We start from the raw sequence: 121,896 nt of genomic DNA, 5'->3' as shown, positions 1-121,896 counted from the left end.
TAGAATTGCAAATCAAATCCTATCTCAAGATAACTATTTTCAATTGAACCATTATTGTTATGCATTTTGTTATGTTTTATAGAGAACATTCTTGGGCACTGAAAATTATTTAAAACTCACATAAAGAAAAACCCTTCCATTTGAAGATACATTCGTTTCAGGAATAAACTATATTTCTTAACCTAAAAAAGGTGTTAATGCTAGGCTTTTACATCACCTAATTTTTAAAAATTACAGGTGTATGATGAACCAGGAGGTCACAGTTCCATTCCCAGTCAGGGCACATGCCCAGGTTGTGGGTTTGCCTCCAGTGGGGGGTGTGCAGGAGGCAGCCAATTGATTATGTCCCTCTCTCATGGATGTTTCTATCACTCCATCCCTCTCCCTTTCTCTCTCTCTAAAAAAACATATATTTTAAAAATTACATGTGGATGTGTTTCATATCATGCTAGAGACACCAGCCTGACCAACTAGCACAAACCAATAGATACAAACTGTGTTCTTTTAATAAACAATTTTGTTTGGTTGCAGGCTCTTCCTTAGCCTGGGTCCTTTTAATAAACAATTGTGAAAAAATTTAAACAACAACAACAAAGTAGCAATCATTGAGAACCACAAGAATTCAAGATAATGCTGGCATGTCACCTGTTCAAAAGTGTCCTTTCCCTTTGCTGGAATTCAAAATATCTCTGTGACAATGTGCACAGCAGGATTGTAAGGTTGCCAAGACCAAGACTTCTTGCTGGAATATTGACTCAGAATCCTCAGTAAATGGATTTTAATTTATCATTACCAAGCTTAATAACATTTAATAATTTATTACATTGGTTACCATTAAAAGGCCAGATGAAAGTTTATGTAATGGGTCTTCAGATCCAAAAAAAGAACTTCTGTTCTCAATCATTTCAAGGTTCCTCAAGGTAACCCTTATGGCTGAGTTTGAAAATTAAGTCTGCCAGATTGAAGGTGGTTGACCAAAATAACCCCACCCTGCTTGGGTCACCACATGGGGAGCATGTTGTGAGGAGACAAAAAGTTGACCTCCTTAGAGCTGCACTGTATTCAGCTGTTTTTGACTCTTTACTTTTTGTACATCCTGCAATATATACTACCACTCAAAGAAGACTGGAGACTCATTCATGCAACCTGAAATATGTTAACTTATAAATTTGCGTTCCTTTTTTTCTAACAAACTGCAACATAGACATCCTATCTAATAAAAGAGAAACATGGTAATTAACCGTACTTCTGCCACCCTTCCCATTGACTAATCAGGGCAATATGCAAATTAACTGCCAGGCAAGATGGCGGCAGGCAGTCAGGCAGCTTGAAGTGAACATGAGGCTTGCTTGCTTCAGTGACGGAGGAAGCCAATGTTCCCCGCCTGCCGCTGCCGGCCTCTGAGCTTGCAGTTTGAAACATTGTTACAAATATAGAGGCTAAACAAAACCCCAGAAACCTGCTTTCAGCCAGCCGGGCTTCAGCCAGCAGGACCGCAACATTGTTTCAATTATAGAACAAACACAGATCCCTGCTTTCAGCCAGCCAGGATCTCAGAGCTGGAGTGAGCAGGATAGCAACAGTGTTTCGATTATAGAACCCAAACAAACCAGATACCTGCTTTCAGCAGCAGAGGCCTCAGAGCTGGAGCCAAGCCTCAGAGCTAAAGCTGGCCCAGAATAAAAAGAAAAAGAAAAAAAGGAGCGGTTGGGAGTTTCAGTCACCCGCCAGTCTGAAAACAGCCCTCAGCCCCTCACCCAGACTGGCCAGGCACCCCAGTGGGGACCCCCACCCTGAAGGGTGTGTGACCAGCTGCAAACAGCCATCAGCCCCTCACCCAGGCTGGCCAGGCACCCAAGCGGAACCCCCACCCTGATCCAGGACACCCTTCAGGGCAAACCAGCCGGCCCCCACCCATGCACCAGGCCTCTATCCTATATAGTAAAAGGGTAATATGCCTCCCAGCACCGGGATCAGCGTGACAGGGGGCAGCGCCCAAACCCCCTGATCTCCCTGCGGCTCTGTGTGTGACAGGGGGCGGGGCCCAAACCCCCTGATCTCCCTGCGGCTCTGTGTGTGACAGGGGGCGGGGCCACAACCTCCCTATCCGCCCTGCTCTGTTCGTGACAGGGGAAGGCGCCCCAACCCCCTGATCAGCCCTGCTCTGTGCCTGATAGGGGAAGCTCCCCAACCCCCTGATCACCCTGCAGCTCTGTGTGTGACAGGGTATGGTGGCCAAGCCCCTGATTGGCCCTGCTCTGTGTGTGACAGGGTGCGGTGCCCCAACCCCCCCCCCCATGGGCCCTGCTCTGTGTGTGATGGGGTAGAGCCATAACCTTCCCATCGGCCCTGCCCTAAGTGTGACAGTGGCGGCGCCCCAACCCCCTGATCGGCCCTGCTCTGTGGGTGATAGAGGGCGGCGCCCCAACCCCCCCCCCCCCCACGGGCCCTGCTCTGTGTGTGAGGGGGTAGGGCCATAACCTCTTCATCGGCCCTGCCCTAAGTGTGACAGGGTGCGGCGCCCCAACCCCCTGATCCGCCCTGCTCTGTGTGTGACAGGGGGTGGTGCCCCAACTCCCCTATCGGCCCTACTGTGCATGACAGGGGGGAGCTCCTTAACCCCCGATCGACCCTGCTCTGTGAGTGACAAGGTACGGAGCCCCAACCCCCCTGATGGGCGCTGTTCTGTGAGTGATGAGGGCAGCGCCCCATCCCCCTGATTGGCCCTGCTTTGTGTATGACAGAGGGTGGCGCCGCAACCTCCCCATCGACCCTGCCTTGAGTGTGACAGGGGGCGGTGCCCTAACCCCCCAATCGGCCCTACCCTGAGAGTGACTGAGGGTGGCATCGCAACCACCCAATCCGCCCTGCTCTGTGCATGACAGGGGGCTGTGCCCCAACTCCCCAATCAGCCCTGCTCTGAGCCCGACCAGGGGCTGCACCTAGGGATTGGGCCTGCCCTCAGCCACCCGGGAGCAGGCCTAAGCCAGCAGGTCATTATCTCCTGAGGGGTCCCAGACTGCAAGAGGGCACAGGCCGGGCTGAGGGATCCTCCCCCCCCCCCCCAGTGCACAAATTTTTGTGCACCGGGCCTCTAGTTTATTATGACCAAGTATGGTATATTGTGCATTACTGTATGTGCTGTATTTTTCTCTTTTATTTTTAGAGAGTGGAAGAGAAAGGGAGAGACAAAGAGAAACATCAATGTGAGAGAGTCACATCAATTGGTTGCCTCCTGCATGCACCCCGACCAGGGCCAGAGAACCTGCAACCAAGGTACGTGCCCTTGACTGGAATTGAACCCAGGACACTTCAGTCCACAGCTAGGGCTGAATTTGCATTCTTAAACAGAGTTTCATCTTGGCCATTTATTTCTCACTTGAGACACTGCTCTACAGACTTTTAATTGTTTGAGTCTTAAAGAAGAATTTGTATTCATGTATCGTATGCAATAAAAAGCAAGCAAGCTGGTTTTAAACTCTGTTTTACCAGATTGTCCATCCACTGGAAAAAAAATTGTTTGTCTCAGAAAACTTTGAGTATCAACCTAAGGACATTTAAGAGTTTGTTTTAAACCAGTGCTTCTCAAATTATAGTGTTCAAATGAAGTACTTTGGAGATCTTGCTAAGAGCAGATTCTGAAACAGTGGGTCTAAGGTGGGCCTGAGAGTCTGCCTTGCTCACCAGCTCCCAGGGCTGCTGGGCCACAGGGTATAAGGTGGGCAACAAGGTTTTAAGAGAGCTGCTGCTCCGTGCCATTTCCCTGCAATCCAGGACGTCATTTCTCCTGCCTTCCCTCACAGCCTCGTGCATTTATCATTATAGGGGCTCCATGTCCCCAGAGAATCAGAATACATGTGGTGGAAAATTGGCTGAGTTGAATCAAAATGCATTGGTTTGGTCTCCGTCGACACGTTGCCTGTATCTGTAACTGTATTTCAGTTCCAATAAATGCACGCACATGGGTCTGAGGTAAACATATTGGTTTAAATGAAAATTCACTGGTTGGCAAACAAAAATAGGATTGCAGTGAAAACACATTGCATTCAGTATTTTGCATAATTCCCGCAAACAGATGCTAGGAAACCGATGTTTTGGTTTCAGTGGCAGTTCATTGAATTCATGGGCCTTCTATTTGTTTCACTGAATATGTATGAGCTTTGATGAAAATGCATTGCTTGGAAGAAATCAGTCAGGCTCTTCCTATACAGGCTGGTCGTAATGTCCTTCCTACTTTTGGAGCCACACCATCGTGGCTCTTGTTTGTGAATACATATTATTTGTAATGTTCCACATTGCTTAGGTGGCGGTGGGTAAAGCAATTTCATCTGTTCCTTGAGTTTGTAATGTAGTGGAATCATTGAACACTACAGAATATAAATGTGACTAAAATCTATGTTAGAATAACTATAAGATGTTTTTTAAATCTCAAAATATTGTTTTTTTTCTGAACCGATTTTTATACAGAAAAATACATTCCAAAATGTTGGGCTAAATCTAGAATCGATTTTGAAATCACAATACTATACACTAAATACAAATATTGGCAATATTTGATAAAATACATGGTGTAGTTACAGTAAAGCTACACTGGAAACCAATTGAACTGAGGACAGGATTAGAATTTGTATCAAATCAATGCCCTGAAATGAGCCTACACCACTCTGTATACTTACTACACAGAGTGCTCGTAAGTATATTGCTAATTCCTCCTGCTACCGAAAGATATGATGGTGGCAGAGGGGAAAGAGCAAGGACATTTTCTTTATATTGTGACAATGTTCTAATATGGTGCTTTAGATACTCAAATGGATCAGATATATACCCACCTGACGTTTTTATTATAACCACCTGACGTTTGTAGGCAAATTAGCTATCATTTCACGCTGAAGTTGCTAGAGGGCCAGACCATTATAAATAGGGAAGCAGGTTGTTTGCCATGACAGTAGAAGTGATTTTTTCCCCCCTGAAGATATGGGTAAACAATGCGATATAACAGCCTTTGAACGTGGGATATATATTATGATGAGTGGCCAGATTATTATAACCACCCCATCAGTACTTCGTTGGGCCACCTTTTGCCTTCAATACTGCAGCGATTCTTCTTGGCATTGACTCCACGAGATGTTGAAAGGTGATGCCAGGAATCTGACACCATGCCTGATGAATAGCACTGTCCAGTTCTGTGAGATTTGATGGTTATGGAACCAGCTGCCTGATGGCTCTTTTAACTTCGTCCCACAAATGCTCAATTGGATTGAGATCTGGTGATTGTGGGGGCCACCTAAGCAAGGTAAAGTCTCCCTCATGTTCTTGAAACCACTCCTGCACAATACGAGCACTGTGGCATGGCACATTGTCTTGTTGGAAGAAGCCATCTCCATTGGGATACGCCATCAACATGATAGGATGAACCTGATCAGCAACGATACTTAGGTATGTTGTGCTATTCAGACGTTGTTCCACATGAATTAAAGGTCCAAATCATGCCAGGAAAACATGCCCCAAACCATAACACTGCCCCCACCAGTTTGAAGGGTTGTACTCATGCATGTGGGGTACATGCTTTCATGCTGTTTCCGCCAAATTCTCACTCTGCCATCTGCATGATGCAACTGGAAATGTGATTCATCGGACCACATGACTTTTTTCCAATGCTCGACTGTCCAATCCTTGTGTTCCTATGCAAATTGGAGACGTTTTGTCTTGGTAACTGCAGACAGCAAAGGTGTTAGAAGAGGCCCTCGGCTTCCATATCTCATAGGATATTAGCAGTGTACGGCTAATTTGCCTACAAACGTCAGGTGATCATAATAATCTGGCCACTCAGTGTATATAGCACATGCTCAGCCAGTTTCCTGGTGTGAAAATTTATTCTTGATTCAGTATAAGAATTTAAAGGGTCAGGGAGTACAAGCTACATAGATATAGCTAGTTGGACATATTTATTTTATTCACCAAGTCTAGCTTGATTAGAAACTCTCAAGCCTAAACATGCTTCAGTCAGAAATGAGCTGAATAGTACTTCTGGTCCTTAGGAATGTGGGTGTCATTTTGTTGGGCAAGTTATAAAATCCAAGTCCAGGTCAAAACTGCTGACTCCATGACTGCCTGACTTCCAATCTACCTTGTCCTTGCAATTCTGTGGCCAGAGCAGAGTCTCCCTTAATGACCCAGAATAGCTTAAACAAATAAAGAATGCATTACTTTTTCTCTTCCAGCCCTGATATATTATCTTGAGGAGATGCATTCTGAAGTATAGTATTCCTCCCCTTATCAGCGGTTTCACTTTCTGCAGTTTCAATTATCTGTGGTCAACCATGGTCTGAAATATTAAATGGAAAATTGCAGAAATAAGCAATTCATAAGTTTTAAATTGTGTTATGTTCTGAATGATGTGATGAACTTTTGTCCCACCCTACCTGGAATGTGAGTCACCCTTTGTCCAGCAAATCCACGCTGTATTCTCTCACCACCTGCTAGTCACTTAGTAACCTCTATTTCAGTTACCAGGTCCACTGTCTCAGTATCGCAGTGCTTGTGTTCCAGTCACACTTATTTTACTTAATAATGGCCCCAAAGCACAGGACTAGTGATGCTGGCAATTCGGATATGCCAAAGAGAAGCCATACAGTCCTTCCCTTAAGTGAAAAGGTGAGTACAGTACAAGAGATCACATTCACAGAACTTTTATCACAGTATATTGTTATACTTGTTCTATTTTATTATTAGTTATTGTTGTTAATCTCTTACTGTGCTTAACTTATAAATTAAACTTTATCATACTGGTATGTGCAGTCTCGATCCCCAGTGTGGGGTGTGCAGGAGGCAGCTGATCACTTATCCTCTCTCATTGGTGTTTCTCTCTCTCTCTCCCTCCTCTTTCCTCTCTGAAATCAATAAAAAATCTGTATTTTAAATAAATAAATAAATAAACAAATGGCTTAGAAGAAAATGTGCCCTTCTCTACTCCTTTTCCTCCTTCTCCTACTCCTCCTCCTCCTCCTCGTCCTCCTCCTCCTTTTCTTATTCTTCTTTATCTCTCTTTCTCTCATCATATCATATCATCTATCATCTGTATCTATTCTATATCATCTATCTATCTATCAAGATACAAACAAAAGTGTCAAAATAATAACAATTCTTAAATCTAGGTGAGGAATATTAGTGTGTTTGTGTACTATTCTTCTAGATTTTCTGGTTGCTTTGGTTTACTTCTTTTAAAAGTTAGGGGGGCCCTAGCTGGTTTGGCTCAGTGGATAGAGCATGGGCCTGCAGACCAAAGAGTCCCAGGTTAAATTCTGGTCAAGGGCACAGAGCTTGGTTGCAGGCCCCTCCTTGCCTGGGCCCTGGTCAGGGCTCATGCAGGAGGCAACCAATTGATGTGTTCCTCTCACATCAATGTTTCTGTCTTTCCTTCTCTCATCCACTCTCCCTAAAAATCAATGGAAAGATATCTCCGAGTGAGGATTAACAACAACAACAAAAAAGTAAATAAATAAACATTCTCATTAAAAAATAAATAGTCCTAACCGGTTTGGCTCAGTGGATAGAGCATTGGCCTTTGGACTGAAGGGTCCCAGGTTCAATTCCAGTCAAAGGCATGTACCTTGGTTGCGGGCACATCCCTAGTGGGGGGTGTGCAGGAGGCAGCTGATCGATGTTTCTAACTCTCTATCCCTCTCCCTTCCTCTCTGTAAAAAAAAAAAATCAATAAAAAATTTTTTTTTAAAAATTAAATAAATAAATAAATGGAGGGAAAGACATGGTCTTGATTGGGTGTGAGGAAAAAGAAGAAAGGGCTGAGTCTGTCTTGTTTTCTGGTATATCACAAGTGCCCAACACACATCCGTGCTAGTAAATAATTTTTAAACTTACGTTCCTTTATTTGTCAGAAAGAAAGAAGAGGCGGGGGCAGTGGGTTCGCTTGCTCGTGGCCACTGGGTGGGAGCGGAGCCCAGGCGGGAAGTGCGGGCCGCCAGCTCGCCGCCCGCAGGGCCGCCCGTGCCTGCCCTCATGGGACTGCGGCCGCCTCACGCGCGGGGGGCCCGGCGCGTGTCGAGGTTCAGAACGGACCCCCGGGGCTGCAGGGGCCAGCGCGGCCGCAGGGACACAGGGACTGACCATGATGGGGCCTGCGGCTGCCTTCCCCACCCGGATGCCCGCGGGCGCCACTGCAAGTGCCAGGAGCTGTTTCCCATCCAGGTGGAGGTGTCAAGCTCACAGTCAACAAAGGGCTGAGTAACCTTTTCCAGGTGAACCACACAGTAGCCCGCAGCACAATCAGGGAGTGCACCTACCATTTCGGGGTCACGTACGTGGGGACAAAGCAGCTGAGTCCCACAGAGACATTCCCTGTGTTGGTGGGTGACATGGACAGCAGTGGCAGCCTCAATGCCCAGGTCATTCACTAGCCGGGCGGGCCTCAGGTCCAAGATGGCCATCCAGACCCAGCAGTCAAAGGTTGTGAACTGGCAGGTGGACGGGACGAACCGGGGTTCTGACTTCACAGCAGCCGTCACCCTCGGGAACCCAGGCGTCCTGGTGGGTTCAGGCATCCTCGAGGCCCACTACCTCCAGAGCATCACGCCGTGTCTGGCACTGGGCGGAGAGCTGGTCTACCACCGGCGGCCTGGGAGAGGGTACTGTCATGTCTCCAGCAAGTACACGTTGAACAACTGGTTGGCGACAGTAACGTCGGGCCAGGCGGGCATGCACGCCACATGCTACCACAAAGCCAGTGGCCAGCTGCAGGCAGGCGTGGAGTCCGAGGCCAGCACAAGGATGCAAGACATGAGTGTCTCCTTCGGGTACCAGCTGGACTTGCCCAAGGCCAACCTGCCCTTTAAAGGCTCCGTGGACAACACCTGGATCATGGGTGCCACGCTGGAGAAGCAGCTCCCACCCCTGCCCCTGACGCTGGCCCCCAGGGCCTTCCCGAATCACGGAAAGAACAAGTTCCAGTGTGGCTTTGGCCTCACCATCGGCTGAGCCCCTCCTGGCTCCTGCCTCCCACTCCCTCCCTCCTTGAGATTCCCCCTGCTGCTCCCCCTCCCCCAACGAGCAGAGGGGAGACCTAAGCCTCCCTCCCTCTCCCCTCCCTCCCTCCTTGGTGGTCAGGGGGCAGCAGAAAGGAGGGGGCCATCACCCCAGCAGCTGAGGGGGGACTTCTAGAGCCACCAGCGTTTCGGGATTCGAAGCACCGAGGGCTGTGTGCCCCATGGACCTGGGGCCCAGAGGGGTTCTGGAATTGAGGGGCATGCCAGATTCTGAGCACCAGGGGCAGAGGCTGCCAGACAACCTCAGGGAGGTGTTGGGGCATCACCACCACCACCCCAAAGATCTTGCCCACCCCCCCCACCCCCCACCCCCCTCCCACCCCGCCAAGGGCGCAGCAAGAAAAGGAGCTTCCCCATCCCAGGTCTGCCCCCACCCACTTTCCCATCCACTCCTTGGTATAAATCATGTTTATAACTTATGGAAGAACCAGGATATTTTACAGAAAAACAAACAAACAATATACATGAAAAAAAAAAAAAAGAAAAGAAAGAGTAATCAAGAATTCCTAAAATTGTAATTTAACTTGTGAAATGTCATTTGTACCAGAAATTAGTTAAAAGAAAGAATAAACAAACTTATGGAAGGAGAAAATCTTGCCTTGATGTTTTCAGTCACCACAACCAATTATCCATGAATATACTTTTCACCCTAGTAGAATGTGTCATCCTTGTCCCCCAAGATCCGCATACATAGAATTCTGCTCTATTATTAAAGAAGCAAATGTAGCCTATTGCAAAACCAGGAGAGAACACAGCCTCAAATGCCAGAGATGTTGAACAATTAAAGAGCTTTAACTGCTTGGCAGACTCTTTATATTACTTACACAGAAAACTACAAAAGATAACAGGCCTTCAAGTTTTTGAGAAGTAACATATTTTGGGGAAGAGTAATGCTTGTTTACTCCATCCTTTACACACCATTTTTCTTTCCCAGACACTTCCCAGTGTTAATTCAGAGACTGGTGGTGATACAAATGTGGCACAGTCACGTTTTTCCACCAAATATTGTGACATAGACATAAGAACATCTATAGATGAGAGACCCAAGAAGTAGAACAAAATTAATTTCAAGGCTTCCAAGCAAAGCCTGAGATTAGGGGCCATTCTAACACCAAAGACTGACCTTGGTTTGCTGAAAGGAAAACATATAATCAATTTTTATAGATACACTAGGGGCCCAGTGCACAAATTCATGCACCTTGAAAGGAACTATGGGCCTCAAGGTTGCGGAGGGCACAGGGGCGGGTCTTGAGCCATCCTCCACTTCCCTGCCTGGCCCCTCCTGCCGTGGCCCCCGACCTCTTGTCTGACTGCAGCCCTGCTCCTGCTGCTGCCTCTGCTCACACCTGCTGACAGCATGGAATGATTAGGGCCGGCACCAGCAGTGGGTGCAAGTGGTAGCTGCTTCCCTGATCACCCCTCAGAAAAAGTGGGAGGTGGAGAAGCCCTCAGGGGTGATTGGGGCTGGCAGCCACCGCTTGCACCTGCTGCTGGTGCTGATCAATTGGGACCAGCACTGGGTGCCAGCCTCAGGTACAAGTGGCAGCTCTAGTGCCAGCTGTGGGTGCAAGTGGGGCCGTTGCCATTGTGGGTGCAAGAGGTGGCTGCTGGCCCTGATTGCCCCTCAGGAGCAGGACGAGCTGGATAAGCCCTGAGGGATGATTGGGGATGGCAGCCGCCACTTGCATCCACTGATGGCACTGAGGAATTGGGGCTGGGGGCTGGCCCCCAGCAAGCGGGGCCAGTGCTGGCAGCAGGTGCAAGTGCTATGCAGGACCACGGCGTGCAGGAGCAAAGAATTTTCAATAACCACCAGAGGCTTGCCCCGATGACAGCGACCGGCACCCTGCCTTGGTCTGGTGCCCCTGCTCACCTGCTCCACCATCCCACCGCAGCCGATGCTTACCATGTTCCGCATGTGCCCCCTGGTGGTCAGTGCACATATAGCTACTGGTTGTTCTGTTGTTTAGTTGTTCAGTTGTTCCTCCATTAGGTTTATTTGCATATTAGGGTTTTATATATACAGATATATATGTATATATACATATATATGTACATACTAGAGGCCCAATGCACAAAATTCATGCAAGAGTAAGCCTTCCTTCCCCCTGTTGCCGGCACCGGCTTCCCTTTGGCATCTGGGACCTGGGCTTCCCTCTGGCTGCCAGCAGGCACTAGAACCCAGGCTTCCCTCACAGCCCTGGCTTAGTCCAGAAGGTCATCTGGAAGGACATCTGGTCTAATTAGCATATTATGCTTTTATTATTATAGATATGGCTAGATATTGATATATAACACTATCCTATCTAATAAAAGAGAAACATGGTAATTAGTGTACGACCGCTACCCTTCCCATTGGCTAATCAGGGCGATATGCAAATTAACTGCCAGCCAAGATGGCGGCCGGCAGCCAGGCAGCTTGAAACTAACATGAGGCTTGCTTGCTTCAGTGACGGAGGAAACCAACGTTCCCCACCTGCCTTGCCGGCCGCTGAGCCTGCAGTTTGAAACATTGTAACAAATAAAGAAGCTAAACAAAACCCCAGAAACCTGCTTTCAGCAAGCCGGCATCTCAGAGCTGGAGTTATACATTGTTTCAATTATAGAACCCAAACAAACCAGATACCTGCTTTCAGCAGCAGAGGCCTCAGAGCTGGAGCCAGAGCTAAAGCTGGCCCAGAATAAAAAAAAGAAAAAAGAAAAAAAGGAGCAGTTGGGAGCTTCAGCCCTCAGCCCCTCACCCAGACTGGCCAGGCACCCCAGTGGGGACCACCACCCTGAAGGGTGTGTGACCAGCTGCAAACAGCCATCATCCCCTCACCCAGGCTGGCCAGGCACCCCAGTGGGGACCCCCACCCTGATCCAGGACACCCTTTAGGGCAAACCAGCCAGCCCCACCCATGCACCAGGCCTCTATCCTATATAGTACAAGGGTAATATGCCTCCCAGCACCGGGATCAGCGTGACAGGGGGCAGCGCTCAAACCCCCTGATTGCCCTGGGGCTCTGTGTGTGACAGGGGGCGGGGCCACAACCTCCGTATCCGCCCTACTCTGTTCATGACAGGGGAAGGCGCCCCAACCTCCTGATCAGCCCTGCTCTGTGCCTGATAGTGGGGAGCTCCCCAATCCCCTGATTGCCCGGCGGCTCTGTGTGTCACAGGGTGTGGCGCCCCAACCCCCTGATCGGCCCTGCTCTGTGGTTGATAGAGGGCGGCGCCCCCCCCCCCCCCACGGGCCCTGCTCTGTGTGTGATGGGGTAGAGCCATAACCTCCCCATTGGTCCTGCCCTAAGTATGACAGTGGCGGCGCCCCAACCCCCTGATCTGCCCTGCTCTGTGTGTGACAGGGGGCGGTGCCCCAACTCCCCTATCAGCCCTACTCTCTGAGTGACAGGGGGGAGCTCCTCAACCCGCTGATGGGCCCTGCTCTGTGCGTGAGAGGGGGGAGCTCCCCAACCCCCTAATGGGCCCTGCTCTGTGTGTGACAGGGGGGAGCTCCCCAACCCCCCTGATAGGCCCTGCTCTGTGCGTGACAGGGGGTGGCACCGCAACCTCCCCATCGACCCTGCCTTGAGTGTGACAGGGGGCGGTGTCCCAACCCCCCAATCAGCCCTACCCTGAGCGTGACTGAGGGTGGCATTGCAACCTCCCGATCCGCCCTGCTCTGTGCATGACAGGGAGCGGCGCCCCAACTCCCCAATCGACCCTGCTCTGAGCCCGACCAGGGGCTGCACCTAGGGATTAGGCCTGCCCTTTGCCACCCAGGAGCAGGCCTAAGCCAGGAGGGCATTATCTCCCGAGGGGTCACAGACTGCGAGAGGGCACAGGCCAGGCTGAGGGACCCCCCTTCCCCCCAAGTGCACAAATTTTTGTGCACCGGGCCTCTAGTCTATATATATAAAGCCCTAAGCGACCAATTGACCTCTCAACCTTTTGACCAGTCGCTATGACACGCACTGACCACCAGGGGCCAGATGCTCAGTGCAGGAGCTGCCCCCTGGTGGTCAGTGTGCTTCCACAGTGGGAGCACTGCTCAGCTGACCAACAAGTGCCAGAAGCCAGACTGGCAAGCACAGCTGTGGTGGCATGAGCCTCTCCCGCCTCCATGGCAGTGTACGGAGCAGCAGAGGCAGGTGCCAAGGGGCTGGTATGAGCAGGAGTTGTGCAGCACCTGGCCCAGGCTCAGGCTCCTCCCCAGCCGCCTGCCACTTCACTCACTACTACATCCCTTGGGAATCAGGCCGAAACTGGCAGTCCAACATCCCCTGAGGGGTCCTGGATTGCAAGAGGGTGCAGACCAGGCTGAGGGACCCCACCAGTGCACAAATCCATGCATCAGTCCTCTAATCTGTGCACCAGGACTCTAATAAATTGATACATAATGCTATATGTGTATATATAAAAATACTATAGATAGATAGATAGATAGATAGATAGATAGATAGATAGATAGATAAATGAGGGGCCCATTTCTGTCCAGGGTGCCTAATTCCCATGTTTGAATGTGTATTTTTCATTTGTAAATGTACTGGTATATGTATCAGAATGCAGGCATAATATATATATATATATATATATACATATATATATATATATATATATATATATATATATATAGCATTGCTATTATTATTTCTACTTTTGGAGCAAAATGTCAGTCCCACCATTTGATCCATTTGCCTCCTGGTCAACCTTCCACATTTGGAATGAACCCCCCCATGACTTACCTGAGGATGCCAAGAACAGGGCTCTGCTCTGGTTCAGACCAGCACATGCTCCAAGGACTCCAACTCTGCCATTTTCCCTTTCCCTCTCAGTGGCGGCAGCAGCACACTAACTGCCTCATGTCCGCCTCTCTGGTAGTCTACAGCTTGCCATTTCAGTCCCATTTCCACTTGCCTTACCTTCAGAGTTTAAGGTTCATCTCTAAACTAAAGGCCCGGTGCACGAATTCGTGCATGGGTGGGGTTCGGCTGGACAGCCCTGATGGGGGCCAATTGGGGCTGAGCCAGCGGAGAAGAGGGAATGTAAGAGTTTGGCTGGCCAGCCCCACCCTTGATTGGGACTGGGCCAGTCATTTGGAGGCAGGCCGCCGGAGGTTGGCTGGCCGTGGGGGGTCCACGGGAGGTTGGCCGGCTGGCTCTGCCCCCGATTGAGGTGGGGGAGGTGATTGGGGCTGGGCCGGCCAGGAGGAAGGGCCGTGGGAGGTCGGGGGAGCGGGGGTGATCTGGCCAGTTGGTCACCGCAGTGCACATCATAGCGACTGGTCGTTCCGTCGTTCTGGTCGCTTGGCTTTTATATATCTAGATTGTGGAATGAGAGGTTTCATCTTGTGTTAGGGAATTTCAGGCATCAACAAGCAGGTGGGGTATGAGGCCAGCCACACCCAGTCCTGTAGGGACTCACACATCCGTTCCACTCAGCCACTGCCCCTTGGTGAAGACCTTCCTCTTGCTGACCTGATTCACTGGGCACACCTCTCAAGCTCCCCAAGCCTTCCTCTTGGAGAAAAGAAAATAAGTTCAACTGATTTGAGCATTTCTGTCCAGGGTGCCTAATTCCCATGTTTGAATGTGTATTTTTCATTTGTAAATGTACCGGTATATGTGTCAGAATGCAGGCATAGCGTAAAGGAAAAGTTAGTGATGCTGAAGACAAATATTTTACTTTGCCCACTGAGTTTTTATTTTCTCTCTGTTCTTTCAAACCCTTCCCAGATCTCATCTCAGCTAAGAAATACTTGCTCTAGTCAGTCATGTGAAGGGTGTGTGAGTCAACTTGAAACCGGACTGCAACTTCTTGCTCCCAGTGGTCACAATGAAAACATAACTCAGATTTCTCCAGGCCTTTTCCTCCACTAGAGGTATTTTCCCTCTCCTCTCCATTTTATTCCCTCTAGGAACTTTTAGCTAACAAAGCAGTTTCAGGTGTAAAATCTCAAAGTTAAATGTTTTCTTTTTTATTGATATAAGTGACATGTAACATTGAATAAGTTTGAGGTGTACAATGTGTTGGTTTGATACATTTATATATTGCAATCTGATTTTTGCATAAATTTTTTTCTACAGAAAATACACGTATATACTATAACATTCAAAAGATACGAAATGATAAGTTGCAAAAATGGTCTCTGTTCCTCACTTTTCTCTCAGCCATCCAGGTCTTTGCAAAGACAATATTGTTATTAGGTACTTGTATATTTCTAGATATTCCAAGATTTTCCAAACAAAGACATATATATTAGTTGTGCCCTCTAGCCACCACATAAATATGAGCAGACCATGGTGAAGACTGCAAGTTGCCTGTCCCAGCAGCCAATCTCCCACTCTTCTTAAAACAGCATCCCAAACTTTTAGGGGCTGCTCATTGCTGTTTAGGTGCTGCCTGTGACTGGCCTTGGGCAATGTGTTTGGAGACACAAAGCAATCCACAGTTTGTGCCTGCTTCTGCTTGGCCTGGGTGTGTGTGGGAAGGACCAAGTTGTGCACCAAAACTGGCTTTTACCAGCACCAGGCCTGGGGGCAGGTCAGCAAAAAGTCTAAGGCACCCCAAGATCTGCCTCCACCTGCCAGCTGCCTGCGAGGTCAGTCACTGAAAGAGCCTCCGGTGGTACTCGAGCTACATGAGGTAGGTTCTCAGTGAGTCATAAGGTAGGGGCGAGTGGTGGTATACCAAATCCAGCTGCCACCGCTGGGTGCTTGCACACCTTTGTGTGCGGCAGGATCTCAGGGAGTCATCAGGATGAGACCAGCAGTTTATATCAGGCCCAAGTAGACCAAGATTCGGTTGTGTGAAAGGAGGCCTCTGTATCCGCTGGGCATGCAAGGGAAAAATGTCCCCTGTCCTCCAGCCACACAACTCATTCTGCCCCACACTCTGTCAGGGGCCCAAGCCCAGCAGGGCAGGGCTGCTGGGAGTTAGGAGGGTGGGATCTCCCGAGAGGGGGAAGTGCCAGTCAGGCTTTGGGGAATGAGCCACACCATTCAGTCTGTCCCAGAATCTTCTCAGACCTCAGCAGGGTGGAGCCACCAAGAGTATGGAGGGTGGGGGTTGCTGGGATCCCAGAGTGGAGCTAGAGGATCTCCTATGAAGGAGAGGTGCCAGTCAGCTTCATGAGAAATTGCGGGGAAAGGCCCCCACCCCAAACCACACAACTCAGTTACTGACACTGCCTGAATCTGCTCGGACATCTACACCTCGGCCCAGCAGCTGACTCCTCAGCTAGGTGCCTGCTCTGCAGGGTGGCGTGAGAGGGAGGACAGAGGGTGGGGCTATTGCATTCCCCCAGGCTGATGCCCTATAGATGGGCATGTGCCACCCAAGAAAGATGGTATCTGTGGTGTGGGAGAATGACTCAGCACAGGAATACTGGTGGCTGCCCCTTCAGCTCTGTCCCCAGAGCCTCTTCTCATGTGACTCTCTCCCTCCGCTAGAGCCCAGGGTGAGTGGCTGTGAACGAGATTTGTGTATTGGCACTTTAAGAAGGTGCCCGTGTCTCCAGCAGACTCCTGTCTCTCCCTGGTGGACAGGATACCTGCTGATTTTCACAGCCAGATGTTATGTGGGTTTTTCTTCCAGGCTCTGGTGCTCTGAGCCGGGGAGCCCTGTGTGGGGCTGAAACTCCACACTCTTCAGGGGAGCCTTTGCAGCTGACATATTCCTCAGGAACCTCAGCTGCCACCGGTGGGAGCAGGGCCATTCCTTTTCACCTCTTGTCCTTGTCTCAATGTGGCTTTTATAAAACCTTGGTTATAAGACTTCTCTTCAGCTGGTCTCAGTTTCTTATTCAGGTAGATTGCTCTATATTTTAACTGTAATTCCAGTTTGGTCCTGGGAGGTGGTGAGTGTAACATCTATCTACTCGGCAGCCATCTTCTAGTATCCTCTCACTCAGCCTTTTAAAAAATAATAATAATTTCTTGATTTTGAGAAGGAAACATCCACTTGCTGTTACACTTATTTATGCATTCATTGGTTGGTTCTTGTATGTACCCTGACTGGGGATCCAACCTGCAGCCTTGACATCTCGGGAGGATGCTCTAACCAATGAGCTACCCTGCCAGGGCTCTCCCACACAGCCTTTTAAACCACCTATGCACTATCGAACTTGGTCCTTGAATCAGCAGGTGAACAATTGTCAGCTTCAGGTATGAAACCGCATTGTCCACTAGCAGGCTGCCGAGACTACCCTCTTTGTTTGTGGATTTCTTAGAGGGATTCAATTTTTTAAAAATCATTCAAGTCCATATACACTCAGAAAAGGAAAATTAAGCATGGCAGCATATAAAAAGCATGGTATTGATAAAAAAAAAATGTTGTCCAACAAATAAACTTTTAACAAATCTCCAGTAGATGGCAGTGTTGGCTAACTTTTTCCTGAAAAAATAAAGTTCAAGATGCTAATTAAATTTTGTTGAGTAAGTTAAATATTTGTTTAATTTCTAAATATGAATTGAATGTGTCTTTAAATTATATATTGTGCTCTTAATGGTAAAAATAAGGAAAATCTTCAAGTGGTAACGTAAACAATAATAGAGTAATTGAGTGGTAATTAGCATTGAGTGCTAACAAGGGCTAAGGACTTTATTCTGGACCTCTCAAAATTCATATGTCGAAGCCCTTACCCACACTCTGCCTTTGTATATAGGGTCTTCAGGAGATAATTAAGTTTAAGTAAGGTCACAAGGGTGGGGCCTAATCCACTAAGACTGGTGTCCCTATGAGAAGAGGAAGAGACCCCAGACACCTTTCTCTCTGTGGACACAAAAAGGAGAGGTCATGCAAGGACACAGCAAGAAGGCAGAAGTCTACAAGCCGGGAAGAGAGTCCTCACCAGAAAACAATCATGATGACATCTTGACCTTGGACTTCTAGCTTCCAGAAATGTGAGAAAATAAGTTCATGTTATTAAGCCACCCGGTCTGTGGTATTCTGTATGGCAGCCTGAGGCACTAACACACACTTCCCTAACATTATATCTTTAAGTTCTCACCGCCCTGAGGTAGGAATTACTGTATCTGTTGTACTGAGAACACTGAGGGAAAGGGATAAATTGCTTAACAGTATCCAGTCTAAAACAATTCACTGTACGGTTCCCTGACTGTAACGTCCCTGGCTGGTTCCACCACAGACGATGACCTCTATGTGGCCGCAGCCAAGGGTCTACTTTCTGTCTCATTGTGCTCAACCTATCGGCACCATTTTACACAGGTTTTCACACCCTCTTCTGGAAATTTGGCTTCCACAGCCCATGCTCGCTTCTGTCCCTCCTACTTCTTTGGTCATTCTTCCCAGGTGGGCTTTGTTGGTGTCCCTGCATGTCCTTGATTCTAAACCTGGCCTGGGCTTCTTGTTTATCTGCAGGCATTCCCTGGTGATCTGAACCAGTCTCACGGTAATTGCTACAGCCTCCAAACTGGTTTTCCTGCTTCCATACTTGTCCCCCTACAGTGACAGCCGCCTAGGTGTCCCTGTTAAAGTCATGTTAGATCATGTCATTTTTTTGGCTCAAATCCCTGCAAAGGCTCTCCTCTGTCTCAGAACAAAAGGAGATGGCTCTCAAGGACTTGCACCGTGAGCACCTCTAGCCCCCAGGCCCCTGCTATTTCTAAATTCCTCTCCGGCCTGATCTGTTACTACTCTCCTTTGCTCACTCACTCCCACCACCTAAACCAGTCATGTTTGTTCCTCAAGGCCTTTGCACTTGCTGGTTTCTCTGCCTGGAATATTTCCCTGGTGATGCAGATGGCATCATGTCCTTGGGGGCATGACTGTCTAAATTGCCAATCACACACTCCCAGTACTTCTTACTTCATTTATGTTGCCCTTTCCCTCATCTTAGTTATCTAACATACTAAATATTTTACTTACCTTGTTTATTGCCTACTTCCTCCCCTCTAGAATATAAACTCCACAGGGGCAGGGATGGTTGTCCTTTTTTTTTTTTTTTTCCCACTGTTCTAGCCCCAAAATCTAGAACAGTGCGTGGCACCTGGAAGATAGTCAATAACTGAAAGAACCTAGAGATTATAATTAAGAATAAGAAGGGTTGCCCCCAGCTGGTTTGGCTCAGTGGATAGAGCATCAGCCTGCAGACTGAAGGGTCCCAGGTTTGATTCCAGTCAAGGGCACGTGCCTGAGTTGCAGGCTTGATCCCCAGTGGAGGCACGCAGGAGGCAGCCAATCAATTATTCTCTCTCATCATTGATGTGTCTCTCTCTCTCCCTCTCCCTTCCTCTTTAAAATCAATAAAAATATTTTTTACAAAAAGAATAAGAAGGGTAATTGTGCAAAGAAGAATTCCCAACAGCTCTCTACATCTCACACAGAGAAAACAAAACAAAACAAAATCACATATAAACCACTATATGAAAGATTAGATAGAATAAAAAAAATTATCAGACATTGAGGATTCTTAAGTATTGCAATAAGCTATCAAGGAAAACTACCAAATCCCTGGACACATTGGAAAATAGGACAGTTTCTAAATATGTTGGTGCTATTTACCTTCAGTGTGTGTGAACACAAAGGGATTGGATGGCTTCAAGTGGCCTTCCAGGCCCCGGAATCTACAGCTGAAATAAATGTCTTCTTTATCTAACTTTTGTGCATTTAAATATCCAAATGCAGCATTGTTCCATGCTTCGAGGATTTTGTAGACAACAAAGAACATTGTAAGACTAATCCTGTTGTTTGTATTTTTTTAAAAAAAAACAGCAGACTTGCCTATAAAGATTATTGTATATAATCCATTCATAGGCTTGTCTGAATCCCTTCCCTTCAGGAAATGTCACAATTTTTATGATATCCCTGAATATTATTAACACGTGTTTATAAAGCTCTCTTCAAAGAGGTCAATAATGTGATTTAGTAGCATGTTATTTCCACATCAGGCAGAACTTATCTGAATTTTATAAGTTAGGGTACAGAGCGAAATACAAATATGTGAAAATGCTTTGCCTAATAACAATAAATCTAAAATTAGGATTGATTCTCATATGTACCAAATATTCTACTTAAGTTCCATCTGAAGGTGACAAAATACATTAGACAGTGTCTCATAGTCTTGTGACTTGTGGTTTTTTAGTTGTATGTTTAATTTCTAGAATCATTTTCTGAAAACAATGTTGTTTCAGAACTCAGCTGACAGATGTATGCATCTGACTCAAGGGGCTTTTAGAGCTGGAAGGGGCCTCAGAGACCGCCAGGAAATGCGCCCGGGAGACATGAAGCAACTTGCCCAGCGGCATACAGTAGCTATGGCCAGGCTGACACTAGAATCCGGTTCCTCCGATTCCAGCCGGGCTCTTCCCTTTTTCCCATGCTCAGAAAACCTGTGAATCTCCCAAAACACTGTGAATTGAGCACTGCCCTACCTGTGATAGCAGCAGTTTTCAGAAGGGTATGTTTTGTATTAGAGCAGATCCTATGGCTTCAGGAGAGGATGGGAACAGCCTGTGTGTGGGGACTGGCGTTTGGGAATCACTGTGGCAATGATGAAACCCTGGTAATGAAGAGTGGACTGCCGTTCTCCCTGGCTCCAAACTGAACTATGGTTCTGTCGCTCTGCACCTGGCTCTGAGGATGCATATCTCATCTGTGGCTACCAGCAGATTGCTCTCATTATAGTTGGTAATAATGCCTATGCATTTCATTGGTCTCTTGTCCAGAGAAAGAAGTTGAATAACAGAATCCTTATTTAAATAAGGTCACATAAATATTTTACACCATAAGCCTGTTTTCTATTCAATTATATAGTAGGCCATCTGGTAATTGAGAAAATAGTTTGAAAACCCACCCAAATTAATCTGAAATGTTGTATTTCCTGCCTTTGGGGCTTTGAATTTTTAAATTTTATGATGTTGTAATAGAGGGTGATCAAGCCAAAAGTAATACCTCTCCTATACCTTTGCACACGTTTTAGGGTACACATGCATATAACTCACATAACAAGATGCATGTACTAGCACACAGGCATACTTATTACATACAAGAATGCCAGACTAGAACCCAGTTCCTCCAAGCAACAGATAGTGCATTCACTTATCAAGCATAGTATGCTAGCATATAAAAGTTCTAACACTAAGACATGCTATCCAAAGTTGGGTTCATAAATCTGAGTATGACTTAGAATACTGCGCATTAGGGGCATAACTATTGTGTTAATGTTTTACGTGTGCAACAAGTACGACACAAAGGGAAAGAGTTAAAGGGTTTCACAGTACACCAAGTGATGAAGTGTACATTAATGATGAAAATGATAACAAAAGCTAAAAGTGTAAAGGAGGACCTCAAAAACACCTTTTAAAAAAATAATATTTTTAATATGTGTTTTTATTTATTTTAGAGAGGGAGGAAGGAAGAGGGAGAGAGAGACATCGATCAGCTGCCTCCTGCGCGCCTCCTACTGGGGATTGAGGCTGCACCCTGGGCATGTGCTCTGACCAGGAATTGAACCAGTGACCTTTTGGTGCATGGGAGGATGCTCAACCAACTGAGCCACACCAGCCAGGGCAAAAGAATAATATATTTTGAGCCCAGGGGTTTTCAAACATTTTAGTCACAATCTTCACAGCTAAACAAGTTTCTTTTAAGAAACAATCAAAAACCTTATCTGATGGTAAAATTTTAATGATTTACATATTCAAGGCAAGCGGCAATAAAGTTTATATCACTAATAATGATGCAAAAGATAGTGGTGGTAAAAAATAACAATTGTACATTTTATGACAGTTTAGGGATTAAATTAATATGAATTATAAGGTTTTCTTTGTAGGTTTAATCTTATCCAGGTCAAATAAGAAATTTTCCACTTGTAGTTATCTCTGCTCCAATCCTTGTTTCATATTTGCAAATAAACGAGTTGCTTTACTTTGTAAGACAGAAATGACAAAATATTATGGCGTTATATCTTCACACATTGTACTATGTAAATACGTACACATCCATACAAAATCCTACTTATAAAACTATTCTAGAGAATACTAGCAAAACCCCATGGGATTCTAGCATTCCTATGAATGTAGTTTGAGGAACCCAATGTAAAATGTGTGCATTTTTGGAATTATCAATGTATTGGTTTACAGTGGCTGGAAAACTGCGGCTCAGCAAACCGTGGCTCGCGAGACACATGGGGCTCTTTGGCCCGTTGAGTGTGGCTCTTCCACAAAATACTGACCTCTGCGCATGAGCCACAAAGTTTCAATCGCACTGTACGTGTGCACCCGCACGTGGTATTTTGTGGAAGAGCCACACTCAAAGGGCCAAAGAGCAGCATGTGGCTCGCGAGCCGCGGTTTGCCGACCACGGGGTTAGGATGATTTTGGTTCCAACTAAGTTAAATGTCTTTTATTCACATATTAAGTCCTGAGGTAGAACAGCCACAGGGTCAGTTAATACAGCAGCTTAACAAGACCATCAAAGACCTAGAATTCTTTCCTTCTTTCCATTCTGCTCTATCTTGCATGTGGCTGCAGTAGTTCCAGACATCACTTCCCTTATATCTCCACAGAGTAACAACCAAAACCTAGAAGAGAAAATAAAGACACAGCCCTATCTTCTGTTCCTTCCTAAGAGTGAGAACAACCATCTCAGATGCCCCAACTCCAACCCGATTTCCCTTTATGAGGCTGAAAACTGCATCCTGCGCTCATTCCCAAACCCATCACCAGAGAGGGGAGCGGAATGGTCATCATTGGCTTAGGAACGTGTTTCTCAGCCCAAGCTGCACACTGACAACACTGGGAAAGTTTTCAAAAACTGTCAAACTCTAGACTAATGAACCACGTTCTCCGGAGGTGGGCCTGGGTGTCAGTATTTTTACAGAGTTCCCAGAAGATTCTGATAACCGTGAGGGGTGCTGATATCTATTAGAATGGCTGCTATCAAAAAGACAAGCTAACAAGTGATGGCGAGAATGCAGAGAAAAGGGAACCCTTCTGCACTACTGGTGGAAATAAAATTTGTAAATTGGTGCAGCCATGATGGAAAGCAATACAGAGGTCCTCAAAGAATTAAAAATAGAACTACCATATGCAATTCCACTATTAGGTATTTATCCAAAGAGGGGAAAAACTAACTCGAAAGCTATATGCACCTCCATGTTCAGTACAGAGTTATTTACAATAGCCAAGATATGGAAAGACTCTAAATGTTCATAGATTAATGAATGGGTAAAGAAAATATGATATGTAACTGTATATACACATATAAACAAATACACATAATGGAATATTGTTCATCCATAAAAAAGAAGGAAATCTTGCTCTTTGTGACAAATGGATGACCATTGAGGGCATTATGCTAAGCCAGACAGAGAGAGACGTACTGTACGATCTCACTTATCTGCAGAATCTGAAAAAAACAAAAACAGAAACCAAGCTTATAGATACAGACAACAGATTGGTGCTTGCCAGAAGCAGGGAGTGGGGAAGGGGTGGACAAAATGGGTGAAAGGGAGTCAAAAGGTACAAAACTTCAGACATAAAATAAGTCTTGGGGCTGCAATGTACAGCATGTGACTAAAGTTAATAATACTGGACTGTATATTTGAAAGTTGCTAAGAGAGTAGATCATAGAAGTTCTCATCACAAGAAAAAAATTTTGTGCTGACGGATTGTGGTGATCATTTTGCAATATACAGAGTGTGGCAAAAGTAGGTTTACAGTTGTTCATATGGAAAAATAATACAATAATTAGTAAATAATAATACAAGAGTAATTGTTTTGTGTACTCACAACTGTAAACCTACTTTGTCCCACCCTGTATACAAATATTCAATTATTATGTTGTATATCTGAAACTAATTTAATGTTATATGTCAGTTATACCTCCATAATTTAAAAAGCAATAATAACAATAAAACAAAAACTTTTGAATTAAAAAAAATGAGGGGTGAGAACCTATCTAATTCTTAGATGAGTTGAGATTGATCCCCTTGGGTAAGAGAGGGACCCAGCCTTTCCTGAAACATATGGTTGCCTGATAACTGAACAAAATTGGGGTTTTCATATCAAGATAGTAGGGAGAGAATGGCATTGTCAGATCCATTATGACATTACAGAGAAGACTTAAGAGCTAGTTGGAGCTGTAAAAGCACTGTTGTGGATATATACTATACACACTGAAGATGATTTTCATTTTTGAAGTCACACTCTCTTACATATCGTTGGTCATTAATGAAAATTAATTCCTTCTTTCTCGTTAGGCTCAGAGCTACTTAGACTTTGAGAAGCAGGTTTGTCAACATGACAGAGGACCAAGGTAATGGATTCCAATGACGAAACAGGAAATTCATTCATGAGCTTTTGGCATACCTCCAAATTTACTTAGCTGACAATGGGATACCTAGATTTTCCTACTTCTGCTTTATTATCCTCAATGAGAATGACCAAGTATTAATTAGATGGAAACAAATATTAGATGGGACTAAAAAAAAAAAAAAATCTGGTTCGCCCTAGCCGGTTTGGCTCAATGGATAGAGCATTGGCCTGCAAACTGAAGGATCCCGGGTTCGATTCTGGTCAAAGGCACATGCTAGGGCTGCAGGTTTGATCCCCAGTAGAGGGCATGCAGGAGGCAGCCAAATGATTCTCATCACTGATGTTTTTGTCTCTCTCTCCCTCTCCCTTCCTCTCTGAAATCAATAAAAATATATTTTAAAAACATCTGGCTCTCCCATTCTCCCCATCCCACCAACCTGCCACCCATTTTAATATTGGAAGAGACAGAGGCACAGAGAAGTTATGTGATTACCAGAGATTATATCAGGAATCTGTGGCAAAAGTAGACCTTTTCTCCACCTTTCTCTCACCTTGTCTTTGGTGCTCTTACAATAATTAGAGTTTTTCTCTGATTGTAGTTCTATGTATCTCAGCTGTGAATACTGTAGAAGGGGTGCTAAATAAACAATTTCGATTTAACACTCACTTTCCTAAAGGGACACATGGGGGCAGCAAAAGTTTAAGAAAAAAATTCCAGTTCTAACTTGTACAGGCTATATACAGGGGTAGGCAAAAGTAGGTTTACAGCTGTGAGTATGTGAAACAGTTTATTCTTGTGTTATTTGTCCATTATTGTAGACCTACTTTCTTAATTACTGTAAACCTACTTTTGCCCACCCCTCTATACACATTAGGAAATGTTTGAAAAAGGGATATTTGGGGGGAGGGGTGGTTTGTTTATTTGATAGTACTGAGTTTGCTTATGACCCATATGCATCAACAAGGTACTGGGTATTTCAAAGAAAGTGGTAGTCAGCATGACTTAATTATGCTCCCCAATGTGTCACTACTAAGAGATTATCAGACACATTCATTATAAATAGGAAGTGTGTCTTCAGAATGTTTGTTAATACTGAGCCACACCTTCCTTGTAGAAGTTAATGAGATTTTGTGTCACATGGACTGGAATAAGTAAAGGCAGCTTATTGATGAAAAATGCCTTTCCTATTTTCATTATTATGATTACTGATGAATAAAACAGTCTCCTTTGGTAGTTACTTCATTTTTTTATTTCCTCATTCTTTGATGTCTTCTTTCTTACTGTCAGTTGATTCATATCCTTCTCTAATAACTCCAAATAGTGATTCCTAAAGGATCATTCCTGCTTTCCTTCTATCAAATTGTTACTAAACATGGAATTCTTGCACTGGAATTCTGTGCTATAAAATATTAAGCATATGTCCAGGCAGTGTTCAAGACTCATGAAAGAGACAGGTAACAGGCATATTCAGACAGGAAGCTTACATTTTCTTATAGTTTTCAGTGGAGTCTGAACTCAGTCAGGGAAACGGTCACCAATGAAACATCAACATTAAACCCAAGAGACATTTCTCGAGCATCATCCAGAACCCAGGCTTTGAAGGTCATTTCTATCAACACTGCACATTTCTTATCTGCAATTAACAATGGATACCCAGATCATCTTCAATTCCAACCCCTTTAAGGCAAATGGATGCTTTAGGTCAGTGGTCGGCAAACTCATTAGTCAACAGAGCCAAATATCAACAGTACAATGATTGAAATTTCTTTTGAGAGCCAAATTTCTTAAACTTAAACTATATAGGTACATTGTTATTAACTTAATTAGGGTACTCCTAAGGCTTAGGAAGAGCCACACTCAAGGGGCCAAAGAGCCACATGTGGCTCTTGAGCCTCAGTTTGCTGACCCAGGCTTTAGGCTTACATTCAGTCAATAGGTATTTTAATTGGGCTTTTAATCCTGAGCACAGTCCAGGACACAGTACCTAGTATTGTGGACAAATTGCATGGAACTGGTGTGGTGAGGGGAGTACCACCACCCTAGACACCTAGTTTTGACCACCAACAAGCTGAAGATTGCCAGTCTCAATACACGCCTGTGGTGGGCATTATGATGAGAGTGCTAAGGCTCTAAAATTCTGTGATTCTCATAATTTCTTCTTCAGGATAAAACTGTGGAAAACACTGAATTCCCTTGCTTTGAGAGGTTAGAGCCAGGCTGCTGTTGGACATAACAAGTCATATTTTTCCTATCTAGTCTTGGCACTGGGACACAGGAAAAGGGCCAAGGCCAAGGAAATTGTGTTGTTTGAAAAAGTTTTGGTTGTTAGCTTCTCTTTCTGGTAGTAAAAGAAAAGAAAAAAAGAGTTTTAAAATCTTGTCAATATTCAGGGGGTGGGGAGCAGGTTGTATTAATATTGGAATATAATAAGAATATGTAAACTGGGTGTGTATTTTTCATGTTTTACTTAACCAGAACTTTACATAATGGTTGCTTAAGTGCTCAGAAAAATGCAAAAAGAAAATATGTATTTAAGCAGTTTTTAGGTATGTTTCCTCTATTCAGTACACTTGAGAGGTTCACTCAAACTATAGTTTAAAAATTTAAAAATTGTAAGTTAAATGGAAATTGAAAGTAGTCAAATGCTATTGTCTCATTATTTATTCAACTAAGTGTCTTAGCTGACTTTGTCTCTAAAAGTTCCTGAGACAAATGAAAGCCAGTTTTTCAGAAGTAGAAATAAAATATTTAAACGGAAGACCACAGTTAACTTAGTATCCTGTAACTTTGGTGTTTTGAGTAGTAATTCTCCAAAGAGGAGAGTCAAGTAAAAAAGGGAACTGTGTGTATAAATTGTCAAGTTCTGGTGTTTGTTTTTAATCACTTCCCAAGAAAAAACTTCCTTTTCATTCTTCTCGGCACCACTCTTCAAAGGAAAATTGTGCAATGCTTATGTCCACAACATTAGGGCTAAAATTTTCTAATTAGAAAGGCTGTACAATTTACATTGTAATATTCAGCATGAATACATTTTGAGTTTGGAAACAGATGAAGTGACATGTGCCATGTCAATTTTTTAAAAACCTCATGTACTTGATGTAACCTTGTTAAATTGTCGACTTAAATTTTGAATGCAACTTGTTACGTTGAAATAAATACAGAAACACACAATGCCCTTTGAATAATACCTCCCCAGGTCCCAGACCCATGTTAAGTATTGTTTTATTGGGGGGGGGGGTAGGTTAATGACTTAAATAAAAACTCTCTAGACTTGAGAAACATGATTCACGCATTTTTTTATTTCTGAATATGTACTGGGAAATCCAGAGGTAGCTGGCCTGTCATTTTGAGGTCTTTGATCAAATAATCTTGCCCAGCCCCACAATATGCACGTGCGACTTAACCTGAACTTTATATCATGGTTGCTTAACTGCTCAAAAAAAATGCAAAGAGAAAAGATGTATTTAAGCGGTTTTTAAAGTATGTATTTAACCAGAGCCCCCTCAGTGCAGAGCGAGCCTTTCAGCATCACGTGCAAACGCAGTAAGGCTACGTTATTAAGGAAGTATAAGGTATTAAAACATGGACGTCCCACGGGTTTTACTGGCACCCGGGGTTGCCCTGCGGTCGCGTGGGAAGCAGGGGAACCCGGAGCCGGAGGGTCCGGAGGAGCATCCCCGCGAGCTTCCGTGGGGGAGGCAGGAAGGCAAAGCGAGCTCCACGTTTAGAATAGGGCCTCCCCTCCGATTTCTAAATCAAGGCGCCTGCTCCGCGAGAAAGCCTCGGAGCACGCGCCCAGCCCGTCCCCGCGCTACCGACGCAGGCAAACCGAAAGTGCACGGAGCCGGCGGCAGGCGATCCACCGCCCGCGGGCCGCGGGAGACGGGGCGACCTTCCAGGGCCTGCGCCGAGGGCACCGGGACCGGCCGCCGCCGCCGCCGCTCGGGCTCTGCAGAGCAGCGAGCTGAGGCTTCCCTCCCAGACTTTCTGGAGACTTGCATCCCTTTCGGAGACGCTCTGTCTCCGCCAGCCTCTGTGCTGCATGCGAATGAGCCCCGTCGGCACCCCCGCCCCCACCGCCCGGGTTTGGCGCCAGAGCTCCCTCCGGGCCAGGGCCTGCGCGCCGCGGGGACGGTCCGCCCGGCCCGGGCGCCCTCCCTCCGGTCGCAACGCGAGGCCCCGGCTCCGCCACCAGAGCCGACCGAGCGAGCCGCGAAAGCGGCGGCGGCCACGCCGGAGCCCGCGCGCGCCCCCTCCCCGCCGCCCGGGAGCGACGCCCACCTGTTAGCCGGGCGACGCCGTTTCCAGGGAGCGACACGTGCGGCCCGAAAGGTGACCCGGCCCCACCCGGGGCCCACACCCGCGGCGTTGCCCGCCCGAGGGGCCCCTGCGTGTGCAGCCCCAGGGCCGCGAGTCTGCAGCCGGGACGGCACCGCCCGGCCGCTCCGGGAAAAGGCACCCGCGCTGCCCCGGAGCTGCCCCACCGCCAACCCCGCGCCCCGTCCACCCGGGGCGGCAGAGTGGCCCTGGGGCGGCGGGTGGGGGGCGACGGCGATGGAGAGGGCGCTGCGGCTGGGTGCGCACCTGGTCCCCACACTTAACTCCACCAGTTGGGGGGCGGGGGGGATGCAGCGGAGGGCGGGGATGGCCCTCTTCCCGGGCGGGGAGAGTCCACAGCTGGACGGTTCTGTTTTCGGACTTCAGATTCAGAGGACAAGTTCCAAGGACGTGGCCTGAACGAGCGAGCTGAGACGCCCCATAGGGTTCGAGGAGTTGGGAGCGGAGGGAGAGGGCGGGAGGGCCTGGGGGGGGGGGGGGATGGGGTGGAAGAAGGCCGTAGCTCAAAGGCTGAGTACAAGTTCTATCTGGCCGCAAGTGGTTCTAAACCTGTATCCCGTGAAAACGCCACCGCCACCGAGAGGAGGGCAAGCGCTGAGTGTGTGGGCTCTGGCTTAGCAGTGACGTTGAACTTGTTAAGTTGGTTGATTCTAATGCAGGGCACTTGCGGGAGAGATTTACACCTCTTCTTACCCAGGACCGAGACACGCTGTTTTCCCAAAGGGTGCGCAGGTAAAGCTGAGGTCTCACGCTTTTCACGCGACTAACGGTGAAGAAGAGCTGCAGATTAGAAAGCCAACCCCCAGCTCTCCTCAGATAGAGGCTCGCATTTCCCCAGGTCTGTGGTGCTCAAATTTGAGCTTGCACCCACCTCCCTGGGAGGGCTGATTAAAATATTGATCTCTGGGCCCCACCCTCGGAGCTTTCGGGAGTGCTAGTGTGGGCCGTGAGAATTTGCATTTCTAATAGATGCCCAGGTGATGTTGATCTTGCTGGTCCCTGGACCACACTTTGAGAACCACTGCCCTAAGCCATTGGTTCTCAAATCTGGCTGCACAGTGCACTTACTTGAGATACTTAAAAAAAAAAAAAAAAAAAAGTTGTTTGGGCCCACTTGGGCATTAGCATTTTAAAACTCTTTAGGTGATTCTGATATACAGCAATGTTTGCATGTCACTGCCCCAAGTCATGCATTGCCCCAAGGCAGCTTTTGTAAGAGGAGGGGGTACCAGGATCTTTCCCATCCTGCTCTTGGCTATTCTGACAGCTTTGGATCTAGCTCCCCAGTTTTTATAAAAGAAAGACCCTCACTTTACATATGTTTTGCACAGTGACACAGACAGAAGTTGGACTCTTTGCTTTCATCAACTATACAGGAATTATAAAGGATGAAACAATTCCCCCAAGGCCTGAAAAAACACAAGTGATGATGTAATATTAACAATTCTGCTTCCCATGTATGGTTGCCTCTTCAAACACCCCAGCTCAGTCTATCAATTAGAAACCAAAGTAATCCTCAGGGTTAGTGATTGCAGCTTATTCATGCTGGAGTTATGGAGACCGAGAGTCCTAAATCCAGACTGGATGGCAGGCACTTGCATCCAAACTTGCCAAGCACATTAATGTGGACTTCAGGGGAAATCTTGCCCTTGGCTAAAAGAGTGGGGCAGGGGAAACAGTATTGGATGTCCAGGATGGCTCTTGCATAAACCCAAACTCTGGTTATATGAGGTGGTGGATTGCTGATACCAAGACTAGAAAGGTCTTTACAGAAATGGTGGGAGGAGAAAGGGATGAGGATGGGAAAGATCTCTTCCTTCTTCCCCAGGACAACGAGGGACAGAGCCATCTGCACCTAAAGGAACTCACAGAAGGGCGCCCCCCCCCCCCCCCCGTGTGTGGCTTTGGCTGCCTTAAGGGTTTAGAACCTCACTCTAGACAAGCCAGGACTGGGATGGAGATAACCCAAAGGGACTGGGTCCCCACGGAGACTCTTATAATTTCCAAGAACTTCTGCCTTTCCCTCATTTCCTGGCCCACCTGTTTATTCCCCTCTTCCCCAAGAACAATTGCGTGGGGAATACATGGGGATTAAGGGGAGCAAAACCCTCCCCTACTGGTTAGGAACTCCCGAGACTGTCCTTTGGGCCCTGCAGTGCTCTGGCAGGTTCAAAAGGAAACTCTGTTTCCAAGACCTCATTCCTCGCCCCCTTCTGCGCATTTATTGGGGGGAGGGGGAGAGGAGCGTCTTAGAAAACACTAGAAAAGAAACATTGCAGTGGGAGCTGAAGATGGGTGGATCTCATAGAGCCAAGAGAGCAATTCCGCGTTCTGTCCCGCGCAGTTCCAGGCTGGGCTCCCGGGTCACACCCCCGCGCCAGCCGCGCTGGGGCTGTCCCCTGCCCTTCCCGGGCCTGGAGGTACGCGCAGCGTGTTCAAGCCATTTACTCTGGAAAGCAGTTGGGAGAGTTCCCCTTTCCTCTTCTGCCACTCCTCCCCCAACTCCGCGCGGTTCTTCGCTAGGGTTTCCCTCCGGGCAGATTACTTTATGACAGGGTGTGATAAGTGGTGATTTTGTTCCTCTTTTGATGGCAGGATTGCTTTGTAAACAGAAGCGCAAACTCGTTCCGATAGTGGTTCCGCACCAGTGCGCGGCCGGCCGCCCGCCCTGGCACAGCGGGCGGCTGAGGCTGTGGCTGCACCTGTCGCCTGGGGCTGGGAAGGACCCGGGCTGCCCATGAAGGGGTCGCACGGAGCGAGCGGGATCATGGTTCTCCCGCCTCCAGGGCATCTCTAGGTTTTCGACCCTTGGTCCTCCCGGCCTCCTCGGGCCTTCTGTCCTCTGTGGTCCAGAACTCCCAGTTTGAAAGAACATGCCTGGGAGGCACTAGTGAACACACGTCAGGGTCTCGGGCCTCCCTTCTGCACTCTCCTTGGGCCCCCTTGGTTCAAGGTTTGGCTTTTTTCTTCGGTGCTAACTGTAACCCTATTCCTTTGCCCTAATCCAATTGGAGCGTCATCAGGCTTTTGTGCTCTGGAGGAATCGCTCTCGGTGAGAGCTTCAGCTCCTGGTGTGCCAAGACATTGCTCAACTTCCCTCATCTTTTCCCCTAAGTGGTCCAACCTTCTCCCTTCCCTGCTCCCAGTGTGGGGGCCAGTTCACTGCCCCGAGGGGCCCAAGGAAGACCCAAAGTTGACTGAGGCTCTCTCAGGCCCAAGGGTGGGAAGGTGTGTTTGAGCAGGAGAAGAGGCTGGGGCTCAGTGAGTGGTCACTCTATCTGTCCAATCACCCCTGACTCCTTTAAGGGGAAAGTGAAGTCCAGGTCACCATGATAATGAACTTCCAAATTAACCCATTGCTCAGGCTCTGGTCTAGACTTCCAAGTGCCTTAAGGAGCCTTGAAGGGGTCGCTAGGCAGTTGGCACCTGATGAATGAAAAGGTGGGGAAGAGCCCTGGAGGTTCTGGAGCGCAGTGAATGTGGTTCAAGTACAGCTTCACCCTAAAGGAAAGATTGTTCCCAGTGCAACTTGGGGGCCGTTGGAGCCAGGAGTGTGTGTGTGTGTGTGTGTGTGTGTGTGTGTGTGTGTGTGTGACTGTGACAGGAGCAGATGGATCCCGATATCCCTGGACACCAGGGGCTCAGAGAGTCTGAGCTCAGCGTTACCAGAAGCTGGAAACTGCGCAATCTGACACCAAGTCATCCAGCTCCTAAGGAAGTTCAGGTCACCTGCACTGAGGATGCACAGAAAAGTTTGCTATTGGGGCAAGAGTCTCAGGACCTGTTAGCTGTGCAACCTGCTCTGAATGTGTGTGTGGGGGGCTGGGGGGGGGGACCTCCTTCTGCTCTTCCTCTCCTAACCCAGCTTAAAAAAAAAAAAAAAGCTGAAGTTTTCTCTGATTCAAAAGAGGCCAGATGTTGAAGTTCTGGAGACTGCTTAGGTGCTGAGGCAGGTCATCAAGTAGTCTTGGGCCTGCCTGGGAAGCCGGGTGCGGCGGCGGCTAGCTAAAGTGGTGGACAGGTGCCTGGGCGCGGGATTAAGTTGGGAAGTGTCTCCTTCCCCTTTGCTCCCCCTTCCATGGCACCCCCCCACCAGGTGATAGAGTCAGGCTGTATGAAGGAAGGTGGGGAAAGGCCCTTAAGGGTGAAGTGGGGTTTGGAGAGCAAGGCGGAGGGCACACACCTGGGAAGATGAGGGTCCTGAGGGGGCAATAGTGGGAGGTGCAGTTGACCCAAGGTCTGGTTGCAGTGTGCCCAAGGAAGTAGCAGTGGCATTGACCTTGTCTGGACCTGAACGGGTCTTGGGTGAGGGTGGGGATGGGTGGAGTAGCCTGTTCTTGATCACGCAGCAGCCTTTCTTGAGAGCACAGGGTGGGCCAGGTGCTGTGCTAAGCACTTTGTGCACATTCTCCTAGTGAATTCTCACCACACATTACCCATTTTACAAATGAGTAAGTGAAGGTTCAGACAAGTTCAACAATTTGCCCTAGATCACTCAGACTATAGCGTGACAGAGCTCAGTTTGAACCTCAGTGGTCCTATTCCAAAACTCAGTTCTAGCTCCCCACCGGTCTCAGAGTCCCGGAGTCCCTCCTCCGTTCTCTCCCGCGCCCCACCCCAACCGGGCCCTGCATGAGCACCTGAGCAGACACCACGGGCCCTGAAGCCTAGGCCTGGGCTGCTTCCTTCCAAATCTTCCTGTCCGCTCCATCCAACCTGAGCGGCGGCTTGGCTTCGCACTTAACTGCACTAGCAGCTTTGCCTCTTCTTTCCCGCACTCCACGTCCTCCCCACTCCCTCCGAAAAGTACCGGAGTTGGGGATGGCACTCTAAACGCTCCACCGGGCCCTGGCACAACCCTCCGGTCTTTCCCAGGCTCAGCCGGACCCAGCCATCTGGGTCCCAGGTCCCTTCAGCTTTTGTTCCACCAGTGGGTGGGAAAAGCCTGGAAACCGTGCTCATTTTTAAGAGAGCACAGCGCCTCCAGCCGGAATCTGGAAGAACAGCGGGCGCATCCCCGGAACAGTCTTGGACTTGGAAGCATTTGGATTTTACCAACCTATTTCGACCGTCTGGGGAAAGCCGGGGAAGTGAAGTATAGACGCTTATGAGTTAAAAACGCTGTGATTTTAATTACTTAAAAATCTCGCAAACACACACACACATAAACAGAGGCCAAACTTGTTGAGCAATGTCCTAAGGGAGGTTCAAGATAGTTTCAAATCTTGCAGCAGCAAGAAAGTCTCTCAGCCCAGAGACGATTAAAATGCCTCGGCGACTCGGTGACTCCTTGGAGAGACACCGCCACACCACCCCTGGCATCGCCAAGAGGGTGCCAGACCATCTGGGTAGGCAGGAACGCAGGGTTGGAAAGAGAAGGTCTCGGGTGGGGACAAACCCCTTCTCAGAGCGGAGCTGACCTTTTACAAACATTTGTCTGCCGTGTCCGAGAAGATGATTCGACACCGGTTCTTTGTTCACCTCTCCATCCCTGCGATGGCAGCCGGGAGGGTAACTGGGCCGCTTCCAGTCGGCCCAGGCCCCATCCCTGGACAACTGGATCTCTTGGCTGTCGGGAGGTAGCTGCCACTGTTGGGCAGCGAGCGCAGCCTGAGGCTAAGCTCCTCGCCCTCGCCTCCCTCCCAGCCAGGTGTGGTTCCTGCCGGGGAGGTGAGCTCCCGGGAGCCCCAATCCTGTGGCTTCTTTTAAAGCTCCCTTCTAATTAGAAGCAGCGGTGAAATCACTTGAGCGATTTTATCTGTCATGGGAAAGCAAACCCCAGCCCAAACCTCAGTTGCCCATCCCAGAACCATCAACACCCCCGTTCTTCTTCGGTTAAAAAGTTTTTAGTGGAAAAGATAAAGAGCTGGGAAGCAACAGAGGAGTGGGGGAGGGGCGGGAATGGTGACAGTAGGAAAAGAGGGTGAACCTTAAATGGGAGTATGCGTGTAAGAGTGTGCAATTGTGTGCGTGTGTTGGGCTCTCTGCGGTGGAAGGAGATCAAACCGAGAAGCCAGAAGTGAACCTCTTCACCTACTGAAAAAACAACTTTGATTTGGGATCCGACGCTGAAGCAGCCCTGGGGGTTGCTGACTCGGATCCGCGAGGCCCGGGACTGCCTTGAATCTCGTGGGCCGGCGGGAAGGACAGGAGGGGGACCTGTCCCCACCGCGGGCATCCAGGTGCGCGGGACCTATCCAGACTGGCCCTATCTTCGGGCCTTGCACTCCTCCTCCCACCGATCTCCGGGTGGAGACTCCCGGCAACAAAGTTTCGAGGGGGAGGAGAGCCATGGGAAGACTGTGTAGATGCCCCCAGTGCTTGAGTGTGAAAACAGCCTCTCGCACTTGCAGCGCGCCTGGTGCACCCTGGCAGGCCGTCTACCTCGGTTCCCAGGTCAGAGACTGACCGGGAAAGCGGGTTGGGGCTGTTGGGAAAAGCTGGAGTTGATGACGAGATTGCCGTGGCTATAAATCCATCACTTCCCAGTTCAGCTCCGCGAGGCGCAGGGACTGGGGCTGGCGGAGTGAATTCCTGGGCTAGCGCGCATGCGTCGGCAGGTAGCAACCCAGCTCTTTATGACCAGGTGAGATGTTGGTGAGCAGGTAAAAAAGGAGGATTTGCCTAAGCGATTCCAGGGAGCGGGCCCAGTCGAGCCCTACAGCCCATGCCCGGCGGGGACCCGTCGCCAGGAGCGCCGAGACGCGATGTCCATACTTGCCAAAATGGGGGACTGGCAGGTACGGGGGTTTGCCGGGCCTGGGGCCGAGGTGGGCGGGGGTGGGACAGGGGAAGGTGCCGGGAGGGGGAGGCGGAGAGGAAGAGCCTTGGCCCAGGGCAGGAAAGTCGTAGGTGAGGCGCGCCCGGCTGCGCCCCGAAGAGCTCCTGGGAGAGAGAGAGGACAGGCGGACGCGCCGGCGGCGGCCGAGGCGCTGGGGGCTACGCGCTGCCCGCGGGCTGGGCGCTGGGGAAGGTCCGGCACGCTCCCACGGTGGCCCCCGGGGGAGGGGTCACTTGTAGTTAGTAATGCAGCCACCTTCCCCACCCCCCTCAGTAGAAACGGGGCTGGATGACTAATTCAGGAGGAGGGAGGGTGCAGGGCGGGGGTTGTGGTGCGCCATGAGGAGGCTTCCCTGCTCGCTACGCCTTCGATCTTGTCCCAGACCCCAGGGTTGCGCGTGAAGAGGGGTCCTGGTGCACCTGTCTCTCCGCGTGTCTCCACGTCGTGGGGACCTAGGGGATGTAGCAAAGGGAAAGGGGTCCAGGTGGAAGAAGGGTCGCGGGGCGAGCGCGTTCTTTGGGGAAATACTTCAAAGAGTTTGCGCTAAGTTTAGCTTCTCACTCAGTCCGCTTCCTGAAGCCAGTTTTCGCTTCTTGGGCTCCTGACGGGGAGACGGGATGCGGGTGTGTGTGAATGGTCGGCGATGAGGCAGAAGATCTAAAATTTTCCGAAATCAACGCCTCCGGCGCCGCAAGGCCAGCTAGGCTCCGGCTCCTGCCCGCCCCGAGCCACGACCTGACCCGGCGACCGGAGCATTCGTCCAGAGCTGTCCTGACTTCCAGGCGTGGTCCCTGTGGGAACCAGGGCAGCTCTGGCCAGATTGGTGAGGGCAGCAGCCTCTCTGCTGTCTCCGATTTCATAATGGGAACCCCAGGGCCCTTTTTTCTGCCCCTGCAAAGCAAAGCCTGGTTAGGGCGAGGCTCCATGTGCCTAAAAGTTTGCGGGTCCATTGGAACCAAACGCCCTGATCGTCCCAAAGAAAAGGCGAGGCCTACTCCTTGCTGGTGGAGTTCTTTCACTTGTTTCACATTTGGGCCAATAAAAGTTCAGAGAAGTCCTGTCTTCACTGCATTCATTGGAGTCTGGGGGAAGGAAGTCATCTCTCAATACTAATTTATTTCCATACACTTTTAAAAAAATCAACCGTGAGCTCTTATACCTCTCCTCACCAGGTAAATCTCAGTAAATAAAATGTCATCCCCAAAGTTAGACTAACTTTGTGGTTTAGGGGTGCAAATCTCACACCAAATACAAATCCCGGGGTAGCACACCTTTCTTTCCCTTGCCTGTGGGCCTCAGGGCTTCTTCATTCTCTTCTCTGGGGGGTGAAGATTAGGGAAGCTCTTCGGCAGAGGTGTTTAGGTTTTCTCCTCAAGCCGGAAGAACTTTGTTGCAGAATTCTGAATTCCTCGGTGGCGAGAAGGCGCTGGGAGTGAAGGCTGGGCCTGGGTCTAGGCCTCCAGTAGGCCCAGCCGAGGTCCGGAAGCAGTAAGCTTACAGCCCGAAGGGGAAAGGAGTGAGCCCAGGGTCTGGCTCCTGCGGGCTCACTGTTTGGCAAGGGGTGGGAAGCCTGGGTCTTGAGTGCCGCGCTGAGGATTTGGGGTCCGGAGGAGTGGGATGCTCTGGGGTTGTCCTGTTGGGCTGCTGGGTCCTACTGGGTAGTGACAACGGGAGAAAATAGAGTCATTCTGGCCTCTCGCTGTCTCTTTGTTTCTCTCCGTATCTCTGTCTCTCACACAGATACTTGCTCTTAGTTTCTCCACGGTCCCAAATCTGGCCTGGACCCCCTAACCCTAGGCCTGGCGCTGCCGTCCTGGGGTGCCGGCTAGGCGGGACCATTGACATGCAAACAAGCGACTTGTGGTGGTAATGGCACGCACTCTCAGGCCCCTCCGCTGGCTCCAGGGGTGACGGGGTGCTTGCCCCGGCCTTTCTTTGGTGCCCAGAACTCTGGCGGAGGCGCTGAGCCCGCAGGCCCCAATCTGCACCTCAAAGGCGCCCTCGGCGGGAATACAACAACAGTTTAGCAGCTCTGGCTGGTGCGGAGCCGGAGGTCGGCGGGGTGCGGAGCAGCGAGAGGGACTGGTTGAAAAGATGAAGGGCCTCTGCCTTCCCCAGGCCGCAAACTGAAAGAAAGAAAGCGAAACAAGAGTTCCTCTAAACACGCGGTAGCGCAGTGTAGGGGTGGAAAATCCATGCTCCCAGGCCTGGGGTTTGGCCTACAGATCACGCTCTGCGTCTGCTGCCCCGGCTGGGGAGGTGTCAGTCCTGCCAGCGGCCCAACTCCCCACTTAAAGTGAACCCCGGGGCAGCCCCAGAGGGCGAGTGTGCCCGCACTAGAGCTGACCCTTTCCTGAGTAAGGTGCCTGGGGAGCCCCAATCTGGGCTCAGCCCAGAGGCTATGCTGGTCTTCTGAGGCGGGGAGCAGGGAGGAAGGGCAGGGGAGCGCTCAGATGTGGGGAGGGAGTCGCTCCGGGTCTAAATCTCCTCTGTGGCTCTAGTCTTCTTTCTAACTTTTTGGGGGGCCTCTGGCCCACTCTGCCTGGCTTGGGAAATTTGTTGCGTCCCCCGGGGGGAGAATTGCCCTTCTGCAAGGCTTGCGGGGAGGGGTCCCCTCTCCTCCGCCTTCTTCCACCTGTTAGAGAAAGCTCCGATTTTCAGCAGCCTCTACCCTGCTTTGAGGACACTGTGGAAATCCGGGAGGCTTAGGGGTTGTCAAGAAACAGGGCCGGAGGGAATCTGAGGTCGCTGGTCGAGCAGCTCTGAGGCGAGACCTACTGTTGTTGGGGAGTTTTCGGTATCCAAGCGGGAGAAAGAAACTTTTTTGTGGAGGGCTATTAAGAAGCTCAGCCAGAGAAACGGACTACTCTGTCTTTTGAGTATCAGTCTTTGTTTTTTCTTTCCTCTTTAAAAATTTTTCTAAAACTGAAGAAAAAACACAGCCCTGGGGTGAGCAGGCCCCTGTGTAGAGGGGGAGAGCCTAGACCGGTTGGCCGAGGGAATGGCTGGCCGGCCTTCGGTTCCGGGGCAGCCGGGCACTGCGCCCCGAGCGCGCCCGCCCGCGTGGGCAACATCACCAAATCATGAAGGAACTCTCCCTGCTTTAATTAAAAAGGAGAATCTTGGGAAAACTGGAGCAGATTAGCACAGCGAAGAGTTGGTTCCCAGCGACTTATTTGGATGCATGCAAGTGCACACATGTCAGTATTCCGGCTCCACTCCAGAAGCGACTGGAGCCTCTCTAGGAGTTCCGTGTCCTTGTCCACAGCCCGCCCAGGAAGCCCTCCGTCCAAACACCACGTCGAGTTATCACTCGGCCCTGGCTCCATACAAACGGGAGGAAAATCATTTAACTCCTGGAGCTGTCAAGTAACCTCTTCAGGGTACAATTTTTATTTTACACGCTGCAATTAAAGAATCGCAAACCCCAGCCGAGCGACGGAGGCCGTTTGGCAAAACCTCCGACCTGGGGGTGAAGCACAAAGCCAATAAAACTCCCAACGCTCCGGCCCGAGGTGGTGGCTGCCCGGCGGAGGCGATCTTTTCTTGGGCAAAAGTCCTGGCGTGACTTCGCTGATCTTGGTGTGGTGGTTATGTTTAATTGCGAAAAGGATAATTTCTAATAAAATGGGAGGGGGCCGGAAGGACAGCGCCGTTATTAGCAGCAGAGGTGGGGGAGCGGCGCTGAGAGCCTGGCCTCTGCGCCGGGCTGCTCCCTCTAGGAGGGGACGGAGTGGGGGGCTGGGGCGGACTGGGGGTGGGGGGACGGGCAGGGGCGCGAGGCGGGGCTCGGGAGCTTTCCCGGGCTCACCGGCCGGGCGTGCGCTCCGGGAGCAAGTTGGCGGCTCCAAGAGGCCTTTATACCTGGTTCGGAGGCAGATAGTCGAGCTGGCGAGCAATTGGATTATTGTTGATATGCTAATGAGGCGATTAGGCTGTGGGTAAAGAGCTGGAAAAGGGAAAAGTTTCTACCATTAGAGGGAGATCTCCGAGCGCACACGGGAGCTCTTTCCCTTCTCGCCTCCTCCTCCTCACCCTCCTCCTCCTCGACCTCCTCCTCCCCCTTTCTGCCCTCCTCCTCCTCTTCTCCCTCCTCCTCCTCCTCCGCTCACCGTCACAGCCGGCACTTTGCGCTTACCCCGCGAGTAGCTGCACTTGGGTGCGAGGCAGAGAGGGGGCCAATCAGTTCACGCCGATCCATGAAAATGCTTTGGAAACTGACGGATAATATCAAGTACGAGGACTGCGAGGTAAGCGCGGCGCCGGCTCAGTTCTCCTCGCGGCCTCAGGATCCGAGCTCTCCCCTCCGCACCTCCGCTCCTCGCAGCCCGCTGAGAAGTGCGGGTGGACAAACTTCGCCCCGCGCCGCGCCCGCCTCTCCGATTCTCCCGAAGGATGCCGGGGAGAGGTCGGACAGCGAGCCAGCGGGCGCTCCCCTTCTCATGTCGCCCCTTCGAAGCCTGTGCCCCACTTTCCCCCCTTTTCTGAGCAACATTGCCTGTGCCCGAGACGAGGGAGAGGAGAGACCAGCATGGGTTTTGGAAGCGATTGCTGGCCTTGGGGCACGCGCCCGTGCGCTCCGCGTGCCTCTCTGGCGAGGTTCTGGGAGCCCAAGTCACCAGGAAGAGAAAGGAAAGAGAAAACCCTTTACCTTTTTTAACTTCCTCTCTGATCCTTCATGTTTGTTTGCTTGTTTATTTACTGGCTTGTTTATTCCTCCCCCAACCTTTCTTTAAAAAAAGGCTCATTTCTCTGTGGAGAGGGGGCCGCATCTCCCTTTCAGCGGGTTCAGGATGCGATCACTCCTCTCCCCAACTGCCGCGGGCCGCTCCAGGTGCTCCCGCTGCTCAGGAAGTTCCGCGCCGCTTCTCTCTGAGCACTCGGTTGGCGCCTCCACGGGGTGGGCGTGGGGGGCGGCGCGGCTCGGAGTTTCCCGGCTCCCGGGTCCCCACGCCTCTGCCCCGGCGGCCGCCCGGCAGTCGGCGGCGTCACCGTGGGAATCCCGGCGGGGCTACACGCGACCTTCGGTGCGAGGAGCCAGCGGGGCCAATGGAGCCGTTAAGAAACCCAGGGTCCCGGGAGCTCGGGTTCCCGGAGCCGGGGAAGCCCCGGCACTACCGGTCCGCGCGCCGGAGGCCCTGAGACCCGGCCAGGCGGCCGCCGCTCCTGCCGCCCGTACCGCCCGGGCCGAGAGGAGTCGATGAGTCACGAGAGGGGGAGGGGGCCGCAGCCGGAGATTACCTAAATAAAGAGGCGGCAGTCCCGGCTTTTGCTCTTTCCCCCCTTTCCTTTCTTTCTCGTTGGCATCTGGAGCTGGGAGCGCCAGGCAGGGAGGTCTGCGCGGGCGCAGCGGCAGGGAGCCTGTCTGCCCCGAAATCGGAACCTGGGTGTCTGTGAACGTGGTGCCGCCCGTCTCCCTTCCCCTCCTATTCGCAGACGATTTTAAATCTCGCTCCTTTCCCGGGCCCTTTCTCTCCGCTCTCCCCACCCCCCTGGGGCACGGGGTGACGTCCCTCGGAGACGGGCGCTTCTCCGGGGCTCCTGTAGTGCGCGGCGCGGGGGGCAGACACCCCACGTCAGGCCAGCTGCTTTGTTTTCAGAGCGGGGGTGCCCTTGGCGAGCGAATCGGGGTGAAACTCAGCCCTTAAGTCTTAGGCGGGTTGTCCCGGCCGGGCTGTGGCCGGAGGCTGGGGCGCTCACTTTCTCCGAGGCCCAAGCCCGGCTCCCAGCGCTGCACGCTGGGTTGGCGGCGTCCGGGCCTCCGCGCGGCGCTGGGCGCCTGCGGGACCTGGGAGGGAGGCGAGGAACTTGCACCCCCAGAGAGAGACCCTGTGGGGGCGCGTGTGCGTGTGTGTGAGTGAGGCGAAAAAGAGGGGGGAAATGATGAGAAACGAGACGGGGAAGAAAACAGAGTGAAGGCTGTTTCAACAACTTTGGCCGCGGCGGGCGAGTGCCGGAGCAGGGATTTCGGGTTTCCGAGCCGGCTCGGGGCTGTCTAATTATGTCGGGGCTCTGCAGGGACACGCAGGAGGCGAGGTGCCGCTTGTTCTGACAACCCGGCGGGCAGGCTGGCAGCGGCGGCAGCCTAGCCGCTCCGGGAGAGAACGAGCCGTGTCATCCCGAGGGGGGGGGGGCGGGGGGGGCATGGGCGGGAGCGGCCCAGCCAGTCGGACGGGTTTGAGCCGGGAGTCCGCGCCAGCGGCGTCCAGGCTGGGCAGCCTCGCGTCTCTGCGCGCCCGGGGCCGCGTCCCGGCTCCCCTCCCGGAGCCCCTGCCCTGGAGAGCCGAGGGCGGGGCGGCAGAGCGCACAGCCCGGGGTGTTCCAGGGGAGGCTCCAGCGGCAGCCGAGGCGAGGGTCAGCCCCGGGTGGGGCCCCGGGACATGGAGGAGCGGCGAGGCGGCGCGCGGCCGAATCCCGAGTCCCAGGCCCCGCTGCGGAGCGGAGGAGCTCGCGGCCGGAGAGGGCGGGGAGGCGCCTCCGGTGCCGAGAGCCGGTGGAACGCCCGGACAAGGTCCCCGGTAGCTCCAGCCGGCGACGCGCGGCCCCCACGCTCTCCCGAGGTCTGCTCCAGCCTTTTAGGTCCGATTGTCCTCACTCGCTTCCTCTCCCCCCTCCCCCTTCCCCGCGGCCTCCCCCTCCGCGCGCTCCGACTCAGCCCCCTCCCCCGCCTCCCCCCTCCCTCCCTCTTTCCCTCCCTTCCTCCAGCCGGGCTCTCCCTCCTTTCCTCCCTCCCCTCTTCCCAGTCCCGGCTCCTCTCCCTCGCCCACACTTTCTTTCTCACACACGCACGCAGACACATCCTCCCTCTCTGCACTCTCTCCCTCTGTCTCCCTCGCTCCCTCTTTCTCTTTCACTTTTGCATGCCCTGCAACCTTTTAAAATGTGGCCCCTTCCCTGTGATTCGCCAGACGCTGCGCCGCTGCCCCCCGCGCGCTCGCCCGCTCCCTCTCTCGCCCGCTTTTTGTCTCTCGCGCTCCCGCTCCCCGCCTCCGATTTGCTACACTGAGGCTCCCGTCAATGGACTGCATTGAGAGCCGGCTCCAGCGCGAGTTGCCTCTCCGCTTCACGCTCGATTTCCAGGCATTCTTCCCTTATTAAGTATTCGTGTAACATTAATAGTCATGAATATCTGCTATTAGGAGGCTCCAGGAACGCTGCCCAGCGCGGTTATTAGAAGCTCAAGCGGAGCCGCCACTAAGAAAAGAGGGGAGACACGGATTAAGGAACACGCGCGCACGCATACACACACAGACACACACTTTTTCTTTTGGGGGGGCTTTTCGTTTTCTAAGGAACTTTGAATCACAACCGATCACGGCAAGATAGAGACCGAGGGGTTCGACCTGCCGAAGGCGCCGCTCGAATCGGTGGTTCAAGTTCGGATGGACCAGAGCGGGGCTCCGGCGCTAGCGGGAGCGGCGGCGCGGTGACCGGAGTCGAGGGTGGCGCCGGACTCCCGGCGCCTTTTGTGTGGGGCGTCCTCGGGCTGCGGGGCAGCCGGGCTCTCCGGGCTTGCTTGTTTTTTTCCACCCTGACTCGGTACCCCAGACTCTTCGCAGATGTTAGTTCACAGTTTTTCAGCTATGGTGAGTCCCACCCCCACCCCCACCCCCGTTTCCTTCGGAATTCTAAGCTGGAAACCTGGTGCGGCGGAGCTGCGCGAGACCTCGGGTTTCGCCACCACGTTTCCAGCGGGGCGCCCCTTCCATCTGCATTTCCCTCTTTGCTCTTTTCCATCCTCAACTCCCCCGTCCCTGCTCCACATCTCCTGGCGCGCAGACCTACCTCGCCGCTACTCCCCGAGGCGTGTTTCTCGCCATGTTCATCTTTATTTCCTTGCGTCTTCACTTGTTCCTGAGATGTGCTCAACGTTTGATGCTAAATCCGTTTGCACCCCCCCAAAAAAACGTAGCCCCATATGCCCCTTACCCTAGGGGCCGGGGCTGCACCTCCGAGGGTTCGCATTCCCTGGAATCAACTCTGTTCACTTGTTTTGCAAGCGAATTTCAATAGAGGAACAGAAAGACAGCGTTTCTTCTGCCTTTTGCGGCTGGGGTGGGAGGGGTGGGGCCCCCCGCCCCGGGGTGCACCTCTCTCATTAAACCCAAGAGGGCTGCGTCTATTTTAAACCGGACTAGACGTCCCCATCCATGTGGTAAATCGAACGCCGGGGAGAAAGGGGCTTTTAACTGAGGGAACGGAAAAGGCAGAGTCTCCCCCCCCCCCGCCCCCCACCCCAACCTGCAGTTAAAACCTTCTTTAAGCTGGTCATTTAAACGTGCTTCGTTATAGCCCCACTACGAAATGTTTCTATTTAAATAGTCATGAAATGCTAATAGTCTTTGAACGGGTATGATTTTTCCCTCCAAATAAATGGAACGAGGTAAACAACGCAGTTCAAATGGTGTGTGTGTGTGTGTGTGTGTGTGTGTGTGTGTGTGTGTGTGTGTGTCGCTTCTGCTGTTTAATATTTAGTAGGAATTTTAATTTTGCTGAAGGGAGGTTTCTCGCCGCAGCTTATCGTGGCTCCATTCTGGGAGGCCCTTTTCTATCCGGCCCGACCGTGGGAAGAAATAGCTAAGGAGAGTCTCTTACGCCCCACACTTGCCCAGTCTCCTTCCCCGCGTTTTTGGAAGGGCCCGGTTCACTTCTGGGGTATTTTCCAAAAGGAGCACCTGGGAGCGCGTTTCTGCGGCCTGCCGCCGGGCAGGGGCGCTTTCCCACGCGGCCCTGCGGAGTGGGTTCAGCCTGGACCCCGGAGCCCGACGCCTGACTGCTTGTTCTTCGCTTTCCTCTCGCTCTCTTCTAGGACCGTCACGACGGCACCAGCAACGGGACGGCACGGTTGCCCCAGCTGGGCACTGTAGGTCAATCTCCCTACACGAGCGCCCCGCCGCTGTCCCACACCCCCAATGCCGACTTCCAGCCCCCCTACTTCCCCCCGCCCTACCAGCCTATCTACTCCCAGTCGCAAGATCCTTACTCCCACGTCAACGACCCCTACAGCCTGAACCCCCTGCACGCCCAGCCGCAGCCGCAGCACCCGGGCTGGCCCGGCCAGAGGCAGAGCCAGGAGGCCGGGCTCCTGCACACGCACAGGGGGCTGCCCCACCAGCTGTCTGGCCTGGATCCTCGCAGGGACTACCGACGGCACGAGGACCTCCTGCACGGCCCGCACGGGCTGGGCTCCGGACTCGGAGACCTCCCGATCCACTCCTTACCTCACGCCATCGAGGACGTCCCGGTAAGAGGCCGCGCGGCCGGCGCGAGAGGGAGTGCAGCCCGTCCCCCTCCCAGAGAAGATGCCGGGGATGCACAGCCGCTGGGCCCGGGTTTTCTTCAGTGTGTTCACTTTTTCAAAATCTCATTTTATTTTTGGGGCGGGCGCTTTCAGGACCCACATAGACAACCGAATTTAAAAAATTAAAAATAAGTTGAGTCTGCCCCTAGAACAATGGTTCCTGGAAATCCTCCAGACAATGCCAGCATTACCATTTCCACCGACGCAAATAAATCAGATGAATGTCACAGTATCTCCCCCTCGCCAAGACAGTAAACTGTTTCGATTGGGAGAGGATCTAATTCCACCTCTGAGTCTGGCGCTGGGATTTCCCCCTGTCCTGAAAAAGATGTTAAATTCAACCGAAAGAGCTCATTAAATGCTCTGGCAACTCAAAAGAAAGTGTAAAAGACATACTGAAAAATTAATTTTACCGGATTTCACAAGCATTAGTGGTATCTGAAAGTTGTGTGTATCCCCTACCCTGATTGCGGAAGAGTTAAGTAGCAAATCTGAGCAGAGGGACATTAAAATGCAGCCTTCTTCTCTTCCTAGGGGTGCTAAGTGCTGACCTCATAAATCATTAGCTGGGTTCCAAACGCCTATCAGAACCTGCAACACCCCATATTAAATTAAATGTTCTGAAACTATTGAGCAACATTACTTGTTTTAATTCAGTTATCAATAAATGTAGTTTAAAATGATCTCTTAATAAGCATGATATTAGCACATTTACTCTTTACAATGTAAACCAGCTATTGATAATTTGAAAATACTTTCTAAAATTAAATTTAAACCAGCATCTTTGCTTCAATTCTACATATTTATGGTTTCCTCACAACCTTCCTGAAATGGAATTAGAACAAGCCAATAATTTTATTAAAGCTGTAAAGGCTCTATTAATGCTGCTTTTCTTTGGAGAGGAAATGTATCTGGATGTGATTTTTGCTGAAATGCTATTTCAAATTACTGCATCAAATATTGCAGCAATATGTCCGTTGACAGTTTAATGATTACTGCATTAGATTGCAAAGAAAATGGTCAGATGAACTTACCTGCTTGCTTGGTGAATTTAAAACTGTAAGTTACATAGGAAAATAGAAAATTTATTACCTCTCTCATTTAGCTCAGTTAATCACTGAAATTTGTTGGTTGTGTTTAGCAGCCTTGCATGGAAAGCAGAAAAGTAGGAACTTGATCCAATGTGGGGTTTAGTAAGCATTGTGTGTGTGTGTGTGTGTGTGTGTGTGTGTGTGTTGTGTGTGTATGTGTGTTCGAACATGTATTTAGAGGCTGATACTAAACTGTGCAGTTCTTGGGAAGGAAAACGAGAGGAGCCATAGTTGAGAAAAGCGCAATTAAAACACAAGCGTGGAAGTTGTGACCATTTTCCTTCTTCCCAAAGATTCTCTGAACCCTTTTCCTAGCCTGGTCTTTGGAAATATTTGAATTGCAAAATAATGTTGCAAGCTTTTGAGACGACTGTGCATTAGAATTGCTCTACTTTGCAAAAATTCGAAAGTGGTTGGTGTGAATTCTTAACACCTGTGTAGTCACTCTTTGTGGTGAAATTGGTCAGTAGGAGAAATTAACCTAAAGATCAAATGAAAACAAGGAAACCCAGTTGCTGCTCTCCCCCTCCCTTCCCCACCTTTTAAGAAAAAAATTCTTTCAAAGGAATTTGGGTCAGGAAAAGGGTTGTTTTCAATTTTCCCATTGCTGCAACAGTTAACCTTTAATAAGAATGACTGCTAAATATTTAAGAAAATCAAATCGATGGTGAAAATTATTTAATCATTAATATCTCAGTGGGGTTTTAAACTTAACAGTCTTCCCTGTATGGACAAGGTCTAGAAATAACACAAATAAAAGTATTATGCCACACTACATTTACTTTATGAGTTTAGGGTGCATGCATAAAGGGATCATATTTCCCCATATAGTTAAAACACAAGAACTGCAGCAGTACTCATTTCTGAACATTTCTCAATTTAATTATACTTAAATCCAGAAGCACTTTAGGCAAGTTACAAATGAGAGCATTGAGTATAATAAAACCTGTAATAAAGCAACTTAGTACCATCCACCCGGAATCATTGCGATCAGGCACAATTAACAGGAGCATAAATCCAAGACAGAATGGAAAATGTTTGAATCAGTATTATTGTTGGACAAAGACTAGAGAAGGAAGGAATAGTTTTTTAAATGGTAATGCCTGTGTTTGGTAGCGATTGCGAAATCGTCTATCTCAGCAGCCCTGGTGCTAATTTGTAAACACAGCCAGACATTATATTGCCTGTCAGTTTCTGCATTAGAAAACATGATTTCATTTTACTTTCTAATCACGTTTCGACTCTGGCACACACATATACCCATCCATCCGCAAAAAAAGAAAACCCCACCCCAACAAATCTGCTGTTGGACAACAGAAACAACCTCAAACGTTTTTGTGTTTGTTTTTAAAAATCATTTATATCCCTCTCTGATATCCAATTTAGGCAGTAGTCCTTTTTTTCAAAAAGATCACACAAATGATTATTTTCCCATAAGTGAAGATGTGTGTCTGCATTTGCTATTTATCACACTACCTAAAGCGTTTCCAGCACACCCCTGTCCTGCCTGTCATTTCTATTGTGTTTCCCTGGCTTTTGCTGCTGAGCCCTTGAATCACTAAAAGTCCAAAGCCACCGAGGCGCCAAAGTAATGCTAGGTGCATTTTAAAAGGTTGAGCTGATTGTGGAAAAGATTAGGTGCTCCAGAACTCGATTTTAATTTCCAAAGAAAGTTTTATTCCCAACCCCCACTTCTTTCAAACTCAAATTATTTGCTGGAGGAGGAGAAATTGGCCGTGGGTGTGCAGTGAAACCTCTTGAGTTGCAAAGCCCCAGATTCCAATAAGCCAAGATGAGATGTTTATATATAAATGTCACTATAAGGGGGGAATTTTGATTCTACACCTTCCCCTCCCCCCATCTTGCACGGAATATTCATTTCCTTTTGTTTTGATTATACACTTACATCCATGTGTATCCTTTTGTTGCAGCATGTAGAAGACCCGGGTATTAACATCCCAGATCAAACTGTAATTAAGAAAGGTAAGCCATTTCCTTTTGCATTCCAAGCATGTCCTTACAGGCATAGTGCTATTTAAAAGAACTTGCAGAGCTGTATTTATTTTTTTCAAATACGATTTTCCTAAAGGCTCAGAATTAGCAAACAGGCATAGAACAGCAATGCTTGATCGGCTTTCAGTAGGTTAGCAATGGCAACAGGCTAGCTTTGTTCTGATTCATGATTTGATTATTTAATTTAGTTTAATGATATCTGGACAAACACATAAAATGTGTAATAGTTTAACCGATTTGGAAGTGGCATTTCAATTTTGAAATGTTTTAATAGTTTGTGTGAGTGGCCAGGAGTGTTAAGAAGTGATATGCTAAAACAGTGCAAATAATTTACTATTGATATAAGGGCAGATGATAAAGAGACATAGCATTCCTTAGCAGAGTGAAAAAAAAAAAAAAACCTTCCATGATTTTCCACTTAATTTCTCATTAGCTCTTTAAGGGTTTTTAAACTTTGTGAATTAGGTTAACAAAAATTTGGCTTTTGGTTAAAATTAGCATCTTGAAGATGTCAGTATTGTTAGCATAATTGTTCATAGCAAAATTTGTTTTAAGTGTCCAGTGATTTGGATGGATCTGTAATTTGTATTGTATTTAGTGAGTAGAAATAAAGTTTACTGGATTAAATGCTATTCACAGCAGCTTTGTTGTTGTTGTTGTTGTTATGGTGGCAATGTTACATTTCAAGATTCTAGGCACCACCAGAGGACGATGCTATATAAAACTGTTCTCATTTCATTTCTAACCCCAATCAGTTTGTTAGCGAGTTTAGAGTTTCATTTTTGCATCTGTGAAGTCTTTGTCACATCAAATTAGATGTGCAAGGGATAAATCTTAAGAGATGCTCTTTCCAAGTCGACATGATAATTGGCTCTTTTATTAGTAATCTCTCAAGAGTTCGTTTAACTCCTATTGTCTCTATTAGCCTCCCCAGAGCTATTAATGTCACAAGTGATCTATCCAAAACTAGAGCCCCCCCCCCACCTCCCCATACATCTAGAATATCCCATTAAAGAGGGAGGAGTAAGGCAATGAGAATGTTTACACATTATTATATGTCTCCATGTGGGATTTTAAAAATACAAACGCATACGGTACTTAAATGGTTATGAATGCATCTGAATCATATTGGTGTCGAGAAATGTAACGTTAGTACACTTTCTGCTGGTCTTGAAATTTGTTTCTAACTATGATGGGTCCGACAATGAAGAGCTAATGAATTTAGCTAGTGAGGTATCCCCCCTGCCTTCCCAATGGGGACGCGTGAGCAGAGGACCATTAACTATTTGCTCAACCAAAGTATCCCGTGGTGGGCCTGTGTAGCCTTCCTTCTAGTACAAAACCGGCCTTCGGATGGCTCTTCAAAACTCGAGTCGTTCTCAAAACTAAACATAGGAAAGGGCCTATTTCTCCAAAGGATGGGGCACGTGTTGTGTGTGTCAACAGACCACTTCCCGGCTTGGTGCTGCCTTAAAACTGAAAATGCTCATTTACAGGCTGATTTGCCATCTAAACGCTGGGCTGATTTTAATGACAGGTTTATGAAGTCATTTCCCCCCAACACTCAACCCCTCATTCCACCCAACTCCAAAGGACGCGTAGTTGGCTTGCTCTTGGTTTGCAAACGTCATCCCCGCCCCTGCACCCCAAGCCCGCTCTGGAGCACCTTGTCTAGGGCCCCCCGTCCTCGGACGCTGGCGCTCAGCGGCTCACAGGGGCACCACCAGCTCCAGACAGCGCCCTGACTAACAGGACAGGGTCTGGGCAGAAGCACGGGCCTGGCCGGGGGGCTGTGGGGGCACCTCCAGGCCGGGGGGGAGGCGCGCCGAGGAGAAGTCTTGATCCCAGGACGGAGGAGGGCAGGAGGTGGGAAAGAGCCATGCAGTTTTCAGGGCTGGAAGAAAAGGGGGGCTGCCGCGCATCCGGGGCGCCGGCCCTGGCCGGGAGGAGAGGCGTGCCCGGCAGCTCTTGGGCGGGATCCTGGGCTCCCACACACGGCCTCCGGTCTGTCTCCGCAGGCCCCGTGTCCCTGTCCAAGTCCAACAGCAACGCCGTCTCCGCCATCCCCATTAACAAGGACAACCTCTTCGGTGGCGTCGTGAACCCCAACGAAGTCTTCTGTTCAGTTCCGGGTCGCCTCTCGCTCCTCAGCTCCACCTCGAAGTACAAGGTCACGGTGGCGGAAGTACAGCGGCGCCTCTCACCGCCCGAGTGTCTCAACGCTTCGCTGCTGGGCGGAGTGCTGCGGAGGTGAGGCCTGCGCGGCCCGACCTCCCCGCCCGCGGCCCGGGTGGCACTGCGCCTGCGCCGGGCCGCGACGCCGACAGACCTCGCGCCGCGGCCCTCCCTTTGCGGGACAGGAAAGGGGCGGGGAGAAGGCGTGGGACGGAGTGGGTGGAGCTGGGGGCGGGGCTAGGCGGCGCGCGCCCGCCTTCCCCGCCCCTCCCCGCGCGGGGGTGGGGCCTGGCGCGCGCCCGGGTGGTGGCGGCCGCGCGCTCGCTGGGCCCTCCGGCTCCTCCCGCCCCGCCCGGCGCGCACGCGCAGCTCGCTCCGCCGTGAGCTCAGTCCCGGCTGCGGCAGCCGCGGGGCGCCGTGCAGCTGCCTTTTACCTCCTTGCGCACACCTTGCTGGCCCTGGAAAACTTCCTCTCGGGCGCCTCGCTTTTCTTTACCTCCGTGTAGGGTCTCCGACGGGTAACCCGTCGTTCCTAGAATAGTTTTAAGTGGAAGACAGTTGCTTTCTCTTGAGTCAGCTCGCCATGCCCGCCGTCATTACCACCTCGGACAGAAGGTGACTCCCCGTGCCCAAGGGGCTTGCATTCAGGGTCGCGATGTCTGGCGGCCCCGATGTGTGCCAGGCAGCATGCAAGGCACGTTTAAATGCATTAGGTGCAGTCACTGCCGACGAATACATGTTACATACGTGGCCTCACCCCGCGAGGTCGGAATGATTCATTTCGTAGATAAGATTTTATAAGCCGCAGCGAGGTGGAGCGTCTTCCCTCAGGGCAGGTTTCTCCCTCCGGTGGGCTTCTTCCTCCTAGGGTTCCACCCAACCGAGGGTCTTGTGTTGAGCTTTCCCAGACAAATACTTTCTCCCCCGCCCCCCCTTTTTTTCAAATAAGAAAGTAGACCAAAACTTTATCCTTTTGATATTCATTTACCTACCTATGAGACTTTTGGTTCTGCTCTGATAGGTATATCCCATACAAAGCCTATCAAACCATTCTTGGAAGGTTTTAACATCAGCTATTTTAATCTTTTCGTCCTCCTTCACAGTCACTTGGCTGTCCCTTTGTAATCTCTCACTGTCACAGATCTGAGTCCGCCCTCTGCCTTTTCCTCCCCTTCCCCCACCCCCAATATTGGAGACTGTTTACCTAGGGGAGTATAATCTAATCCACACAATTAAAGAGCACTTGAGTAGGGAATAAAATCTGAAATTAATTAATTTGCTGTTTTATTTAAACAATTTATCTTAACCACTTTCTGATTATGGAAGTCTATTTAGACATCTATTTAGAACCGCCTCCATTGTCTCAAAATCAGTGAAATTTTTAAAGGCCGATAGCAGCTTTTGACATTTCCTGTTAGGCTGGTGACATGGCATGTAAACAGTTGGTGAAATGAATTCCCCGTTGGGGCTAAAGCCAGAGCAAGAAACGTGAGAGTGATGATAACTTTGGTTACTCTGAACAACCTAACAGCAGATCTTACAAAGACAATTTAAAGACCCCACTGGGATGTATGTGATTGTAACAACAGGGAAAATATACAGTGACCAGTTGAACTAAAAAGTACCTTACACCCTAGAGGTGAGAGCTGTTTTTGTTTGTGGTTCTTTAGAGAGTTGGGAACTCAAAACCTTCCAACCTGCCACAATAATTGCAATAATAACTGAAGACAGACGATGCTTTAAGGTTTAACAAGCATTTGTCTCCTATGATGTTTCTGTACCATTTCTCCCTAGATTTCCCTCCCTTAAATATCTCGGGGCTGTGATTCTTAATTTTAGGAAGCTGTCAAAATTACTATAATATGATGCAGAGCAACCCAATGTTTTCTAAATCCCTTTCCTATATTTTTGAAACAGGGCGAAGTCTAAAAATGGAGGAAGATCTTTAAGAGAAAAGCTGGACAAAATAGGATTAAATCTGCCAGCAGGGAGACGCAAAGCTGCCAATGTCACCCTGCTCACATCACTAGTGGAGGGTAAGCGAGTCTACTTGCTAACAAGAGGGAAGTTTCTTCTGGGGAAATGGGTAGTACTTAGTGGCCAGATGTTTGGTTGTATTTTGTGTCAATTGGGCAGTTTCATTTTTTTTCCAGAGAACGAAGCAGGAAGTGAATGAAATTCTTGCATGTCAAAAAACTATTTGCATTTATTCCTACCCTCCTTTCCTCTTCCCCTCTGCCACAAAATTACACCTCCCTAGCCCAATTTCTGACCTAAACAATGTGAAAATTTAAGAACTGCATATTCTCCAAGTTCCTGTCTCCCTTATAGAGCTCAGCAGTAAATCACTTAAGGTATTCTGACATCTGCATTTGAGAAATGCGTGACCATTACTTCCTGAATTAATTTGGGAATCTTTGACCTGCATCCTGATTTAAGACCATCCTGAAAGCTCAGGGTTATATACCCTTTCAGTTTTTGTTTTCCAAACATATGCTCCCTTATCTCTCCTTTAATTGTGCGTCTTTACTTGGAGGGGAAGAAAAGTGAGTGATTTTAGACTTTGAATTGTTTGGATATAAAAAGAAAAAAGAAAGATGAGCATTGCAAAAAGTTTCTCCTGGCAGTTTTAAACACACACACGCACGCACGCATGCATGCACACACACACACAACACACACATGCATGCTTCCAAACCCCTCAAAAACAAAAGCCAACCCTGTCCTCACTCCCTGCTCTAGATGCACCGTCACCAGGATCTTCTCAGATTCCTGCTTCCTCTAGATTCCTGTTAAGTTTTTCTGATACTAAATTGGCTTAAGTTGAGTGTGTTGGAATAAATATATAGCTCTCTTGCATTTTCCTTTGTGTTCTGCTGGAAATGCCTTATGGCTATAGGGAAAAAGGCACTTAAATTATCAGGCAGATTTCAAAACTGCCATTTATATTTACAGAAGGCATTTATCTTATTTACATTTTCTATTTGAGGAGGTGTAATACAGTTGAATTCAACTTCTAGCTTTGTAAATAACTAAAAATGTTTAAAACGGTAAATTTGAGGAGGAACCTTATGTACCATTTGATAATGGTGTCAAAGATGACAATAATATTAACTGTTAAATAATAAGCATTTGTTCAGTGCCAGAAACTATCTATAGTAGCATTATATTCATTATATTAAAAATAATACCAATACATAAAAAATGCTCTATCCATACTCCAAGAGACCTATATGCAAAAAAAAAAAAAAAAAGTAGTTATGAGTTCGGGTGTAGTGTGAGAGTATGTGTGGGTTTTGGGGTTGAGCCCTGTAGCAGGGAGGCAGTTTCTGGAGAACTGTTATTGTTTGTGATCCGCTCCATTTTATGGAAACAAGCTCTGCGGAGAGGGCTTTGATGCTCTAATTGGCGCATGCGTTCTTCCGGAGCTGGAGCTAATGGCAGGAAGCCCTGCAGTAAAAACCAACTGGTTCAGGAAATTAAAACCAAAGATTCGAAAATCAACAACACAGACAGACTCAGTGGAGTGACCCTCAAATCCTCTTGGTTAATCGGTTTGGATGAACAGATAATTATATGCGATCAAGTTAAAATGTAAACCCTTAGTTGTTACCTTGCAGAAAAGCTCAAGGCGTAATTATGCATACCATTTATGAATGCGTTGATAGGTGTGAGGTTGGACTACAAGAAACATTTTAAAAGAGAAGTTGGGACAATGTTATCAGGGTGGGGATGAGAATGGGGGTAGTGGATGAGATTTACATTTTCAAATCATCTTGGCCTTCTAGGGTAAGTGGCCATTTTTCCTGATAACTACATCCACCAGAATCTACCGAGAAGGAAATAAAATGCCTGAAATGAGAAAACAAGTATTTTGTGTTTCCTTCAACATCTGGTTTAAGAAAATAAGGGAGTTGGGAGGAAGTTTTGATCCCAACTCTACATTCTCTTGCACTCGCCTCCCTCCTCTCACCTCTTGCCAGGAGAAGCCGTCCACCTAGCCAGGGACTTTGGGTACGTGTGTGAAACCGAATTTCCTGCCAAAGCAGTAGCTGAATTTCTCAACCGACAACATTCCGATCCCAATGAGCAAGTGACAAGAAAAAACATGCTCCTGGCTACAAAGTAAGGCGCTTACCTCTTCAGGGTTTCATTGTGAAGAGAAACAAAAATCAAATTTGCTCTCACTTTTCTCTTTTCCTTTTGTGTTAGTCAGCTTTGTTGTTGTAAATATTGATAAACACAATCTGATAAATCATAATCTATTTTAAAGGGGAGGTACAAGTAGAATTGTTCTGTGTATTTCCATCTCTTCTGCCTCACCTTCCCATCACAAACAATTAATGTGTGTGTGTGTGTGTGGGGGGGGGATTGTAGGGATTTGATAGAAGTTGAGCGTGGGTTTGTGACTATGCTGTTTCAGAACGACCAGAATCAAGTCATCAAAGGAGTAAACAGGCTTGTCTATATCGGTTTCTTTTTCTTGCCCAAGTCAGTTTTTGTCTTCTATCAATGTAAACCCTTAGTTGTTAATCCAAAGGCAAGGATTAAGTAGTGGCCTGCAAAATGTGCAAACCAGTTGTCCTAGTTTCAACCCTAATCCCTATCCCATTTCTTGCTTCCTTTCTCCTGGAAAGTGACACACACACCACAAGGTTTAGCCCACAGGCAAGATATCAAGTAGGTTTCAAAATGGCCCCTAGTTGTATTCCCATGGGTGCTTGGTTGAATAGGCTTCTGCAGGTGGTATGCGAAAAGAAAATGACTGTCTTGGTATGTTTTCTGGGCATGAAAAGGCTTGTTTGGAGGCCTTTAATTATCAAAGTCCACGTCACAGGAAGGCATGGAACCAGAGGGCAGAGGCCGCGGCCTCAGGCAGCACAGTGTTTGGCCTGGGGACATCATCAGTCTTGGGGAAGGCAGCCTGCTAGCCTCCCACTTTTCCCTTCTCCCTACCTCCACCCCAAGGCCCAGCTCATCCTTGCTTCCCACATTCAGAGACAGGGCTTCCAGTGTGCAGGCCTCATCTTCCTATATGTCAACTTTTCCTCTTTCCTTAGGTTCGAAGCATGCCCATGTTCACAATTTCCCTAGAGAGCTTTATTTTATTTTGATGTATGGGGAAACACATGGAATGGGAAACTGAAATGACCCCTTCTTCTTCTCCAAACCACTCTGAATGTCCCCAAGTCATGGGGTTTTCATGCCTTTTTTTTTTTTAAAGGCAGAATAATCCCAAGAAAAGTTTTGCCTTTCTGTTCACATGCAACTGATTAGAAGGTGAATGAGTGGAGACTTCATCCCACAAACTGCTGCTGAGGTCTCGCTAGAAGATCAGAGAAGAGGGTCTCTATAATATTTTCAACAGGACAGCTGATGGCCGCCTGCTGTTGGCCATTGAAGAGAGACTTGTGTTTGACTCCTTGTCCCTCTTACTGTCCTTTGTTCTCTTCTCATGTGTGAAATGTTTTCCAGCGACTAGGATGTTTGGTGTGAGCAAGAGAGGAGGGGTTAGAAGTTTGGTATAGCTGGGAGGCAGCTGGGGGAGGAGGGGGAGAGAGACAGAGGCAGAGACTGAACACATTAGTGAAATATTTAAAGAAGGAGCAGCGCTGTGTTAGTGGACACTGCTGGGTCTTCCAGCATGTGGCCCCTGCAGGTCTGTCTCTAGGGCTGGGGTCTTGGGTCAGGTCAGTGTCTGCTGGATCCTGGCAGAGCTAAGCGTAGGGAGAAAGGTTGTCTTTGCTGCTGGTGCTGCCCCAGAGGCGTTTCATGTCTCCCTCTCTCTCTGCTTCACTTGTGCTGCAGACAGATCTGCAAAGAGTTCACCGACCTGCTGGCTCAGGACCGATCTCCTCTGGGGAACTCGCGGCCCAACCCCATCCTGGAGCCCGGCATCCAGAGCTGCTTGACCCACTTCAACCTCATCTCCCACGGCTTCGGCAGCCCGGCGGTGTGCGCCGCGGTCACGGCCCTGCAGAACTATCTCACCGAGGCCCTCAAGGCCATGGACAAAATGTACCTCAGCAACAACCCCAACAGCCACACGGACAACAGCGCCAAAAGCAGTGACAAAGAGGAGAAACACAGAAAGTGAGGCTCTGCTCCCGCCCAGCCCCTCCCATGCCTCGCCAGCCCCTCCCCCAAGCGCCCACCCACTCTGTCTTCCCCGCACCCACCTCCCCCGGCAGGTGACAGCTCCGGGATCAGCAACCCCCCACTGCTGCTACTGCTGCTGCTGCCGCCGCCGCCGCCGCCGCCGCCGCCCCCTTCAGTCCTCCCGTCTGGGCGCCTGGGGACTGCTCTGCACTGTCAGCGGGGCAGCCCCTGCTGACTCAGGCCCTGCCTCAACTTCCCCTGTCAGCACCGACCCACTGCCCCCATGTGGAGCCTAAGAACAGAACAGGCCGTGAAGCCAGCAAAGAAAAGTTCTGTCGGAGTTTGTGAACTTTTTTTTTTTTAAATAAATAAAAAAAACCCACACAGCAACAATGGCAACAACAACAAAACTTAAAAACTTTTTTTTTTCTAAAAAAAGAACGCAAAAATTTAAAAAAAATTATATGAGCTTCATGGGACTGAATCACCACCTTCTCTTACATACATCGGGTCAGATTGTAGCCATACTTAAAAAAGGCAAAAGGATAATGACATTTTTATCAGTATTGTGAATAAACTTGAACACAAATACACGAAGTTCCATGTCATGTCTCAGTTGTAGAAGTTTTTCCTCTTCAAGGTAAAGCGACCAACTTGAACTTTCTCTGGCAACACGATTCAGTTATATAAGGGAATCAGTGTTCATGTCTCTGTATATATTTATTTATGTGTAATTTAATGGGAAGTGTAAATATGGTGAGTCTGTTTTAAGCCTTTTTTTTTTTTTATTTATCTGGTGATCTCGTTTACCTCTTGTTTAGTGGGTTTTGAATCTTCCCTATTAGTTCTTCATGTGGTTCATGGTACTTATTTAGAAATTCAAGGTTTGGGGGGATTCTTTTTTCCTCTGGGATTCATGAACTTAGCATGTTAAAGATGACAATGAAACAGCTGAACAAATAAAAAGCAAGTAAAGTAAAATTTTACATACAATTAGAATTACATTTAGCTTTTCATTGAACGGAAAGAAAAATTGATATTGGACCTGGGAAAGATTTTTAAACTTGAGTGGTTTCATAACCCTTCTATGTATTATGGGGAGGGGAAAAAGTTAATTTTATTCCACCATCCTCCCTTAAAAGCATCATTTGAGCAATAAATGAGTATTGTCTTTAAACCAAGGGTTAGGGATATTTTTTCCTCTCTTTTTGTTCAGAGAAATTCAAACATGTGGGACCACCTGGCATTCTGTATTTTCACTGGCCATTTTGGAAACAGTTCTAGTTGTATTGTATTGAGTTGTGCCGGCAGTAGTTTCCATGCCTGTCAATGTATCATAGTCCTTTGTTGCCCAGATAAATAAATATTTGATACGCTTTATGTCGATTTTTTTTTATTCAGTGGCTGTCTTTACCCAGGCGTATTTTTGTTCTTGGCAGTATTTTTTATTCAGTATGGTTACAGTAATTGAGTTTAACTCTCCCTTGGCAATTGCTCCTTGCAATAAGCAGCTGAACCCATTGTTTCCCTCAAGTATAATAAAAACTTACTTTCAACTTGGAGTTCAGAGCAGGGTATCATTTAGATATTCCACTGAGTCTGTATCCAGACAAATGACACAATAAAACCCAATGTATTCTTTTGGATAAAAGATTGTTTGTACTGCTAAAGGAATGACACACTATCTTCTCCTTACTAGAAACATTCATTTTATTATTAAAAATAAAGTTTTATTTATGTTGATCCTTTAGGTTTTTATTTGTGTTTTGGAAACCAAAATATAAAATCTTCAGAACCAAACATTAAGGATGGCAAGGAAGATGGAGAATAGAAGACACCTGCCCTCCCACCCCCCACACCCCTAACTACTTTGGAGTCTGTCTCAAAAATTACTGAAATTTAAATTGTTAGTTCAGTAGCACAAAGGAACTACCACTTCAGCCTTCACTTGCTAGCTCAGGCTTCTCAGAGGCTAAGACATGTAAATGAGCTAAAACTAGCTCTAGTTTTCTGGGAGGAGAAAGGAATAGTGGCAGACATGAACACGGGGCAGAGAAAGAGATGGCAAACTGTCTCCCATTTATTTTAATATTTTATTTAGAGATGAATTTCCTCCTATGCTGTTCTTAGTAGCTCTTGTGGGAGCAGAGGGGAGTGGGAAATTATGTTGATTTCCAGAATCATTTCTGCCTGCCCCTAAAAGCCGACCCACCCCTATCTATCACCACAGGGCTCCTCCTAGAACCTTTTCGAAATAGAAAATGTTCTCAGAGGCGGGGGCGGGGGGGGGGGGGGATGGGGGGGGAGGGCCTCTGCAGCCTTCTCCTGTCTGTCTTCTACAATAACAGGACTCTCTGTGCTCAGCTCTTACAGAGGAAGGACTTCCTGTGCATAAAAATGGTGAATCCAGAGCTTCTAAAACTGATTTGGAAAGTCTGCTTTGGAAGTGCGGAGGGTTTTTAATGATTTTTCAGAAGAAAATGGAGATAGATAGCGGGAAGTTTTATAGGAAAAGTCAGAAAAAGTATCTAGGTGTAGGTTTAATCTCCTACACACTGGAGGAGATTTAGCATTTGTTCATCTGGTTTGGCATTCCGAAGGACTAGGGAAGCAAAGCATTAGGCAGTGTCCATTTTGCAGCCTTTTGCTTTCTAATCTCCTTATGGAAGGCAGTGTAAAATCAATCCTGACAGACGAATGAGAGTTGGTGGAGTCTAAATTCTATTTCCCAAAGCCAGAGAATTCATAATAATGGTGGAGTTTTTTTTTTTTTAATTCAAATGGAGAGTGTATCCTCAGAACACAAGGCGGCAATTGTTTTTTAAAGCGGTTATTTATTATTTCCTAGAGAGACTGGTTAACTGTAACGTAGATGTAACAAAATAATGAGGCGAATGAACCCTAACTGTACATACTCTTGACAGAAATGAAATGCACACAGCATCATAGCAGGTGAAGTGAAGCATTGTCTATCAGGGCTGTTTTTCTTGGCTGCATCTCAGATTGTGTGGGGGGATCCTAACCTCAGGCACAATAGCATTCATAAACAGCCATACATTGCTGCTCTTTCTCCAACGACACATAAATACTCATTTTAAAACGAAAACAATCTTATTAAATACCATTCATTCATATCTGGATTTACAGATGCTTGTTATGTTGGAAAAACCTGAACCCAATATAATCCTTGCATCCTGAGAAAGACAGAAAGGAAATAGTGGGTTAGAACATTACAAGGTCATAATAAACAATGGTTTCTAAAGGCACAGAATTAGTTACTTTTATTCTGTAATTGGACATTTTGAGGATCATGATATTGTCACTTCTTTTTCTTTAACAAACATTAAAAAGAAGTTATATATATTTTTAAGGGGTGGGAAGATTAGAGGGTTGTTATTAAAAATAATTTTTATGGGACTAACCAAAGGCTATATGGATTTTGGCTTTCTCTGTTGTAACCAATATGTATTTTCTAAAACACATGGTGATTATTGAACAGGTCACATATTTATATACTAACAGCAGTGATTATCTTTGAATTAAGTCAAATGAGGATACCTAGTTGAATTATAAAAATGCTTGCTAGGCTATGCTAATTACCACACCCAATTTTTATGGAAACACAATGCTCCTTCATTACCCCTTCTATTCTCCAACAGCCTTTGAAAATCACTATCCAACCCATTCCTCCCCAAAATCGAATATTAATATAATTTGAGTTCTTGATGGAACTACCATCAGGACTGCAATGCCCCGCAGCTGAAATAATATTTAAAATAGAAGGGATTTGACATTTGAGAAGTCAGTGGCTTGAAATACCCAGTTGTACTTAGCTAATTCAGTCCTTAACCTCTGGTTTCAAATAAATCAATTACAGTCGATTCCACTTCAGTTCAGAAGTGCACAGGGTTTTAGTTAATTGAATACATTTTATTCACTTGCTAGGAATATTCATTTATCAAAATTCCAAATTTAATGTACATTTCTTTACACCTCAGATTATGTTAGACTGCACAATCAGATCAAATTTGCCCTGGTTTCCCCCAACTCCTGCTTAAAATCTAAATTTCACCACTCTTTATGAAACGATGCTTGCCATTCCTTTCTCGATCAAAAGTAAGTTCATAATAATTCCATGCCAGGCAGGAGAGCTGTTTTCCCCCCACAAAGAAAAAAATCATGTGGTCATCATCCTTGCGTTAACTTTAAATAGGTTAAGAACAGAGCTGGATTAATTAAGTTTTTAAAAAGTATTGACCTGAAATTTTAAAAAAAATTACGCATGGTTTCCATTAGAGCTTAACTTGGCTGCAGCTGACAGGTATGACAACATTTTAAAGCCGCAGGCCCCTTTTCTTAACCCCCTCTCTTCCTCTGTCTCCCCCCGCCCCTCTGGCTTTTGGAGAAGTGCTTGAATAAATAGTGAATTGTTAACTGAAAGCAGTATGGTTAAATGTGCCCAAATGAAGTTGTGCTTTAAACAGATATTGATGTATGCAGTGTTTTATATTTATTGTTTGTAGCATCCTGCTGGCAGCAGTTTACTGTTTGGAAAGGAAAGGGGTTAATTAGCGTCATTATCAATCACTAATGCTTGCCTAACGTGTCCAAAGAATAATCAAGTTAGAGGACGGCATGAAGCCAACAGCTGCTTCATCCCAGTTACAGATCTCCTCCTAAGCCACTCAGTGATGGGGTGGAAGGGGTGGGGGGGATGAAGTGAGGGGAAGAATCGTCATTGCTTGGGTAAAAGGGCTATAAAAATCAGGTCAACTCACTAGAGATTCAAGAGGCAGAAAGTACAACATAAATAACAGTATTTTCATTCTCTGAGTTACAGGTGCAGAGATGGCACCGATCCTGAGGCAAGAGTACTAACATTTGTCCTTTAATTGGCTTGATGATCCAAGTTGGGCATTTGAAGAAACACATCCGTCTTTCCCTATTGCTTTGTGCTATGTGGTAAAAAAGAAACCTAAAATGCAAGAAGAGGAGCGGAAGAAAAAGGCAAAAAACCTCACACACCACAGACAAACCGAAGTCAACTCCAAATATCACCCAACCACCCATCTCAGAAGAATAAAACCACAGAACACAGCAGGTAACTGCAGTTCTCACACCTCTGCATCACCTCGTAGGATGCTTAGGGATATTTTTCCTTGTGATTTCAATGAACAATTCTTTTTTTATGTTGGTTGCTGCACAGGTATGCCATTCTCAGCTTCCTGTGTTCTTACTACTCTTAATGATACTGTCCTTGTGATACACCGTGGGAGAGAAACTGAAAAACTTTGACTTATTATGGGTTCCTCTCAGCAGCTTGTCTTTAAAAACATTATTTGCAAGTTAACCAGGAGTTAGAACTAAAGACCCCATTAATGATCAGAGTTTACTCAACTGTTTTCCTGAAGGCAGGGATGAATTAGTCCAAGGTGGAGTAGTTATAAACAGAGAGCAGTTATGTGATTGGACAAGACATTGATTTCCATCTATGAAAGGAGTAGCCCAAACTCATGTTTGCCCATGTGGACATAGATAAAAACAAAAACAAAACAAAACAAAACAACAACAAAAAAACATTCTCAATCAAAACATGAACATAAGTGAAGTCTCCATCCAGAGAAGTAGCTGGTGTTTCCCACGGAGGGCAGCATGGCTGCCATCAGAGTGGGAAGAGAATGTTGAGATGGGAAACTGTGGAATGCATGTTTATGGGAGTTTTTGTGTTTTGAAAAATAAGATTCTGTTCTTTAGGATAATGACAGAAAAAAGGAAAAGAGGGAATACAAGAGATTTTAGGCTGAACCTGGGGCCTTATAACTGTTAAGTATTGTTCATGTGTAAACTGTATTTCTTTTTCGTTTTCGATGCCCCCAAAAGTGCAGCACTAACTTTGATTTCACAGAGAGATTTCTTTCTTAACGAAAGAGCAACAGAGCATATTGCTGGAGAAATCTGTCAGAGCCAAACGAAGCGCAGGGAGATGACCTTTTAGTGGATAACTGAGAAAACATAGAGGAGGGATTTCTCTTCTTTCTTTCCTTCTGTCCTCCCTCCCTCCTCCTTTCCTGCTCTCTCTCCATCAGACCTTCCGTTCCTCTCAGTCTCCTTTTTAACACAAGAATAGGTCTGACATCTTAGAGCAAACTTCCTACGACTATTTTGACTTTCTATACTAAGGTCCATTTAGGGGTAGGAATATTTTCAACAGCAAGGCATGGATTTCTAAAAACTGGCCCAGTTTCATTCTAGTTTTCACCACACGTGATTTTACTGAGGAAATAAATATTATAGCCACTAACTTCCAATAACAACCCCAAACAAAAGCCCTTAAACTGAAGGTAGAGTCTCTCTCATGGTCTAGTCTCATGGTATAACCACTGTTCGGTGATTGTCCTCCATCACAGCCCTTGGCTTTTATAAGTGAAAAAGGAGAGTCCCTGTTAGGCCTGGGCACACGTCTCTCTGAGCTCTCTTGAGTTGTTACCACTCATCACCCTTTTAAAATCCAGCCTACCCCGGGGAAATATACACATATATGCGTGTATATTTATATTTGAAATGTTTGGTTAAACTAAATTTAGCTAATATAGCTTAAAAGATTATTTCTTTTCCTGAGGCAATGAGTTCATGCTAGGATCGAATTCTGCTTTGTCAGCTACCAAATCCCATTTCAGGGTCCCCCTGTCTTTTCTGGAGTCCCCAAGTCTGCTCTGAGCCTTTGTCCACAGCATGGACTCGGTCCCAGCGCCTGATCTCAGCTCGGGGAACCAGGACCCCCGCCTGGGAGGCGGCGGCGCGGTCCACACCCCTCACTGCGTGGGGTTCGGCCCACCCCCAGCCCGGGGCCAGACAGGCACGGCCCCAGCTAAATTCTCCGAAGAAAAAAATCTCCCGCGCACCCCTTTGGATTAGAAGCAATTCGCAACTTGATTCTCACGGCCTGGCGTGGGAGGTGGGAGGCGGCGCGGTGAAGGGGAAAGGGGACAGGAGGTTTGAGCTTGGGGTTGGATGGAGGCGGGCGTGGGGCGGGGGGGGGGTGCAGGAGCCCAGAGGGCAGCCGGGGAAGGTGTGGGAGGCCTGGGCGGCGGCCATCGACGCTCGCGTCCGGGTTTGACCCAATTAAACTGCAGTAAATCCCTGAGAAAGAGGTTTGGGACTTGCCTGCCCTGCAGCCTCCCTGCGCGCTTGCCGGTGCAGCGAGCGGGAGCCGGCGGGCTCCAGGTCAGAGTTTTAAGGGCCCTTTTCACGGAAATGGCGCTTTAATTAACGACTGGAGGCAGGATCCGTGAACCTCCCTGGCTCCAAGGCTCCCGATGCTGCACGAAGTTTCAGCAGCCCTGGCCCGGGGGTCTAAGTAGATAGAGCCGCACCCGGCTTCAGTCCGGACGCGCACCCATTCAGTCCCACCAGGCCTCCCTGAGCTTTCACCCTCACCCATTTCACCCAGCGTCTGACCGCGGGACACCTCTCCCCAGGCCGAGCCTGCCCCTCAGCTAGACCCCAGGCGCGGCGGGAACCCGCGCAGCTGCCCAGCTCCGCCTGCTCACCGCAACATTGGCCATCAGAGTCTTTGAAAAGTCATTAACACCTTGTTTTACTGCAACAATTTGGTTGACCTTTCCCGTGTGAGCAAGCATCCAGGACTGAACTACCTTAGCAGTGGGCAAGTCTGGGGTGGGGTGGGGTGGGGTGGGGGATTTATGTGACCCAAGCAGGGATCCGCATTAGGATGACAGGGGCTGCAAGCCTTGGGTAGCTCCCTGACCAATCCCAGGCCCATTTGCACCTCGGGGCTTCCCCTCCCCCGCTGCCCCTCCTTTTGTAAAACTGCGCTCCGACTTTGCGGCGGGGGCGGGGAGACGCTGGGCTGGGCTGGGCGGGGAGGGGGGCTTCGCAGATAGTTGATATTCCGGGTCCAGCCGCTCTCCGCGCTCCCTTTCTCTAAGCTCAGCCGGGGGGAAGTGTCGCCCCGGGCCAAACATATGCTTCTTTCCAGCGCGCTAATCCACCTTCAGCGTGGAGGCATAATTGCTCGAGTGTCCATGGATTCGCGGCGCTTTGTCCCTTGCTGGCTCCCATCAGCCCAGGCACACGCCATTTCAATCAAATCTTTTCAGAAAACGGCCTCCTTTTATCAAGTCCCAGCCCTTGCAAACGACGGGAGCATTTAACAAAACACCCTCCATGTTCCTCCGCCCGCCTCCCTCAGCCCTGGCGGAGCAGGGAGCTGCGATTATTGCAACAACTTTTCATTCAGTTCAGCCTCTGCGAAAGGGTGGGGGCGGGAGGGGGGGAGAAAGAGAGAGAGGAAAGAGAGAGAAACAACACTGGCATCCCATCTCAGGCAAGTCTTTCTTTAAAGCCTTTGGTGTCAGGTGGTCAGGTGTATGGAAAGGAAAGGTCAAAGGTCACCCTTAAAGAGAAAACATGTTTCATCTCAGTTATTTTTTTTTTTCTCAGTTATTTTTTTTTTCTTTGAAATTACAGAATCGACTGCCTCTGTGAGTGTTTGGGCAGTCCGGTGGGATGAAAAAGCAGGCAGAAACAAGCTCAGTGAAATGGGCAGAGAACAGGGAAGGGTCCTGTGGAAAGGAGAGCATTGGTAGTCCAGCAAAAAGCTCTGATGGAAAAATCCCCAACATTGGTTCCCATATGCCAGTGACTGGCATACATGAAAGTTGAATCTGAAGATCTCTGCCTTATGATAACAATCTCTTGGTAAATATGGAAGTCTTGCACACTCCCGATGTAATATTTTGACCGGATTCCTAGCTTCAGGAGAAAAGGCTTTTATTGATTAGGAGACGAAAAGGAGGACTGTCAGAGTGAAAGACAAACTCTGGAAAATCCCTCAGGAGCTGATGTAAAAAATATTTTTGATGTTGTAGAAAAAAGTAGTGAAGCCAAGTGCAAAAGATGGAGCAATTATTATGTAAATACAAACAGAAGAGATTATAGTTCTATTATAGGAACATAGCTTTGCTGCTTGTTTATAAAATGAGAACGTCAGAGTTTTCTTCAAATCTCAAATCACCTCAGATTAAGACTGATCTTAGGGACTTAGGTAGTTTTCCTGCTGCAATCATTTATTTCATGATGATCAAGGAGGAGAAAGTCAACATAAATGGCACTTGTTCTACAGCCTTAGAATACAGTAGGCCTTTATGGCACAAAACTCCATGGGGCATTTTGGTATTTCCCCTTATCCTTTAGATGCCCATGCTAAGGAAGATTAGAAGTGCTTGATAAATTCCTCCAACTCACATGGGCCCTTCAATGCGAATCCCACCATCCTTGGTCCACTACCAGAGTCAGATGAAATTGTTGAGGTCTCCTGGATTAAGCAAGTAGATGAGCCAAGTTTGCTGTTAATGTTGAGGTCCAGGTATTTAAGCCAGATTTTCTTCAACCACAGTTTTAGCAGGTGATTGGAGATAGGCTGCCTTAGTCTTCTAAAATGTTCAGGTGGTGGGATCAGAAGCGGTAGGAATTTTGGGAGGTGGGATCTGAAGTGATAGGAATTTTGGAAGATGGCTGCCTTGACTCATCCTGGAAACTGGAAAATGAGACACATATGAGCTTTATAGCTTGAGAACAAGAAGTTACTTTGTTATGATCATGAAACAGTAAAGAATGGATGAAATCCTCCAAAACCTAAACCTCATCAGGGGATTGTCAAGGGAAAGAGAGAGTGATTTTGAAATTGTATTCATTTGCTTATATTATGATCTTTTCTTGTAATTATAGAGCAAAAGAAAGACGCAGTAAAATCTCCAATCCTTTTTCATCCTTGCAGTAAGATGGGGGTGAGAATTCAGTCATCTTGGGAAGAAGTTAAATACTACACACCAGGAGGGCAAGGACTGTGAGAACCCTCTAGTGGGGAAGACCACACTCAATAAACATAGTCTGGAATATTCTCTTATTTCTCACCCACACTCTCCATAGCCAGTTGAATGGAAGGACTCAAGATGATGGGTTCCAAGTAGGGAAAATATTTTCTGGAATAGCAGGGAACATGGGAGTGGTGAATCCTAACCTTGAGGATATAGCACCATGCCAATATGGTCTTGAAGATGCCCATGAAGTTGGAAGGCTGGGAACTGAGTGGGTTTCTCCTCTGGCATCAGGAGGCATAAGCAGGTGGCTCAGCTTCCAGAGCTGCCTGACACAAGGGGGGGTGGGGAGACCCATTGTGAGGAGTTGATGAATTCCCGGGGACTTCTAACCACCCTTGGCATTCCAGGAACAACAGAATAGAGGAAAGCATTGAAGAGGACAGCCTAAAATTAAACTGGCCCATTAATAATGAGACCATTCTTAGATGGTTTTTCAAAATTAATACTCAAACAGATATTGATATCTCCAAACTCAACGCAGACCACTGATATCTAACTCTGCTACAAGGCTGGGAAGCTTGCATTGGCACTGCTCCTTCGAGCTCTCAGAAAGCCTTGTGTTCTGCAGTGACATGGCTTAGAAAGGGGTGAATCCACCTGTGCATTTGTGAAGGGGACTTTTGCCACCAACTCAACCAGGAGGTCTGAGAGGAATGCTGGAGCAGGGAGTTGCCTCAGAGAATCTTGGGGCTAAAAAAATCTCTTGCTATACCTTCTAGTATAAGTCCCAGCCCTTGGAAGTTAGTGCCAGGTCAAGAGAATCAAATTACTGGCCTGGGACTCTGTGAAGCCAGAGCTGCTTAGGAAAAGTCTCTCAGTGAGTGTAAGTTTGGAGAAGGAATCGAGGAATCCAAGGAAAGGAATCAAGAAGGAAACAAGAGTTCAGAGGACTCTCTTGCATTTCCCTTCTACTGCATCTTCTTCCCCTCCCTCCCCACCGAGTATTTTGGCTGAACTTAGTGTTGCTTTGTACTTTCCTCCTTTGCCGAGAAAAACCTTAAGAACCTTCCACTAGGCTTAGATTTAACCACAACCCTTACTGAATCTGACTTATGAAAACCAGACTTCTCTGAGAGACGGGGTCTTCTGGCAGCAATTAGTCTGACTTTTCTTTAACAAAATTCTTTGTAATGCCATTCAGAAAATGGTCGGTAGGAGTTTGTGGCAGGGAGTGTGTATGTGTGTGGGTGGGTCTGGGAAGGGGTGGTTGAAGTGGGGGATGGGGTTACAGAAGGCCAATTTGTATGATTTGGTGGGGGGGGGGAAATCCCAATGTTAGCATGTCAACTTTGGGAGCTGTGAAATATTTAATTAGTGCACTAGTTGGGATCCTATTAAAACTGGCTCTATTTCTGAAGACTGCCCTCAAAATCAGCTCATTCCTTTCCTATGTACAGACTATAAAACAACATTGCCATCTCTCCTGACACCGAATTCAAGCCATCTTCCAAAGGAATTTATCTTTAGAAGCAGGACTGCCTGGAACAAATGAAAGAAGGATCCAATTAGTGAATATTCCAAAGTAGAGGCTATGGATGGATGCAAGAAACTGGAGGAGTGAGGGAACAATACCCTGTCACCATCCCTGCAGCGACTTCTCTGTTTTTGACTCCAGGGCAGCAACCCAGCCCTGGAGGTGCTGCCCATTGCCCTCCTCCACCACTGCGAATGCAAAAGTCCAACCCACAACCAACAAGAGACCCATTCATGGAGGCTGCAGAGCCACTTTCTTCTCCTGCTTATGCAAATACTAAATTGAATCAACTGGCTAGAGCGTTCCATTGCTGAAATATGATAGAAAAAAAAAAGTTGAGTATTCCGAGGAAATTGATTCCAACAGTTCACTTTCAGTCGGTGTGGATGTCTGTGTGTCTGAAGGTGGAGAAACAAATGCATCTTGTTAAAGTGTGGCTGCCATTCTTGGAAGCAGCTGAGGGTTTTAGACCCCCCCCCCCTTTCAGAGGAGATAAGAATTTGAGCCTTTTTAAGACGCGATGCTGAAAACTCTGGGCAGCCTCTCCCTGGGACTGAGAACTGGTCTCTGAACCCGCCCTGGTCCTGGTTCCCCGAAGTTGACAGGACTCAAGGTCCGAAGGGCCAATTTCATTGAAAGCCCATCCCAAGCCTGAAGGCGGTCAGCTCCTGCCTCCAGTCCTGCCAGGAGGAAGGCGGACTGGGGAGACGGCGGGGAGCAAACACACGCTCCCCTTCTCCTTCAGACCCGGGGCACAAGGATTTTCTTTAAACTATCAAGAGAACTCAAGCTGTTCCTGAAGCCCAGGAGATACCCTGGGCGTTCCTTTCTCTCTCTAGGCTCCCGGAGTGGCTGACTTCGCGGTAGCCTTACTTGCGCATCAGTTTCCCTACTGCAGTGACTAAGGCGGGAAGTTGCTGAGAAGGCCCGGGATGCTTGTTCTTCGGGAAATCAAAGTGGGGGCCATCAGGAGGGAGGGGGTCAGCCTCTCTTCGCAGTCCAAGGCGTGTTCCCTGACGCGGGAGCCTGGGCAGAGCCCCAGTAACCCACCCCCTGCTCAGAACAATAAGGGCGAGGCGCAGCACGGGTTCTCCGCCACCATCTCTATCTTAAGCATCGTAAAACGCAACAACAACCCCCCCCCCAATCTTTCTGCACACCCAATACATCATTTCAATAAGAATGACTTCACTTCAATAAAGATTTAATACGTTAAATCTGTCTTTGTCGCTGATGGATGCTTCTTTGTCTTGAAAACGATTTGGGGTTTACTGATCAAGAATTCTGGGGGAAATGCTGTAATTCAGAGCCGGGGGTTACATTGTTTGGCAACAGTTGCCGAGGAGGAAAACCCCGCGTGCGCACTGGCACACTCGCGCGCTCGCACCCTCAGAGGCCCGCTCGCTCTGCTCCCTCCGAGGGCTCTCCAGCACCGAGACCTAGAAAGCTTTCCAGAGCTGCCTGGGCCGTGGGGGAAGGGGAGCTCGGGGAGGGGAGGGGGCGGCCTGGAGGGGAGGGGGGGTGATGCGAAGCGAAGCGTCTGTCGGAGAATCATTTGCCCTGAATCACAAATTTTCACGGCTTAAAAAGAAAAGGTAAAGCTAATGTCTGGCTCAATTAATAAACATGGTAATTTCACACCCGGAGAAGGACATAATTTCATCCGAGCGCTATCGGCGCCATCACAAAGGGTCAGGGCGCAGCTGCGGCGAACCCGGGTCATTACGGAGCCGCCGAGCGGCTCCCGCGCCCCGGCCCAGCGCGCGCCTCGAGGCGAAGGATGGCTGCGGGCGAGGCCGGGGCTTCCCCCGATAAAGGATTTACCCACGGTGCGGGGAATGGAGCGGGTTGCAGACGCGGAGTAATCAGCTCGCAGACGTAGCTCCAGCCACGGTCCCCCGCCCCTTGCCACTGACTTTTTAAAAAATAAAAGATAAAACCAATACCCTCTCCTTATCGTATCAGTCTTTTTCTCTTCCCTTCTCATGTTCTTTTATAATAACATTGCGACCAGTACAGTACACACACACACATACACATTTTTGTCTTTTAGAGGCTGTCTTTGATTCGTCTTCAATAGAAATCTTTTGTATCTGTACATTTCAGGACAGTTGCAGTTGATAAATTTCTGGTGTCAAGATTTGGGGCCAGGAGCTGGGAGACAAGATATTAGCTTCAATCTCATAATCTCTTAATCACATTACACTTTAAGTGAGCATGTGTAATTTCACCCATCAATGATTTATTTAAGCATTTGGAGCACAATTACTTGTCTCATACACAAATACTGACTGGAGCATTGTTTGCTAGAAAGAAACCCTGAGATTTAGGAAAAAGAACATATCCTTTCAGTTCCATGACGGGTCCCACCTCGGAATCAAAATTCATCTGTAATCGAGACCCGCGGGGCCCAGCTCCTCAAAGGAAGCCCCACCCTCCCCCACAAACCCCTCCGAACCACGAGGGGGGCGCCCTCCCCCTTTTCTGGGTTTAGATTTTTGAGCAGATCTTCAAAGCCAAAATAAATGCCCATTAAATAGCCGCATGCAAATAGGAGGGAGCCGGGCAGCTTAAACACACAAAGCCCATCTCACATAAAACAAAAGCATGATTGATGGCAACCCGGATGCTCCCGTGTTTGGAAAAAAAATTATACGTGTCCAGTCTCCCAGGTGTCTAAATTATTGAAGAGCGATGTGCATATTTCAGCGGGAGAAGGTGGCCGGGGTTAGGAACCGGCAGTGGGCGCCGCGAGCGCCACGGGGCGGTACTTGGGTCTGGGGAGACTCCCGTGCGGAGAATGTTAACGCGTCCTTCTCTGGGCGGCCGAGGAGGCAGCGCTAACCTGACAGCTCTTGGGCAAATGGTTAGAGAAAATGGATCGCTTTCCTCGGCCAGGGACCCCACCGCCCCGCCGCGGGCAGCCGGTCCCTCGGCAGACCGCTCCAATGCCCGCAGGCCTCAGGGGGCGGCGGGGCCGACCGGGGCGAGCTGCAGCCGGGAGGGTCCCGGAGTGCCCATCCCAGTCCTGAACTTCCGTCCACGAAGGTGGGGGGCTGCGGGGGTGGGATATCTCGGAGGAGCTCAGCCCCGGGGTCGGACTGTGGGGGCGGGGCCCGGGGAGCTCCGCCACCCCCTGAGCCGCTGGCGGCGTCAGTTCTTTGTTCTGGCCCTGCCCGGGCCTCCAAGTGTGGCACCGCCCGGGAGGCGCGACGGGTCGCTCCGTCGGGGGCAGATCCTACTGTGAGCGCCGGGTTCTGAGCGGGGGGCTCGTGTGGGAACTAGGCGGCCCTTTGGGGTGGGGTGGGCGGATTTGCGAAAGCAGGGAGAGGGAAAACAAGTGGGAAATGGAGGGAACTTCCAGTATCTCATTTTAAATACTAGAAGGAGCATTTGAAAACAAGAAGGGATCTCCCCCCCCCCCACTCTATCCCTCCCCCTCCGTCGTCCACCCTCTTTACAAATGTGCTAAGGGGGAGAGCGAGCCCCAGCAATGGCTGAGGGTGGGTCTGCCGCAAGGGAACAGGCTCAAGGGCCTCTGGCCAGCGAGGGAGCCGCAGGCCCTCTTCCTGGCGAGGCCGCGGGGAGACAGACACGCGGGCTGCTGTCCTGCGCGCGGGGCGACTGTTTCCCACGCGCGGAATCCTAACCCCAAACTTGCATCCATCTTGCTGCTCCAGTCAGGCTCGGCGGATTCATAGTAGCGACGACAAAGAGTAATTACATATTAGAAAACAAAACAATAATTACACCACCCAGTCGACACACCAGCCAGCGAAGCGCAGTGGAGTCGGGAACCGCCGAGCCCGCGGCGCCCGCGCTGACTCAGCACATCGGAAGCGCCCGGGACCGTGCGCACCCGCGGGGAACCGCCTCTCCGCGGCCGGACGGCGCGGCGCGGCTCCCGCCGGGCCACCTGCTAGCAGGCCTTAGCGTCCCTGCCTTACACGCTGCTGACGTGGGAGTTGTCTGGCAGAAAAACGTATCACAGGGACCGAATGACCGGTTTCTTGGAGAGTCAAGTTTAGTTTTCTAACCAAGGTAGGTTCTCGGGGCTGAGCTCTAGCTTTGCAGGTTTACATGCAGAATGGAGAAAGGCGGTCCTTAATGTTAGTTCCCCAGCACCTGCCACCTGGTTTCTGTGGCCTCTTCAGGTTTCAGCTTTACTCCCCCAAGTGTCAAGTCCCCCAGGCCCGTTCCCTTCTTCCCCAGGAGCCGGAGGGAGTGCTGGGCAGCTGGGGACGGAGCGCGTCTCTAACCGGGGCCCAGCGCCCCCCCCCCACCTCCCCCTCCCCCAGTGCCCTAGGACAGCCGGGAGGCTGCTCTGCGGCGTCGCTCCCCCTCGCCCCGTCAGGGGCTCCAGCGCGTCCTCGTGTTCATCCCGGGCCCAAGCCTGGAGAGTGGAGGGTGGATGCGGGATCTGGGAGGCGGCTGGGGAGGAGGAGAGGCGTCGCCCGCAGCGAGACGGAGGCCTCCGTGGCTGAGTCCCGAAGTGAAAACGATCCCTATCTGCTGGGGCCCGGAGACGTGGCTGGAAGATGCAACTAAGCTTCAAAAGACCGAGCCGGGCCTCGCCATTCAGGTCTCTCCTCTCACCTCCCCCAGGCCTTTCGCCCTGGGCTGGAGCCTGTCAGCCTCAGAGGCTGGGGCTCGTGGGGGGCGCCAGTGCGCTCGAGCCAAGGGGGTTTGGAAAGGCGACCCAGGGACCGTCCTCCCCAGGCGCGGGGGTGCCCTCGCCTAAGAGAAGGCCCGGAGCAGACGCGTAGACTCCAAGTGTGAGCTGCATGCAGACCCGGGGGCCGGCCGCACCTCTCCTTAGCCAGGAGACACTGTCCGCAGGTGCTAAGGCAGACTTGGTCAAGGAGGGAGAAGGCCTGAGCAACTCAGAGCGGATACCCGGGACTTGGGGAGTCTGAAAGTTGGCGGATAAAGCCTGGGGGAAGCTAGCGAGAGGCCCGCGCTCGGTCTAGCGCCCTCTACAGGGCTCACGAGCCCCGCCAAGTGCGGACCGCTCTCCTTTCATCCCCCAGGGCTCAGAGAAGGACAAAGGACCTATAAAAAATCCAACAAAAAAATATCAGCTTGACCCCCAAAAGAACACTGTTTAATGAGGTGGAAAATTCTTCCACACAAATTGCTTTTTCTACTACTTTATGAGAGTTCATAAATGTTAATGAAATCCAGTTACCAAAAAGTAACATACATCACTGCAGCTGAAGGGAGGCAGAGGAAGGAAGGTGGTGGTTAAGGTACAATCATAATTAAAATAACAGCAGCGGCAGCAACAATGCGGCCTATGGCTAATGTGGTTGGAGGCCCAGTCCAGCGTGGCACCATTATGTCCGATCCGGGTTGGCTACTGGCTGTTTCACCGGACAGAACAACTACAGTTTAGCCACAGCAGCAACAGTCCAAGCAGAAAACGTACAGGTGTAGAAACGGGTGTATCAGAGTGAAAATAAAAACGAAATGCCCCCTTGATTCTTTTCTTTCACAACAGAATGCTTGTTACTGACTTCAATGTCCTCAGAATTCATACAGAGAAAGGAACCCAATGAAAGTGCCTAGAAGAACAAGGGAGACAGCAAGTTCATTGTCCTTCACAACCTGCAGGATGTGATTGCTTTTTCCTTCCTCTCCATGCGTCAGACTGTGAACTCTTAAAGCAAGAGAGCTTATTCTATTTCAAGCATCATTTCTATGCTCAGCACCCAGCCTAGCGCCTGGCACATAGTAGGTGCTTAATAGGTGTGTGTGTTGACTAAGTGAATGATTAAATGGCCAATAACACAAAGTTAAATAACTCAATGGACAATCTACTTGAACACATCTGGAAATGGACTGAGATGCCCATGTCCTCCATACTTTCAATATCCAACAAATATTGTTTGGGAACTTGCTATGTACAGTAACTGTTCTCGGCAATGGGGACACAGCAAACAAACAAAACAGATAAAATGAAGCTTACATTTTGATGTGTGTGTGTGTGTGTGTGTGTAAATGTCTTGTCTTACATGGCTGGGCAAATGGCTTCCTATCAAATTTTGGAAAATGTTTTAATTTTTCACCTTCCAGATTCTTCATTATTAATGGAGTTTAGGAGAAGAGATGCGAGGTCTACTGGTGAAAGTCATTGTATAAAGAATATGCTTTTTTCTTCTTCCAGCACAAATTTGTTCATGGGTAGGGTCCAGCCCACTGGGGTGGGGCGAGGGGGGAAGGGGTTGTGGGAGGTTGGCCGGCTGGTCCCGCCCCCATAGGGCCAGTTGGCTGGCTGCAGTGTGCCTCATAGTGACCCGTAGTTCTGGTCATTCTGGTTGCTTGGCTTTTATATATATAGATAATTGACAAGTAGGAATTGTATATATTCTTTTTTTTTTTTTAAAGAAAGAGCTTTTTTTTAAAAAATATATTTTATTGATTTTTTACAGAGAGTCAGAAACATCGATGAGAGAGAAACATCGATCAGCTGCCTCCTGCACATCTCCCACTGGGGATATGTCCGCAACCCAGGTACATGCCCTTGATCGGAATCGAACCTGGGACCTTTCAGTCCGCAGGCCGACGCTCTATCCACTGAGCCAAACCGGTTTTGGCGGAATTGTATATATTCAAGTTGTATGACTTGATGTTTTGAGACATATGTATATAGTGCAATAATTAGCACACTCAAGCTAATTAACATATCCATCACCTCACATAGTTACCTTAATTTAAAAAAAATATTTTTATTGATTTCAGAGGGTAAATGAGATAGAAAGAGAGCTAGAAACATCAACGATGAGAGAGAATCACCAATCGGCTGCCTCCTGCACACCCCACACTGGGGATTGAGTGTGCAACCTGGCATGTAACCTGACAGAGAATCAAACTGTGACCTCCTGATTCATAGGTTGATGCTTTACCGCTGAGCCATGCTGGCCGGGCACCTTGATTTCTTTTTTTTTTTTTGGCAATAGGTAAGATCTACCCTCTTAGCAAATTTCAAGTATACAATACAGCAGGGGTCCTCAAACTTTTTAAACAGGGGGCCAGTTCACTGTCCCTCAGACCATTGGAGGGCCGGACTATAGTTTTTAAAAAAAACTATGAACAAATCCCTATGCACACAGCGGCGGCAAAAACACACGGCGGTCTGGATAAATGTCTTCGGGGGGCCGCATGTGGCCCGTGGGCCGTAGTTTGAGGACCCCTGCAATAAAGTATTGCTAACTGTAGTCACCATGCTGTGCGTTAGATCTCAAGAACAAATTCATCTTGTGTAACTGAAACTTTGTAGCCTTTGACTAATACTTTCCCATTTTCTCCTCCTCCCAGCCCCTGGCAACCTACCATTCTGCCTTTTGCTTCTGTGAATCAACTATATTAGATTGCACATATGAGTGAGCTCATGCAGTATTTGTTTTTCTGTCTCTAGCTTATTTCACTTAGCATAATGTTCTCCAGTTCATCCATGTTGTTGCAAATGGCAAAATTCCCCCCACCTTTTTTTTTTTTTAAGGCTGAATAATAGTCCATTAGAATGTTTCAAAGGAAGATGTTTTATATTTCTTTTTTTTTTTTAAATTAAATCTTTATTGTTCAGATTATTACATTTGTTCCCTTTTTTTTCCCCCCATAACTCCCCTCCTCCCAGTTCCCGCCCCACCCTCCGCCCTCACTCCCCACCCACTGTCCTCATCCATAGGTGCACGATTTTTGTCCAGTCTCTTCCCACATCTCCCACACCCCTTTCCCCCCCAAGAATAGTCAGGCCATTCCCTTTCTATGTCCCTGATTCTATTATAATCAACAGTTCATTCTGTTCATCAGATTATTTATTCACTTGATTCTTAGATTCACTTGTTGATAGATGCATATTTGTTGTTCATAATTTGTATCTTTACCTTTTTCTTCCTCTTCCTCTTCTTAAAGGATACCTTTCAGCATTTCATATAATCCTGGTTTGGTGGTGATGAACTCCTTTAGCTTTTCCTTATCTGTGAAGCTCTTTATCTGACCTTCAATTCTGAATGATAGCTTTGCTGGATAAAGTAATCTTGGTTGTAGGTTCTTGGTATTCATCACTTTGAATATTTCTTGCCACTCCCTTCTGGCCTGCAAAGTTTCTGTTGAGAAATCAGCTGACAGTCGTATGGGTATTCCCTTGTAGGTAACTGAGTTTCTTTCTCTTGCTGTTTTTAAGATTCTCTCTTTATCTTTTGCTCTTGGCATTTTAATGATGATGTGTCTTGGTGTGGTCCTCTTTGGATTCCTTTTGTTTGGGGTTCTCCGCGTTTCTTGGACCTGTAAGTCCATTTCTTTCACCAGGTGGGGGAAGTTTTCTGTCATTATTTCTTCAAATAGGTTTTCAATATCTTGCTCTCTCTCATCTTCTGGCACCCCTATAATTCTGATGTTGGTACGCTTGAAGCTGTCCCAGAGGCTCCTTACACTATCCTCGCATTTTTGGATTCTTTTTTCATTTTGCTTTTCTGGTTGGATGTTTTTTGCTTCCTCGCATTTCAAATCATTGACTTGATTCTTGTGCTCCTCTGGTCTGCTGTCGGGCGTCTGTATAATATTCGTTATTTCAGTCCGTGTGTGCTTAATTTCTAGTTGGTTCCCCAATATAAGATCGAGGGTCTTATTAGTTTTCGTGTAGATCTCATTAAGTTTATCGGCAGCTTCTAAACAGTTCTTGAGAGACCTTAAAAGTGTGGTTCTGAACTCTATATCTTCCATTGACAATTTTGTCCTGTTTCTTTGTCTCCGCATTTTGTTATGCTTCCTTGGTGCACCCCCTAGTGGTCTTTGTTCGCAGTCTTATAGATAAATCTTGATTGTTGTAGCTAATTCCAGGGAGGGTTTGACCTCCAGGCCAAGTGGCAATGAGAATCAACTGTGTCAGCAGTGAGAGAACTTCTGTCCTCTAGGGAGGTGCTAATCTAGCCTTTGCCTGAGGCTATCCGGCAAATGCCTCTGTGCAGGGCGTGGGCAGGGCGGGTCACACAGGATCAACAGGGTGGGCCAGAGAGAGCAGTTATGGCGGCTCTCAGTCCTGTCCCGAGGGGCTCTGCCTCTCTGAGTCCCAGCACCCGCTGCAAAGCTCGGAGAGAAAGCTGCACTCGCTCTGACCAAAGCCAGACAGTCCTGCTTCTCCCGTTTGAGTCTGGGTCCCTAAAGACTCGCCCGGATCTGGAGCTCAGAGTCTGCGACTCCCTCCCGATTGAAAACGCCAACCGCACCCTCCGCAGCCAGCCCGCTCCGCGCACTCCGCACCTCAGAACTTGACTTCAGCACTGCGCCTCCTCTGAGTGTCCGTATGCGTTTCTCTTTCCTCCTAGTTGTAGGACTTCCACTCAGCCAGCGTTCCTGTGGTTCTGGGCGATGTCCGTTCCGTGTTCTAGTTTCACTTTTGAAGTAGTTGTTCAAAGCAGCAAACTCCGGCGTTAACCTATGCCGCCATCTTGGTTCTCCTCCTGTTTTATATTTCTTTAATGGGATTATTTTGTCTTATGACTTTATCTCTAAGGAGAATATTGTCCTGTTCCCTTGAGAATTGTTAAAGTAATGCCATTTTGGCTTTGCATACAATGCTTAATATTTCATATCTAAATTTGGGTCCTAATACTAATAATTATTGTTTTTTAGCTCTTATCTTTTGTCAATTACTATGTTCAGTGCCTTATAGACTTTACTCCCTTTAAACTCACAACAATCCTTTGAGACAGGTGCCATTGTTGATATCTTTATTTATTAAATAAAGGAACCAAGGCTGAGAGAGGGTAATTAACATATGTTAGGTCACTGGTGAGTAACTGGCAATGCCTGATCTGGGACATGGGACATTAGAATGGAGAATGCCCTGCCTTAGGACTTTCAGCCATTGTGATCAAGGGCAAGCCATTGCCCTCAGCTTTCTTATCTATAAAATGCAGCTAATAACTGCCTAGTCTATATTGTTCACAGTGTGGTGAAGATAAAATTTGATCCACTTATGAAAACACGTGAATGTTAAAATGCTGCAAGAATATGGCAGTTTTTGTTGTAATATGCTGTTTCTTATTCATACTAGTACCTCCTATAACCAAATAACTCTCTAGCAGTAATCACTAAAATTGATTGAAGTTTAGCTGAGTGACTGTTTTGGGATGTGGGTAGTGATGGATCTGGTGAGCATGAGGTAGAGGGACTGTGATGGTTGAATCATTGGAGATGATTGGGTTCTTCCTGCTGAGTCTCCCTGCATCCTGTGGGATTTCAGGGTCTGCCAGGAGTGGCCTTCTGAAGTAGCCCCCCCCCCCCGCCCTCCTGTCTCCCCTCTCCTCCCCTCCCCCCGTCTTCCTTAGGGATATTCTCCCTTCTAATTGCACAGAGCGCAGCTCTGCCTTGCCTGGGCCATTAGCCCTGCTGTTGGCCATCACTATTAGCAACAAGTCCTGCCTGGCACAACAGTGAGAAAGGTTAAAGTGTTAATTTTTGTAAGTAAATTTGCAATGCCACTTTGAGACAACATAATTACTACTTCCCATACCATATTGTGTCTGGTGGAGAAGTGGTCACAAAGACATCCAACAAGCATCAAGTCTCTGTCACCACCTACTGCACCTGTCCTCCTCCAAAAACAGTGGGCAAAACCTTGTGTGTATTTGAAAGTCTTGGATACTTTTCACACTAGTCACTTGTCTGGGTAGCACCTGGAGATGTCTTTAATGTTTGAAACTCGGGTCAGTGAGTCAAGGAATAAAAAGGCAGAGCTATTAAGGAAACACTGGCTTCATAATTGTTTTAGTAATCAGCTTTATATTTCATTCACTCATTCAGATGTTCATTAATTTAGTCAACACTTTTAAGTTCTTTTTTTTGGACTTCAAAAATTTTCTTGAGAAGCTTCCAAGCTGATGGGGAGGCAGATGAGTAAAAATGTAATTACAGAACAGGGAGGTAAGTTCTAATATAAATTTATGCATACATTGAGGTTGGATCAGTTAATCATTTGGATATATGAAATCAGGCATGTCAGAGCATGTAGTCTACCTGGAGTGATATTGCCCTGAAAGGGGCAAATATTGGTTCTTGGAGGGCAAACCTATCTTAGACATGACAATGGTCTGTGGCCCTCCAAGCTCAACCCTATTTGACAAAATCTTATTCCTTGGTATTTAATTTTTCTGGTTAGATAGTCATTAAATTAAATTAAGTTTTCTCCTTAGAGGGAGTAATAATGAAAAAAAGGCTGATAACCACTAGGCTAGATAGATAAATTTGCCTTAGTAAGTCAGACTGTTGGTCTCAGACTGTTACTGTTCTAATTAGCTAGTTATTAATAATATATATTTTTATTGATTTCAGAGAGGAAGGGAGAGGGAGAGAGAGATAGAAACATCAATAATGAGAGAGAATAATTGTTCAGCTGCTTCCTGCACACCGCCTACTGGGGATTGAGCCCACAATCCAGGCATGTGCCATGACCAGGAATTGAACCTTGACCTCCTGGTTCATAGGTAGACGTTTAACCATTGAGCAACACAGGCTGGGCAGGAAGCTGCAACTTTACACTCTCCAGGGAACCACCAGTCCATTCTCTACAGATCACTGGGGGAAGGGGAAGATGGAGCATGTATGTGCAGTAAAATCGGGAAGGCACTTGCCTGTCAATCAAATCTGAGAACAAAGATTAATATTTGCTAGAGAGGTGGAGCCAATGCAAGCCTGCAAAATTTGGGAATACACAAACAAAGGAATATTTTCTCTCTCTCTGGTTGCTCTCTGTTCCTCTGGCTTTGCTCCTGCTTCCTCGCACTTGCCTGTATGCCCCCATAGTTATGTGGTCCTAGAAGTCGCGTGGCCCATGGCCATGCTGACCCAACACACAATGAACTACAGCTTGGAACATAAGTTAAGCTGGCCCGATGCTGGGCTGGACTGTGCTCTAACATGGAGTGGAAACTCTGGGCAACGGCTTTAATCCTAGCTCGACTGAAGACACAGCTGGACTTCTTCCTTGGTGAACAGAGGAAGAGGGGACCTTGGAAACTCTGGGATTTAATTTCACTCAAATAAATACCACTAATTTTCTGATGCTAGTCTTAGAAAATTCTTTTTCTCTTGACATTGCAAGAAACCCAACAGGTGGGGGACAGGGAGAGCTCCTCACTGATAGCAAGACTACCAGGTTGGCTTTTGTGGCGGCCTTGTGCAGTTAGTTAATAAACAAACATTAATATGATTAACTTGTCCAAAAAATTGTCATTATTTTACTGATAAAAATACTCCTGATTTATGGCTTGATATAGAGAGGACCCCCCCCCATAAAATAAGAAAGTGAATTCTCAAATATACCTCGTTACCTCAAAAATTAGTTAATTATGGAGAAGCACAGAAAACCAACTTTTGGCCTCCATTCTCCTGCTGCAAAATGAAGTTGCCTAGATAATATGTTGACCACTCTAGAAGAAAGAGGGTTTGGAAAGATGATATTCCATATCATTAATTACATAAAGATGGTTGTTGAATTTGTAGACATGTTTCCTCTTGTTCATGCAGAGGTTAAGATATCAACTTTTAATACATAGAGAAAGCAATAAAATCCCTTTGCAAGGTTGTAAATAATTTATTCTTTTGGTTTGCAGTTTTTACTAACTGTAATTACCTCTCTTATATCTTGTCCAAAGTTTAACCTAAGAATTTGCTGAACCCAGTACCTGAGATTTTGGGAGACAGTTTTGGAAGAAAATTTCCACTATATAAAGACATTTAAGTTGTAGAACATAAGACAAGTTGGAAAGTGTACTAATAGCTGGACAATCAAGAAAGGAGAAATGATGATAATCATTGAGCAACTTTAGTAAAAGGGGAGGAAAAATGATGGCTTGCAGGAGGAAAGAGGGATGAAACCAGTAACCAAAATAGCTTTACCTGAAGTGACCTCATTTAAAATGAATAACATAACTTTCCCTTCCCCCTTCCACCAAAGTTTAAAAAATAAAAAGCCCTAACCACCTACAAACATTCTGGGTAGTCCTAAAGAGTCAATGCGCACATGAGGGGATGCAGTGGAAAACCTGGCTTAGGACTCATTGTCCACAAGGGACGGAGTCATCAGCTGGAGTTAGAGACTTCCCTAAACAAGGCCAAGCAGGGAGGGGGGTGGGACTGCACAGTGCCTCTCAAATAGCATATCAATCCATGTGGGTCAGAGGGGCTACTGTAGATATAAACCTTTATATATAAACCCTTCTTGTATGAAGTAGCTGCTTGTCCAGTCACATACCATAGTCACACAGACAGGGACACAAAAGCCACTTGTTAATGTTTCAGACGAGGCTGAAGGGGAGGCATGAGAAGGTTGACCCACATTCCTAAGGGAACGCAGCAAACAATTCTTCTCATTCACACCATATTAGTATTGACTGTTTTATTGTAGCTCTGTTATTGTGGCTGTTATTCCTTTAATGACACCATTTTCAAAAGTTTAAAAGTTGACTGCTAACATTTGTTTCATTTTAAATCTTTGTGTTAAAGTTTTGGGGAGTGTGTGTGTGTGTGTGTGTGTGTGTGTGTGTGTGTAGTGTTCAGACACAAGGATGACCGAAGAAGAAAACTAGTTTTTAAATTCCCAAATATGCCCATTTTTTATATACAACATAAGTACATTTGAGAAAATAATCTTCACTGTAAAATAAAGATGGACAAATTTGGTTTATTGGAAAGAGAGTTTTCAACTGTGAGCAAATAACCTAATATGGATGCATTTTCATTTCCTCATCTGCAGAATGGACACAATAATATTAATCTCATAGGAATATTGGGTGAATTAGATAAAATAATGGATACTATAAAAATGATAGTGTTTTGAAAATGTAAAGTGGCTTTATAATTCTTGGAATGAGCTAAACCCAAGACTTCCTCCCCAAGATCCTCATAGACAGCGCTCCCCCGCCCCATGCCCCCCCCCCAACCTGGTTCATCTGCCACACTGGATTAATGTTGAGTATTTTATTGTAGCCTAGATTTATGTTCCTAAATTTAGGTCTAATGATATCAATCTCCTCTCTACAAAAATGCAGCAGCTTCCTTTTCATACAGATTAACTTCTAAAACTCTTAGCCTGGAAGGTAAGGTCTTCCTTGACCCAACCCCAAACTACTTTTCCAGACGTTTGTTCACTAAGTGAACACCCCTGCTAACATGAACTATACTAAAGTGACTCTGTTCCAATCTTCTTGCCTTGCCATGGTTACACAAGGGACTAACAGGGCTCCTCCTGGCCTTTGCTCAGCCTAGAATGTCATTCCTTTCACTCAGAAAAAAAAAAAAAAAGAAAGAAAGAAAGAAAAAAAAAGAAAAGAAGCAATCTTATCCTTTAAATCCCAGATTACAAATTCACCTCATAAAGCTTCTTTAATCTCCCTAGTCAGAAACAATTGTCTCTTCTCTTGATTTCTTATAGCATAATTCTTATAACTTTACTTGACCCTGTTTTAATTCTGTTTAAACCCCCTTGCTGTGAATCTATGATCATCATTACTTATTGAGCAATTATATCTTTATAGTAAAGTCTATAATGCAATGCTGTGCATGCTTCAGGTGCAGTGAGGCCCTTTTGGTAAAGCATGGGAATACAATCACTCTACTTTGTGTTTGGTTAGTTCTTTTTTAAAAATAGTTTTATTGATTTCAGAGAGGAAGGAAGAGGGAGAGAGAGATAGAAACATCAATGATGAGAGAGAATCATTGATTGGCTGGGGATTGAGCCTGCAACCCGACTGGTTCATAGGTCGACACTCAACCACTGAGCTATGCTGGCCAGGCTGGTTAGTTCTTTTATTTTCTCAATATATTTTATTGATTTTTCTACAGAGAAGAAGGGAGAGGGATAGAGAGTTAGAAACATCAATGAGAGAGAAATATTGATCAGCTGCCTTCTGCACACCCTCTACTGGAGATGTGCCTGCAACCAAGGTACATGCCCTTGACTGGAATTGAACCTGGGACCCTTCAGTCTGCAGACCAATGCTCTATCCACTGAGCCGAACCAGTTAGGGCCTGGTTAGGTCTTTATGTCTATTTTCTTCACCAGATGACAAGTATATTGAGGGCAGGCCTTACACTTTATTGATATCTGTGTTCTTTATAGTGGTTGGCAAAGAGCCTTGCATGTATTAGTAACAGAAAATGTTAGGTTTATGAAGGTTTAGATCTTTTGCTGTGAAAAATGTTAAACAAAGGGCAAAAATCAAACCTGATTTAGAAATGAGTGAGTATACTTTGAGAGAAGACATGTTTTTGAAAATACTAAATTGGATTTTTGAAAAATATATACGTTTATTGATTTCAGGGAGGAAAGGAGAGGAAGAGAGAAATAGAAACATCAATGATGAGAGAGAGTCATCCATAGGCTGCCTCCTGCTTGCTCCCTACTGGGGATTGAGCCAAAACCCGGGCCTGTGCCCTGACCAGGAATCAAATCATGACCTCCTGGTTCATAGGTCAACACTCAACCACTGAGCAACACTGGCAGGACAAAATCAGATTTTATTTTTGCATATGAAAACTGGTGATACATATTCACTTCTTTCTGTATTTACAGGAGAGGAACATAAACCAAAAAAGAAGGATGGTTTGGGCCAACTACACTAAAGTGAGTCTGGGCCAGTGGTAATGAAGAGAGTGGGGTTTTGGAGGGCTTGTATAAACACACACACTGCACCAAAGTAATGAAAAGATTGGGGCTTTGGAGGGTTTTTGTATAAACACACACACACACACACACACACACACACACACACACACTTTCCTAATATGTATTTTTTTTTTTTTTAAAATAACTTTATTTTTTTAGCATACTGGGGGAAAACACCTCAAAACAAACCAACCCCCAAGCAAGCACAAGTGCAGGGAAAACTCTCATACAGTGAGGTTTCAGAATGTAGCCCAAATGGAGAACACCTTTTTTCCAGCAGTAGGACACTATTCTTTTAAATTTTTTAATGCTGTACATTTTTCTTTTGCACATGAAAAAATAAAATAATGTGAAAAGAGACACTATGAGCCCTGGCTGGGTGGCTAAGTTGCTTGGAGCATCATTCCCTACACCAAAAAAGATTGAGGGTTCAATTACAGGTTGGAGTGCACGCCTAGGTTGTGGGTTCCATCTCTGGTTGGGGCCAGAGCAGGAGGCAGCCAATAGATGTTTCTCTCTCACACTGATGTTTCTCTCTCTCTCTCCCACTTCCTCACTCTCTAAGAATCAATAAATAAAAACATCCTCCAGTGAGGATTAAAAAAGAAAAGAAAGAAACATTATGAAAATTTCTCTTCATCCTATGTTTTTATGGGTGATATGGTGTCCCCCAAAAGATATGTTGAAGTCTTAATCCCAGTACTCAGAATGTTCTTATTTGGAAATGTCATTGCAAATGTGATTAAACTGAGGTGATACTGGAGTAGGGTGGGACCTCAATGCAATTTGATTGGTGCCCTTACAGAAGAAAGAAAATTTGGATGCAGAAAGGGAGGGGGAGTGCCATGTGACGACAGAGGCAGAGATTGGAGTGATGTAGCTGCAGACCAAGGAACACCAATGATTGGCAGCTACCACTAGAAGCTAGGAAGAAGCAAGGAAGGACCTACCCTGAGTTCTAGAGGGAGCAAGGACCTGCTGACACCTTGGGTTTTGACCTCTGGCCTCCAGAACTGTAAGAGAATAAATTTGTTGTTTTTAAGCCATTCAATTTGTGATACTTTGTTATGGCAGTCTTAGGAAACCAACATGCCACTTTCCTGCCTTTTAGTTTCTCTGTCCAGAGGTGATCAACATTAACACTTCTGATGGTAATGTTTAATTTAAATTTAAAAATCAATGTGTTTGGCCCTAACTGGTTTGGCTCAGTGGATAGAGCATCAGCCTGTGGACTGAAGGGTCCCAGGTTCGATTACAGCGGGCTTGATCCCCAGTGGGGGACGTGCAGGAGGCAGCCAATCAATGATTCTCATCATTGGTATTTCTATCTCTCTTTCCCTCTCCCTTCTTCTCTGAAATCAATAAAGATATTTAAAAAAATCAATGTGTTTGATTTTTTTAAATATTTCTTTATTGGTTTCAGAGAGGAAGGGAGAAGGAGAGAGAGATAGAAACATCAATGATGAGAGAGAATCATTGATCAGCTGCCTCCTGCACACCCCCACTGGGGATTGAGCCCGCAACCCAGGCATGTGCCCTTGGCCGGAATTGAACCTGGGACCCTCCAGTCTGCAGGCCTACACTCTATCCACTGAGCCAAGCCGGCTAGGGCATGATTTTTGAATAGATAGTACATTCACTTGGGTCAAAAAATACACAGAAAGTTATAAAGTGAAGAAAGTCTCTCTCTTATTTCATTCTTCATCTACTCATTTCCCATCATGCCTTACCCTGTCTATCCACCATGCACATTCATGTTATTAGTTAATTTATACACATACCTATTATAGATTTTTATTTTCCCCTTACATAATGGGAATCTATTATGCCATTGTTCTTCACTTTGTCTTTTTTTCTGATAAGAAAAGTACTTTCCAATCATTTTTCAATTAAAATTTTCCTGGTATTATTGTTACTGTTTCATGGTTAAGGAGAGAGGGAAAGCATGGACTTCATTAAGGTCACCTTCCATTTCAACATCCAAACTCGGCTGACTTTCTAGTGTCTGCACTTCTGGGTTCCTAAGTTGTAGAAGAAATATGTCAGTCAAAGTTGGAATGCCTAGAGCACTGCTCCTCACACTGCAAGTTTTAGGTTTAGGAAAATCAGTGTAGCTTGAGACCCAAGCTTCCAGGTGCATGAATTGGCCTTCTGTGTCTCTATTGGCCTTCTGTGTCTCTATTGTCTCCTGAGAATCTTCATGGTCAGGTGGGATATTCAGAGGGAGTCAGACATCTACATCTCTGCCATACAATTATGGTGGGTTTCAGATTTTTGGTTTGAGGAGGAAGAGGACAATAAAGTATGGGGGTTAGTTAAAAACATTTACTTTGGAATCAGATACTTACATTAGAATTTCTGTTACCAGCTGAGTGACTTGGCTTAATTACTAAAATCTATTTCAGATTCATCATCTGTAAAATGAAGATTATTATGAGGAGTAAAGGTGTTCATTGGCTTCAGTGTTAGTACTCTGTCTGACACTTTAATGTCAAAATGGTGATGAGGAGATGACAGTGAGGCCAGAGCTGGTGGAGCAAGATATTAACAATGCTGCAGGATGAAAACTGAGAGAGCCACTGGCTTATGTTGGACCAATGAGAGGGTTTTATTTTTTCAAATCTGAATGGGTTAGCCTCACTTCCTTCAACAGAGGCAGGAGGGAACTGGGGATGTATAAGGTGAAAATACATTGGCTAAGGGGAATTTGTGTTCATTTTGACCTCAGTTAACTTATAAAACATGTACGAAATCATATGCAAGTAAGTACCAATTATTTTCTGTCATGATTGTTGTCACTTTTATAACCATGGCATCTATATTATGCTGGGTCACTTGATCTTTGATGTCCCATCACCTACAATCCATTTTGTACCCACCATCCACTGACAGCTTTGTCAATTGCAGTGATTATCTTTTTTTTTTAATTAAATCTTTATTGTTCAGATTATTACATTTGTTCCTCTTTTTTTCCCCCCCATAACTCCCCTCCTCCCAGTTCCCGCCCCACCCTCCGCCCTCACTCCCCACCCACTGTCCTCATCCATAGGTGCACGATTTTTGTCCAGTCTCTTCCCACATCTCCCACACCCCTTTCCCCCCCAAGAATAGTCAGGCCATTCCCTTTCTATGTCCCTGATTCTATTATAATCAACAGTTCATTCTGTTCATCAGATTATTTATTCACTTGATTCTTAGATTCACTTGTTGATAGATGCATATTTGTTGTTCATAATTTGTATCTTTACCTTTTTCTTCCTCTTCCTCTTCTTAAAGGATACCTTTCAGCATTTCATATAATCCTGGTTTGGTGGTGATGAACTCCTTTAGCTTTTCCTTATCTGTGAAGCTCTTTATCTGACCTTCAATTCTGAATAATAGCTTTGCTGGATAAAGTAATCTTGGTTGTAGGTTCTTGGTATTCATCACTTTGAATATTTCTTGCCACTCCCTTCTGGCCTGCAAAGTTTCTGTTGAGAAATCAGCTGACAGTCGTATGGGTATTCCCTTGTAGGTAACTGAGTTTCTTTCTCTTGCTGTTTTTAAGATTCTCTCTTTATCTTTTGCTCTTGGCATTTTAATTATGATGTGTCTTGTTGTGGTCCTCTTTGGATTCCTTTTGTTTGGGGTTCTCCGCGCTTCTTGGACCTGTAAGTCCATTTCTTTCACCAGGTGGGGGAAGTTTTCTGTTATTATTTCTTCAAATAGGTTTTCAATATCTTGGTCTCTCTCATCTTCTGGCACCCCTATAATTCTGATGTTGGTACGCTTGAAGCTGTCCCAGAGGCTCCTTACACTATCCTCACATTTTTGGATTCCTTTTTCATTTTGCTTTTCCGGTTGGATGTTTTTTGCTTCCTCGCATTTCAAATCATTGACTTGATTCTTGCGCTCCTCTGGTCTGCTGTCGGGCGTCTGTATAATATTCGTTATTTCAGTCCGTGTATGCTTAATTTCTAGTTGGTTCCCCAATATAAGATCGAGGGTCTTATTAGTTTTCGTGTAGATCTCATTAAGTTTATCGGCAGCTTCTAAACAGTTCTTGAGAGACCTTAAAAGTGTGGTTCTGAACTCTATTTCTTCCATTGACAATTTTGTCCTGTTTCTTTGTCTCCGCATTTTGTTATGCTTCCTTGGTGCACCCCCTAGTGGTCTTTGTTCGCAGTCTTATAGTTAAATCTTGATTGTTGTAGCTAATCCCAGGGAGGGTTTGACCTCCAGGCCAAGTGGCTATGAGAATCAGCTGTGTCAGCAGTGAGAGAACTTCTGTCCTCTAGGGAGGTGCTAATCTAGCCTTTGCCTGAGGCTATCTGGCAAATGCCTCTGTGCAGGGCTTGGGCGGGGCGGGTCGCACAGGATCAACAGGGTGGGCCGGTGAGAGCAGTTATGGCGGCTCTCAGTCCTGTCCCCAGGGGCTCTGCCTCTCTGAGTCCCAGCACCCGCTGCAAAGCTCGGAGAGAAAGCTGCACTCGCTCTGACCAAAGCCAGACAGTCCCGCTTCTCCCGTTTGAGTCTGGGTCCCTAAAGACTCGCCCGGATCTGGTGCTCAGAGTCTGCGACTCCCTCCCGATTGAAAACAACAACCGCGCCCTCCGCCGCCAGCCCGCTCCACGCACTCCGCACCTCAGAATTTGACTTCAGCACTGCGCCTCCTCCGAGTGTCCGTGTGCGTTTCTCTTTCCTCCTAGTTGTAGGACTTCCACTCAGCCAGCGTTCCTGTGGTTCTGGGTGATGTCCCTTCCGTTTTTTGGTTTCACTTTTGAAGTAGTTGTTCAAAGCAGCAAACTCCGGCGTTAACCTCGCAGTGATTATCTTTATTTTATTCTTTGTTCATATCTTTGTAAACTTCCCTATTATCTAGAACTGGTAATGTAGCACTTCATAAGTTCATAAAAATGTTGCCCTAGCTGGTTTGGCTCAGTGGACGGGGTGTCGGCCTGCAGGGCACATACTGGGTTACGGGCTCGATCCCCCGTGGGGGGAATTGCAGGAGGCAGGAAATCAATGATTCTCTCTCATCATTGATGTTTCTATCTCTCTCCCTCTCCCTTCCTCTCTGATATCAATAAAAATATATATATTTTAAACAAATAAACAAAACAAAGCTTAAAAAAATGCTGCCTTTTAACATCACACCAGCCAAGTGACTGGTAGCTATTGAATTCACAATGTGTATCCTTAGAGATTTTCAAAAGCATCACTTTGAGTTTCAATGCACAATCCCCATTAAAGTTAAGTGTAATTGGAGTTCAAACCCTCAAAAATCCTTATACAACTTCTCCTTGAATGTCTTTTAGGATAAGAGCCCTCTTACTTCACATATTTGGAAAAATCAACTCAAGGGAAGAACTATAGCAGAATGAGCAACATCGTTTGTCTGTTCATTCAACCAGTGCTAGACCTCTCAAGAATGATAGCTATATGAGGAAAGCTACTGACATCTCTGATAAATATAATGTATTTATATAATATATTATTAAAATAAGCATACTTTTATGCTAATCAATATTTTACGGTCTCAGTATAATATGCTTCTGTCCCATTACAGGGTCATAGTCAACACCTTAAGTCTTAAGCCTTATAGTAATAGAGGAATTTTTATGTCAAGTTTATCTCATGAGGTGAGAGCATCCATAAATGGGATAGTAGAGACAATCTGCACAAGACTTGAGCCAAGAAGCTTCCTCTCGGACAATAATATTGAGCCCAGAAGAAATTGAGTCTGGGCAGCAGCCCCCAGCTTCAAGTGCATCTAAGGACAATACACTCACAGGAAGCAGGTATTCTTGGCTAATGTTGTTCAACTGAGTAGAACGATATTAGCATCTAGCTTACATTTCTCCATCAACAACACAGGGGTAAAAGACATTTTATCTAAAACTTTTAAAAAGTTGAAGTATTACTATTGAAAATATTCTCCAGATTGCTAATCTTCTAGGAAAAGGAAATGAACTCTGTTGGATGTTCTTACTGATCCCTTTCTGATTTGCTGTGGTCTTACCTTCTTTTTCCTGTGTTCACAAGTTTCTTCTCCTTGTGAATACTTTTCTGGAGTTTACCAGTAAAACATATTGGATTCACTGATCTAAAATTTGCAGAATATCATTTTTTTTTGTAAAAACCTAAACTATGTTTGATCTGAATTTTCAGAGTCTCATCTGATTTCAACACTCTTCAAAGGCCACCACTGATCCTCTCATGGAAATTTGTTGTATTACTGTTTCAATCCTCAAAGTTGAATTTCTTTGTTGTTGTTGTTTTTTAACACAAAACAGATCTCAATGTTTTCCATATAAAGAACACTTTTGATCACAAAGGTCACTCTCTAGGGTATGACAGCAGTAACTACTTTGTAAAACCATCAGATAAGAAGGTTTCAAGGTCTTCCAAGAAACCATTATCTTTAGAGTCTACAGCCTTGACCTAAAAATCCCTAAAAAGATGGGATGGAGGAACCAGTAAAATGGACCAAATTTTCTTTAGTGTGGATATGAGCTACTGAAATAGCAGACATTTTCTGGCATCATGCCCTTATGTTGTAAAAGACATCAAGTCTTTAACATGCAGAAGAGTAAAATAAAACACTGAATTTCTGAACAATAAGCCTTGAGAGTATTGCCAGGTCACAGCAATCAACAAAGACGTTTTTGCTGAACTTAAATCTTCTTTGGTGGGATGTGTCACTCTCTTCTGGGCTCTAAAGAAGAAAGCTTTTCAATGTGTTGTATGGGGCTCAGTACCACAGGAGCAATGGAAACGATAGGCGTCATCCCTGGGTGAATCAGAAATGACATGAGTCACATGCCCCAAGACCTGTTGGAGGAGTTTAGGATCTTGATGGATGAACTACTCAGAGCCTTGGGAAACATAGATAGACGATGAGCCCAATTTCCCCGCCTCAGGCAGGGGGCAGTTGGGCTGTTTCAGCTTGTTCTGACAACGGGGAAAATGTCTCTCCTCATTTCACTGATACTTAGGTGCACGTACAGCATCTTCAGCTGCTTGTATAACACGGGGGGCTGTGATATGGCTGTTATATACGAAGTACATCAAGGTGGAACTCCACAGTGCCACTGCCTGGTGTGCCTTTTGCCCCTCTTTGTGCAAATTGTGCTTATTTCTAAAGTACCCCCAATTGCATCCTTTCTTTTCTGAATATTTTAATATCCATTGCTCTTCCCATAATTTGGTCTTTAAAACTAATTCTTGTGATACTCTCTACCTTCACTATTTGTTTAGTTTGTCTCTCTCTATGCCTTATCTCCCCTAGCCAGTTCACCAGTAGTATCTAGTAGTAGGGATTATGTTTTAATTTATTTTTGCTTGTTTTGTTTTCCTTTTAGTGCCTTTCACAAATTATGAATGAATGGAAGAATAGATGTTTGATTTTTCTATGTGGCATCCCTGGAAATTCTAGGTTCTTGTTGATCTGAATCAGTCCCAGCTTTCTTCCATGAGTGCTTCTTAGAACATGAATCCTAGTTTTTGATTCAGAAAATATGAGCATGGTACCTCATTATAGTAATTTCTCCAATATATCAATCTTTATCAAGGGGTTGATCACTGAGCAATTTCCAAGTCAGTTGTAATAGCTAATAACCTTCTCCCATGGGAGAAGCATACACAATGGTTATGCTGGTCCCTCCTCTCCTAGTCAGCAGATTGCATTATCATCATCATCTATCAAGGTAAGTTTCCATCAAGAAAAGCCTGAGGTCACCTCCCTTAAAAGAATGTGATACCGCATTGGTTTTTACTGATGCCCTGTCAGCAAGACATGTATTTTCAGTTGTTCCCAGGAATGGTGTTGGTTCTTTTGCTGATCTGGTTTCATTTATGATCAATGGCCCACGATTATCAAGGGTACAGCCCAAGAGTGGAGCCTGAAGCTTTGGGTGAGAAACTAAGTGAGGTCTTTACTACCCAGCTGTAACTTTGACCTAATTTGCAGCAGCCTCTGTGCAAAGCAGAGATGCTGGCTGCACATGACAATGCAGGAGCAGGCCAGGAAAGCTTTTCTTCTTGCCTCACAAGTCTTGAATTCACTTGGCCATGAAAGTACACAGGTGAATAAAGCTTTATACAATGGTTTTTAATCTTGTACAAACCAGAATCCTTTTGAGAGTGAAAGGAGCTAGTAAAAACAATTGTTAAAAATGTATTGAACTACAATAGGAGCAAACTGGGACTGTCCCAGAAAGTATGAAATTTGAAAGTTCTGAACTTTCTCTAAATAGCAACTCATACTGGTACATGCACATACTGTCAATATTGTGCATGTAAGTTTTAGGTTTCATGGAGACCCCCTAAAGCCAATCCAGGGACCAAAGGCTAAAAATTTCTGATTTGGGAAGTCTGTCATTTACTTTGTGCCAGAAATCCTGCTACTTTAGAGCTTTTATTCATCCTTTTAATGACTTGGCATACATTTATGATTACATGCTACTTTTAGCATTTTGTTGGATCATGGAGAGACAAGAAACATGAGAGACAAGGATGGTCGGGAGACAAGATCATGGTTTGGGAGGGGTGTCATTGTAATGCTTCAATAGGAACACTAGTGAAGTACTGCCATGGCTTAAGATAAAACATCCTTCCTCATTGGACATCCATCTTAATTTAATTTCTGGATTCTCTTTTTGAACCTATCTTATTGCTGGGGCTAGAAAAGGAGGAAATGAATTGGGTTTTGAAAGTTTAAATGTAGCTTGCCAGTGATAGAAGACATTAAATTATTCAACTTGTGTGAAGCAACCAATCTTTTGCATTTTTTTTCCAGATGCAGAAAAGATAGTAAATTTCACCAGCTTGCAGACCAATACCATTACTAGGCAGCATAGGACAGGAGTTAAGAATGGAGTTTATTAGTCTAATGACCAACTGTGATGATTAGTTTTATGTGTCAACTTGGCTAGGCCATGGTGCCCAGTTATGTAATCAAACAGTAATCTGGGTGCTGCTGTGAAGGTGTTTTGTTGATGTGGTTAACATCTATAATCGGTTGACTTGAAGTAAAAGAGATTACCCTGGGCAATGTGGGTGGGGTTTACACTGGGGTTTCCCAGGGAAGAAGAAATTATGCCTCTAGTCTGTAGCATCAACTGGTGCCTGACTTTCTAGCCTGCCAGCCAGATTTCAGACTTGTCAGCCCCCATAATTCCTTAAAATCTATCTATCTATCTATCTATCTATCTATCTATCTATCTATCTATCATCTATCTATCTATCTATCTATCATCTATCTATCATAATCTACCTATCTCATTACCTACCTAACTATCATCATCTACCTAATCTTATTGGTCCCGTTTCTCTGGAGAACCCTGGCTGATACACCAGGGTTGAAGCCTATGTTTGAATTATAACTCCCATACTTTGGCTTTAGACAAATTACTTGACTTGCCAACATATTAGTCTCTACACATGCAAAGAGATAATGATAGTAATTCCTTCATAGGGTTGTTGAGAGGATTAAATGAGTGAGTAGATCTAAAGCAAAGTGCCTAGCTTAAATTAAAGGCTCAGTCTTTTATTTTCCCATTCTAGTTTTAAACTTTTTTTTTTTTGCCTCAAGTTAATTTGTTTGAGATTTTCTGGGGGAAAAGCATCATGCTTGCTTTTAAAGAAGTATGTGTGACCCAGCACTTTCTATCCTCCATATGAACAGGCAGAGTATTGTTCTGAAGCTGCTACTTAAACAGCAAAGTGGGTCACCCCCAAATAGGCTAAGGAAATAATTCTGGGAAGCAGAGTCTGGACATGACACTAGTCCAGTGATGGCGAACCTTTTGAGCTTGGCGTGTCAGCATTTTGAAAAACCCTAACTTAACTCTGGTGCCATGTCACATATAGAAATTTTTTGATATTTGCAATCATAGTAAAACAAAGACGTATATTTTTATATTTATTTTATATATTTAAATGCCATTTAACAAAGAAAAATCAACCAAAAAAATGAGTTCGCGTGTCACCTCTGACACGCGTGTCATAGGTTCGCCATCACTGCACTAGTCACTGGGGAGCAGTAACCCCAGATAGATCACTGCAGTGACTCAGGACTCAGGATACACACTGGGTTCTGTTTGAATCAAAATACTGTACGTCATGCCCTGATCAGTGTGGCTCAGTTGGTTGAGCGTCGTCCCGTACACCGAGAGGTCACCGGTTTGATTCCCAGTCATGCACGTGCCTGGGTTTTGGGCTTGATCCCTCAGTAGGGGGCATGCAGGAAGTAGTCGATAGATTTTTTTTCTCTATCTCTTTCCTTTCCTCTCTCTCTCAAATCAATAAAAATATATATTAAAAAAAGAAAAAGGGACACAATGGATGTAACTCGGTGGTTGAGCATCGACCTATGAATGAGGAGGTCACAGTTTGAGTCTTAGCCAAGGCACATGCCTGGGTTGCAGGCTCAACCCCCAGTAGGGAGTGTGCAGGAGGCAGCTAGTCAATGACTCTCTCTCATTATTGATGTTTCTATCTCTCTCTCTCCCTTCTTCTCTGAAATCAATAATATTAAAAAAGTAAAAGGGACTAAACATTCTTATAATGAAGCATAAGTATGTCCCAAACATTAAAAACAAACAAACATTCTACCCCAGGAGGCAAGATGTGGTGCTCTGAACAGCACCAGGCTCAGAATACATTAAGGTTACTCACCAATAATGGTTCCTTGGCAAAAATGAACTGCTTTACAGAGGTACCCATCTATATTATGTGCTGTGTTGAGCCATTTAGCATCTTTAGTTGGCAATCTTACTGCATTTGTTTGTGCATATGTCTGGAGTGCACAGAAAGTTCTGTATGGTATAAATTAGCTGAATGAAAAAGCCCAGTGTCCAGCCTATAATATGCAGTGCTGTGCCATTCCTGGGGGAGGCGCTCCTCTGGGCAGGCCCCAGGTGTGCATGTGTGCAGAGTCAGAGATTTTGTTGGAATAGAGCCTTCCTCAGGGGGGACATCTAAGGAAGCAGCTCAGTGCTGCCCCTGAGTATGTGCTGGGTGATTAGCATAACCCTGGAAGGGCTTGTAGTAGTTTTTGATGGTGGTGATGTTTGTTTAAGGTTGCCTGAGTATAGAATCAGTGAGGCTGCTGATCCCTGGGAAGGGAATGGATGGGGCAACAGTTTTTGGAGGATGGTTTTACATAATAGAAATTAACCTGGCAAAAAATGAGAAGTGTAGATACAAATTATTTGCTCTCTTTCCCAAATGTCTTAAAAAGCATATATGCCCAGTAAATAAAAAAATGGAATGATAATTAGTGGGAAATCCTTTTTTGATGGAAAAAGGGGAAATAAATCAACTAGATGTTTGCTTTATATTCCAGTTTCCCACCTCCTTATAGCCCAGAGGCTGGCCTGACACTACTCAAGTATCTGATTGTGGTTTAAGGGGTTCCTTCCAGTCTGTATGGCCCTGGTGGCCCCATATTACCCTGGGTCATACTTATGGAGACTTAGTACAGTTAGGATCAATCTTGCGACAAGTGATGATAATAGGTCTGTGCGTCAAACAGTTCTGGGTCTTCACCTTCTAGACACATAGTAGGATTGTACCTCTTGGCCTCTTTTAAGTTGGATGGGGCCATGTGACCAATTCTGGCCAATGAGATGGAGTGAAAATGACCTGAGCCACTTGTGAGCTGGACCATATAATCATCCGTGTGATGCCCTCCAGTGTTTGCGTTTCCTCTGGAATAGCAACTGGCACTATTTGCCTGAATTAACCAATGATCACAACAAAAAGAGCCCTCCTGATGACCAGAAATGGACATATGCCATGATTAAGGACTACATTTTTTTAGTCATTTATAGAGATTTTGTAGTTGTTTGTTATGCAGCATAACCCAATCTCTCCTGATTGATACAGAAGCCTGATCACAGTGAGTGATTGAAGGATAGATCAGTGACCTATGACAATCATAGAATGTTATGCAACCAAACTTTCTTGCATTACCCCTGTTAGATTAGCATCCCTGAAAGCTAATCTAACACACTCCAAAAAGATCCAGCAGTCCTCTTGTCTATGCAGAATAGAATAGATACTGATCCCCAAACAAGAGCAGACCTCCTCATCTGGCTCTAGAAGTAAAAATCTGAGAACTTGCCTGGAATTTGGTCAGGATCCAGAAGCCAGAGTAATTTTAAATTTATTAGTTTTTAGATCTAGAAGGGATTGCTGGAAATCAATCACCCAAAAGTTTAATTTTATCAAAAAGGAGATCAAAACTCATAGAAATGAGGAGAGTGGTTTAACCAAGGCCACATAGCTTGCTAGTTAGTGGTAGAGGGGCCCTTGATTACCTTTTTCTTATGTAATAGGTATTATTTATAAAGGTCAAAAAGGGGCCCACTGGATTCTAAGTCAGCTCTGACAAGCTACAGATGTGCTATTTTTAGTGGCTATATAAAATAGTTATAAAAGGTAAAATTAATAATCTATTTTATTTAAACCAGCATATAAAAAATAGCATTACATTTCAACATGTAATCAATATAAAATAATTAATGAAGATCCTTTCCTTTTTCATACTAAGTCTTCAAAATCTGATGTGTATTTTGCACTTACAGCACATCTCACTCGGACAAACCACATGTCCAGTGTGTGATAACCATACTTGATCAGTGACCACCAGGTTGACAGCACAGTTGCACATTTTTGGAGAGTAGGAGATTTTAACTCAGTTTCCTTTGTAAAATGGTGAGTTTTATGTCATGCATAATGACAAGCTTCTCAATTTCTTTATCTGGATACTAAACATAATAATGTTGGCCTCTAATCACCTCAAAGCAATGTAAAGGCTGTTAATGAGATAATGTCTGATTCAGTAGAAGGTTCTATCTGTCTACATTCAAGGTGCTATTCTCTTTTATGTGTCTGTGGGGAAGTCCCATTAGTACCCATGGGAACTATGCATGTAACTGTAATGGAAAAACAAACATTTCTCACCAGGCAAGGAATAATACTAGGTTACTACTAGGGGTTGGCTTTCCCTGTGTGGGTGGGGACTTTCTGCTGGGAACTGGGAGTTATGAGGTCTTCTTTTGCTACCACCTGGATCATGTCAGGCTGCTGGGTGGTGGAATGAGGAAAAGGAAACCTGGAGGTTAAAGATGACATCATTTTTTTTTTTTAAATAACATTTTAAAATTGTTTTTTTTTAGAGAGAGGTAGGGAGAGAAAGAGAGAGAAAGAAACTCAATGTGAGTGAGTAACATCAATTGTTTGCCTCCAGCACATGTCCCAATGAGGGTTCGTGCCCTGACCAGGAATCAAATTGCCACTTCTTGGTGTACAGGAAGTTGCTCCAACAAATTGAGCCACGCTGGTTGGGGCAAAGATGACATCTTACCTAATAATAGACAAACATGTAAATTAACCATCCCTCTGCTACGCTCACCAGCCAATCAGGGAAGTATGCAAATTAGCCCAACAAAGATGGCAGTTAATTTGCATATGTAGGGGCGAAACGGTGGAGTGAAGACTGAAGGCTCCGTCCGGAGCCACGAAGACTGAAGGCTCCAGCTGGAGCAAAGGCCTGGGTCCCGGGTGCCAGAGAAAAACCAGTGCCGGCAGCCAGGGGAAGGGAAGGCCTATTGCATGAATCTCTTCATGCAATGGGCCTCTAGTCTTTATATAAATGAATCTGCTACTTCTCACCAACACCTTATTGCCAGTCAACTTTTCAAAGTTATGACACATATGCTTCTCTCCCCCCCCCCCCCCACCTCCCCTCAGAACACAAGTAATAAATTGTTTGTGGCAGGCTGGGGAAGAAAGATTTAGGAAAATATAGTGTTTATGATTATTATTTCTAATGATTACTTTTAATTTCATACCCACTCTGTGCCAGGTACTTCGAATGTACCATTTCTCCTCATGTCACTGCCCTTAAGGGTATTATTATTTCCTCTAGAGGCCCGGTGCATGAAATTCATGTATGGGGGAGGTATTCCTCAGCCCAGCCTGCACCCTCTCCAATCTGGGACCCCTCAGGGGGTGTCCGACTGCCCTAAACTGGCAGTCGGACATCCCTCTCACAATCTGGGACTGCTGGCTCCCAACCGCTCACCTGCCTGCCTGCCTGATTGTCCCTAACCACTTTTGCCTGCCAGCCTGGTCACCCCTAACTGCCCTCCCCTGCTGGCCAGGTCGCCCCCAACTGCCCTCCCTCCCCTGCAGGTCCAGTTGCCCCCAACTGCCCTCCCCTGCTGCCCTGATCGCCTACACCTGCCATCCCCTGCCAGCCATCTTGTGATGACATGGGGGTGGCCATCTTGTGACCAGATGGGGGTTGCCATCTTGTGTGAGGGTGTGATGGTCAATTTGCATATTACTTCTTTATTATATAGGATTTTACAGATGAAGACACTGCACTCTAGAGCACTCAGATAACTTCTTCAAGGTGGGAAGAAAAAATAATCTGAAACTCAGAAATAAGCAAAAGAATGAATCCCTGTGTGTTTTCAGTTTCATTGGAAGCATTGTCTAACAAGCCCACCTAAAGATTATTTAATTCTTAGAGAAAGGTATCTTTGATTTACTTTGATTGACTATTTTATAGGATTAGGGCCCAACTCGGTAAAGTTACGGAGTCCGATTTGTTAATTTGTAGATTGCTAAATTACAACTTTTTTTAGTTGATGTATAGTTGACTACAATGTCTTATTAGTTTCAGATGTTCATCATAGTGAATCATACATTACAAAGTAATCCCCATTATAAGTCTAGTTACCATCTGTCACTATACAAAGGTATTACAGTATTATCAACTATACTCCCCATGTTGTATATTACATCCTTATGGCTTATTTATTGTATAGCTGGCAATTTGTACCTCTTAATCCCCTTTAACTAGTTCCTTCACCAGCTCCTTCCCCCATCAGTTTGTTCTCTGGATCTATGAGTCGTTTCTGTTTTGTTTTGTTTGTTTCATTTATAAGATTCCATATATAAGTAAAATCATTACAACTTATTTTTGTCCAGTAGAGATACAAATGAATTCTTTCTATTATAAAAGATAATCTCAAAGGTTGTGGTTTTATTGACCAGTAGGTCAATTTTGTATCTAATTTAACTAATTTTTGCAGCATTTCTTTCCTGAAGGAGTAAATAAATGTCCATTTTTAGATGCTCTCAGAATTACCTTTACCATCTTATTGGTTCCTTCATTAGTGAGTTAAATCAGTCTTTGATAATGTGCTCACTGTATGTTTACATGAGAGTCAGTGTAGAACCTATGAAAGGCCTAAGATTTCACCTGTCTTGCAAACTAACAACTTAGCTTGCCACAGTTTCATGGGTGCTAGCAGAAGATACAAGATTCCTGGGTCAGAAAAAAAATGTACTTTATGATTATGCTATAGAAAGTGGCATGCATCAGTATATTTGTGCCAGTAGTTACCAGTGCCCTCGAGTCCCACAGAAATGGCATGCATTATACTAAACATGGGGAACCTGAACCCTTTATAATGTCAGTAAGTCTGCCCTCCTTTTTCTCCAAAGGGAGACACTATCTCTATCTTCCAAGGCTGTTTGCTGTGGAATTGCCCTTGCATCACAGTCTGGGATGAAGGACAGCTTGTGTTTTGCTTGTAAGATATGTAGAAAATTGTTTCCCACTAGTCAAATTTTTAAATTTGAAAAGTTATACTTTGATGAAGGTCTCATGGTCAGTAAATGGCTGAATGTGGATTCTTCCTGGCTGCAAAGCTTGGGCTAACTCCCACTACATTTGACTGACTATGGAACTCCCATTACTATTAGCTTTTTGGGTCTCTTCCATCCTAGAGTGGAAGTGGTCTTGGTCTGGAAATAGTGTATCAAAGCATGAAGAGATGAAAATTAGTTTTATTACAAAAGTATTATCTGTTTTGAGATGCTCAAAACACTCATTCTGATGAAACTTTATTAGGACTCTAAAACCAGGAAAACTTCAGGCAATTAAAATGCTAGTCTGTGATAAATTTAAGAGCACGGAGCTAGCATAGTGTCTGGTTTCTAGTAGGTGCTCAACAAAATTTTTATTGAATTAAGGGAGTATAGGAAGGAGAAGCACTCCTATTTGCTCCTTTCTCATTCAACTTCTGTGTGTGTGTGTGTGTGTGTGTGTGTGTTTCTTCCTTTTCCTCTTTAAGGAAACAACACAGATAGATGTTGAACTCATTTAAGTCCTTTGCTTTAGCTGCTTGTTCCAGTAACTTATTCCATGTTTATTTGCTTCGGTGTGAAAAGATTTGGCTCATGCTTTCTTTTTTATTTATAGTTTCCTGAGTTTTCAGTCATGTCTCTGCTTGCTCATTCTCTTTCCCATACACATCCCTACCCTGCCTAGGAGTGTGAAAAGGCAACGTGCTGATGGGTGCAAACTCAATACATGGGTTCTTGAAAGAATTGCCTTGATTTCTGGACCGTCATCCCAGGCTGCTGTCCCCAGGTCAGCATAGGTGGACTGCTTAGCCTGCAGCCCGGGCCTTGACTCCAGAGATACTCTCTTGCTGACTAACAAAATGCCCTCTCTCTCCTCAGGTGAGCACAGCCCATAAAGTGGGAAAGTGAAATGGGAACAGACCCACTGAGATTCCAAAGGGGCCTAGAGAAGTTAACAAAGACCAGGCTTTGAAGGACACAGTGAGTCAATCTACTAGCTCAAAGGAACCATCAGGAATTAGAGATCTACACTTAATTAATAGGGGATGAGGAAGCCATTTTTAAAGTTATCCTTCATCTTTAGAAACAAATATGAATTATTGCTTGAAGAGTTGGGCTTTAGAGGGTAAAGTCCATTTCTATGTACATTTCTCAACCTAAACAAATGTTGATATACAGAAGTTTTTTGATTTGACATTAGAATGGCCCAAGGGTCAGGCATAAGTGTCCTCCCTTTGGCTGGTTTAAGGCAGGGAACTGGGATATTAGGCTTCAGGGACTCAACCCATGTAAGAGCCACAGTTCCCCTTTTCTGAGTCCCCACAACCTCCTGCTGAGGCCACATGTAAAGCCCTATAGTCTAGGTCAGTGGTTAGCAAACTGCAGCTCGCGAGCCACATGCGGCTCTCTGGCCCCTTGAGTGTGGCCACGAGGTTTCAATTGCACTGTACGTGCGCGCCCGCACATGGTATTTTGTGGAAGAACCACAGTCAAGGGGCCGCAGTTTGTCGACCACTGGTCTAGGTTCATGTTGGTTTCTTTTTTCTATTCCGTTTAGGAAATGGTCCCTTTCTTGCTTGTTCAGGGTTGGGAAATGACTTACATATGCCAGGAGGGTCATGAGGCTCACTACCTTGATAATATTTTCTCTGGGCTTCCCAAAGGAGGGAGGGCCAGTAACAGGATTTTGGCAGGTTTTGTTCCAATTAGAGCTCTACAGCAGTAGAACAGGCAGCCCGTCTAGTCTGAAATTGTTCAAGCTGCAGATGGATTTGTGCTTGATGTGAAAGATTGGCATGGATTGCTTATACGGTCTTCGCTAAAAGTAAGACAGCGTGGTGCATTGATGAAAGCAGAGGCTGAAGCCAGGCTTTCTGGATTTGAATTCTGTTACTTATAACCTGTGCTGTGTAACCTTAGGCAAAGCTCTGTGCCTCTGTTTTCTCATCTGTAAAATAGGTATGCTAATAGCAGTATCTATTTCATGGGCGCTGTCCTGCTTCATGGGTTTTTATAAGAAATGAGTTAATACACGCAGAGTGTATAAAACAATACTTGGCCCAGTGCTGTGATTGGTAAATGTTAGCTATTATTTTGAACTGTTTAACACCCTTTCTCCCCCAAAGAAATTACGCTGAGTCTTCCTCCACCTCCTGATAATTGGTGGGGCACCTTCAGCCTTTCCCCCACATCTTACATTGATGGGAACTGGGTGGGACAGTAGGGGAAAGAAGGAGGAAGCAAAGATGTGATGTAACAGCAGGAAGTTATGAGGAAATTAGCTCAAACCTCCCACATAGTGTAAGTCACAGCTGCAATCGTTGTTCTTGTTCGCGGCAGCAAATGCAGAAGCAGCAAGGAGATGGCAAATAGGTAGGTTCAACCTTACTCATCATCCCAAGGAGCTCAAATATTATTAGTGAGGAAACAATAAAATACCAAGAAGATAACAATGTTTTCAAGCTGATTAAAGTTTCTAACCTTTCCTGAGTGCAGCAACCCTTGTAGGTCAGTTAAAACACCGCCCAGGAGAGAGGTACTTAATAATTGCTGGTCCTTCCCCCTGTACTGGTCCCACCCCTCGTGCTGATTTGTCCTCCATTACCGTTTCCCAGTTACCTTTCTTTTACTGATTCCAGGGTTGTAATTTCAAAATCTCCCAAATTCCCTCAAATCTGTTGCCCCCTGACCACTCTTCACAGATTCTATCATTGCCCTCTTACAGAAGACAGAGGGACCATCAGGATAACTATTCAGTGCCCCTACGTTCAAACCTGTCTTTCCCATGCTATTACTTGTTAATCCATTTCTCTCCTGTCTGAGAGAAATGGTGTGTCTCCTTCTCTCTGAGGCAAACTCTCTGCTAATTGGGCACTGCATCTGCATCCTATCCGCCCCTTCGGTTACCTCACTCCCTCCTTGTGTTTATAGCTATAGTGCTATTTTCTGAATATTCTATTGCTCCCTCTCCTTTAGCTTCTTCCACTTAACCAAGTAGTGTCAGTGTCGCTTTAAACTTAATCCTTCACCCCACCCACCATCCTATTTCCAGATACTACTGTTTTTCTCCCATCCACATTGCTACATTTTGTGAAAGAGGATGCCTTTTTTCTTCTTGCTCTGTATGTTTTCCTTGGATGATTTCAGCAGTTTCCATAGCTTTGACCAACATCAATGTCTCCAGTTGTGGCTTCTCCTTGTTATCTACTCCTGAACTTCCATAGCACCTCCAACTTCAGCTGTTCCAAATGAAGCACATTGTTCCTTTCCTAACCAGCTTGCCTTCCTCCTGCCCCCTCTTCCACTTTGGATAATGCCGTCACCACCTAGGCAGTCTCTCTGACCAGAACCCTCAGTATCATCCTTATTCATTCCCTCCCTCAGCCTCCACATCTCATGAGTCACAAAAGATTTTACTGGAAGATAATTCACAGCTCACACTTGATTCCTCTTAGATGTGTTTTTCAAATCTGAATTCCTACTCCCCCTTCCAGTGACTGTCTTTGGTCAGATCCTCACCTTTTGCCTGAACTATTCCACCAGTCCAAATGGTCTATTCCTTGCACCAGCCTTGCACCTTCCAGTCCATTCTCTAATCTGCTGTCAGTATAACTTATTTAAAATTAAAGTCCTTAAAACCTCTATGGGTTCTCTGATGCTCTACAAAGTAAAGTCCAAACTCATTAAATTCTTAATATGGCCAGCAAAGTTATCATATTGTCCCACAATCACTTGGACAGACTTCTGCAGTTTTGCTTGCAGAAGTTCTGGGACAGGTGCCCACACTCCAGGCAATTTTCATTTAAGTAGTATTAGCTAGAGGCAGATAGATGCAGGCCACACAAATCAATGCTATCTCTTCTGAAAATTGTAAATGTTTAGTTATACTAAGTCTAAATGAAATTTTTATCAGTGATAAGAACTTTGATGATCATTGCAATGATGCTTCAAATTTCTGTTTTGTGAAGTAAATGAGTCAACTTAAAGATTTATGGAAAATGTATTCTAAGTTAGCTATCAAAAGATAGCTAACTTAAAGAGCTGGGAGACACAGTGATCATCTTCAGTTGCTCACAGATGCCCTGTAAGATGAACATATGTGAGAATGGTGTTGGCAGTACTGCAAGGCTGACTGTGCTCTGGTTACATGTAAAGGTGGGTGGGGAGGGTGGCAAGGAAGATCTTTTTAAGGAAGGGACAGAGACAGTTGAAGGGTTGGGTTGAAAAATGGGGACATTACTGAGAGCTCTTAGTTTGGGGATGGCATAGTAAAAGCTTTGAACCAGGAACCACAGTGTGCCAGTGCAGTGATCTCTGTGGCTGGAGAGGACTGATCAAGGGAGGAGAAGTAGCCAGTAGCTCAATCACTAGGGACTTGTAGGCTATAAGGACCTTGAATTTTATTCTAAGTGCAGAGGGAAACCATTGGAGGGAGTTGAGCAGGGGAACAAGATAATCTAATTTATAGTTTTAAAATACTATGGCTGCTCTGTGGGCAACACTCTGTTGAGGAGAAAGGAGGATGTATTAAGACCAGCTGCTTGGCTATTATAGAGTAGAAGTGAAAGCTGATGGTGGCCTGAAGTATGGAGATGGCAGAGGAAGTGGTAAAATGTGGCAGGGCTCTGTATATGTCTTAAGGGATTGACAAAGCACTTGATAATGAATTGCATGTGTAGTAAAAAGGAAAAAGAGGAGTCAAGAATGTCCTAGGTTTGTGGTCTGAGCAACTGAATGATTTGTAGGGTTATTTTCTGAGATAAGGAAATTAGGGGAAGAGGTGATTTAGTTTGGGAAATTAAGACCTCTGTTTTGATATTTTAAGTGAAGACATTGAGTATTGGATAGAGAGATATAGTAGCCTTGAATATAAGAGAAAACTCAGAGCTGGAGACACACTTTGGGAGTCACCAGTGTGGTAGATGACATTTAAAGCCATGGGTCAAGAAGAGATCACCTGAGGAGGGAGGTGCTCACCCTGACTGTGTGAGGATGAAGAGCCTGCAAGGTAGACTGAGAAGGTATAACCAATGAATAGGAGGAAACCCAGATGGATATGGTGTCCTAAAACCATGTTTTAAGAAGGAGCAGGTGGTTAGCTGTGCCAAATCCTGTAGAGACCTCCAGTAAAATAAAGACAGAAAATTGACTACTAGATTTGGCATTATGACTTTAGCAAGAACAGCTATATTTGAATGATGAAGATGAAATTCTGAATGAAATTGTTAAAGAGAGAATGGGATGTAAAGAAGTGGAGACAAGTACAGGTAATTCTTTCAAGTTTTATTGCAAAGGGGAGAAAAATATGGGAATGTGGGGTCAGGGTGGAATTTTTTTAAATATATTTTTATTGATTTTAAAGAGGAAGGAAGAGGGAAAGAGAGATAGAAACACCAATGATGAGAGAGGATCATCCATCGGCTGCCTCCTGCACGCCCCACACTGGGGATCAAGCCCGCAACCCAGGCATGTGCCCTTGACCAGGAATTGAACCTGGGACCCTTCAGTTCGCAGGCTGACACTCTATCCACTGAGCCAAGCCAGCCAGGGCAAGGGTGGAATTTTTAAAGAGGGGAATTTTTAGAACATTAAAAAATATAGATGGAAGCTGTGTAGAAGAAAGAAAAAATAGGTGATCAGAAGAAAAAAGAGATAAAAGTTCCTAAACCCTTAAGTAGGCAACCAGCATGGGAGCAAAAGAACAAGCTAACAATGGATCTTAGAAGGTAGAAATTAGGAAAAGGAGAATTGAGGTTGCAGGTAGGTTTGTAGAATTTGGTTATGGAAAAGCAAGATTCATCTCTTCTTATTGTTTCTATTTTCTCTGAGAAATAAAGCAGTGTCATCAAAGAGAGGGAATAAGGTGGGTGTCTTTGAACATTTTGGGAAGAGAGGAAAAGATGTGAAATAGTCATTTTGGAGGATGAAAATTGACTGGACATTAGTATTGTTAGGAAGTTTTGAAAAGCCACTTGAGATCTTTGTTCATAAATTTAAAATACAATCTAAATAAAAAACCAAACATGTTATTACATTTGTGTGCTTTCTGCTGATCACGTTCAGCTGGAGGGCAGATGCTGAGCAGATGGAGGCTTGGGTTTAACCAGGTTTGGGAGTTTTGCCAAGTGATTCTCGATGGGAAGAAGAGAAAAAGAGTTGAGAGTGTGTGCAAGAGGGAGAATATTTGGATAAATCATGGACTTTAAGCATGGTAAGTAGGAAAATGCACACTTTATGGGGCTGATGGACAACAAAAGATTTGATGGAGTAAATAGATGTGTTGTCAATGTGGGTCTAAGACTTGTGGACTTTTTTCTCTTATATTTTGTTTATTTTTTCCTTTGTTCATGCTTCCATTGAAAAGAATTCTAAATTTTTAAGACCCAGGTCATTTCCTCCATGAAATCATCCCCATAACCCTGCTCTTAATTGATGTCTCCTTTCCCTGGACTCCTGTTACATCTTACTACATATATTATATTCAAAGGTATCTATGAATAACTACCAAGGGTGATTCACTATTACAAGTACTGGGAGCATAAACTTAAGCAAATGCAGATGCATACCTGTGCCCTCATGGATGTATGCTCTATTATAGATTGACACATGCTACATATTTCAGGTAAATTGTATTGCACAAGAGTTAAAAGTTCTAAAAAATTTCAGGTGTGATGGGTATATCTTTACAAGTAGATAGTAAGCTTCCAAGAAACAGGAGTTTGTACCACACCAACAGCAGGGGCTAAATAAATACTATTGATACCTTGAAGAATTGATGTTTCCATTACTTTGAAGATGTTCCCTTCAAAGCTCTGAAGGAAAAGTAGTGGGGAGAAGAAGGCACTAGGAAATACTTTCTTAGGGGACAGAAATTTGAATGTATTGTCTCAATCAAGTTTGGGAAAACCTGGAACAATTATGGAGTAATAATGTCATGAAATCCTGGCTGCTTCCTTGACATAATAATCCCTTGTGTTTGTTCCATGGTTTGTTAGGACCATATGTTTCTGGTAACCCATCATCTATGTCCTGCAAGTCTCTTCCCACATTTAAATTAATTATCTTGAAAGGCTAAACTGTAAGTGTGACAGTCAGATCTAAGTAGGAGGAAATAAACTGATCTGAAAATTGCAGTCACCCCAAATTGTTGGAACACTTGATGCTTAAAGGGATGATAGCTAGTTACCAGGTAGGAACCACGTGTTCAAGTCAAACACAGCTTTCTCTTCACCAGATGTGCACATTTATCAGGGACTTTGTGCTAATGAATCAAAGAAGTCCTAGAACAGCACATGTGTTCTCTCCTCAAGAACAGCCCACATTTACAATACACACTTATAATTGTTTACAGATAGCCCAGCCGGATGGATTAATTGTTTTACATAATGTCCTAATTGTTTTACATAATATTATGTAATTCTGTCAGTGATTAAGATGCATTTCAGGACACAATTCAATGTAGAAAGTTTGAATGTAAGCCCAACATTATGAGAGATTATGAGAGATTAGGAAGTATATGAATGCCAGGTGGAAGGACTCAAGATCCTGTTATTCCTTTGTGCCAGATACAACTGATCAGTGATATCTAGTTTTTGTTGTTGTTCAAACAGAACACCTGTATCTGCAATTGGGTTTTGGAAGTAAATTGATAGATTAGATGCTGTGATGTGCCTGAATTCTAGGATGTAGGATGATCATCTGAAATCATACAATTTGGTAGATCCCAAAGGTTTGATTCTACTGCCATGGACCCCAGTTTGGTGTATGATTGCTCTATTTAAAAAACATTAGATTGAAATGTTACATTGAGCTTTCTGTCACTATTATCCATTATATAGAGTTGCGCTTATGGATTTGTCTTAGTGGTTGGGGTTTTCTGTAAGAAACCATCCCAGTGTTTCAACAAGGCCTACTTCGCCTTTCAGCTTGTAAGCACACATTCCAGGAAGATGGGGTGAAGCTATAAGTCATGAGTGTGCCCACACCCAACACTGACTGCTGTGGGAAGCACAGCAGATTGACAAGTGTCACCAAGTTGCTATCTCTCTGATATCCCCAGATCATAACACAAAAGTGTACAGGGTGCAGTCTTGCTCAGTGGTTGAGCATTGACCTATGAACCAGGAGGTCATAGTTAGATTCCCAGTTAGGGCACATGCCAGGGTTTCAGGCCCACTGGGGATCAATCTTTCTCATCATTGATGTTTCTATCTCTCCCTCTCCCTCTCCCTTCTTCTCTGAAATTAATAAAAAAAATATATATTAAAAGTGTTTAAAAGGGTTTCTATAACTTACAAGATGAGATGATGCCAATGAAAATCTTTACATCCAGAGAGAGCTTGAAATCAATGATATTTGGTATATTGCTTCGGGCTGCTATAACAAAGTACTACAGGTGGGGTGACTTAAATGCCAGAAATTTTTTTCTCTCACATTTCTGGAGTCTGAAAGTCAGAAACAAAGGTGCTGGCAGGACTAGTTTCTTCCTTGCTTTGTAGATTCCACCTTCTTGCTGTGTCCTCATGTGGTCTTTTCTCTGTGGTTGTGTTCTACTCTCCTCTTCTTATAAAGACACCAGTCAAATTGGGTCCACCCCAATGACCTAATTTAACCTTATCATCTCTTTGAAGATGCTGCCTCTAAATGCAGTCACATTCTGAGGTACTGGTGATTATTGACTTCAGCATATAAATTTGGAGGAAACAATTCAGCTCATAACACCTGGAGAATGTTGGAAACAGTGTACTTCTTCAAGAGATCCACTAACTTAGGTCCTGAAATAAAACCACACAGTGCTACAGCAATTCCATTTTGGGAAATATACCTGAGGACAACAAAAACATGACGTCGAAGAGATATCTGCACCCTTATGTTTATTGCAGTTTTATTAACAATAGCTAAGACATGGAAACAATCCAAGTGTCCATCAAGGGATGAATGGGTAATGGATAAAGATGTTTTATATATATAAAGAATTATCAAATGAAGAATTATTCAGCCAGAAAAACAAGGTAATCTTGTCAATTTCAACAACGTGGCTAGGCCTTCAGGGCATTATGCTAAGTGAAATCAGTTAGACAGAAAAAGACAAATACTATATGATTTCACTTATATGTAGAATTTCAAAAAACACACAGATAAAAAGGTCAGATTTGTGGTTATCAGAGGCAGAGGATGGGAGAATGAACATAGTCTAAGGTACAAACTTCCAGTTATATGATAAATAAATAGTAGGGATATATAATGTACAACACTGTTGTATGATGTATAGAAAGTGGTAAGACAGTAGATTCTGAGTCCTCATTACAAGGAAAAAACCTTTTTCTTTCTTTTTGGTATCTACACAAGATGATGGATGTTAAATAAACTTATTGCGGTAATCATTTCATGATATATGCAAGTCAAATCATTATGCTGTACACCTTAAACTTACATAGTGCTGTATGTTAATTATATCTCAATAAAACTGGACAGAAACAAAAACCACATTGATTCCATGAAGAGAAACAATTAATTATCTAAGCTCTAATTTTAGGGGTGTTACCCCAAAACCTCAGAGGTCTAATCTGAAAGATGGTGTTAATAATACTTGTTTTGTTGTTGTTGTTAATCCTCACCCGAGGGTATTTTTTTATTGATTTTTTTTTAGAGAGAGTGGAAGTGAAGAGAGAGAGAGAGAGAACTCAATGTGAGAGAGACACATTGATTGGTTGCCTCCCACACACGCTCCTACTGGGGCCTGGGATTGACCTTCAATCCAGGTATGTGCTCTTGACCAGGAATCAAACCGGGGACCCTTTGGTGAGTGACGCTCTACCACTGAGCCACATCGGCCAGGGCAATAAAATTTGTTTTAATTCCTTTTTCTGATGCCCCATCTAATGGGATATTGGCTAAGAAAGTCACTTGAAAATATAAACTACTATACACAGAACTATATTAATATTGGTAATAATAGTAATAAAATTGTGAAACACCTATCTCTGGAGTCTTCCTGCCAAGGTTACCTTACTACTTGAAAAAGGGTCTGGCTTCTGTCTCTTTTCCACATAAAGAACCAGCATTCATTATTGAATAATGGCAGCCTCATCTACCATGTATGCCTGATACAATTTCTTAAGTGAAAATGTCAAAAAAAAAAAAAAAAAAAAAAGGAAACGCCTTAGCTGGTTTTGCTCAGTGGATAGAGTGTTGGCCTGAGGACTGATGGGTCAATTCCATCAATTCCAGTAAAGGGCACTACCTTGGTTGAAGGCTCATCACCACCCTGTTGGTTGGACATTGATGTTTCTTTCTCTCTGTCTTTTCCCCTTCCTTTCACTCTCTCTAAAAATCAATGGAAAAAGTATCTTCTGTTGAAGATTAACATAAAAGGAGGAAAAATAGGTAATGAAATTCCTTGTCCTTTTCTTTGCTTTTCTTATTGGTCATTATTTCTTTTCCCACTTTGATTTGCTTCCTAGAAATCATTTTGGGGATATTTTGAGTGTAGAAGTTTCCTAAGCTCATAAGTGATAGCCATTTTATTATTAATTTTTTTTAACTTGTACAATATACTTCTGTTAGAGGTGTAGTCTATGAAAATGAACAATAATCCCAATTACTGCAAATCTATTACTAACTATGAAGCATATGAAAGAAAAGAAGAAAACTTAAGTTTGTTTTACATGAGCCAGTGCAAGTCATGGGTGAATAGATTTCAATTCATTGGAAAAAAGAACTTTCTAGCAGTCAGAATATAGAAAATAGAATGAAATTCTTTCCTGGAAGAAGCTGGTGACGACGTCTTCTTCTAGGCTGGACATCTGTGAACCTATGCTTCTTACATTGGCTAGTTGGGAACACAGCCTGAAGTGGCCTTGTCACACACCCATGCTAAAACCATTAGTAGTGCTTGGGGTGCCTAGTATTGATCTGGAGAGCTTGGCTAAGTTTTGGGGTCACTCTGGGATATTGTGGGTTGAGTGAGTAGTGAGTACATAGAACGGTAAAAAATTGGGAGATGGGTTGTGATCACTGTGTTATAGTCACTAATGTGAGATACATATTTTGTAGAATCAGTAAGCAGGGGTGTTAGGAAAACACAAATATTACCTACATACAAAATTAATCCCCTGGCTCCTCTAATAGGTAAGACCTTATGTAAAACCAACGTGGTTGACACTCAACCACTGAGCCACGCCAGCTGGGCATTAATACCTCTTTCTAATCAATTACTAATTAATCAAAATTTCAATTTCTCCCTTTTGGTAATCTCTTTACTTTCGCCTCCTTTGATAAATACTGGATATACTTTATCATCCTTGAACTTTTAACTCCCATTTTTAGCTCTGCATTTCTACCTGGCCCTGTTATCTCTTAGATGTCTCACCATGAAATTGGCTAGGTCAGAGTTTATCATGCTTTTATTCCTCTTCAGAGCTCCACCCAATTCCACCCTTATCTCTTTCTCTATCTAGATACACCCTTCTCACCACACCCCTTTTATCCACCAATCCTCATTCCTGACCCCTAGTTTATCGCCCTTCCCATCATTGTTATAATATTTCTTTCTAGTTGGTGACTTTAGCTTAAACATTAATAAAATGAGTGTATGTCAAGATACAGCTTTTTAAAAAAAATTTTTATTGTAAAATTGCCCTCTAGAAAGATGTTCAAGATACAGCTTTTTAAAGTCCCCCAAAGCACTGACCATGCAGATTTAAGCAAAAGATGTTGTGTTTATGACATCATCTACTTTAGTTTTCCTGACTCTGTCTCAATGTCATGTGGGCAATTCTTTACATCTCTTCAGACATTTTATGAAATTTGAATCTATGTACACATTGTTTGCCACCTCCTCTTTTCATCTAGCATGCTAACAACATAACCTTTTACAATGTAGTTGTAGGATTTGCATAGTTTTTCTTGTATATACCTAGCATTTAAAAAATTTAATCGACCCACTATTATTGTACCTTTATGTTGCCTTCCATTTTTTTCTTACTATAAATTACTCTGCTGTGAACATCTTTGTGGCTAAATCATAGTGCATTTCTCTGGTTACTTTCATACAGCAAGTTCCTAGGAGTGGAATTTCTTGCTCAACTTATATGCTTATATTTAAGATTATTGACAAAGACTGCCTAAATTACCTTTTGGAAAGGTTTCCACCTTAGTAGAAGAATGAGAAAGGTTCCTGTAAATAAGAATGGCATCATTCCTCCTAACTGGGCCCTAATTAGTCATGGGATCCTTTATCACTCTCTTTGATTCTTATGTAAAATCAAGGTAGCTCTAAGATCTTCCTCAGCCTGTCATTCTATTATGCTGCTTTCACACTGTGGGGATAATTGCACTCTTGAATATTCTCTAGTTTGTCAAAAGAGAATGTTCTCAAAAGGACCCGAGGTAGCTGAGCTTTAAAACTGAGGAGTGGCCGAAACAAACCAGGGCTGTCTTGGGAGAAAGAAAGGACTTACCATGACTTCTCTTTGACTTTGGCCTCTTTAAAAATTGTTCTTTGTGGCACTAAATACTCAACAAAACTGACTTCCTTATGTCTGCATTTCAGTGGTTAATGTTGATCGTGCCTATTATCAAGATTCTCAATGATGAGTTATAATTATTCCCATTGTACAGAAGAAACAGGATGCAGAAGACTGGCCACTTGCTTAGCCTTAGAGAATGAGTCTGGGGTTAGGGAGGAAAGTGCCGGACTTTCCCATTGGGACTATGGACACAAAGCTAGTCCTCAGTACAGAGAATGCTGTGCTTTAGCATTCTATTTTGGATCCATCAGAACGCTCTCCAACAGAGCCCGAGGCCATCAGCAGCAGGGCACTCTTTTCCTGGTTCTGACTGGTTCTCTGACTCTTTTTCTCTTCTCTTCTCTTCTCTTCTCTTCTCTTCTCTTCTCTTCTCTTCTCTTCTCTTCTCTTCTCTTCTCTTCTCTTCTCTTCTCTTCTCTTCTCTTCTCTTCTCTTCTCTTCTCTTCTCTCTCTTCTCTTCTCTTCTCTTCTCTTCTCTTCTCTTCTCTTCTCTTCTCTTCTCTTCTCTTCTCTTCTCTTCTCTTCTCTTCTCTTTCTCTCCCCTTCCCTCCCCTTCCCTCCCCTCCCCTTCCCTTCCCTTCCCTTCCCTTCCCTTCCCTTCCCTTCCCTTCCCTTCCCTTCCCTTCCTTTCCCTTCCCTTCCCTCCCTTCCCCTTCCCTCTCTTCTCCTCCCCTCCCCTCCCCTCCCCTCCCTTCTCTTCTCTTCTCTTCTCTTCTCTTCTCTTCTCTTCTCTTCTCTCTCTTTTTTTTTGGACTCTTTTTCTTACCCTGGCAATAGGCATTCAAATCATAAGGGTATCCCTGCAAAAGGATGAAACTTGGTAAACGTACCTGTGAACTCAGACATGAGCTGGTAATAATAAATTCAAAAAGATTGATGAAATGGCAGTATCAAGGGCAGAAATAAATGCAATTTGGCTTACTTACCATGTTTTATTGAGCAGCAGGTATGCAAAGGTTCCATGAGGGCAGTACTCAGAGCGGTAACTGGCTCACAGAGTTTGATGTGTTGAACGCCAGGCTCCCAAAGTACAAAGATAAACAAGCTATGAGACCTTCCCTCAAGCAGCCCACAGTCCAGCAGAGGACACAGGCAAGAAAACAAATAGCAGCAAAATCATAAATTGAAATTTATACAAATACCAAAGTAGCACAAGGGAGGGAGGAATTAGCTTGTAAGTTGTACTAGAATAAAACTTCAAAGTCTGCAGTGTCTGATGGATTGCAGGTGCAAGCCTCTTGTAGAACAGATGGACTTCTAAACTTTCCTCTAACAAGAATTTGTAGTATCAAAGCCTATACGGTTTCATTATAAAACTGGATGTATGTACATTAAAATCACATTTGATATTTCAAGCCATTAAATTACCTGCTAGTGTTCCACAACCCCCCCTTTCTTAGCAAAGTAAAAAAAAACAACAAAAAAAACAAACTTAACTGAATAGTCACATTGGATTGAAGAGTCATTTGTTTCTAACAAATTGACACTTCATTATTTGCCATTGGGAGCAAATGTGCAACTCCTTCTGATTACTCAGAGCTTGTTACGCAAAACAATAAGGAGGCGGATGCATGAGAATGAGCAGGCTCCTCTAGACTGGAGAAAATGCAGAAATACTGCAGAGGCTGAGTCTAATTGTTTCAGTAAATGAAGCTGGGGGTGGGGCATGCTTACCGGAATATATGACTGAACAGACTTGAAAATTATGTAAAAGCAGCTTTGGGATTATGTGTATTGAGTTAACTTTCTAGTTTTTAAATTCTGTAACAGTGAATTTCAGGGTATCAGATTTCTGCATAATGAGGTGTATATGTGAGAGCTACCTATACAAATCCACTTTCTATTTCCTAAATGATTTGTGACATTTAGGAGAACTCTATGGGAAATTAATACTAGAAGATTCTTTTTATTTGTGTAGAAGAAACACACTCTGTAATGTTCATTATGATAAAGTTTCTCTTGTAGAAATGGTTGAGAAATCTAAGATTGAGAACAGCAGATGGTCTCTATATTGACCCATCAAGAGTTGTACTGAAGAAATTAATCTTCCCAAAGAATCAAGATTGTAGAGAAGGTGGTAGGCAGGATTTGCATTTGAAAAGAGCTCTGTAACATTTCTGATTTTATTTAGCTTAAAAAATTTTCAAACATTCAAAGATTTGCCTGATTCTTTTGAAATGCCAGTTAGAAGAATTAATTTGGAATATTTTTTCGAATAAATGCTTTTATTATGAAACTGCTACTCCAAAAGATGTTTAAAACTGAGTGTAAAAGGAATTAGTTCTACATTTAGAAATACATGTGCAAATCTCAGGGAAACATAATCATGAGCGCTGTTGTATCTTAGTTTAGAAACTTGTTTTTCCCCAAATAAAATGGGTTCTTGAAGACCAGTACAACCCATTATGGTCCATAAAAACGTGTGCAATTTCTTCTCTCCCAAATGCCATGAAGCTCCTGAGAAGTATTCTCCTAAATTTACCTCAGACTGAATGGGGCACAAAAGAGGAAGTGACTCACCTGGAATCACAAACAAGGCAATTATCAAAGCAGGAAAGGGGATGACTGCACCAGAATGGACCCACACTAACCTCTTGAGGGAAGAAGGTCCCTCACTCCACTCAGACCACTTCATACCACTCAGACCATCTGATTTTACTAGACCTTGTGCAGAAAAATATGCAGGTGGTGGAATTTGGCTTTGAATGTTTCTAGACAGTTTTATGGAAAAGAAACCCCAGTTGTTGAGCTTTCAGATACTTGCTTTTCGTTCCAGAAATAGAAATATATTCAGGAAGACTGGACCCATGGAAACTACTGTCCAGTTTCTTCACTTACCTTTTCGAGTGCTTCCAGAATTTCCAAAACGAGGACCCCTGCCCTTTGTATTTTAGTCAGATCTTGCAGAGTTGGCCTGAGGATGTCTGCCAGCAGCTGATTGAGAAGGGGGTCCAATTCTGAACATGTTTACTCTAGTTTGTGACTCAGTTGGATTAAAGACACACAGCAAAAATAAGATCTGCATCTTGCCGTTTAAGAGGCCTCCTGTAATTTCTGAAGCAATAAATACTTTTTAAAATATGTTTTTTATTAATTTCAGAGAGTGGGGGGAGAGAGAGAGATAGAAACATCAATGAAGAGAGAGAATCATTGATGGCGCTGCCTCCTGCTTGGTATCGAGCCCAAAACCCAGGCATGTGCCCTGACCGGGAATCAAACCGTGACCTCCTTGTTCCTGGGTAAACACTCAACCACTGAGACACACCAGCAGGGTTCAAGCAATAAGCATTTAATGAGCCTTGGTATTGGTCACTTTCAGAATCCCACAGACCAGGGATTTGTAGGCAGGAACTGCATCTGTCCCTATTTATTGGTGTGTCCTGAGTCTGGCACAGTGATTGGCACATAAGTGCTAGTTAACTGAATGAATTTGTGCAAGTATGAATGAATAAATGATTGAGTGGATTTACTTATATGTTCCCTCAGGCTTTGCAACTCTGGTACCAAGTACAATGCCTGCCATGTATTAGGCAATCAATAAAAGGTTCTGTTAAGTGGGTTAATGAATCTGAGAACACATTCATTAACTTGCCTAAGTATTCCATTTGATTATTTGCAATGCTTTGAAATTATCCATTAGGATGGTCATCTTTGCTCAATTAAACAAAGTACTATATGAAAAATTTTAATTGTTATGCTTTTTCGGTAGTCCACTCTGCAGAGGGTCCACTGAAGGTGGCAATCTAATGTTTCTGCTTGGCACACCTGTGCAGGTGCATGGTTTTCAAGCAGATGGATCCAGAGAGAAGTGTCTGTGCTATAGTTAGGCTACAAGAGAAGTTAGTGTGTTGGGACTATAATGTAACTGGTTAACAAGAGCTCCGGCCAGCTCAAGTATTGCCTCCTGATCAGGTTTCTCCTTCTTACAGCCCCTTTCTGCTCTGATGGAAAAAGTCTGGGAGGTACAGAGGGAGCTGAAGAGGGGAAGCAGATACTCTAACACAGCCCTACAGCTAATGCTAAGTGAGGGAAAGGCTAAGAGCACTTCTTCCTGGTGATCTCATTTAATATTCACGGAACCCTTTGAAGTAGGTTTACTATTATTCCCATTTTACAGGGAACTGAGGCCCTGAGGTATTAAGAAAATTGCCCCAGATTAAACAGCTAGCAGATGGCAGAACTAAGATTCCAACACAGGAAGTTTGACTCCATCCTTAACCACTTTTAACCATCATATGCTAATTTATGTGTTCTCTTTAGTTGACAAATCTTCATTTATAGAATTTGGAATAAGGCAAGGATCTACTGTTATAGGATGCTCCATTTGTCCCTAAAAAAAAAAAAAAAAAATAGGTCTCCTTATCTATAAGACAAACCCCTTAGAAGAGTATCTTAGAGACCATATAAGAAAATCTTTAGTTAAAAAAGTATCCTGATGCCTATTTCTGAATATTTTAATAGTATCCTAAAATATATGGTACTGGACTGCGACAATAAAATCAACTGTCCCAGGGTCTTGCAAAGTAGGACGTTTCCCTCCCATCAGCCCTTTAGGGATGGGATTAGCTGAGAATAGTCAAGTGTGCCACCCTGGGGTCATTTGGGAGATCTTGTTTGGCTTCTACTGGGCACCGCTCTCTTTTTTCACCCTGATACTCATTAAGAATGCAATACAGTTGGTACACTCCAGTAATGAGAGCAAACTGAGGGGCCGATATTAGACACTACTGGAATAGGTATGCATTTGAATGAAGCTCTTCAATTTATGTTGCTATATTACACTTGTTTTGGCTTCCATTTTTATTTTATGCTTGAAATGTAGGATAAGATTGCTTCTGTTTCCGTTTTTTTTAGTTACTTCTTTGACCATGTTTGGTTTGGCAGTTAAGAAAAAAATCAACAGAGGGATTACATTTCAATGGCACAACACCTAATCCTCAGGCAAATGATTTGTCCACGCTTAATATAAAGTACTTAGGATGTATTGTTTGATGTAAACACTAGTTCTAATAAAATGGTGCCTGAGGTACAGTTCTTTAACGTGTAATACCCTGTTTGTGTTGGCCTGTACACATCGGATATGAAGCCATTATGATAAAATATATCCTCTTTAGCCTGACAAAAATGAAAATCAGAGTACAGTACCCATACCGAGAGAGGAAAGATGCTATAAAACACTCAGCCCCTTGTGATATTTGGAGCTGGCACAGTGGCCAAGGCAGTTAGCACTTCTCTAGCGGAAACTTCCCAACTGTCTTGGAGGAGCGTCCGTTCAATCACCGAAGGCATTTCCTTCGAATCTAACATTGTGCCGAACCCAAGTACATTTAGCTGCTGTGTTTGTGAAGTTTTGGTAATTGAGAAGGAGCAGCTGCGTCAAAATAGTTGATTTCAAGCACAAAGGAAGGTTAAAGGAAGCACATACAATTCAGCCTACCTTGGATAGCAATCTCTGCTCTCAAATATCCACTTGCTATAACCTTTTCTCCAGGACCCCGTGCTGCTTAGAAGCATGCAAGGTTAATAATAGCCGGCAAAAAATGCTAGGCATTTCAAGACGCAACATTCATCTTACCGTTCCACTAATGCGGGGCTGACAGAAAGTCACTTTCAACCTCCTTTCCTGCTGCTTATATTGCCTGCGTGTTGTGAGATACTCCTCCAGGTATTGGAGAATGATCGAGGTTCATATGGTGTTATAAGAAAGATAGGCATATTGTCCATTATCCTCATCTGATTTAATGCTTATAAATCAGCAAAACTCCACCTCAATCCACTTCTCTCAGTCTCTGAAGAACAGAGGCTCAGTAATAGCTCCATTCACAGTTCATCTGGCAACTCACTTCCAGAACAGCGGTGATTGAGAGCCGTCTCTATAATTGTAGTTTTAGCCAAAGGATGAAAAACCACAGCGTCTGAACGGAAGGTTCTTGTCTTATCCTGACTCTTTGAGAGTTGCAGGAGAGGTGAAATTTTAATATATATTTTTTAGTTGATTTTTTACAGAGAGGAAGGGAGAGGGATAGAGAGTTAGAAACATCGATGAGAGAGAAACATCGACCAGCTGCCTCCTGCACACCCCCTACTGGGTATGTGCCAGCAACCAAGGTACATGCCCTTGACCAGAATTGAACCTGGGACCTTTGAGTCTGCTTTATCCACTGAGCCAAACCAGTTAAGGGTGAGGTGAAATTTTAAATGAGGTGCTGTTTTTGATTTGGATTGTAGTTTTAATGTCTATCGTCTCTGGGAAAAGATTCATTCAAAGAGCAAGATTTGAAGTTGTTTTTGGCTTAGATTTTTACTTTGAGGAGCTTTACAAATATATCAAGTACTTGAACCCATGAAGGTATCTTCCCTTTGACTCAAAATCTGCCAGTGAAAATGAAAACAGGGAACTTTTCTATCCTTCAGTTAATGGTGCTGCTCTTGGGAACCTGGGCTGGTCCTTACTGAGAGCCACAGAGACAAACATGACCCCAGCACATACTGTGACTTCCACTCCAGAGTGAGTCATGTGTCCCGGACATTGCGAAGTGCGCAGTGAGGTCAGTCAGAGGCCTCACAGCTCTCTCTCCGCTGTCCTAGGCCTTCTGTCTGGAGGAAGGAGGCCAGGTTTCCAGTTAATTGAGGGAAGCTCCAGGAAGAATGGCTGGCTCATCCTCCAACTCTACTTTTAGTGCCAGAACTAGCACCAGAAACCAGAGCCCAGGACCAGAGCCGGGTTGTGTGTATTCAGGTACCGAGACCAGACCAGGAACTATGTTTAGTGCTTTCCAGGGCCTTTGCCATCCTGGACAAGTGAGATTTGCTGAGGTCTCTTTCCAGGTCAAATTCCTACCCATGGGAATGAAGCTGGAAGCAGGTCTTACGTGAGATATAGAATTAAATTGGAATTAGAAGGAAAATAAGGAAACTTTTTAGCGCTTGGAAAAGAGGCCCTCCTTTGCTCCTACAAAACTTCTTTCCAATCAAATCCTAAATGCTTTTCTATCCTTCCTTCTTTTTAAATGTTTGGTCTGATATCCAATAGTGAAGCTAAGGAGATTCTCCTCCATCATCTTCCTGCCCTACTCTAAGCATGAGTGCCTACGTTCACTCTAGAGTTCAACCTTTTGTCAATAAGCTTTAAGACTTCATGCCAATTCTTTTGTTGACTCAGAACTTGGTTATTCCACATACACTGCCTCCGCTAAATGGGTTTAGGCATCTTTTGCTACACAGAGATTTCTTTCTTTCATTATTTTTTTCATTACAAATGGAATTTAAAAAACAGTTATTCTCTTTAATTTTTAAAACTCCTTCAGAGGGGTATGAAGGGGACTTACTCTTTTTTTTTTTTTAATATATTTTATTGATTTTTTACAGAGAGGGAGGGAGAGAGATAGAGAGTTAGAAACATCGATGAGAGAGAAACATTGATCAGCTGCCTCCTGCACATCTCCTACCGGGGATGTGCCCGCAACCCAGGTACATGCCCTTGACCGGAATCGAACCTGGGACCTTCCATGCCGGGAGCCGGTCCATCCTTGCTGTTTCAAGGGACCTGGCATATATGGCATACGGTTCTTAATATGTTTGCTCACCTTCTTGGCGCTGTGTTTTAACCAAGGTCACCTCTCCGAGAAAGGTTGAATCCCCAGGTAGGGATTTTCCCCTGAAGTTAGGGAGGGAATAAAACCCCTCAACTAAGTGCCAGGCGGGTAATTAATCCCTTTAACTATGAACAATCATGCTTAAACTACATAATCTTTTCTCCCTGGAATGGAGATAAGAAACGCCCTAACCTTTGTAATAGAGATTGATAGGATTGAATCAACTGGTATAAATACAGTTGTAACAAGACAGAAACACTCAGAACTTAGAACACAGAACTCATGAGACAGAATTCAGAAGACAGAAAGACACAGAACTTAGAACACAGGGCTTGGAAGACAGGACCAAGAGAGACAGAGCCTAGGCACAGAACCTACACAGAACCTACAGACAGAAGAACTTCGCTGGAGACCCTGACAAGAGAACCCGGCTATGATGATCAACTGAACGCTGTCTCTGTGTCATTCCTTCTTCGCCGACTCCGTCCACACCTTTGGGGACCCCTGGACCTGCTGGGGTTGGACCCTGGCACTTCCAGTCCGCAGGCTGACGCTCTATCCACTGAGCCAAACCGGTTTTGGCAGGGGACTTACTCTTTTATCCAGCTACCTGGGAGAGTGCCTATTCTTAGCATCAAGACCCCTATTATATAAGCATCAGATTAAAAGCCACTTGTGTAGCTATTCTTTAATAGAAAAAAAAAAGGCTTATATTCAGAATCCCCTTTCATGGGGAAGGAGGAATTGGCTGTTTAGGATATGATTAATAAGTAAAAAAATACAATCAGAAACCTGATATAATACCTAACTGTACTTAGAATTATTTTGGCTATTGATATAAAATGTTCTTGCTATTTATATTTGTTAACTTCTGACTTACTTTCGGTCTCAGATAATATAATTTTTGATTCTAGAATTTTCAAATAGGTTCAAAATTCCCTTTTGGGTGACTATATTCTCAGGGCCATCTCCCATCAGGAATTCTCTGCCATCAGTGATTTCCTCAGTTTAAAAGTTACTGCTGTAGCTTCTAAGGGGGAGGGTGGTGAGAGAGGGAACCCCAGACCCACTCTCTGGTAAGAATATTCTGTGCTAGAGGGTGCTGGTCCTCTGAAGAAGTCAGTATGTTTGATCCTATTCCCACAGCTTTTCTCATGCCCCTTGTAGAGGACTGAATAGACATGGTTTCCAGTTTGCTCCATTTTAACAAGGGAGAAACTTTAAGTAAGGGGAAGACTTTTACAAGGTCACGCAGAAATCTGTTGAACCTAAGCGAAGGACAAAGATGGGGAGACGGTCCCACACTGGGTGGGAGGGGGAGTGGGTGTGGGACAGGATTATGGAGGAAACTCAGGTTGCTACATAAGGCCTCTTGGCTCCAAATATGTGAGAACGTGTACAGTTGACCCTTAAACAACATGGATTTGAACTTATATGTGATTTTTTTTCAATAAATGCATATAATACTGTACATGTATTTTCCTTATGATTTTCTTAATAACATTTTCTTCTCTCTAGCTTATTTTATTGTCAGAATACAGTATATAAGCATATAACATAGAAAATATGTGCTAATCGACAGTATGTGATTAGTAAGGCTTCCAGTCAACAATAGGCTGTCAGTAGTTAAGTTTCTGTCAAGTCAAAAGTTCCAGGAGGATTTTGATTTTGTGAAGGTTATCCTGGTTGTTTAAGGGCTAACTGTAATTTCACAATACCAAGAGAGATGTTAGATAGCTAAGAAAGTATTCTTAGCCGGGAGGCCTTGTGTTCCAGTCAGCAACAATGAGTGCATCAGTTTCACCCCTAACTTATTTTTATTGAACTACTAGAGGCCCAGTGCATGAAATTTGTGCACGGGTATGATCCCTAGGCCTGGCTGGCGATCAGGGCCGATCCGGCCTTCCTTCCCCCAGCTGCCTGCTGCTGGCCAGGGCCTTTCTTTGTTCCGTGCCACCCCCTGGTGGTTAGCGCATGTCATAGCAAGTGGTTGAATTCCTATGGGGACAATTTGCATATTAGCCTTTTATTATATAGGAAGTTTCAGATTTGTTGGTTTTGGGAACACTAGATAAAGCAGAACTTAATGCTTGAAATGCAGAAGAAACTAATTTTAGTTGTTCTTTAGGGAAGCCTCACTATTCGTTTTTCCTTCATTTTCTCTTAACTCCTCAATATCTCTATACTCTGTCCACTTCCCTCCCTCCCCATGGCCACCACTCCAGTCCAGGCTGCCATTGTTTCTCTGAACCTCTCTGCAGGGGTTTCCCAGGTACTCCCCCATTCTCCATCCTGCATTGCTCACATTCTCCACAACTGCAACCAGAGTGCTCTGCAGACAAGAAACCTGTCATTTTAAAAAATTTTCTTTATTGACTGATTTTAGAGAGAGAGAAAGGAAGAGAGAAACACTGATTTTGCTATTTCACTTATTTATGCATTTATTGGTTGCTGCTTGTGTGTGCCCTGACCTGAAATTGAACCTACAACCTTGGCATATTGGGATGATATTCTAATGAAATGAGCTACCTGGCCAGGGCCAATAAACTTGCATCTTTAACACACCTGGTTGGAAGCCTTCTTTGATGTTCCCAACTGTCCTTAGGACAAAATTTAAAAATCTTCACAATTTGTACAAGTGCTCCATTTGGTGGTCCCAGTGACTCTCCTGTCTCTGGGAACTGGCCTTCCACCCACATCAGCACCTGCTGTGGAATCCTTCTGCGACCTTGAGAAAGGAGTACCGTCCATTCATTCTGACCTGCTTGGAGCACGTCTAGTCTAGTCATTTTTCTTGACATGGCGTAAAGGGAACTTCTGCACTCAAGTCTTGCAGGACACCCCTACCCAGACCACAATAGTTCCTGTAGTTACAAGTTTCCATGGGGCTCTGTGTTGTTTGATTGTGAATGAGGACAGGAGCCACGCCTGTTCTGTTCATTGCAAACACCCATTCATT

The 121,896-nt window shown here is 45.6% G+C and overlaps 1 protein-coding gene, 1 long non-coding RNA gene and 1 pseudogene across 20 annotated transcripts; 2 read left to right on the top strand and 1 right to left on the bottom strand.

Moving 5' to 3' along the window:
* The first annotated feature begins 7,765 nt into the window (after positions 1-7,765).
* LOC132229711 (mitochondrial import receptor subunit TOM40 homolog) lies at positions 7,766-9,292 on the top strand (annotated as a pseudogene).
* A 25,958-nt stretch (positions 9,293-35,250) lies between these two features.
* TFAP2A (transcription factor AP-2 alpha) lies at positions 35,251-64,929 on the top strand. Of its 19 annotated transcripts, none has more exons than XR_009451919.1 (11): positions 35,251-35,398; positions 44,249-44,302; positions 44,446-44,781; positions 47,763-47,814; positions 49,863-50,094; positions 50,597-50,713; positions 51,937-52,055; positions 54,003-54,144; positions 55,828-56,112; positions 60,959-61,219; positions 64,609-64,927. XR_009451919.1 is itself a non-coding variant. In XM_059688588.1 (10 exons), exons 1-10 carry the CDS (start codon positions 35,326-35,328, stop codon positions 61,008-61,010), a joined length of 1,368 nt encoding a protein of 455 aa, XP_059544571.1. In that variant the 5' UTR covers positions 35,251-35,325; the 3' UTR covers positions 61,011-61,197. The 19 variants fall into 19 exon arrangements, 15 of the variants coding, with proteins under 15 accessions (XP_059544571.1, XP_059544567.1, XP_059544575.1 ...); XR_009451918.1 differs by lacking the exon at positions 35,251-35,398 and adding an exon at positions 39,556-39,689 and having other exon boundaries at positions 64,609-64,929; XR_009451920.1 differs by lacking the exon at positions 35,251-35,398 and adding an exon at positions 42,100-43,025 and having other exon boundaries at positions 64,609-64,913.
* Positions 38,275-39,717, bottom strand: LOC132230710 (uncharacterized). Its single transcript, XR_009451921.1, has 2 exons — positions 39,578-39,717; positions 38,275-39,388 (listed from the first exon to the last, which is right to left on the bottom strand). It is a non-coding gene; the product is annotated as an uncharacterized LOC132230710 (long non-coding RNA).
* Positions 64,930-121,896: the final 56,967 nt, after the last annotated feature.

The sequence above is a fragment of the Myotis daubentonii genome, chromosome 3 (assembly GCF_963259705.1).
Source record: "Myotis daubentonii chromosome 3, mMyoDau2.1, whole genome shotgun sequence".
NCBI lineage: Eukaryota > Metazoa > Chordata > Mammalia > Chiroptera > Vespertilionidae > Myotis > Myotis daubentonii.
Note: the sequence above shows the minus strand (reverse complement) of the source record. Positions and strands in the feature narration are given on the sequence as shown.

Bases quoted from the DNA above. Each gene is read 5' to 3' on its own strand.
- TFAP2A (XM_059688579.1), top strand. From the start codon at position 41,820: ATGGAGGAGCGGCGAGGCGGCGCGCGGCCGAATCCCGAGTCCCAGGCC. The intron at 42,019-44,248 runs GTCCGATTGTCC...GCTCTCTTCTAG, and splicing joins GGTCTGCTCCAGCCTTTTAG to GACCGTCACGACGGCACCAG. The intron at 54,145-55,827 runs GTAAGGCGCTTA...CTTGTGCTGCAG, and splicing joins AACATGCTCCTGGCTACAAA to ACAGATCTGCAAAGAGTTCA.